Source organism: Lytechinus pictus, chromosome 3, assembly GCF_037042905.1.
Source record: "Lytechinus pictus isolate F3 Inbred chromosome 3, Lp3.0, whole genome shotgun sequence".
NCBI lineage: Eukaryota > Metazoa > Echinodermata > Echinoidea > Temnopleuroida > Toxopneustidae > Lytechinus > Lytechinus pictus.
The window spans coordinates 64,821,199-64,965,377 of record NC_087247.1 but is presented as its reverse complement, the minus strand read 5'-3'; the positions used below and the strand labels follow the sequence as shown (position 1 = coordinate 64,965,377).

Below are 144,179 nucleotides of genomic sequence, written 5' to 3'. Positions count from 1 at the left end.
ATACCCCCAACTTGGACAAAGTTCATTGACCTTAAATGACCTTGATCATGTGACCTGAAACTCGCACAGGATGTTCAGTGATACTCGATTACTCTTATGTTCACGTTTCATGAATCAGATCCATAAACAATCAAAGTTATGATGAAATTTCAAAAACTTAACCTTAGGTTAAGATTTTGATGTTGATTCCTCCAACATGGTCTAAGTTCATTGACCCTAAATGACCTTTGACCTTGGTCATGTGATCTGAAACTCAGGCAGGATGTTCAGTAATACTTGATTAACATTATGTTCAAGTTTCATAAACTAGGTCCATATACTTTCTAAGTTATGTCATTTCAAAAACTTAACCTTTGGTTAAGATTTGGTGTTGATGCCGCCTCCTTCGGAAAAGCGGCGCCTATAGTCTCACTCTGCTATGCAGGTAAGACAAAAACAATTATGACCGATTACGGCCATATATGCATTCACCCACACCATTAGCTTCAAATGTCCTCTAATTTCATGAAGAAAAAATAAATAAATTCATGTTTATAAAAAATTTGAAACTGATAAGAATTAATTCAAAGACGAGGCCAACTGATGCTTTCAATTTGGATTTTAAAATATTTTGTGAGGAATTCTTATTGTGCTTAATCACTAACAAATAAAAATGTTTATTATTATATGAGTCCCAATTCAAATCAATTTGTAATCAATGGCACTTTGAAAATGTGCATGGCATTTTATACCAAACCATCGAACCAAGCATTTGTGTTCAGTTCACTCCAGTTTGGAAATGCCAAGTTCGATGAACTTCTGTTCGGTTTGGCTACAGCACTAATTGAGATAAACCGTATTATATAAAAAGTGTATTTTATTCTCACATGTATGGCTTGATGAATGGGAGCATCAGGAGTATCAGGGCAAAAACCTCCAAATACAGGAAGGCTGCCACAAAGGTCCATTGAAGCGTCATGGTGTTTCTGTCTGATATACTTCCTTAAGGCCCTTCAAAAAGTACTAAGAGTACAGAGTCTGTCTAATGCTTCCTGAAAAGATGGTACCTGGGTCGTCTATTTAAGATGTTATCTGCAAAGGACACCAAAAGAAGAACATGTTACTTTTACAGTCAGTCCGCAAGCCCCTGTGTTAATGAGCAAATGAGCAGATTTATCCAAGTCCTCTCATGGCTGAATTCATGTCCCTGCAAAATCTCGTGAATTGTGAGACTTTCTTTCTCAAAGAATTTAACCACTTTCTCCTTGAGTAATATTGATTATTTTTGTACCATGGGCAAGAGTAAATGTTACTCTTTTATATTGGTCATTTCTTTTTAATGAAATATTTTGATAAATAAGTGAATTTTTTACCTGAAAAGATGCATCAAACAGAATTTTCTTCCTCTGTTTTCACTTGCAAATTGTGCAACATTTTGTGTTTTAGGCACCAACATTATTTATATCATCAGAAAGCTCAAACTCTATACTTTCTTACAATGTCACTCTTGATATGTGGCATCTTTTAGATGGGTCAGCAGCCAGCTTTTTCCATCAAGATGCAAGACGAGATTTCTGAAATTTCTGAGTAACATAAAATCCAGAGTTCTGATTGGCTGAATACTGTTTTCAAAACAAACAGGCGCGGGTAATTTGAAGAGATTACCACATGGTGAGTGTGACCTTGCAGAGGCCCAGTGTGGGGAACATTGGAATTTGCGTGGGTGTGTGGTCTCTATGACCAATCAGAGCGCAGTATTCTTGTTTTTGAGCTGCAAAATGTACTTGGCCTATGAAAAGCTGGCTGCTGACCCATCTAAAATACATCTTCTTATAAAAATTATATCATATTAAAGCTTAGATCTTCAGCTTTATCATGATCTAAAAATCATTTGTGCCCAAACAGAAATTAATTGTGAAAACAACAACTTTTGTTGCATGAAAAGAAATATTTTGTTCCATGTTTTAGATCAAAAGTTTTTCCTATATTACAACATTCTTTTAAAAATCCAAACACATGACCTGAAAGAATGATTCTTCTTCTATACAAAGATACCAAAAACATGAAATTTGGTCAATATTTAGAGCAGCAATGGCTGAATAAAAAGAGGTGTTTTGGTTCGCACCAAGCTCATTAACTATGCAAAAACCCTCTAGTCATGAATATCACTTGGATAAAAGAAGCTACTTTTTCAGGGCTTGCGGACTGACTGTTTAAGGCCTACAATTTGTACTTGTAGTGTCAATCTAGAAGAAATATGCACAATACAGGATACATAAAAGGTTTACAGCTTCTCTCTGAATTTGTAAGATAAGATTAGATAAGATTTTATTAAACTATATCGACCCCGATCGGGAGTATGAGAGTCTCAACAATTTTTTACAATAATGAGTTTGCGTATAAAAATGAACATATTTACAATAATGAATATGCATATAAAATGAACATATTTACAATAATGAATATGCATATAATGAAATGAACATATTTACAATGATGAATACAATTGTTTGCGTTGTAAAAATATATGTTGGAAAAGGTTAACACAACAACAATAAAACCCACTATAAACTACTATTTTGCTGTGTTTAACACAATTATATTGTATAACACACTGGTTGTTTAACCACCCTGCCACTTCTAGTAGTTACATTCACTCTGGTAACTGTATTATTATCAAAATAGAAATTGTTGAAAGTCCACTTTTCTGATTTTTCCATTCATATGAACATTGCTGGTTAGCCTGCAATTTGCTTGAATACTTTCAGCCTTGATGAATCATTAAGTTAATGTTTTAAATCTCACTCTTGTTTGTATATTTCAGAGTGAAAATCTACATCCAAACAAATGTTGAATTCCTACTTTTTTTTTTTTTTACAACAAACATACCATTGAGAATGCTGATCATACAGTCATCTCTTGTAAACACTGTTTGATTTTAAGATCAACACTTCTCAATCAAACACACACTCCAAGTATCAAGATTGTAATGCAGCTAAATAAGTAATTGCTGTCAAACATTAAACCACTCTGAGCCCAATTTCAAAATATAGGGTACTATTCATGAGATTTGAGCATTTGTACTAGGAAATATTTGAAATTGAGTTTCTTGTTATAACTGTCAATTTTTTTTTATTATTTATTTACATCTATCAATTTCTTTTTGTCTACTTATTTCATTTCATAAGCTGACGAGCATAAAGAGGGCGGCACGATGTTGTTGCCCTCTATTTGTATGTCACGAACTGCCTGATATTCATATTTTCCGAGGTCAATCCCAACACCAGCATCATTTCAGTACGGTGTTAGCGTTGTCTTGTCTCAACACTAGACTGATAAATCCACTGTTTCGGAGGGGTTTTTCAACATTTTCTGATTTTCTTTGTCCTCCTACACAGATGGATGACGGCCATTGGGCTCGTAATGGTGGAGCAAACAACCGCAGCTTAACTACAGCATCTATGGAGAAAGGGTGCGATTAGGCACCCTCCTCGATTACTCCTAAATTTTGATGGGGGAAAAAGGAAGTTTATATCAAATAAAATCATCTTGCCACCTTTTTGAAAAATATGCTGGAAATTGCGAATTTTGAATATTGTGAAAATATACATTGCTCATTCCCCCCCATCCCTCGCCCAAGGCTTCGCGATTAACGCAAACTTGAACTAATGTGTTCATTAAACTGGCTTTTTGGATGGAAAGGCCATCTAAGTGATATCAAATAAAAAATGAATAAAAACTCAAATGTCTCTACGTGAAGCTATTACCATTGTCTCGATTACGTCCATAGTGTTCACAGGGCTTAAATTAATCGACGGCCAGGCCATCAATGCCCGTATAACTGGCCGTGATGCCCTTTAAAAAAGATCAATTCACGGCCAAAAAGGCCTGCCCTTTTTATTCAAAGTGGCCAACGTGCCACTTTTCAAAACTAGTCGTGCCCTTCCTCACTGTGAAATTAAAGTCTACAAAGTTCTCCCATATTTCACAAGCAAAAATACAGAGAGAGAGAAAAAACAAAGTTAACAACTTCCCTCAATTCAAATTACAAGCCATTTTCCGCTATTTTCTTGGATCTACACACAAGCACACAAAGTAGGCATACATACATGTACTAGCTTTTGCACGATGCCTGGCCTCCTGCCTGTGTGTTATGGTGGCCCTGAAGGGACATCGCATATAGACCAAATCGCGAATATTCACGACGAAATTGGCGACGAAATTCACGACATCGTGAACTTCGTCGCCAATTTCGTCGCGAATTATTCACGACGTCGCCAATTTGAATATTGACAACGAAATTTGCGACATCGTGAATTTCGTCGCCAATTTCGTCGCGAATTATTCACGACGAAATTCACGACGTCATGAATTTCGTCGCCAATTTCGTCGTGAATTTGTTTTGCTTGCCTGGGCGGTATGCGGGTTGAAACCAATTCGTCTGCTGCTAATTCCTCCACTCACGACAGGGTCTACATTCATTTAGTCTAATGCAATTCTGTCCATTAACTTTTCCCCTAACAACCATGGTCCAATAACCATTTGGTCCAGTCGATCATCACTTCGTCTTATCACCAGTTCGTCTATGACCATTTCGTCTCATAACTAGTTGGTCTAATATCAATTTTAATTTCCTTAATTTCGCCCAATTAACACTTAGTTCAATTTGACCAAATGGCATATGGAATAAATGACAATTGGACCAACTTGGTTATTAGACCATGTGGATAGTGGAGGAACTGATGGTAGACCAAATGATAGCAGATGAATACGCGAGTTGGCATTAGACCAATTGAAAATAAACTATTGAAACGACAGAACGATGTCCACTGTTATCCATATGCATAGGCGGATCCAGGGGGAGGGGGGCCGAGGGGCCCGCCCCCCCCCCCATGGGCGGAGCAAACAACATGAAAAGGGGAGAAAGAAAGAAATTAAAAAAGAGGGTAAATAGAGGAGAAAAAAAGAAGAGGAGGAAGACGAGTGAAAAAAATAAGATGAGGGGAAGACATGGAAATAAAAAGAATCTTTCATGTCACTATATCAAATTTTCGCTCGCGCCGCATTGCCTGTTAGTTGTTCCAGGGGCGGATCCAGCCTATTGTGTTTGTATAGGCCTCCATGCATGCATTGGCATATAATCATTCATGTCATCATTTCCCAGTAGCAGACGTTTCCCTGGGTCAGCACATTCCATCCCCTACCCTATCTCATTTGTTCCCATGGTTACCCCTCACCACTGTGTAGAGAGTTATATAATACCCTGGACCCTGCGTGGTACCACATGTTTCATATGTATGAATAAAGCACTTGTTCTTTGACCAGCAGAGAGAGCAGTCATGTGTGTATAGCGTTGAACACAAAACAGCCTTCGCCAATAGGGGGGGGGGGGCGGAATCATTTTTCAGCCATATTTTCCCCGATCGGCCGCTCCAAGATGATTTTTGGTTTCTGTGAAGGGGTAGTCTTCTTAGCTTTATTCTTATAAATCAACATAAGTATATAATATCATAATCCTTATTTATATAATGTGAGCGCGAAGCGCGAGCTAATTCTTTTTGGAAATCTTATGTCTTTTTCCTAAAATTTCAACATTCTGGGCAATGTTTGTTTTCCTAAAAAAGATGTGTATGCAAATAAATAATTACTACGAACGCGAAGCGCGAGCAGAAATGAACTGGTGGAAAAGTTACCTGTTAAAGACTGCATGCAGTTAGTCATGAAGACGTTATATATTTTAAACATCAAATAATGCGAGCGCGATGCGCGAGCTGAATTTTTTTTTTTTTACCTAAAAAATGAAAATTCGAAGGACTTTTTGTAACTTAAACAGAATAGGTATATAATAAACAATTGATGCGAGCGCGAAGCGCGAGCTAAAAACTTTTGACATTTTTATTTCCATGTCTTCCCTCATCTTATTTTATTTACTCGTCTCCTCCTCTTCCTTTTTTCTACTCTTTTTTCCCTCCTTTTTTCTTTCTTTCCTTTTTTTTGCTCCGCCAATAGGGAGGCGGGGGAGGGGGCGGGCGGCCCCTCGGCCCCCCTCCCCCTGGATCCGCCTATATGCATATGGATAGCAGTGGACATCGTTCTGTCGTTTAAATGGTTTTATTTCAATTGGTCTAATGCCAACTCGCGTATTCGTCTGCTATCATTTGGTCTACCATCAGTTCGTCCACTATCCACATGGCCTAACTGCCATTTTGTCTAATAACCAAGTTGGTCCAATTGCCATTTATTCCATATGCCATTTGGTCTAATTGAACTAAGTGTTAATTGGGCGAAATTAAGGAAATTAAAATTGATATTAGACCAACTAGTTATGAGACGAAATGGTCATAGACGAACTGGTGATAAGTGATGATCGACTGGACCAAATGGTTATTGGACCATGGTTGTTTAAGGGGAAAAGTTAATGGACAGAATTGCATTAGACTAAATGAATGTAGACCCTGTTGTGGGTGGAGGAATTAGCAGCAGACGAATTGGTTTCAACCCACATACCGCCCAGGCAAGCAAAACAAATTCACAACGAAATTCACGACGTCGTGAATAATTCGCGACGAAATTGGCGATGAAATTCACGATGTCGCAAATTTCGTCGTCAATATTCAAATTGGCGACGAAATTGGCGACGTCGTGAATTTCGTCGTGAATAATTCGCGACGAAATTGGCGACGTCGTGAATTTCACGATGAAATTCACGATGTCGCAAATTTCGTCGTCAATATTCAAATTGGCGACGTCGTGAATTTCGTGGTGAATATTCGCGATTTGGTCTATATGCGATGTCCCTTCAGGGCCACCATAGTGTGTGGCAGGCATGCAGGATCGGAGCAGATTCTCAATGGTACTTTTCAAACTCTGAATCAGAGTGAACAATCTCACATGATTAACAGTTTTTGCACCAAAATAATCACAAAATTGGCGGGAAATTTTTATAATTACACATGTATATGAATTCTCAGATTACTGATTTGGTGATGTAATAGGAGCAATTTTTTAGGTTTTATTACTAGATCGGCCTAGTCATTTTGTTTTGAGTCTTCTTGTTATTGGTGCAAACTTGTAATGGGAAGAGAGATGCCTGTGTATGTGTGATGCTGCGATGTTTCACCTTATTTTGAAGTTTGACAATGTTTCACTTTGAAATTTTATTCATTTCTAAATCAGTTTAGTTTTGCAACAATTTTACACATATATCACACAAAAAAAAAAGATCAGAAAGATTTTTGTTTTATAGATGATTACATTTTTTGTTGTTTGCTTGAAGTTTAAACTTGTTTCCTCTTTCTTTCTTTCTTCCTTCCTTTCTTCACTTTCTTTCTTTTCTATCCTTCTTTCTTCTATCATTCCTGCTTGCCTTTTTTTTGTTCCATCTATCTTTATTTCCAATCTTTCCTACATGTAGCTTTCTTTCCCGATCCTTTCTCTCTCTCTGTTCATTTTTCTTTCTTACTTTCCTTCTTTTTCCTTTTTCTTTCTTTCCTTAAAATTTTCTTTGCTTCCTTTCTCTTTTTAATTTTCATTCTGTCATCCCTTCTTTCTTTCTTTCTTTCCTTCTTCCATTCCTTTCTTGCTTTCATTCTCTCTTCGCTGCATTCTTTCCTTCCTTTTCTTTTCCCTTATTCTTTCTTACCTTCCTTCCTGATTTTTCATTTTCTCTTTTTTTTCCATTCCTTCTTTCTTCATCCTATCCTTCCTGAATTCCTTTTTCCATTCCATCTATCTTTATTTCTTATCATTTCCTAGCTTTCCTTCCTTCCTTTGTGCTCTTTTCATTTCCTTCCTTCATTCCTTCCTTCTCTCTTTCTCTCCATTTTCTTTTCGTTCTCTCTCTCCTTCCATTATTTTCTTTTTTATTCTATCCTCCCTTCATTCTTTCCTTCCTCTCTTTCATCCTTTCTTTCATTCTTTATTTTCAAATTTCTTTTTTTGCTATTCCTTTCCTTCTTTCCTCCCTTCCTGCTATTCTTCTTTCTTTCAAAGAATGAAGGAAAGTTTTTCTTTCCTTCATTCATTCTTTCATCCTACTTTTTTTCTTATTCTCTTTTTTCCCCCTTTCTCTCCTTTATTTTTTCTTTCAAACATTCACTCACCTTCACTTCCTTCCTTTTTCTTTCCTTTTTTCTTTATTTTATTTCAAAGAATGAAGAAAACTTTTTTTCTTTCCTTTATTTTTTTCATCCTTCTTTTATTTCTTTCACCAATTGGTTCACAGTCCCTTCCTTTCCTTTTCTTTTTTTTCCTTTCTTGTATTTTTCCTTCTTTCTTCATCTCTTTTTTTTCTTTCTTTTTTCCTTTCTTTCTTTCTTTCTTCCTTTCTTTCTTCCTTTCTTTCTTTCTTTCTTTCTTTTTTTCTTTCTTTCTTTCTTTCTTTCTTTCTTCCTTTCTTTCTTCTTTCTTTTATGCCTAGATGATTATTTTCAGTGATTCCCTTTTTTTATTTTGTGCCATGGTCACAAAAGTACATGAATGAGAGGAAATCATTCAAATGGCATATCAACACACTAATTTTGTTCATGGCAGGCAAGATAGAATCACTTTGAAAAAAAATATATAATTTTACAAATGGACAATTCCATAATATATGTACGTCTGACCCCCTATATGTGGGACCTTCATGAAATTTTCTGTCTCTGATTTCTAGTTCTTTTGACAGTCTGGAGTATTCTCAAAGGACCATGACTTGGTCAGTTAATGAAGTGAAGTAAGAATCGAGAAAAATGGGGGTCAGACTTACAAATAGGTTGATCATTTTATGGAATTGCCCAAATACAAGGTACATCAGTTCATGTTAACAGGGGTGATATTCACTCTTGAAAAAAAAATAGACATACTTAAGCGAGGGAGCGAAGTGACTGAGGGGGGGGGGCGGTGTGGGAGGGGGGTATCCCCCCTTTCACAGGAGGGACTTTTTGCATTTTGGGACTTTAAATGGTGTAATTTTGTGCATACCTGGAGGCGAAATTTGGGCTTTATAGACTTACTCTTACTCAAGGCCATATTGTTCACATCTGCTTCTAGATCTAGAGTCTATAACAAAAAAAATCACAGGATCTAGATCTATAACAAAAAATCACAGGTCCAACTGAGATTCACTGTAGATCTATCCAATTTGGCGAAATAATAATCCAAAAAGAAATTTGTGCTGAAGAAATCTAGAACAAAAAGCCCATCAATGAGGTGAATTCCGTCACAAGGCGTGCAACAGTCATGACAATTTGCGTGATCCTCCTTTGTAAGTATTCATAAATACGAAGACAATGCTAAAATTAAAAGTAAAAAAAACTCGCGAAGGTCGAATCTCAGCTAGCTCAATCGTCGTAAACAAGAGAACAATTCATCGACGATATTCGTATCGCGACCCGCTAACCAACATTTGCACACACACGTTCCAAAATGCTAGCTGTGCTATACGCGCCCGCTAGAGCCCGGCCGCGGTGGCCCGGGTAGCAGGCATGCATGCAGCTAGCTCAGGGGTACGGTCGGAATCACTGCGGTGCTGAATATACCAATTATTAGAGCCACGCGGTGCAATATGTTTGGTAAAAATACCAAATCAGAAAAAAGCTTTGATTTTCAAAATTGGGCAAAATGAAGGAAAAAATTGTATGCCTTGCTGGAAAAAAAAATCGGAAATTCGATTTAAATCGGAGGAATATCACCCCTGTGTTAAAAAGAGAGGAAAAAGGCAATGGTACATAAGCACTACTTTCTTTTGAAGCGGTAAAATCTTGTTTTGAAAGATTTTTTTTTTGGGGGGGAGTGAAATATACATATTCGGGCAAGTATTTTCCAACTATTTAGAAATTCACTTGCCCAACTGGGCAAGTGAATTTCTAAATAGTTATGTAGTACCCTGCAAAAGATTAAGTACATTTGCCATCTAAAAAAAAGGATACCAAAAAAATTGGCCTTCGATGCCCTTCTTGGAAAAAGATTTTGGCCTTGGTGTCCTTTGTAGTGGCCTTGGTGCCCTAAAAATTTCAAGGCCAAACTGGCCTTGCCCTAAAACTTACGAAATTTAAGGCCTGCCATAGGCTACATGCAGTAGAGGCGCACGGCCAATATGGGAGACTCTCCAATGGGCGATTCCACACTTAAAAAATATCATAAATTTAAACATGCTTTCAATAAGTCATAAGTAGTGTAATATTTTACTATGATACCTAAATTTTATGAAAATTATGAGTTTTAACCAAAAGTGAAGTCAGATATAGTTTTTTGGGGGGGGAACAATGGAATTTTCAATTTTCAATAACTTTGCTAATTAAATAGTCAAATACAAACACTGCCTGAAACAATTATTGGCAAAGCACGAGAAGATTGAAAATATTGCAGGTCAATGGAATAATATATCATTGATGGTTCCAAATAATGTCTACAACATTTTCATGATCCATAATAGGGGCAGCCCTGATTTTTCCGAACCTATTTTTGGCAATGTCCCGTACGACACATGAAAATGCAAAAGTTTTTCCTACAATTTTATTTTTGATGATGCAATTTCATAATATCAGTTTCTCTTTCTTTGACCCATGGGTGATCGATTTATCCCATAAAGATCTAATTACTGGGTGAATTTTGATTTTCAAAATTGGGCAAAATGAAGGAAAAAATTGTATGCCTTGCTGGAAAAAAAAATCGGAAATTCGATTTAAATCAGAGGAATATCACCCCTGTGTTAAAAAGAGAGGAAAAAGGCAATGGTACATAAGCACTACTTTCTTTTGAAGCGGTAAAATCTTGTTTTGAAAGATTTTTTTTTTTGGGGGGGGAGTGAAATATACATATTCGGGCAAGTATTTTCCAACTATTTAGAAATTCACTTGCCCAACTGGGCAAGTGAATTTCTAAATAGTTATGTAGTACCCTGCATAAGATTAAGTACATTTGCCATCTAAAAAAAAGGATACCAAAAAAATTGGCCTTCGATGCCCTTCTTGGAAAAAGATTTTGGCCTTGGTGTCCTTTGTAGTGGCCTTGGTGCCCTAAAAATTTCAAGGCCAAACTGGCCTTGCCCTAAAACTTACGAAATTTAAGGCCTGCCATAGGCTACATGCAGTAGAGGCGCACGGCCAATATGGGAGACTCTCCAATGGGCGATTCCACACTTAAAAAATATCATAAATTTAAACATGCTTTCAATAAGTCATAAGTAGTGTAATATTTTACTATGATACCTAAATTTTATGAAAATTATGAGTTTTAACCAAAAGTGAAGTCAGATATAGTTTTTTTGGGGGGGAACAATGGAATTTTCAATTTTCAATAACTTTGCTAATTAAATAGTCAAATACAAACACTGCCTGAAACAATTATTGGCAAAGCACGAGAAGATTGAAAATATTGCAGGTCAATGGAATAATATATCATTGATGGTTCCAAATAATGTCTACAACATTTTCATGATCCATAATAGGGGCAGCCCTGATTTTTCCGAACCTATTTTTGGCAATGTCCCGTACGACACATGAAAATGCAAAAGTTTTTCCTACAATTTTATTTTTGATGATGCAATTTCATAATATCAGTTTCTCTTTCTTTGACCCATGGGTGATCGATTTATCCCATAAAGATCTAATTACTGCCCTTCATTTTTCAATAATTGTCCTATTAAAAGTTGTCCCGTACGACACACAATTTATAATGCATTTAATTGCAGGATTTGGATTCAGAAACAATAAGTAGTAGGCCTATTTTAATTCAAGTAATTGATTTGACATAAAGTGAACTGAAAAAATACCTTTTTTATCTCCATAGAACATGAAATAGGTGATTCTAACCATTTTAATTGATTTCATGTAGGTGTATTCTTTTGTGAATCCCTTCAACTAAACTGGTGATTTTCACTCGTCAGAGCAGGTTAATTTCTTTGTCACTGAGCATGAAAAGAATACCTTTATAATTGATTCACCCTAACCTGGAAGATGTCTTCCTCTTGCATGCTAATTAGGAATTATTATAAGATGTAAAACAAAATTACATATCAATCAACTATTTGGACTTCCCTGGATGATCACAATTTTTTATATACAGTATTGAAACTCCTTACTTTTTTCAAGTTGTAAAAAAAAAAATCTGGAAAATAAGACAAACCATGTTGTTCAAAACAAAATCTGGAAAATAAGACAAACCATATGGTTTCATGAAATGCAGAAAGGTTTGAAAAAGTAGAACTGCATTTCTTTAGAAAAAAAATATTTTGTGGAATTACAAGTGAAAGTTGTGACATATATCATGTATATATACATTTTACATGAAAAATTGTAACATTTTAGCCCCATAATTTACACAAACAGTTTCATTAATTCATTGTTTAAATAGTTTATTGGAAATCATCAATTAATTCACTAAAATATAACTTCACACAAAACCTCAGGTTTTTCAGCTCGTAAAAATGATGTGAACCCTTGTACATTTCCCATCATGAAAAAATAATGATAACATATTGCTCCCGATTGTATATATTGAGGTTACTTAATTATATTGTCCTGAATGACTACTTATTTAAAGACTTTTCATTAAAAAGGAAGAATTTGGGGGCAATGTTTCCCTTCTGATTGATAAAAAGTTCATTGTTTTATTCAGGCTGCCCAGTACAACACGCAAGTGCCTGTACAACACACAAGTGTCCCGTACGACACACAAGTGTCCCGTACGACACACAAGTGTCCCGTACGACACAGAAGTGTCCTGTACGACGCACAAGTGTCCCGTACGACACATTATTTTGTTTATGATATATTGACAGAAATATTCAGCCAATAGCGGTTTCTAACATAATGAATGTCTTTAGTTTGATAGGATTATCATTATCATCAGCCGAATAAAGTGATTGAAGAAGTCAAAGAGACATAAAGTAAGAAAGTTTGGCTTCAATTTAGAGATGTCCCGTACGACACATTTTGAGTGTCCTGTATCCCACAATGTTCTCGAAAATTTTCATTTGCTTTATTTAGTCATGAATGTTTATTTTGCTTTCTTTCATAGATGTGTTTATTCTTGGGTAATTGAATATCAATTTGAGTTCAGTTTCTATTAAAATTATCTGTCCAACTCACAGACTTTAGAGTACAAACTTGAGGTTTCGAAAAAAACACTTTTTCTGCGTCCGTACGACACATTGCTATTTTAAATCTGTATTATACAGGATGTGCATTCAAGTCATTTTAAGTCTTGGTTTTTCTAACACTCTGGTAGTACTTGATGATCACCTTTAGTTACTGGAATATTTTTTGTTTTTATTGTAAAAAAACTGTCAAATGTTCTCTAAATGTCCCGTACGACACGTATGGAATCACCCCAATATGGGAGACAATCTCCCATATTGGAGACTTGCTTTGCAAAATAACTAAGAAACAACACCACCTCACTGAGGTCAGAAGCCCATTTGTTTTGTGTGTGGATGACAACAAAATTCCATATCAAACCAAAAGTAGATTGTGAATTTTTAAAGTAGATGGTGAAAAGGGGTAATTTTTCATGAGGAATCTGCTTATCACCTTTTTATTTGCCGCCAAGCTAATCATTTTGCAGCAAATGTAAACAAAGAAATTGGTCTCCCAAACTGGAGACTGTCTCTGAAATTGTACCCAAATTCTTTCCAAAAGTCTATGATATTGGAGATAATCTCTCTCATCGGAGACAGTCTTCGATATATATACAGTGCGTCCCACAAAAAACAAAACCGAGATTTATCGATGATTTATCATAACTTAATCACAAATACAATAGACAAATGACCTACCATTTTAAAGCTTAGAATCTCCTCTTTCATCTGGTATTACTTAGATAATTCATCATTCACGCATAAGTGAGCAAAAACAATTTGAAGGAAGGATACCAAAAACTCATTTGGCGGGCCGTATCTGGGTTTTAAAAAGAAAACCACATTTTTGAAAAGTTCGTTATCTGCTCTTTAATTTGATACCTCAATTACAGAAAATGGTCAAGAAATGAGAAAGTTCTGGTTATTTGAAATAAGGCTTGAATTTCAATAATTTCATAAAATGAAGAGGTTTTACAGGCTAGCGTTCAAACTCCCCGACATTCCGTTTTGTTGACGATCAGCCATGCATTAAGTCTTTTGTTACCGTGCGATAGCTTCTGTGGGAAACCAGTGAAAACACGTTTATTTAATGAAATTGTGGAAATACAAGCATTGTTTCGAGGGATCATAACTTTTTTACTTCGTGACCATTTTCTGTGATTAAGGTATCAAATAAAAGAGCAGATATTGAACTTTTCAGTCATGTGATTTTTTTCTTTGAAATTCAGATACCCCCCGCCAAATGAGTTTTTGGTATCCTTTCTTCAAATTGTTTTTGCTCACTCATGCGTGAATGAGGAATTATCTAAGTAATATCAGATGAAAGAGGAGATTCTAAGCTTTACATTGGTAGGTCATTTGTCTATTTCATTTATGATTAAGTTATGATAAATCATCGCTAAATCTCGGTTTCGTTTTTTTCTGGGACGCACTGTATAGAGTCTACTGACATGTTACCTCAAGTGATGTCCGAGCTCAGACCCTCGCGCATGCGATGTTTGGAAATCGGCAGCGAAGTGTGAGGAACATTGATGTTGGCTCTATATCACAAATTTTTAGGCTAACCGGAGGATGGATATGGAGTGAAATTAGGGTGTAAGTAAGAAATTAAGCTAAGTGAAATGGAGTGGAGCCTGCACGAACATCATTTGAGGTACTGACATATGTAAGTTAGGTCTAGACCAAAAGCTTCGGTCTCTGTTATATTGGTTGTTCCACTGAACTTCGTTGGCTCCACTCACCAAATACAGAGACCGAAGTTCTAGCTCAATCTGTACAGGGACTCAATGGCCATATGTTTATGTATTAAGTTCGGATAAAACAGGGAAGTGAAGTTGCGCGACAGGCGAAGTAAGTCACTGTTTTTTCCCCTTTTAAGTTTATTTTCCCCCTTTTTGGTGCATTTCAGGCCAAAACGGAATGATAATCTTTATTTTGGTACAGTTCTTTTCATATATTTTTATGAAATAAAGACAAAAATCGATGAGCCCCATCGGGGGGATTTTGCATTGTTAACCCCCTAATGGTGGCTGCACGTTGGTGGCCTAACGTTACAGGGAAAGTAGAAATTTGGGGGGCGAAAGTTTTTAAAATTTATTATCAAAAATTGAAAAAGCAAATCCTAACGTAGACAGCTGGCAGCCGTCTGTTTCGAGGAGTTATTTAACATTTTTTTCTTCAAATTTCTCCTCGTACACAGACGGCTCGCTATCAAATTTTCATACCCATTGCTGACACATATTTTAACTACGACTTCGATGAAATCCTAGCATAATCTACCCATTCATATGTAAGATCAGCTGATTCCCATTGATCAAGATTTCAGGACCGAAGAATTTGATCTTAAAGGTCAAGTCCACCCAGTTAAATGTTGATTTGAATAAATAGAGAAAAATAAAACTAGCAAAATGCTGAAAATTTCATCTAAATCGGATGTAAAATAAGGAAGTTATGACATTTTAAAGTTTTGCTTATTTTTCACAAAACACCGATATATGCACAACTCAAATGAGACAGTCGATAATGTCCCTCACTCACTATTTCTTTTGTTTTTTATTGCTTGAATTATACAATATTTCATCTTTTTTATAGATTTGACAATAAGGACCAACTTGAATAAATCATATAGTATTAAACAATGCTCATTCCACATGTTCAGGGATGAATTATTCGTTGTTTCACTTGACAATGAGGAGAAAAATAGAATATTCCCTATTTCATATAATAAAATACAAAAGAAATAGTGAGTGCGTGACATCATCAGTCTCCTCATTTGCATACCCACCAGGATGTGCATGTAACAGTTTTGTGAAATTAATTAAAATGTCATAACTTTCTTATTTTACATCCGATTTTGATGAAATTTTCAGTGTTTTGCTTGTTGGATTTTTCTCCCTTTTTTCAAATCAACTTTTTGTTGGGGTGGACTTGTCCTTTAAGCGGGGGGGGGGGATAGGGATGTGAAGGGTATTTTGAAACTCTATTAGCGACATGATTGTATTCCCCAATTTGAATTTTTTTAAACCCCATGTCAAAGTGGAACATTCCAAGTTTATGTCCTTGACAACGAAAAAAATCCCAGGGCAGGCAATTGGAGTATGGAAGACCAGAACAACGTCTATTGTTGATTGGTTGATTAGTACTAAGATTTCTGAATGTCTAAAGGAACTTTCGTCAATTACGCTTGTGATTGCACAATCCTGATTTCTCACACTTCATACCCAGCAATTTTCATGATGATCTGATAACTTGATCACTCTGCTATTGGAGATAAAAACAAGGTATGCCGATTTCACTTTCTCAGTAACCGAGTCGTCACATTCTCTCCAATGAACCTGTGTGTTATAGTGAATGACTTCCGGGAAAAAATGGCGACCCGCATTGGCTCGCGGAAGTGTCAATTTTATGTGACGACATTGAAGGGGAATCCAGCCTTGGCTGTAAAATGTTATGTTAGGAAGAAGAAAAATAAATTAAACAGAATGGTGAAAGTTTGAAAGAAATCGGACAAGCAATAAGAAAGTTATAGCTGCTTTTAAATTGAGATCACTAATAGTATGTAGATTTCAAATTGGCAACTGGGTAAGTAAATTATGACAAGGGGCAAGGACAACTTTCCCATAGGCCATGTACTTTATTATCAGGGATTTGTGGTTTTCTCTTAAGTACCCATTCCCCTGGGGCAGTAATCTAAATATAACCAATGTAGTATATTGTTTAATGTCCTCATGAAAGAACAATATAATTTGAAATAAAACTTTTGAGAAAAATGACATTTTACCTAGCCATAATATGTATTGGAGTACATGGAAGAGTAGTCCTTGCCTTACATCACTATGACATCCCATATGCGGCCAATTTGAAGTCTCCATGATTATAGTGATTACCAATATGTACAACTTTTTAAAATGCATAACTTTCTTGTTGTTTGTCTAATATTGTTCAAACTTTCACCTATCAACTTGTATGATTTTTCTTTTTCTTATAAAAACAAGTTTTTATTTGGGTTGCATTCCCCTTTAAGCCTGAGTCATATCGATTATTTTGAAAACCGGTGTTCGACAGCTTTAATTCGATCGAACATCGATGCATCGAATTTTGAAGACGCGGCGGGGGAAATCGAGTCACTTTTTTTTTGGCTTCGGCCGTCGCGTCGATGCGCTATGCACGCACTGCATGCACTGACGGTATGCGCTGGCCGGGTGAGCGTTGAACAAGCAGATGACAGAGCAAAGTTCGTTTGTAGTTTCCATGATCACAAAACACAAAAGGCCGGGGACCAATGCAGAATTCTTCCCAAAAGATCTTCAACAATGATATTTGCAGATGACAACATATAAGTTTAAAATGAAAAAATATTAAAAACATGAATCACGCAGAGTCGATCCGAATGATTTTCGGTCAACTAGCATCAGTCTCCGAGAAAAGAAGCACAATGCGCATGCGCGTTCGGTGACGTATGACATATTTTCCATTCATGAAATCAGAGTCCAAAGTTGGGCACAAACTAGCTTCAAATTGATGGAAAAAAATATCAACGCAATTTTCTCTGTTTTGTCATGTAAAATGTTATTATATGGTAATATCACGATCTTGAAAAGAGTTTCTGCATGTTCGTTGACAATGGTCGAGAATCAATCCTGATGTGATATTCTTTTTAGACAAGTACACTCACTCTAGTCGATCGTCATGTGATGTCCGTCATTGAAAATTGAAACGAAATACAAACGTTTCACATCAAGCTCTAAATTCATATTAATGATTATCATATGCACATTATTGTTAAATATTACGATTAAATAATGTTCTATGGTCATGATATTAATATTGTTCATGAAAGCAAGGTTTATTTTACGTTGATTGCGTCAATTTTCCGGCTATTTTCTGGTTTGATTAAAGCACAGTACTGCACATGCACGATTGATGGCGATGACTTCCATTAATGAATTCATCGTGCATAAATTATCTCGGTACGAGCAGACGAGTAAGACTCGAACTATGATTCAAATTAATAGTGAATAGGCATCATAATTACACAATCGGTTTCATTTTGGGGGGAATATAAACATGATAAATCAAGTAAGTAGTAGTCAAGTTGGACATTACTGTTTGTTTATTTTGATGATTGATTGTGTGAACCAAACGAATCGGCCGGCCGACGTATTTTTTTTTTTCGATGCACTGATTTTGCAAAATTTGCACCGGCGCTCAATGACATCGATCGAACACCGATTTTAATTTAAAATCGATTCGACTCAGGCTTAGACGACATGTTTCCAAAATTCATTAACATCGCTAAATTGCCGAAAATCCACTTTTTTAGACCCCTTATTTCTTAATTATGATGTTAAGGAAATGCGATTGTGACATTTTTAGTGCGAGATACGGTCATTTAGATTAAGCCTGAGTCATATCGATTATTTTGAAAACCGGTGTTCGACAGCTTTAATTCGATCGAACATCGATGAATCGAATTTTGAAGGCGCGGCGGGGAAAATCGAGTCAATATTTTTTTGCTCCGGCCGTCGCGTCGATGCGCTATGCAGCATTGCATGCACTGACGGTATGCGCTGGCTGGGTGAGCGTTGCACAAGCAGATGACAGAGCAAAGTTCGTTTGTATTTTCCATGATCACAAAACACAAAAAAGCCAGGGACCAATGCAGAATTCTTCCCAAAATATCATCAACAATGATATTTGCAGATGACAACATATAAGTTTAAAATGAAACAATATCAAAGACATGAATCACGCAGATTCGATCCGAACGATTTTCGGTCAACTAGCATTCGCGGTCCAGACTCGCACACACCAGCCCCGCCTGCAGCCCCGTCCAGCGCCAGCAAAAAAGTGCAACCAGCGGGAGCACTGTAACTTGCCTGAGATTGTGTAGTTAGATCCAAAATGAGCTCCAAATTGACGGGAATAAATACATAATTTTCTCTGGATGGTCATTTGAATTGGTATTCAATGCTGATATAACGATTGTGAGGAAAGATTGTGGAATATGAGTAATGACGATGTTCGAGAATTAATCCTGATATGATAATCCATATTTTTTTTAAATTTTAGACACAAGACAAGAGCATGCGATCAAAATAAATATGTCTCAGATCGAGCACTAAATTCATATTAATTATTATTGGATGTTATTTTATGATTTAATAAGATTTTATGGCCATATTAAAGATATTGACAATGTCAGCAAAGCATGTCATGTTCATATGGAAGTATTTATAGTATTATACTGGCATTATTTTTTATTTTTATTCCATCTCTGGCCTGGACGTCTCCGGAGCTAGCTAGCTCCGAGAAAAAGAAGCACAATGCGCATGCGCGTTCGTTGACGTAGGACATATTTTCCATTAATGAAAATCAGAGCTCGAAGTTGGGCACAAATTAGCTTCAAATTGATGGAAAAAAAATATCACGCAATTTACTCTGTTTTGTCATGTAAAATGTTATTATATGGAGATATTACGATCTTGAAAAAGTTTCTGCATGTTGACAATGTTCGAGAATCAATCCTGACGTGATAATTTTTTTAAAGACAAGTGCACTTGCTCAAGTCGATCGTCATGTGATGTCCGTCATTGAAAATTGAAACGAAATACAAACGTTTCACATCAAGCTCTAAATTCATATTAATGATTATCATATGCAAATTATTGTTAAATATTACGATTAAATAATGTTCTATGGTCATATTAATATTGTTCATGATAGCAAGGTTTATTTTACGTTGATTGCGTCAATTTTCCGGCCTTTTTCTGTTTTGATTAAAGCACAGTACAGCGCATGCGCTGCACGATCGATGATTTCCATTCATGAATTCATCGTGCATAAATTATCTCGGCACGAGCAGACGAGTAAGACTCGAACTATGATCGAAATAAACTTCAAATTAATGGTGAATAGGCATCATAATTACACAATCGGTTTCATTTTGGGGGGAATACAAATCAAGTAAGTAGTACTAGTAGTCAAGTTGGACATTTCTGTTTATTTTGATAATTGATTGTGTGAACCAAAGGAATCGGCCGGCCGACGTATTTTTTTTTTCTTTTTTTTTCGATGCACCGATTTTGCAAAATCTGCACCGGCGCTCGATGACATCGATCGAACACTGATTTTAAAATCGATTCGACTCAGGCTTAATTTATATAAGAAAATTTCACTTTTGTTCGAGATTTTGCCCATGTCATCGGATGATTTTGTTGTGTGATAGGGAACTAGTGAATGCGTGGGGTGCATGTATTGTATTGAGTTTGTGGCTGTTTTCAGTGGTATTTTGCAAAGTATGCTGAACGTTTTATTTTTTGTATACGACAATAACGAGTGTTGAGCTGTGTTTTCTTAAGTTAATTTATCGATTTTATTTTATTTTTATTTGAGGAAAAGTAGTTAACATCCCAACTTCCAAGGCTAACTGCAAGGGCGAGGCCAGGGGTATGTGTGAAGTACATTGCACTGTATGTTATAAAATGATACCACGTACCCCAGCTCAATGATTTTTCTACTGCGCGTGCGCACTTACGTTAATCTGCCGACCCATTTATTGTATTTACCCCCTAGTAGTGTGAAATGTGAAAAGTGAAATGTGAAAAGTATTCAATAATGAGTGATAAAACAAGTTTTTAGAATGGATTGGAAGTTACATCAATAGGGTGATTCCATACGTGTCGTACGGGACATTTAGAGAACATTTGACAGTTTTTTTACAAGAAAAACAAAAAATATTCCAGTAACTAAAGGTGATCATCAAGTACTACCAGAGTGTTAACATGACTTTAATTCACATCCTGTATTATACAGATTCAAAATAGTAATATGTCGTACGGACGCAGAAAAAGTGGCTTTTTTAGAAACCTCAAGTTTGTACTCTAAAGTCTGTGAGTTGGACAGATAATTTTCATAGAAACTGAACTCAAATTGATATTCAATTACCCAAGAATAAACACATCTATGAAAGAAAGCAAAATAAACATTCATGACTAAATAAAGCAAATTAAAATTTTCGAGAACATTGTGGCGTACGGGACACTCAAAATGTGTCGTACGGGACATCTCTAAATTGAAGCCAAACTTTCTTACTTTATGTCTCTTTGACTTCTTCAATCACTTTATTTGGCTGATGATAATGATAATCCTATCAAACTAAGACATTCATTATGTTAGAAACCGCTATTGGCTGAATATTTCTGTCAATATATCATAAACAAAATAATGTGTCGTACGGGACACTTGTGTGTCGTACAGGACACTTCTGTGTCGTACGGGACACTTGTGTGTCGTATGGGACACTTGTGTGTTGTACAGGCACTTGCGTGTTGTACTGGGCAGCCTGAATAAAACAATGAACTTTTTATCAATCAGAAGGGGAGCATTGCCCCTAAATTCTTCCTTTTTAATGAAAAGTCTTTTAATAAGTAGTCATTCAGGACAATATAATTAAGTAACCTCAATATATACAATCGGGAACAATATGTTATCATTTTTTTTCATGATGGAAAATGTACAAGGGTTCACAGCATGTTTATGAGCTGAAAAACTTGAGGTTTTGTGTGAAGTTATATTTTAGTGAATTAATTGATGATTTCCAATACACTATCTAAACTATGAATGAATCAACCAAAAAATTACTTTTTTTCTTTCCAGGGCTCTTTTTCCGCTTTCCAGGGCTACAATTTCTGGAGCTATTTCGCGGCTTTTTTACGTTTGTGTGTGTGTGTGTCAGGGTGTGTGTGTGCCACATTGAAGGGATGCTGGTCAGCTTATTACATGACGTCATCCAGCCACTGCCGAGTGCCAATTTATGAATGAAAATATAGTAAGCATGCGCAGTGCAAGCCTTCCATAGCCCCACACAGTATTCCACCAAAACAAGTGTGCAATGCTCTATCACCTCGTACCAAAATCGACCTAGAATTTCACTTTCCTATAATTTATATGAATTATGAAAGGTATTCTCGGAGGATCTATTTTCTCACCGATACCGAACAGGTAAGCGAATTTCGATTACTTCTTGATTTTCGGTCAAAATCTTACGAATTAGCGTTGATATAGCATCGTGTTCGTTGGAGTTTGTAGAGTCTATCGCAACGTGTACAAAGTCAATTGATTTCCGGGTTTCGGAGCGTCGCGTGAATATGCATGAAATTGCAGAGTCTCGATAATTTTCGATCGATACTGGAGCGATCCGATCACGAACCAAGACCATTTCCCGCGTAGACAATGTGACCGGATATCGTTATCGCTATCGATACTTTCGCACGCAGTCCGAAGGAATTATTTTGGCGACCACGTAGTCATGACGTGATCTGCGCGATTGGCCAATCAGCGGTCTCCGATTTGCTGAGCCGAGACGGTCTATTCGTTGTACACAGTCTATGGACAATTTGCCACTGTGAAATATACAGTGTTAACGGGGGCGATTATGAGTTTTGCAGTCGCCCTCGTGTGAATGTTTTTAGCCCGTTTCTGGGGCTCTTTTTGGACTTTCCGGGGCGAATTCGCCCGCCGCCCCCGTGTAATTTTTTGGTTGGAATGAATGAAACTGTTTGTGTAAATTATGGGGCTAAAATTTTAGAATTTTTCACATAAAATCACAACTGTCACTTGTAATTCCACAAAATATTTTTTTCTAAAGAAATGCAGTTCTACTTTTTCAAACATTTCTGCATTTCATGAAACCATATGGTTTGTCTTATTTTCCAGATTTTTTTTTTAACAACATGGTTTTTCTTATTTTCCAGATTTTTTTTACAACTTGAAAAAAGTTAGGAGTTTTAATACTGTATATAAAAAAATTAGTGATCATCAAGGGCAGTCCAAATAGATGATTGATATGTAATTTTTTTTTTACATCTTATAATAATTCCACATTAGCATGCAAGAGGAAGTCATCTTCCAGGCTAGGGTGAATCAATTATAAAGGTTTTCTTTTCATGCTTAATGACAAAGAAATAAACCTGCTCTGACCAGTGAAAATCATCAGTTTAGCTGACGGGATTCACAAAAGAATACGCCTACATGAAATCAATTAAAATGGTTAGAATCACCTATTTCATGTTCTATGGAGATAAAAAAAAGTACTTTTTCAGTTCACTTTATGCCAAATCAATTACTTGAATTGAAATAGGCCTACTATTTATAGTTTCTGAATCCAAATCCTGCAATTAAATACATTATATATTGTGTGTCGTACGGGACAATTTTTAATAGGACAATTATTGAAAAACGAAGGGCAGTAATTAGATCCTTATGGGATAAATCGATCACCCATGGGTCAAAGAAAGAGAAACTGATATTGTGAAATTTCATCATCAAAAATAAAATTGTAGGAAAACTGTTTGCATTTTCATGTGTCGTACGGGACATTGCCAAAAATAGGTTCGGAAAAAATCAGGGCTGCCCCTATTATGGATCATGAAAATGTTGTAGATATGATTTGGAACCATCAATGATACATTATTCCATTGACCTGCAATATTTTCAATCTTCTTGTGCTTTGCCAATAATTGTTACAGGCAGTGTTTGTACTTGACTATTAAATACGCAAAATTATTGAAAATTCCATTGTTCCCCCCAAAAAAAACTATATCTGACTTCACTTTTGGTTAAAACTCATAATTTTCATAAAATTTAGGTATCATAGTAAAATATTACACTACTTGTTTGAAGCATGTTGAAATTTATGATATTTTAGAAGTTCTAGTGTGGAATCGCCCAATATGAGATTAATATTAAATTTCCTAGTCTTAAGGACCTCTTAATAAATCATATTTTGTATTAAACATTGGCTTTTGCCATTTAAATCAGTTATAACTTTAATTAGGCAATTTTTCTATCCGTTATGTACAAATGAATATTCATTTATTACCTAATTTGCATATTATCATATTTATATGGTCCTAAGAACAACAGATATGAAGTAAACTTAAGAACTCTGCACCTATGTGAAATTTGGTGATTATTTGCCTATCCCTGTTCAAGTTATATCATTTGTGCATATTAATTAGGCAATTTTCCCATTCGTTATGTACAAATGAATATTTAATTACTACCTCATTTGCATATCATTGTATATATGCTCACAAGAACATATGAATCAAAATTACAACTACAACTCTATGAAATTTTGTGATTAATTGCCCATCCACTTTCTAATTCAGCCATTTTCACATATTAATTAGCTTGACTTAGTCATTTTTTGCCAATTTCCTCTGGTGCCATAGGTGAAAATTTGTGTTTTCCCCATATTTTGAACTTCGTTAATATGAAAACGAAAAGTAGATCTGCCCCAATTTTTCAGGTATTTGTAGGGACAGTGATTTTCCGCGATCGCGGAAAACGGACGGAATTCACGGAAAGGGCCTTTTGAAACGGAAAGTGGCATTTCAAACGGAAAATCACGGAAAACGTATTTTCCCTCAAAATACACAGAATAGCAACAGAAATTACTCTAAAATCACAACAAAATGAGAATATTAAATGGCCAAAAAAAACCAGAAAACACGATCTCACTTCGCTATTATCATGACAATTCACACATCGTGACTGCACTCGACATCAGCACACTCGATTGTACCCCGCACGTACCCGTACCCGGCCGGCCGGGTTGGGCTTCACATGCACACATATCGTTCAACTACATGTACACGGTTGTGTGTTGCTGCCCTCTACGTTTGAAGATGTAACAGCACGATATCGTGGTCTTAAAATCCAAGATGGCGGATTGGCACAAGCCGTTGACTGATGATAACTATGTCCAAAAACCCCCCAAATTATCGATGAAATATCATTTCACCGTGAAATAATGCTAATAATATGAAAGGTGAGGATGTATACATGCAAAATGGGTGTGTAAAAATATTTTATGCACCCGCATAGATCCGATTAGAACGGATTTTATTGTGTTGTTGGTACAGTAGCAGATACTAATTTTGACCAGTGCGAGTGTTCAATGTGTAATCTGTAAACGGAATTGTCAGTTTTCCGTGTGTACAAAGTCTATGGGGAAACGGAATTTCCGTTTTCTGACATGCTGAAACGGAATTTGAGATTTTCTGAAACGAAAAAGGCAATTTTTTTAAACGGAAAATCACTGTCCCTATATTAGTTGGTGGTTAACATGTTAGGTGCCCCAAGAAAAAGCAACCTCAATACTTCATCAAGTTTTAAAATAGGTAGCTTTAAAAATGGCAAAAACACTTTTTGGCATTTTGGCCACTTTTTGGCAGGAAATCTGCCTTTTTTCAAAATTTGAATTGGCCGTATCTCTGCAACCCCTAGTCCAATTTTCATGATCTTGATGTCATTTTACTCGTGCTTCAGAGTAAGCCCGAGTCATATCAATTATTTTGAAAACCGGTGTTCGACAGCTTTAATTCGATCGAACATCGATGCATCGAATGTTGAAGGCGGGAAAATCGAGTCAATTTTATTTTGCTCCGGCCGTCGCGTCGATGCGCTATGCACGCACTGCACTAGCACTAACGACGGAGCTAAAGTTCGTTTGTAGTTTCCATGATCACAAAACACAAAAAAAGGCCGGGGACCAAAGCAAAATTCTTCCAAAAATATCTTCAACAATGATATTTGCAGATGACAACATATAAGTTTAAAATGAAACAATATTAAAGAATCACGCAGAGTCGATCCGAATGATTTTCGGTCAACTAGCATTTGCAGTCCCGACTCGCACACACCTAGCCACCCCGTCCGCAGCCCCGTACCGTACACTCACTCTCCCTAAACGACAGGCGTGCTTGCCAGCCAGCAAACAAGTGCACCCATTGGAGAGCACTGTAACTTGCCTGAGATCGTGTAGTTGGATCCAAAATGAGCTCCAAATTAATATAATACGCAATTTTCTCTGAATGGTCATTTGAATTGGTATTTAATGCTGATATAACGATTGTGAGGAAAGATTGTGGAATATGAGTTATGACGATGTTCGATAATTAATCCTGATATGATAATCCTTTTTTTTATTGTAGACACAAGAGCATGCGATCGAAATAAATACGAATGTCTCGGATCGAGCTCTGAATTCGTATAAATTATTATTGGATGTTAAATAATTACGATTTAATAAGATTTTATGGCCATACTAAAAATATTGACGATGTTAGCAAAGTATGTTTATGTTCATCTGGAAGTATTAAAACTCATTATTTTTATTCCATCAAGACGGCTCCGAGAAAAGAAGCACAATGCGCATGCGCGTTCAATGACGTATGACATATTTTGCATTCATGAAATCAGAGCCCAAAGTTGGGCACAAACTAGCTTCAAATTGATGGAAAAAAAATATCAAACGCAATTTTTTCTGTTTTGTCATGTAAAATGTTATTATATGGTGATATTACGATCTTGAATAGAGTTTCTGCATGTTGACAATGTTCGAGAATCAATCCTGACGTGATAATTTTTTTTTAGACAAGTGCATGCACTCACTCTTGAAAGTCGATCGTCATGTGATGTCCGTCATTGAAAATTGAAACGAAATACAAACGTTTCACATCAAGCTCTTAATGCATATTAATGATTATCAGATGCAAATTATTGTTAAAAATTACGATTAAATATTATTCTATGGTCATTATCATATTGTTCATGAATGCAAGGTATATTTTATGTTGATCGCGTCAATTTCCCCGTTTTTCCCGGCAATTTTCTGGTTTCATGAATTCATCGTGCATCTCGGCACGAGCAGACGAGTAAGACTCGAACTATGATCGCAATCATCGTAATAAACTTCAAATTAATGGTGAATAGGCATCATAATTGCACAATCGGTTTCATTTTGGGGAATATAAATCAAGTAGTAGTCAAGTTGGACATTACTGTTTATTTTGATGAATGTGTGAACCAAACCCAAACGAATCGGCCGGTTGACCATTTTTTTTTCGATGCACCGATTTTGCAAAATCTGCACCGGCGCTCGATGACATCGATCAAACACCGATTTTAAGATCGATTCGACTCAGGCTTACTTCAGAGCTTATTCCACTTAAACTATTTAAAACTAGATTTACACTTCAATTTTTGGGGTGGCATCCCTATATTAACAGAGACCGAAGCTTTTGGTCTAATCCTAACGTTACACGCACATGATGTAGGCACAATCCCTGGCTCTGACTGCGAGGAGAGTAAGCACAGGTTTCTGGTGAATGATTTTTACTCTCAAGGAGCCTGGGTCGCGGCATAGGCCCCACTCACACGTATTGCGAGGTATATGCTATACTAACCTCGCACAACCAACGTGTTTACGCCATGGATTTTAGAGTTGTCGTTAACATCGCTTCATAACGTGAATGATGTTAGCCGAAACCCATATCCGCACTCACCAGGGCTTTTTCTGGTGAAAAGCGTTCCATTTTCAATTTTTAACATATTTTTTAATTTAAAAAGGACCCAAAAAAGAGCAAAATCGCTTACCTCGGCCTGGAAAGTGGCTTCGCATGTCTCTTCCACGGAAATAAAAGGTCGTTGGTGGCGCAAATACAGTTCACAACCTTAATTCAGCTTGTCTGTATTTTTAAAACTAACGTCCATGCGCAGTGAGTCGCCATCGGCAGTCTTCAACCTTCAATTTTGCAACAACAAAAAAAATTCTTGCCCGAATCTTTGTATGAGATGAAAGTATCCACAAATCCTCTCAAATATAGGATAAACTTTTCTCCTGAAATTGCTACAGTTTTTAGTAAGAACATCATGAATTACTTACTTCCGGAACGGCGACACAATGATGGGTATAGTTTGAGTCGCCGATTCGAAAAATCCAATACATTTACTACACAGACATATCGCGCATGCGCACACACACGCACCGATCGTACACAAAAGTGCATTGACTCAGCTGCGTTGTTGAAACCTCTCCGTGGCAGTCAGACGGCAGGTCCCAAGAAAGTGGCTTCTTTCATCCAAGTGATATTCATGACTTGAGATGATTTGCATATTTAATGAGCTTGATGCGGACCAAAACACCTCTTTTCATTCGGCCATTGCTGCTCTAATTGTGCATCGAATTTCATGAATTTGGTATCATTGTAAAGAAGAAGAATCATTCTTTCAGGTCATGTGTTTGAATTTATTCAAAGATTTTGTAATATAGGTTAAAATTTTGATCTTAAATATTCTACAAAATAATTATTTTCACCTGACAAAAGCTGCTATTTTCACACTTTAATTTTGTTTGAGCCCAAATGATTTTTAAATCATGATAAAGCTGAATATGTATGCTTTAAAATGGTATAGGTTTCAAAATAAGAATTGGTTTAATCGGGTCAAGATCACACTTTTCATTGGCCAAGTATATAAAGCAGCTTGAAAACAAAAATACTGCTCTCTGATTGGTCAAAGGGACCACACACTGACAAATTCCAACGGTTCCAGTGCCTGGGTTCATGGGAAGGTCACACTTCCCATGTGGTAATCTCCTCAAATACCCCGCGCCTGTTGTTCTGTGAACCTTATCCAGCCAATCAACTCTGGATTTCATGCAAGTACAAAATTTCAGAAATCTCGTCTTGTACCTTGGTGGGAAAAGTGTGATCTTGACCCGATTAAACGGTGCCGCATATCAAGAGTGGCATTGTGAGAAAGTACAGAAGTTCAGCTTTATGGTGATATAGATATCATTGAGGCTCAAAATAAAAAGTTTTGCACAATTTGCAAAAGAAAACAGAGGAAGAAAATTCAGTTTTGAGGCACATTTTCAGGCCAGAAATGTACTTATTTAACAAAATATTGTATACAAAATAAATGACCAATATGAAAGAGTAACATTTACTCTATCTGATGGTGCAATAATATTTCATTTAACTTGAGGTTAAAACAGGTAAATTCTTAGAGAAAGAAAGTCTCACGAATCACGAGATTTTGCCAGAAGGATGATTCAGCCACGAGATGATTTGGATGAATCTGGCCTTTTTGCTCATTAGCATAGGGACCTGCGGTCTGACTGGTGGGTTGAGATATACGTTGAGTCGCCACCCCCTCTTAATTTTATTTTGATAACAATTGTCACCCCCACCTTCAAAATGAAATGATCGTGAGCATTTTTTTATAATCTATATTTTGATACCAAATATTGGTAACTTGAGCGGGCAGTTTTGGAAACATCGATTGCTTAGTGTGGGCGTCTCAAATCGTCGCCCGAGAAAAATGGCAGCTTAAATTCACACCGTACGGATCCAAATTACAAGTCTGACTTTGACTGCGCTAAACTCCTTTGTCTTTTGCTGGATCTTTTTACCAAACGTTGCAGCATTTCAGGGAATTACTGAGGATTAATATCAGATGCCACAAGACACTTCAACATTGCAAAAGATTTCTAGAACTAAGCTTGTAACCGATTTTGCAATCGGCAACCGATTCCATTCGATTTCACCACAATCGGCAATCACTTGCCGATCTTCGATCATGCCCCTTGAAAGAAAAAATCGAAAATAAAAAATCGGCGTAGATCTGGTTACAGTGCGTGATCGCTCAGAACATTTTTCAAGATTGTTTTTGAGGTGCTAGCTATTTAGAGGTCGCATTATTCAGGGAGAAAGTCGCGGTATTATCTATGGCAATGTTTAAGGGGATAGATATCTTCTCTTCCAACTCATGGTGATAGCGGATGCCGCCGTGAACTTTGAAAGGTCGTATTACCGATGGAGCTCACTGCGTTACTCTCTTACATCGTTTATGATTATATACATTTTATTTTCAACCTCGTGGTGATAGCGGAAGCCGCCGTGAACTTTGAAAGGTCGTATTACCGACGGAGCTCACTGCGCTACTCTCTTACATCGTTTATAATGATATAAATCTTCTCTTCAACCTCGTGGTGATAGCGGACCCCGCCAGAAAATTTTAAAAACTGTACTATTGACGGAGCTTATTGCGTTACTCTCTTACATCATTTATGATGATATTCATTTTATTTTCAACCTCGTGGTGATAGCGGAAGCCGCCGTGAACTTTGAAAGGTCGTATTACCGACGGAGCTCACTGCGCTACTCTCTTACATCGTTTATAATGATATAAATCTTCTCTTCAACCTCGTGGTGATAGCGGACCCCGCCAGAAACTTTTAAAGACTGTACTATTGACGGAGCTTATTGCGTTACTCTCTTACATCATTTATGATGATATTCATTTTATTTTCAACCTCGTGGTGATAGCGGATGCCGCCGTGAACTTTGAAAGGTCGTACTATTGACGGAGCTCATTGCGTTACTCTCTTACATCGTTTATGATGATTTTTCATTTTATTTTCAACCTCGTGGTGATAGCGGACCCCGCCGTGAACTTTTAAAGATCGTGCTACTGACGGAGCTTATTGCGTTACTCTCTTACATCGTTTATAATGATATACATTTTATTTTCAACCTCGTGGTGATAGCGGATGCCGCCGTGAACTTTGAAAGGTCGTACTATTGACGGAGCTCATTGCGTTACTCTCTTACATCGTTTATGATGATTTACATTTTATTTTCAACCTCGTGGTGATAGCGGACCCCGCCGTGAACTTTTAAAGATCGTGCTACTGACGGAGCTTATTGCGTTACTCTCTTACATCGTTTATGATGATATTCATTTTATTTTCAACCTCGTGGTGATAGCGGAAGCCGCCGTGAACTTTGAAAGGTCGTATTACCGACGGAGCTCACTGCGCTACTCTCTTACATCGTTTATAATGATATAAATCTTCTCTTCAACCTCGTGGTGATAGCGGACCCCGCCAGAAACTTTTAAAGACTGTACTATTGACGGAGCTCATTGCGTTACTCTCTTACATCGTTTATGATGATTTACATTTTATTTTCAACCTCGTGGTGATAGCGGACCCCGCCGTGAACTTTTAAAGATCGTGCTACTGACGGAGCTTATTGCGTTACTCTCTTACATCGTTTATGATGATATTCATTTTATTTTCAACCTCGTGGTGATAGCGGAAGCCGCCGTGAACTTTGAAAGGTCGTATTACCGACGGAGCTCACTGCGCTAATCTCTTACATCGTTTATAATGATATAAATCTTCTCTTCAACCTCGTGGTGATAGCGGACCCCGCCAGAAACTTTTAAAGACTGTACTATTGACGGAGCTCACTGCGCTACTCTCTTACATCGTTTATAATGATATAAATCTTCTCTTCAACCTCGTGGTGATAGCGGACCCCGCCAGAAACTTTTAAAGACTGTACTATTGACGGAGCTCATTGCGTTACTCTCTTACATCGTTTATGATGATTTACATTTTATTTTCAACCTCGTGGTGATAGCGGACCCCGCCGTGAACTTTTAAAGATCGTGCTACTGACGGAGCTTATTGCGTTACTCTCTTACATCGTTTATGATGATATACATGTTATTTTCAACCTCGTGGTGATAGCGGATGCCGCCGTGAACTTTGAAAGGTCGTACTATTGACGGAGCTCATTGCGTTACTCTCTTACATCGTTTATGATGATTTACATTTTATTTTCAACCTCGTGGTGATAGCGGACCCCGCCGTGAACTTTTAAAGATCGTGCTACTGACGGAGCTTATTGCGTTACTCTCTTACATCGTTTATGATGATATTCATTTTATTTTCAACCTCGTGGTGATAGCGGAAGCCGCCGTGAACTTTGAAAGGTCGTATTACCGACGGAGCTCACTGCGCTAATCTCTTACATCGTTTATAATGATATAAATCTTCTCTTCAACCTCGTGGTGATAGCGGACCCCGCCAGAAACTTTTAAAGACTGTACTATTGACGGAGCTTATTGCGTTACTCTCTTACATCGTTTATGATGATATACATTTTATTTTCAACCTCGTGGTGATAGCGGATGCCGCCGTGAACTTTGAAAGGTCGTACTATTGACGGAGCTCATTGCGTTACTCTCTTACATCGTTTATGATGATTTACATTTTATTTTCAACCTCGTGGTGATAGCGGACCCCGCCGTGAACTTTTAAAGATCGTGCTACTGACGGAGCTCACTGCGCTACTCTCTTACCCCCTTTATGATGATAGACATCTTCTCTTCAACCTCGTGGTGATAGCGGACCCCGCCGTGAACTTCAAATTGATTTGAAAACGCTAGCTACCCAAAACATTTTAATAACATATTTCAAATCATCGTGTGTGCTTGCGTCGTCTACTTCATTTTAATTGCACTTGCGACTTTAAGATGATGCGTCGTAAGAGATCATTCCAATAATTCTAAATCGCTAGCACCTAAAAATACTTCTAAAAGATGTCCCGCCGATCGTTCATTAACCTGTGATCTATGAGAAATATTTTCATTTTATTTTCCTTTGCGCCTTTGCTCGGAAGATGCGTCTTTCGTTTATCTTTCTAATAAAAATCACTCGGTTTATTTTAAAGCAATAACACCTCAAAACCCCTGGCTTTAAAACATGTTCCAAACGATCGCGCATGTTGGCGACTTCCATTCCAATGCATTCGTCTTTGTGACTTTGTCAGGAAGATGCGCGCGACCGCGAACAACATTTTGATGTATTCCTTTGTTTTTAAACATCGCCGATTCGATTTTCGATTCGATTTCGATTTTAGAAGCTTAACTGCCGATCCGATTTTCGATCTGATTTTTGATCCGATTTACAACATTATCTAGAACCATTGTAGTCAGGCAGTGACAGGTGAGTGGCGCAACAGTACAAAAATTGCACATGGTGACTCACTGCGCATGGACGTTAGATTCTTGATTCATTGACAAATAAATGTGCAATTCCAATGATTGTTTGATAAAATAGAGACACCAATAAATGCAATAACTTAAAAAACATACTTTTTTATTATTTTTGCTGACGATAATACTTTTTGGAAAATATTCGATTACAAATTAAACAAAAAATATAGAAAATCCTACGTACCTTGAACGAAGGCCCGCAAGTGCTACCGTTCGTTTGTCAATTAACGTTCCACCAGTCTTTACAGTAAAAAGATTGGACACATTGCAGACTTCGCGTAACGCTTTGCATCGATTTACGTGTAAGATAGTTTTTGTGTCTAGTCCCTTGTAGTTTTGTACTTTGTACTTTGTAGTGTCTTTGATATGAAGATAAATCGCACGCCCTCTTTCGCTCATTAGACGAAAAATTTTAGAACTGCTTTTGCTCCGTATTTTGTCAACGAGAAGAAAAATCAACCCCCGGGCCCTAACACTAACAGTTACAGCTTAAATGACGCTATTTGAGGGATATTCATCATATTTATTATTACTATTAATTATTAGGAGGAATTGACTTCACATCGTTTGGTACCGTAAGTTTCGTAGGACTTCATTCTAGTATAATAAGCATATAAAGACAGTTTAGTAAAGTATATAATAAATCCTCTTATTAAATTTGCGGGAATTTGTTGCATTGTTGAATGCGCCGTGCCTTCAATTTTCCTGTACACGGCGGCAGAGATGCACCCATGGCCCATGGGTGCATAGGCCCTAGACAGCTGGCAGCCGTCTGTTCCGAGGAGTTTTTTAACATTTTTTTTATTTTTTATTCTCCTCGAGTGAAGCCAACGGAGTTCAGCTGAACAACCAACATAACAGAGACCGAAGCTTTTGGTCTACATAGGCCCTAACTGTACAGTTACTGAGACTCTCGATTGAGATAACGAGTATGGCCTATGGGTCACTGGGTGTGTCGTCCCGCCGAGAATAGTTTCTTACTTCTCGGGAAACTGTCGGGCAGGTAAAGCTCAGATCTACCGCAGATTACGGGGTGGGGGCCCCGAGCAAAATACCAATTGAAGTTGAACATTCCAAGGCGTCGAACAACGAACTTTTCCCTAAATAAATTGAAATAAACAGATATTCCCAGATCTTAAATATTAATGAAGGCGATTGAAAAGTCAACAATTTTGTGAAATTCTCACCTTTCCGCAAGCAAAGCCAAACAAAGTCTCGACTGTCGATCGAAGATCAACGTCACCGCAACCATTAAACAGAGATTATGATGACGTAATTGCGCGCGTGGTATTATTGGGTATATCCCGGTCATCCCGGTACAGTACTGCATAACGCAACGTGTACTATAGGTGAGCGGCCAGAGGCCAAAAAGTGCCTTATTTCTTGACTTTAATCCCCCCGGCTGGATCAAAGCAAAATCATACATCAAATTAAAGGAAATTTTCTGAATTTTTGAGAATTGGTCATTAAAAATGCCGTAATGTGTAGCATCACCACGGAAACCAGCCTTGAATAAGCCACGCCCATTTTGAATACTTACTCAATATTTATCGTGGATTCTGATTTTTTACTCATTAATTCAAATTATCAGGTATTTCTTCTTACTTTCAAAGGATAGATCCACAATATATTGTAAGAAGAATTACTGAAAAACAACTTAGCATGAATTTTATGAACATTTTCTCAGAAATTGTTGCCTAGCAACATAACTTTCCTTAGCAACCATTTAGCAACCATTTAGCAACCACTTATTTTTCCATTTCAAACCTAACTTTTAACGTTTTAACCAGGGTAAATTAAACCAAACAAATTACACCAATTAAATCATATAAACTATTATTGAAAAATAATAAAAAGAACTGAAAACCACCATTTTAACTATTACGAACCTCAAATAAATTTGCTAAGCTCTACCTGACATAGCATTCACAGTGGCGTACCGTGGGTCACGGCATTGGGGGGGCACCAGCAAAAATTTTGAGTCACTTATATAGAGAGCGCGCGAAGCGCGCTCAGTTGCCAGGTATACAGACATATAATAGAGACATTTTAAGGACAGTGCTATTAAACGGATATGTATCTCACTGATCACATAATGCGAGCGCGAAGCGCGAGCTGAAATTTTTTGAAATTCAGACCTAAAAAGGGACATTGTAAACAATTTTTAACATAACTTTCCTTAGCAACCATTTAGCAACCACTTATTTTTCCATTTCAAACCTAACTTTTAACGTTTTAACTAGCTAGGTAAATTAAACCAAATAAATTACACCAATTAAATCATATAAACTATTATTGAAAAATAATAAAAAGAACTGAAAACCACCATTTTAACTATTACGAACCTCAAATAAATTTGCTAAGCTCTACCTGACATAGCATTCACAGTGGCGTACCGTGGGTCACGGCATTGGGGGGGCACCAGCAAAAATTTTGAGTCACTTAGAGAGCGCGCGAAGCGCGCTCAGTTGCCAGGTATACAGACATATAATAGAGACATTTTAAGGACAGTGCTATTAAACGGATATGTATCTCACTGATCACATAATGCGAGCGCGAAGCGCGAGCTGAAATTTTTTGAAATTCAGACCTAAAAAGGGACATTGTAAACAATTTTTAGTAATCATAATACGTACCTGTCTCTCTAAACATACAATGCGAGCGCAAAGCGCGAGCTGAAATTTTTGTATATATTGTCCCCAAACAAGGACATTTTAAGGACTATATTTTGGGAATCCAATAAGAGTATACATATCTCACCATAGTCATCTAATGCGAGTGCCAAGCGCTTGCTGATTTTGTTTGAATAATATACATGTACATCTAAACACATGAAGCACTTTTTGTAGTCATTTTAATCATGATTATCATACGCATCTCACTAGTCAAATATTGCGAGCTGAAAATTTAGGAAATTTAGACCTGAAGAGGGGCATTCTAAGGCCTGCTTGTAGGAGTTCACGAAGACCATGCTTATTTTACTAACCAAATGATGCGAGCGCGAGGCGCAAGCAGAATTTTTTTGATATTCAGATCAGAAAAAGTGACATTTTAAGGTCTGATTTTAGGAATTCATGAAGAACAGACATATCTCACCAATCCACGAATGCAAACGTAAGCACGGACAGGAAATAGTTTATATTAAGACCTTAAAATGGGGCAATCACTTTAAGTAGTCATGAAAAAGAAGCATATGTCACTACATAAAACAATAATAATTTGAAGTGCAAGGAAATATATTTTGTGTATATTGACTTGAAAACGGGAGGTTTTAGTACAACAGGATTATATATCTTGTTAAACAGACAATGCGAGCACCAGGAACAATGAAGACATAGCCTAGGCCCTGCGCAAATTAGGCCTATGTTTCATAAATTTATGATTTTTTAATGTAATGTAACATAACATAATTATAATATAATATAACATAATTAGCAATAATTTCTTCTTTTCCCAGTACGTTTCTCTCCCTTTCTCCCTCTTTTTCTCTTTTTCCCCGTTTTTTTTTTTTTTTTGGCCAGCCGATTGGGGGGGGGGCACGTGCCCCCCATGCCCCCCCCCCCCCGTAGTTACGCCACTGGCCCTTCACATCGTATACAAATCGCCATATTATTGTTAATTTTGACTACATTGCTACACGTACGTACAAGTCAAATACTTTATACTATTTTGTGGTGAAAAAGTTGATTGAGTTAATAATACCTGATCAATTAACATGCAGTATCTTGTCTTCAATAGAACAACAACAAAATTACCATTTCATATTACCCATGGATACCAATTTGTTGCCTAGCAACGACTATTTTCCATAGCAACGACTATGTTAACACTCTCTTCCCTGGAAAAATCTGTGGAAAATAGTCCATTATGAGCAATAATACTGACACAATTATCATATAGATGCATACAACCTCGTTTTCAAAAATCATTCAACAAAGTGACTATTTTATAGCTTCCATGGAGACAAATGTGTTGCCTAGAAACAACATTCCCTAGCAACGGCTATGTTAGCACTCTTCATCTCGGCCAAATGTGCTGAGGAAGTTGTGCCTTAGAGTAAAATTATTGAGAAAATTAACATATGATAGTTTGTTATCAATAGGCAAACAGCATTCCGGAGTTGTATCATTATCTACTGACACAATTCCATCGCCTAGCAACATTATTTACCTTAGCAACGATATATTTTCCCCCTTAACAAATCTTGAGGAAAATAATCCACTTTTAAGTGTACAGTGCCATTTGTTCAATAATATTCCTACATGCATACTGGCAATGGTAAATTAAAGGACAACACTTCATTTCTCTTATTTCTTAAAAAAAATAATTTTGTTTGTCTACCAATTTTAAACAGTACGATGAGCATGGTATTTAAACTTTATCATATGAAAAAGAGAAATTTAAATGTTGCAGATAAAAAGAGAATAATATGGTTTGGATTCATAGCTGGGTAGGTAACATTTTATTTTTAGTTTGCTACATTAGATGTAGTATTGATAATATAATAGAATGAACAACACTACTTTTCAGGCACAGTCCCTGATTAAAATTTTGATCATAAAGTGGGTCTTTACCTAAGGCTTGTACAGATAATTTTTTTTTTCAATTTCAGGGACCTCCTATACTCAATTAAGTCATTGGCAGAGGCTTTTGGCTGCATATTCAGATCACTTTCCTCGAGTGAATATGGAATGGTTAACAAATGGATCTGTCTTGTCAAATACCTAATCACCCATGCATGTCCAACTTCCAAGGTTGTGTCTGTGTGGAGGCTTTAGCCCAAATATGCCAAAGCTGTGAGTTCGATAAGTTTCTGTTGAGACGTTAATACTATTAATAAATGTCAGAATTAGTTTAGTCACAGCTAGGGAACTTATGATCTCACTTTCAATCTGATAACTGTCAAGAAATCAGAAGGATGAAAGCATGCAAACTTGGGATCTTAAGCCTTAATATGGTTGTTGTTTACCTGATTGCTAAGAAAGCACGAATGTTTGGAAGCAAACAACCAGAGGACCTGGTAATGAGGATGCGCCTTACAAATGAGCACTAATGCACCGAGTGGGAATCAAATCCAGGTCACCGGAATCCGAAACCCCCTCTCTACCGACTGAGCTATCAATCCTGATTAGGCCAAGAAAAGAACAAGAAAACCATTAAGGATAGTAAGCACTAGCGTACCTAAGGGGGGACAGACTGCCCCCCCCCCCCCTGACGAGTCACAACTCATGCAGGGGACGTATCCCTGCCCCCGGCCCCCTGACGAGTCACAACTGATACAGGGGACCCCCTCTTTTGAACCTGAAGACCTTTTTTTTTTGCTTGTCAATTATTTTTTTCTGGTAAGAAATCCTTTTTTTTTGGTTGAAGACCTTTTTTTTTTTTGCTTGTCAATTTTTTTCGCGGACGAAATATCCTCCAAAAAATTGCCCCCTTCTGGAAAATCCTAGGTATACGCCAGTGATAGTAAGGCTTATTAAATTGGGAAATGTTGTCTAAAATGTCTAAGTGTCATTATGTAATATGTCATGAGGTTTGCACACATCTGCTGAATAGATAACCAGGGAGGGGCATACAATAAACATGATAAAAGTCCCAGAATATAGATAGGAGGCATATCAGCTTAAGTTGTCTGATGTTGTCCTTCAGGTATTTTCTGCCACACCGATAGTGTCAGTGACTCCGGCTGTTAAAAACTGATGCCTTAAATACTCAGTTTAAGAAAATATGTCTGAAAGAAAAGACAATAAAGGATTCCTCTCAACATGCAAACATAATTATGTAAAGGACATTGACAAAGGTAAAGCTTCGGAAAACAGGTACACATGCCACTATTGTAGGGCGTACACTAACGCTATACTGTTCGTTCCATGGAGATTTAGATCAATGTAAGTCTTTAAAGACATCCATGGTATAAGAAATACTATGTCTGAGAAAATATCTAAAACTGATGTAATTGGGATGATACCCCTACAGTATTGGTAAAATATACTAATCTGTATTTGTAATGATGATTTGTTCAAATAATAAGGCTGGAACATCTAAAGGCATAATTTTGTATCACTGCTTGAATGGAGTGGATTGTGCAATAATCTCTTAAGTAATAATCACTCCTCAGTGTGCCAAAACGGACTCAGTGATGATCTGGCAAGTGTAACTCCTTACTGTGCTATAAATCATCTCTGAGCCAATGCAGAAAGACCCCAGGTTAGTGTATTCCACCTTAAAAACAGAGAGCAGATCAAAAACTGAGGGTCAGATGGTAACAAGCCAACCTACATTGGCGTCATTCTAGACCGTTCTCTTTCATAGAAAGAACATGCTGCCAAAACAAATGCAAAATTTGGAGCAAGGAACATCATTCTGAAGAAGCTGGGAAACAGATGGGAAATTGACAGATACCAAATCTATCTGTACCACAGCTCTTGCTCTATGCTTCTCCACTGCTGAGTACGCAGCCCTTGGCGCTATATTGACCCCCAAGTATTGAATGGAGCTTGCAGAGCTGTTTGCGACTAACAGAAGTGAATTATCTTTACCTACTCTGTAATATTGCCCCACCATCCGTCAGAAGAGAAGTCATCAGCACAGATGAAAGAAAAACAATCAAGAAGATATAATATTCCACTCGTCAACCATGAACCTGCCAAGAGACCCAAATCTACATACAGTTTTCTCCGCTCAACAGAATCCCTTGATGACTCTGCACGGATGAAAACGTCATCCTCTGGTCTAACAATCTCCAGTCTGTGATGCACAATCTCATCTATGGACTTAGTACATCACTCTCCAGGTCCAAGTGAAGAATGGCCTACCTGAATCGCCTATAGGTCTACAATAGGAATGGAGACTTTGAGAAAGTATATTTATCCGAGGTTGGTGTGGCAATTACTATTTTTCCCGAGCGGCGAAGCCCCGAGGGAATATAGTAGTTTTGCCAATCCAACCGAGGATTAATAATTTCCACTATGCTTTCGAATGAAACGCCTGATATATTTGTTTTATATCCTACTTTTAATAATTTATATCCAAAATCTATGCGCTGAGCTTGGAAAGTCTGGTTACTTGCGTTGAATTACCTACTTTTCATCGAGCCACCGCGCTCAGCGGAATGCAGATTAGTGCCTGCGCCGACGCATCACGGGACTTGCCTGGGGGAGAGAGCTCGCTGGCCGGTGCGCCCGAGACTTTAGCTAAATATCCAGCTAAATAATTACGTCAGAATATTGGTATAGCGAAAAATATATTGAGGTCTGACGTCACGCAACATCATAGTTGAAATATATTTGGTCACATGATGCTGTTTGAACCAATCACTTTACAAGATTCAATTTATGTAGGATATAAAAGCACTTGCCCAAGGCAGGTAAAAGTTAGAGTCGGGCAAGTGTTTAGAAGTAAAGACCAAAACTACTTGCCCGAATTGGGCAAGCAAAATCCACACAGTACAAAGCAAAATTCTCACAGAAGAATGACCAAAATTAGGGTTGATATGATATATTGACCCTAATTTTGGTCATATGGCAGGCAAGATAAAATCACCTTGGAAAAAGAAATGCAATAACAAGGTAGATCAGTTCATGTCAAAAGAGAGAAAAAGGTCAATGGTTTATAAAACCGAAAGACTTTCTTCTGAAGAGGTAAAACTTTTTTTTCAAGGATTTTTTGGGGCAAGTGAAATAGACTTTTGGGCAAGTATATTCCAACTATTTAAAAATTTACTTGCCTGACCGGGCAAGCGCTTCTAAAACGTTGTGTAGCACCCTGCACTCCCTGAAATCCTACTTTTCTCTGCTCCATCTCTCCTTCCTTCACATAATTTCTCTTCATCTCTCTCAGCTCTCTACTTAATTTTTCTTTTTGCAAGAATCCTGTTCAGTCACTAATCCTCCCATTTCAACAGAGGCAAACAATGGGGAAAACACAATTTAAAAAGTTGTTGAAAACGCTAGGCAGGATTCCTGCTAAAAGATGCTGCAAGGATTCAACACATTCCAACTAGACTTGAAGGAAAAATTTCCTGCAGTTCACAAGAGCATAGAATTTTTATATTTTAATGGTCCATCTCTGACCTTACTTTCTCAGTACTGCAGCTAAATCCACTTTGAATGTCATATTATTTACAAGAATGACAAGTTATAAATTACAATTTCATACATTCACATATTACAAAATTTATATCGACACCTCAAATCAACATTTTTTTTAATAAATTAATCGAAACAAAAAAAAAATCATGAAAGATTTTTTGCTGGCAGATATTCAAGTGACAATCACTGAATAGTTTGATGAGACAAGAGCGATACTTACAAGAACTTATCTAAGAAGAATTATTAGGTTTAACCCTAATAAGACTGGGAGGGGGCTGATTCAGCACTCCTCGACATTTATCGCAATAAATTTCTTGTCCCTGCTGCTTGCTGAGTTTTTATTTTCAAGTCTTGTGCAACTTTTGAGACCAAATTTGCAACCCTGGGTATTCGGTTCGAAAATGACGCAACATTTCATTAGTGCATGTGGACTCAAAATTGCTCAAAAATGTGATTTTGTGTACAAATTCAATGACAACTGAATTTTTTCACTTTATTAATACAGATATGATTGTTTTTTCTTTCATCAGCTGAAGTTACTTGATTTTGGCATTCTTATGCTAAAAAAAAGTTTCTGCAATAAATTTGGTAAAAAAAACAAAAAAATACATAAGGAATTCATAACCCAGTAAACAAAAAACAAACAAAAAATCATTTTCAAACATAATTCTAGAAATATTACAAAGAATGTTCACGCAAACAAGGCATAAGCGATTTTGTGTCTCTCCCACTTACGAAAATAACCAGATATATTGTGATTTGCGAGGGCATGCAACAGAATTGTATTGAAACTTCATTGTGAAATGACTGGGATGGATTAACACTTGTCATAAGAGCCTTGTACGTAAACTTTAATGTTGACCTGAAAATGAACTTTGACCATACCATGTGACCTCCGAACACAATAACATGCAGGTCTCCTAAATACACCTACAACCCCAGTTTGGTCGAAAAGTGACTTATGGTTGCAGAGTTATGTGTCATAACAGAGTCTTGCATGTAAACTTTAACGTTGACCTGAAAATGCCCTTTGACCTTAGCATGTGACCTCCGACTGCAGCATAACATACAGGTCCCCCAAGTTCATCTACCATCCAAGTTTGGTCGAAAAGTAACTTACGGTTGCGGAGTTATGTGTCATAACTTAAGGTTTGTGATGGACGGATGGACGACATTTGGATCCCCAAGTCTCGCCTTCGCCTCTGGTGGGCGAGACAAAAAAATTAGCATTCTAGGATTTAGCAAAATAGAGCAAAAAGTATGATTTAAGCATAAATCGGCATGATTTATTCGTATAGAAAAAAAATCAAATTTCTTCAGAAAAAATTAACCATACAGCCTTGTAGATTACATCGAACACTACAAGTATGCCAATCTTTCAAATTTTTGTAGTAGCGCTCACGCAATCGAGATCTTGAGGGGAGATTGATTAAACATCCCCCCCCCTCCCATCCCCCAAAGAACAGCAAAAAAAAAAAGAAAAGATTTTAAGGGATAAAGGGGCAACATGCCAATTTGAAATTTTGAATCATTTCAGAATGAAGGAAAAATATATTGGAATGACTTTACAAACTGTTTTAAACATGTTACTCCAAAGATATCACATGAAACATACTGACAAAGCAACATCTACTGGTCAAAATATATCTGTGTGACTCTGTACACCAGGAAACCATATCTGTGGCAGATCCAGGATTGAATTAATATTGTTCTATTTTAATTTGATTCATCACAAGCCATTCATTAATCTCACTTTGTATGGGGGGAAACAAACCTAATTTTGCTCTCAATTCATATCTTGGCCGATATATGACATTATGTCAATAAGGGCGTGGAGGTAAAATAGTATGGTGAGATAACTATGACAAGCAATAGTTTTATACGTAAAATGCATAAGAGCACACACACACAAAAATACAATCATTAACTAGATTTTTGTTTTTCTGTTGTATAAAAGGTTATTGAAAGCCCACACAAAACATCTCACATTTTTTAACAATGGTTAATTATAAGATGACCACAGACCACACCCATTTGCAGTTTTTCATTATAAAGAAAATACAGCTCTATGAGGGCTTTGCTGGCTCAAGCTCTGCCTCAAATTTAGTTTTAAAGTATCTGTACTGAACATCAAGAGGCCTGAAGTTGAAGATAATTATGGTTCACTTTCATATGGTTCATCCAGAAAAGTGTTAGGTTTGGTGAAATAAAAAATAAAAACGGAAGTGGTGGAGGGTAAGTCACAAAATTCATTACACCATGTAAATTAAAAGAAATACAAATTTGTTTACATAACTTATCAAGGAGAAAATCAATTTAGTATAATTTTCTAATAAATTTTTGATGAATTAGCATAGACAATTTTTTTTTTTACAAACTTTAAAATTCTATGTTGATGTAACTCATGGAATTCTATCTGATAAAACAAAAAAGAAAGAAAAAATTAATTGGAAAAATGTGATGTCAATAAATTTACATAAATGAGCATATTTAATGGTTTTTACAATGCTGCTACATTGTCTAAAATACCCACACCTAGACCTAGTGCTCCCTCGCATAACACATACAGGAATGAAATCAGACATGAAACAGCAAAGTAGGACAGCATTCAAATGGTGGATGGATAACAGAAAATGGACAACGGATGCTATGCCAAGGCATTAAGCCCATCTTCTCATTCAGGCCACGTGTTTAAGAAATGTGTGTGATATTAAGACTAATCTTACAGAAGTCGTATGTTTACAAACTTCGCTTTTCTTTAAAAAGTATAACAAATCATTCAGCTTCCAACTAAAGCTATGAAGCACCACACATTATAGCTTTATTTACAATGTTCCTCCTTCCAACTTCAAGGTCCACTTCCTAAATTCAGAGCAAATGTTATGAAGTCCAAGATGTAGTCAAGTTCAAAGTTGATCAACAGCTGCAGAGTTTTGATATCCATTATAAAACTGATCACTTCAAAACTTGTCCTCACTTCACAACAATTATCTGAGAGCCAAAAAACAGAATTCATTATAATTTTCTACTTCAACATTAAGGCCCGTATTCTGAAGTCTACTTTAATTCAAACTCTGGTCTAAAGTTGTGGTATAACTATGGATAGCCAGTTGCGACATCATAATACAAACTCATTTGACTTTCAAATCACTCTTAGCTGTCTGGGAAGGATAAATAAGGCCTCCACCATTAAAAACTTAGGGAAGAGCTAAGTAAACATAAGAAACATACCATGTAACCAAATTATGGCATGTTTGGATTCCCATAATTTTAGCACATATTTAGACCATGATATAAGTTAAACCCAAGTTCAGAATATGGGCTACAGGGTCTGTTTGACTTTCAGTAGCCATCATTATACCTGCTCTTGTTTGTCATATGATTAGCTTGTTTAATCTCAAAAGAATGCATATATTTTGAGTAACAATTTGTCTTCCTGCTTTGTTGTCTGTGCGGGTATGAACATAAGTGCCAAACTGTGCCTTAACCCTAAAAGGAGTGGGCTATTTGAGATGTAAAGACGACTGAGGGAGGGGGGGGGGGCCATTATGTCCCCCTTCAGATCTCGGCCTCTGTTCGATCGTGACGAAAATCGGTACGCATATTCTTTACCACTTAAACTTACACCCAATTTTACTTCAGATTTTCATTATTTCTTCTAGATATCATCTTTGTAATCTCATTTACAGGTTTCCACAAAGAAAAATTGTGAAAATTATATTTCTTTGTTTTTATAATTGATATGTTTTTCGTTGTTTTTTCATTTTTTATGGAAATTATTACAGATAATTGAACAACTAAATCAAACTTTAAATTAATTAAGCAGACCAATTAGAATGAAATAAAGTCACATTTTTATGAATTATCTCCCAAAGACTTTGTACACAAAGTATAAAAATGAGCCATTCTTGGCATGTCATTGTCACATAAAGTCATGTGGCATCGCGATGCTATACCTGTACGTCACAAATTTGGTCTCAAAAGTTGCGAGACTTCAAAGAAAAAAGTCATACAATTTTGGGGCTCTATCCCTGTGTGTTCTGGAAAAGCCAAGCAAAGCGTCGAGGGGGGATGACGGCCCCCAGTCCTTTTAGGGGTAAGAAATGATCAGATATGCCTTGGTAGTCGATAGTGTCATGAAACCTATATGTTCTCGTTAAGATGCCCAGAATCAAAAGGTGGTATCACTGCATCAAAGGAAGGCTAACAATATTGACCTCATAACATCATAGTTATCAATGACATTGGGAAACAAATGAAAATACAAGGCACTCATACAATAAACAAGTGGAACGCCTCTGGCAGTCTCGCCTGCATTACGCAATTTAATATAGCAGCAGTGCTAACTTTGAAAACTACTGTAAGATAATCATTTACAAAAACACCATTCATATAATGACATAATACCACGTTCATTGACCATAGATGACATTTGAACGGTGACTTAAGACTTGTCAACTACACCCATGTCCACATTTCATTCACTCTATCCATAAACTTTCAAAGTTATGATGGCAATTCAACAATTACCCCAACATGGCCTAAGTTTCTTGACCTTAACTGACCTTTGACCTTGGTTTTGTGACCTGAAACTCACAGGGGATGTTCAGTGATACTTGATTACTCTTATATCCCAAGTTTTATGAAATAGATCCATAAACTTCAGAGTTAGAATGGTAATTCAACAAATACCCCAAACTTTGCCAAAGTTCATTGACCCTAAATGACCATTGACCTTGGTCATGTGACCTGAAACTCAGGAAGGATGTTCACTAATACTTGATTAACCTTATGTCCAAGTTTCATGAACTAGATCCATGAATTTTTAAAGTTATGATAGTAATTCAACAAATACCCCCAACTTGACCAAAGTTCATTGACCCTAAATGACCTTTGACCTTGGTAATGTGACCTGAAACTTGAGCAGGATGTTCACTAATACTTGATTAACCTTATGCCCAAGTTTCATGAACTAGGTCCATATACTTTCTAAGTTATGATGTCATTTCAAAAACTTAACCTTCGGTTAAGATTTTGAAAATAATTCTCCCAACATGGTCTAAGTTCATTGACCCTAAATGACCTTTGACCTTAGTCATGTGACCTGAAACTCAGGCAGGATGTTCAGTAGTACTTGATTAACCTTATGTCCAAGTTTCATGAACTTGGTCCATATACTTTCTAAGTTATGTCATTTCAAAAACTTAACCTTAGGTTAAGATTTGATGTTGACGCCGCCGCCGCCGTCAGAAAAGCGGCGCCTATAGTCTCGCTCTGCTATGCAGGCGAACGAGACAAAAATGTTCAATTTTTTAAATCAATGTTTGGACCTCTGTAATATGGATAAAGAATGAAGTTGTTAAACTGATTGAATAACAAACTCTTCTATCACTTAATTTCTGACCAAGTCTTTAACATGCATTTTTATTGGTCTGCTAGTCTCATCAAGAATCCCTAGTGGGCAATAGTCAAAAACAATAAAAACAATATGACTCAAGCCTACTATACATTGAACACACTAAAACATGCTTGCATAACTTCATCATCATGAATGGCTTTTTCTCATTCAGCACAACAAAAACATTCTGCATTTGGTGAATTATGTTAAAAAGTCATCAAAAATACAATCTTTCAAGAAATCACTTCCGTTGCAGCAGCTCACCACTGAAGTCCATCAATAATTTTTTTTGTTTAGGACTATTTCACAGGTGATCATAACATCTATAGCCACTGCGATGATGTGCTCCTGTTGTTTTACAACTGTAGGTATTCAAGCCTTGATAGATATGACGATGTAACTAAGCCTGAGTCGAATCGATTATAAAATTGGTGTTCGATCGATGTCATCGAGCGCCGGTGCAGATTTTGCAAAACCGGTGCATCGAAGATTCGTTTGGTTCACACAATCATCAAATCAATCAGTAATGTGCAACTTGACTACTACATACTTGATTTATATTCCCCCAAAATAAAACCGACTGTGCAATTATGATGCCTATTCACCATTAATTTAAAGTTTATTTTGATGATTTTGATCATAGTTCGAGTCTTACTCGTCTGCTCGTGCCGAGATAATTTATGCACGATGAATTCATGAATGGAAGTCATCGCCATCGATCGTGCATGCGCAGTACTGTGCTTTAATCAAACCAGAAAATTGCCGGGAAATTGACGCGATCAACATAAAATATACCTTGCATTCATGAACAATATTAATACTTAATAATGACCATAGAATAATATTTAATCGTAATATTTAACAATAATTTGCATATGATAATCATTAATATGCATTTAGAGCTTGATGTGAAACGTTGTATTTCTTTTCAATTTTCAATGACGGACATCACATGACGATCGACTTGAGTGAGTCTGAGTGCACTTGTCTAAAAAAAAATTATCACGTCAGGATTCTCGAACATTGTCAACATGCAGAAACTCTTTTCAAGATCGTAATATCACCATATAATAATATTTTACATGACAAAACAGAGAAAATTGCGTTTGATTTTTTTTTCCATCAATTAGAAGCTACATGTAGTTTGTGACAACTTTCGGCTCTGATTTCATGAATGCAAAATATGTCATACGTCATCTAACGCGCAAGCGCAGTGTGCTTCTTTTCTCGGAGACGTCTTGATGGAATAAAAATAAAAATAATGACAGTTTTAATACTTCCATATGAACATAACATACTTTGCTGACATCGTCAATATTCTTAGTATGGCCATAAAATCTTATTAAATCGTAATTATTTAACATCCAATAATAATTTATATGAATTCAGAGCCCCATCCGAGACATTCGTATTTATTTCGATCGCATGCTCTTGTGTCTACAATTAAAAAAAATGGATTATCATATCAGGATTAATTCTTGAACATCGTCATAACTCATATTCCACAATCTTTCCTCACAATCGTTATATCAGCATTAAATACCAATTAAAATGACCATCCAGAGAAAATTACGTATTATAATTATTATCATCAATTTGGAGCTCATTTTGGATCCAACTACACGATCTCAGGCAAGTTACAGTGCTCTCCGCTGGGTGCACTTGTTTGCTGGCTGGCAAGCACGCCTGTCGTTTCGGGAGAGAGAGTGTACGGTACGGGGCTGTGGACGGGGCGGCTAGGTGTGTGCGAGTCTGGACTGCGAATCATTCAGATCGACTCTGCGTGAATCATTCAGATCGACTCTGCGTGATTCATGTCTTTAATATTGTTTCATTTTAAACTTCTATGTTGTCATCTGCAAATATAATTGTTGGAGATATTTTGGGAAGAATTCTGCTTTGGTCCCAGGCCTTTTTTTATGTTTTGTGATCATGGAAAATACAAATGAACTTTGCTCCGTCGTCAGTGCTAGTGCAGTGCGTGCATAGCGCATCGACGCGACTGCCGGAGCAAAATAAAATTGACTTGATTTTCCCGGCCTTCAACAGTCGATGCATCGATGTTCGATCGAATTAAAGCTGTCGAACACCGGTTTTCAAAATAATCGATATGACTCAGGCTTAGATGTAACACATGCATATGAATACTCTTACTAGACTCCTTTTAGTGAGCACTATCATAGTGATTACTAAATTGAATATATCATTAATGATCATCGCGATTTCTTTTTGTCCTTCTTCATCTTCTTTGATAGTCATTTCTGCTTGTGAGACGATGATGACGATGGTGGTGGATCCTTTTTTTCTCTACGTTTCATGGCTGAGGCACATTGTGGACAGAACCACTTGCCCTTAGGTGGGTTGGTGATCCCTACACAACCATAATGGAACCATTCAATCGGACACTGCAAGAAACAAACACAATAGTCATCATTATATCCATTAACATTATGGACTCTTAGAAAAGATCATGAACTAAAAAACTAATATATAACGGATTAATGAATTACATCATACAATAAGAACTTAAAAGAACCTTAATTGCTAAAACAATGCATAAGCGATGTTGTGTCTCACCCACTTGTGAAAATGACAAGAAATATCGCGATTTGCAAGGGCATGCAACAGAATTGTATCAAAAGTTCATTGTGAAATATCTGGGATGGAATGACATTTTTCATAAGAGTCTTGCGTACAAAAACTTTAGAGGAGAATGAAACCTTTGGAACAAGATAGCTTGTGTGAAAACAGAAAAATCAAAGAAACAGATCAACGAAAGTTTGAGCAAAATTTGACAAATAATGAGAAAGTTATGAGCATTTGAATATTGCGATCACTAATGCTATGGAGATCCTCACATTGGCAATGCGACAAAGATGTGTGATGTCACTTTTGAACAACTCTCCCCATTACTTTATTAAATATTTTATTAAAACTGCCTCTTTTGTCACATCTATCAGTAGATCATGTGTTCTTTCTATAGGAGGGCATGTAATACAAATTTTTAAAGAATATATCATGGATAAAGAGTATGTATCACCATAAGAAAAAGCAAAAAGAGACATTTTGGGGGTATATTATAGTCCATCAAAGGGAAAGTTGTTCACATGTGACATCACCATGGAAATAAAAGGAAGAAGAAAGCTTGTTCCCGTCCACACTGCACGCATCGAATTGTCGCCAATTCAATGGCCTGGCTCTTCGCTTCAGTGCACCGCGCCGCCATCTTGCTAGTCCCCAGAGTGTCGGATCGTACTGCGCATGCACGTAGCTTGGAATTCAGAATTTTCAGTGCATAATTAGATTTCGGTCTAAAAAGGACAAAATTGGCCCAAGCAAAGTATCTGAAATACTGACCATGAAAGTACATGTACTATTATTTCCGTCCATGATGTAATGCTACAGAAAAAAAGAGAGTCTGCACGCAGGGGTTGTTTTTAACAGATATATGGCGCAATATAAATGCTGTGGATCATCATCATCATCAATGGTTTTTTTTTACTTAAAAGGTCAAGTCCACCCCAACAAAAAGTTGATTTGAATAAAAAGAGAAAAATCCAACGAGCATAACACTGAAAATTTCATCAAAATCGGATGTAAAATAAGAAAGTTATGACATTTTAAAGTTTCGCTTAATTTCACAAAACAGTTATATGCACATCCTGGCTGATATGCAAATGAGGAGACTATGACGTCATCCACTCACTATTTCTTTTGTATTTTATTATATGAAATGTGAAATATTTTTATATTCTCCTCATTGTCAAGTGATACAACAATTAATTCCTCTCTGAACATGTGGAATCAGCATTGTTTAATACTATATGGTTCAGTCAAGTTGGTCCTTATTGTCAAATCTGTAAAAAATAAAATATTGTATAATTCAAACAATAAAAAACAAAAGAAATAGTGAGTGATGGACATCATCGACTGACTCACCTAATTGTGCATTATCACATGTTTTGTGAAAAATAAGCGAAACTTTAAAATGTCATAACTTTCTTATTTTACATCCGATTTTGATGAAATTTTCAGAACTATGCTAGTTTGAGTTTTCTCTATTTATTAAAGTCAGAATTTTCCTGGGGTGGACTTGACCTTTAATGACCTTTGACCATGGTCATGTGACCTGAAACTCGTACAGGATGTTCAGTGATACTTGATTACTCTTATGTCCAAGTTTTATGAACTAGATCCATAAACTTTCAGAGTTAGGATGGTAATTTAACAAATACCCCCAACACGGCCAAAGTTCATTGACCTTAAATGACCATTGACCATGGTCATGTGACCTGAAACTCGCACAGGATATTCAGTGGTACTTGATTAACCTAATGTCTAAGTTTCATAAACTAGATCCATAAATTTTCAAAGTTATGATGGTAATTCAACAAATACCCCCAACTTGGCCAAAGTTCATTGACCCTAAATGACCTTTGACCTTGGTCATGTGACCTGAAACTCAAGCAGGATGTTCACTAATACTTGATTAACCTTATGTCCAAGTTTCATGGACTAGATCCATATATTTTCAAAGTTATGATAGTAATTCAACAAATACCCCCAACTTGACCAAAGTTCATTGACCCTAAATGACCTTTGACCTTGGTCACGTGACCTGAAACTCGAGCAGGATGTTCACTAATACTTGATTAACCTTATGCCCAAGTTTCATGAACTAGGTCCATATACTTTCTAAGTTATGATGTCATTTTAAAAACTTAACCTTCGGTTAAGATTTTGAAAATAATTTTCCCAACATGGTCTAAGTTCATTGACCCTAAATGACCTTTGACCTTGGTCATGTGACCTGAAACTCAGGCAGGATGTTAAGTAATATTTGATTAACCTTATGTCCAAGTTTCATGAACTAGGTCCATATACTTTCTAAGTTATGATGTCATTTCAAAAACTTAACCTTAGGTTAAGATTTGATGTTGATGCCGCCGCCGCCGTCGGAAAAGCGGCGCCTATAGTCTCGCTCTGCTATGCAGACGAGACAAAAAGTTGAGTATAAACTCATGTGAAAAGTCTTTCCACATCATTTCCGTTGTATATTGGTGCAGTTAAATGCAGAAAACACAACACATTTCCATTTCGTGTAGTAATTTCATGGAGCAAATTACACAGAAATCGCACTCGTTTGCATTGCAAATGAACATTAAAGGGACTAGCAAGATGGCGGCAGTCACGTGACTACGTACGATCGCAGGCAACACTTCTTCACGCACGATCAGCTTTCCCCTCCCTTTTATTTCCGTGGACATCACACATCCTTGTCGCATTGCCAATGGGAGGATCTCCATAGCATTAGTGATTGCAATATTCAAATGCTCATAACTTTCTCATTATTTGTCTGATTTTTCTCAAACTTTCTTTGTTCTTATTCTTTGATTTTTCTGTTTCGACACCAGCCTACTTGTTCCAAAGGTTTCATTCCCCTTTAAGTAAAACTACATGTACATTTTAATGTGTCAGCAGCATAACATCTTGTTTATAACAAGACCATTAACCCTTACACAGGCCGCTAATTTATGCGTAATTAGTATGCAAAAACAAGCTTTTTCCTTTAACTCTCTATATAATAATGCTCTAATAAATGTGTTGTGGTGTTCTTAGCAAATGTACCTGAAAAAAATTACGATATCAGATAAATTTATTATATTTTAGTGTTTTTTTTCTTCAACTTCCCATGTATTTCTTTGGGGTTTTTTACCTCGTTTTCATTTTTCTTTTATGAACTTTGTCGAGGACTCTTTTGCAATCATAAACAGCAAAAAACAAAATTCATTCAGACCAGCAAAACAAAAATGATCATACATTTATAATTTTTTGTACATGAAATGACTTTGTACATGGTCTGACATGCACTTACGAGATGTTGCGTAATTTTAGAACCGCATACCCGGGCATCGCAAAATTGGTTTCAAAAGATGCGCGAGACTTGAAAGTAAAAAGTCAGCAAGCGGTGCGGTCAAAAAAATTCTCCGAGGCCCCCCGGGCAGCCTAGATAGGGTTAATACTTGGGTAATATAACGTTAGTTATCTCTTACAGGACAACAGATTTAATGAAACATAACTTTCATGTGTTCATCTTTTACATAACACTTTTTAAAAGTAATGTGAATGGCACTCCTGACTCCAATTACACTATAAAGAGCTGTTTTCCACCACCACATATCTACTAATAACCCCCCCCCTCCCCCTCCTCCAAGTAAATAAAGCTCACCTTGGGGTTGTCACATCCCACCATTTCACCATAAGAGACCTGGTTACACAAGCAGTATCTAGGTTCATTAGGATCAAAAGTCCAATCATATGTCTGTGTGGTATCTTCAGCTGGTTGTTCTGCTAAAGGTTCTGAAAGTGGAGTTAGTTCTACTCCTTGCTGCTGCTGTGTCTGTTGCTGATGTTGTTGACTGCTTGAGCTCGATGAACTCTTGTGTCTACAAAAGGAAATAAATATGAAATTACTAATGCAAACTGGTATCACTGTCATATCATGATAATATAAGACATTTGTAAAGATTATTTAAAGGGAAAAGCAGAATTGAACTCTATGTGATAAAACAAAAAACAGTCATAAGTAAAAATATATCAAGCAAAGTATGAAGAATGAAAAGCATTTAACCATGTTTTTAATTTACAACAGGTGATCCTGAACAGTATAATTTTAAGAAGTGAGATCCCATTACTCCAATAATTCTATCATGGATTAAACCTGAAACAAGTGGAACGCCTGACAGTCTCGCCTGCATTACACGATTCAATATAACGGCAGTGCTGACTTTAAAAACAACTATTGAATAATTATTTACAAAAATACCATTCATATGACAGTAAAATACTATGTTTATTGACCCGTAATGACTTTGATCATGCAACCTGAAACTCTTGCAAGATGTTTAATGATACTTGATTACTCTCATATCTTCCAGTTTTATGAACTAGATCCATAAACTTTCAAAGTTATGACGGCAATTCAAACAAGTGGAACGCCTCTGGAAGCCTCGCCTGCATTACGCAATGCAATATAGCAAGTGCTGACTTTGAAAACAGCTTTCATACCTGCCGACATTAAGAAATTAAAAATCCTACTCTGATGGTGCGATTCCCAACTTTTTTCCGGGATGGAGCAAAGCGAGCGAGCAAAAAATTTGTCCTTAACAAGACAAAAGTCTAATTTTGTAATAGATTTAGACATAATAAAACAAGTTCTTATTTACCCTTTACTTTAATTTTCTTCTAGTTATTACTAGAAAGCAGTATAAAAGCAAAGTTTGTACAATTATAATTTTTCATTTTCACAATTATCCATTGTATGTAAAAAATAATTTAGAAAATATAAATAAATGAATATTGACAAAAATAATCACAACTCTTCACATTGTAAAACTTACTGATTTTGCTTCAAAGTACATGTATCAGCACATTCAGTGTATTACTATTGATTGATATCATACTAGCTTTAACTGATTTACCTGGGGGCCGTTTCATAAAGCTGTTCGTAAGTTAAGAGCGACTTTAAGAACGACTGGTGATCCTTTCTTACGCGCTAAACCATCGTCTATGGTGTATACCATTTACCAAAAGAAAGGATCACCAGTCGTTCTTAAAGTCGCTCTTAACTTACCAACAGCTTTATGAAACGAACCCCTGCACACTAAAAAATAATTATTTTGGGGGATATTTCTTGTGAGGCCCTCTATTGGTGGTCTAGATTTGGATTCAATATTTTTATTTCTTAACGGTCAAGTCCACCCCGGAAAACTGTTGATTTGAATAAAAAGAGAATACAACTAGCATAACGCTGAAAATTTCATCAAAATCGGATGTGAAATAAGACATTTATGACATTCTAAAGTTTTGCTTATTTTTCACAAAACAGTGATATACATGTACTAGGCCCGTTTCGGGTACACGTGTACACGCACGGTCAAGTCAGTGCACGTGTACTAAATTCCATCACCGTGTACACGGTAGCATCTGCATAAAGCTTGCATGGGATTGTAAAGTCAGTGAACAAGCTCACAGCCTCACATTAAATCTTAGTTCTCAGACACTGCACATGTTTTAATCACTAATATGTCAGAAGGTGATGGTGCAGACAATTTTGTTGGAATTCTATTTACAATAAAATTGGTGAAGTGCAAGTAAAAATCATGCTCCTAGTGCTTACAGCATCCTGGAACCTACAGGAGGCTTTAACCCTCTGATGACAGGAAGGGCAGACCCCCGGAAGACAGCAACTGATGGGGCAGTAACTGCTTTAGCTGGTAGATGGTTCCAGATACGAATGGTACGGGGATAATATGAAAATTTGTATGCATCAATCGTTGCTTGTGGTACAGAGAGTTTTAGCATATGATCTCTTCTACTGATGTATGGAGCCTGGGTTATGAAGTTTGGAAGCTGGATATTCACAAGCTGGTGGTATATTTGATAGAGCATGGTGCTTTGTGCAAGGATACGACGTGTGTGCAGCTGGTCCCATCCCAAATTTGAGACAAGTCCTGAGGCTGATGTAGATTTTCTATAGTCGCGGGTGACAAAGCGAGCAGCTGTTTTCTGTACCCTTTCCAGGCTTGCAGCCGTAGTAGAGGTGTGGGGATTCCAGGCTTCAGCACCATACTCAAGCTGCGGTCGAACCAAGGCCATATACGCATTTGATTTGGCCTTTTCAGAACAAGGTGAGAGAGTTCTTCTCAGCAACCCAAGGGTTTTGCTGGCCTTGTTCGCAATAAGTTGACAGTGCGTATTCCATCGGAGGTCTGCTGTGTTGATATCTCGGTATATCACACTGTCGTCTGCAAGGAGGCGCATCTTGGACTGGATATTTGCAGTGATGTCGTTGATGTAAAGCAAGAAAAGGGCAGGGCCGATCACTGATCCTTGAGGCACCCCAGATGTCACTGGCATCCAAGATGACCGTGATCCCTGAACAACAACTGCTTGTTGTCGGTTGGTGAGTAGTGACATGATCCAGTTTTGAGTGTCTCCTTTGATGCCATAGTATGCTAGCTTTGTTTGCAGATGGCAGTGAGGTACTCGATCAAAGGCTTTCTTGAAATCAAGAAATATGATATCCGTCTGGCCTCTGCGTTGTAGGGTGTGTGCCCAGTCATGAGTGGCTGAGATGAGTTGGGTAGTTGTAGACAACTTCTGCCTAAACCCATGTTGTTCATCTACTAGGATGTTGTTTGCAGCTACATGCTTTGAGATGTGACTAAGTACTAAGTGTTCCATTAACTTACTGCAGATGCAAGTCAGGGAAATCGGCCTGTAATTTCCTGGGTCGCATTTATCACCCGACTTGTGAATGGGGGTCACCAAGGCAGACTTCCATTCTGTTGGAACAGTACCTGTATTGTAGCTCTGTTGGAACAGGAACCCAAGAGCCGGCGAGATTTCAACGGCTACAAGTTTAAGTAGCTTAGGAGGAATCTCATCCGGTCCACAGGCTTTGGACGGGTTGAGACCTGACAGTTGTTTAGCCACACCAGTGCGATGAACATGCAAATGTCCAATGTCAGGATAGTGCATAGAACCTTCCACAGATGTGTGACAAGCCTGTTGGTTTGTGAAGACAGAGTGAAAGTAAGCATTTAGGCACTCCGCTTTGTCTTTGCTAGTCATGTGGATACCCCTGTCAGATTTCAGAGATGGAATGCTGATGTTTTCAGACCTGCAGCATTTGACGTAGGACCAGAACATCTTAGGATTTTCTTGTAGGCTGTCTCCTATGATGTTGTTCACATAATTGTGGTGTGCCTGGTGAACAAGCTTAGCAACCATATTTCGGTGCTGTCTGTAGGCCTTCCATCTTAACGTACTAGGGCCCTTACGGGCTTTCTTGAAGAGCCTGTCCCGTTTCCTCATTTTCCTTTTCAGGTCAGTGGTTATCCATGGAAGGTGTCTTCGGGACTTGCTGAACTTGGATGGTATCAGATCTTCCATGCATTTCTTGAGGAAGACAGCTATCTTCTTCCAGTTCCCATCAACAGATTCAAGCTCTGGATTTGAAAGGAGGAAATCTGAAGAGAACTTTTCAACAGCATCTTTGATGGCTTCCTCATCTGCTCTGTGGAATTGGTAAATCTTCCTGGAAGGGGTGCGGCCTGTCTTAGGGTTACCCGAGAAGACAAAAGATACAACATTGTGGTCAGATATGCCTGGAAGTACTTGTACATCTGTAATAAGGCTTGGGTTAGATGTCAGGAGAAGATCCAGGGTGATACCCGATGCAGGGCGGGTTACATTCATAACAAGTTGTACCAGTGAAAATTCCAAAAGGGTGTCGAGCAGGAGCTGGTGGATGCTTGCACGGCTCATACTGCTAAATATGCAGGATTCCCAATCAATATCCGGAAGGTTGAAGCCTCCTCCAATGATGATATTAGGAGGACTTCTCCTGTGTTTGGAAACCACCTTAGATATAGAGAGTTGGAGTTCCTCAAGATCCCAATATACAATATTTATTAAATTTTCATTCAAAAGATGTCGATGAGCCTAATAGTTAATATGAGGGATGCATCCAGAATTTCATAAAAGAGCATAAAAATCTTTGATACTCTGTTTATTTTTTTCCACAAAGTTTGTCACTCAAAAATATTTGGTAAATTCCTTTCAAATTTGCTGACAAGAAGTAGTCTACTGATGTGAGAGCACTCATAAAAAGGGAGGGGGAGGGGGGCACAATGCCAGAATCTCCCTAAAGATTGCCTTTCCCAATCAATACATTAGTGATCGAATCATTAACAAAATTTGACGTTGTCTACTGTCACTGTGGTTAGAATTCAATTTATTTTCAAAACATAATCAATTTATTTATTTCTGCAGAGGTAACCCATTTCGTCATCAAGACATGTGAGCGTCTTTTTTCTCTTTCCAGCTGGCTCAGCAGTAAGATTTTCATCCTCCTCCTGTACCCCCTCCTCTTCCTCCTCTACCTCCTCCTCCTCTACCACCACCATAACCCCTTGATCTTCCTCTTCGACCGCCGGCCTAAGAGGGGTAGCTTGGGCAGCTTTCCCTTTTCTGGTCCTTTTTCTGGGAGGTATGTTTGAAAACGCCGTGGTATCGCCTCGTAATCTGTTGCAAATATGATAATCCGCCACCATCGGCACGGCGTTTTATAGCAGCGCGGACGGTTGTTGCGCAATCGCTGCCCAGTCATCACCGGCGCAGCAAAAGCGCAACGCGAACGCCTGCAGCGGGCTGAGAATGTGTACCACATGCCACCCAAAGAAGGAAGCGTCGTGGCGGAAGCTGTGTGAAGCGTGTCGAGCGCAAGGCAGTCGCCTTGTAAACGGAAGCAGCGTAGCAGAATTGTCTTGGGAACGGGCCTGAAAACCACGGGCGATCGGTGCCGCTTTTAATGCGCTTTTACTACGCTTTATGCGTTGGGGCTCCGTTACAGCTACGAATATGTCGTTTGTAATACGCTCATGACTCGATTGTGATGCGCTTTGGCACCTCCGCGATCTCGCTACGTAAGTTTTGAACATGTTCAAAATTTTGTGGCGACCATAAAGATGGTGGCGATCCTTGCCGCTTCAGAAAAGATCAAGGTACGACTGAGAAGATTGAAAAGATCAAGGCACGATCAAGCTACGTTATACCACGCTTTGTCGATTTTTGACGATCGCAGTGGAATCGCCATCTAGTGAGATAGGGGTATTAATAAGAAGATACTCACGAATCTAAATTGCTGCTACCCTTCTTCCTCCTGAAATGAAGAAAATAGTGGTTACTAATAACAAATATTTAGGAACTTAAAATATGTGACAGGATTCGAGAAACATTTGTGTCACTGTATTCTGACAAAACAAGTGATAGCAGCACAATACATGCTAATGAATTCTATCTATGAGTACTTAGTATTCTTTGAATAATAGCTTCTTCACAATATTGACATTTGAATTCAAAACCTTCGATCATTGCAATTAAACTGTGGAAACTAGTGCTGAGTCATTACGTTTATTAAAAAAAACGTTTCAACATTATGAATAGACGGGTGTTTCGTTTTACCTTTGCGCAAAAGGGAAAAAAAAACCGCCTTTAGAATGTATATTTCAGTAATAAATAATTCTTATTTGAATGGAAAATGAAGTGAAATTACGTAATATTTCTATCCAAAAAGACAGAAGATTCACATTTTTTAGTCTAGATCTAACACCCAGATGTATTTGAGCATGTGGGGGAAAAAAGAAAAGTCACATGGTTTGGTCTTTCGATCGTTCTACTTACATCCTGTCATTAAAATGCGGATAAATTTTACTACTTGTCAACATTAACCTGTTTTATTACAGTTGATGGACATATTAAGTTACCCAAATAGAGGGAAAAAAAAAAAAATCTTTACTTGGAATCAACTTTTTTATCATGCGAGCAGCCATCTTGGAATCTGACATCTAACCATTCAATGTCAATTTTTAACAAGTGGAGCACCTCTGGCAGTCTCACAGGTGAATTATCGGATGGTCTAATACCACTTGGTCTACTTATCAGTTCGTCCAACTTCACACAGTCTAAACTCATTTCGTCTACAACCAGTTTGTCTAATATCCAATTCGTCTAATTCCCACTTGGTCTAATATCCAATTCGTCTAATTTCCATTCGGGGTAGGGCTGGTGGGCGCAAAACGTCACCGTGAAGGACTATCGATGACGAGATAGTCCGAAGTCGCTCATCAAATGAATTATTCTAATCAAATATAATTCTTATAATTAGGCTTACATATCGATTATATAGATGATGATGAAAATTATATCATACCCATAATCATTATATCACCGCATGCACATTTACAGAACAATAAGTTTGGGACCTTGTAGCTTATAATGGTCGAATGGCGGGGTTTCATCAGAATAACATTATTATGAAGAAAGGAAAATATAATTTAATTGATTGTGTGGATACGTATCTGGTAAACATGCTTATGCCTCTTTTAAATCATTGTTATGCACCATTTCAGATGATACTTGAACTTGATGGAAAATAAGCAATAGTTATGCAGTTTGGGGGATTCCAAAAGTTACAAAGCCATTAGATCATGTAATTTTGTTATGAATATTTTGTTTAGTTATTCCAACCGTTAGTTTGGAGGCAAATAACAGACCATTTAGATAGAGTTTGATAACACTATACAGGTTTATTGGGTTAGCTGCGACAACATCACTGCGACCATATTGGTAGCAGCCATATAGAAGTGTTATTAACACAGTATAGTCAACGTTTGCAGACCTTTATCAGTTATCACCACAGTAGTCATTCATCTTATATATCTTCTCATTCTGTTTTTTGTTCTACTTCTTCCCCTCCTCCTTAAAATGGATTGGCAGGGTTCCCAGCCCATCAAGGAAATCAAGGAAATGTTTTTTTCAGTCATGGAAAAATCAGGGAATTGCCTCAAATCAGGGGAAAATGCCTCAAATGAGGTTAAAATCAGGGAATTTTGATCGGCCCAAAAGTCGAAAGCACAATAGTCAGTCAGACTCTGTTATATTTTGTTGTATATTAAAACAACATTCATTGAATGACATGTTATGATGGTTTTTAGTGTAGCCTATTGTACTACAGTACAAGTAGCCTACTGGTACATATAATTAAGAATCATAATAGGCCTACATGTATATAAAAAAATAATAATACATGTAATCCACTGCAAAAACTTAGAAAACATGAGAAAATGGGAATGGGTTTGAATAATCATCAGGGAATTTTTAAACTTCTTCAGAGAAAAATCGGGGATTTTTGTTTTCTTGAAAAGCTGGGAATCCTGATTGGGTTAAGCCAGACGTAACTATCTACAGTAGATCATATACATAGATATGATCGTATAATAGCGTTATTTTACAGAAAAGCAGCAAAATTTATTGTTTTTCCCTATAACCTTCAAAAATCCCCTGAAACAGACAAATAAATCCCCAAAGTTTGTTTAATCCCCAAATAATTTTGAAAATCCCCATATTTTTCAAAATTTAGGGATGGAAATATAGTCACTCTAACTGTACTCCAATATCGAGGGGCGCCCTTGTGAAGATTTGAAGCCGGAGCGCGGAAAGTAACTTTAAAAATTTCAACAGAAAATTGAAAACAAGTCACCATGCAAACTTCACAAATTAGACCAAATGGCATGTAGACGAAATGAATGTTAGACTATCTGGAAATTAGACCAAGTGGAAATTAGCCCAAGTGGAAATTAGACCAAGTGGAAATTAGCCAAAATGGAAATTAGCCAAAATGGAAATTAGACCAACTGCACATTAGACCAACTGGATAATGGACCAAGTGAGGATTAGACCAACTGCAAATTAGACCAACTAGTAATAGACCAACTAGTATTAGACCAACCGACTATTAGACGAACTGGTATTAGACCAAATGCAATTAGACCAAGTGACAAAATACATTAGACCAAATGGCAATTAGACCAAATGAAAATTAGACCAAGTGACGATTAGCCCAACTGGGCATTAGACCAAGTGGCTTTTAGACCAAGTGGTCATTAGACCGAAAGAGAATTGGACTAAGTGGGCTCAGCCCAAGCCTTGAAATAGGCAGGCGCTCATAAAGCCATCAGTTGCGCCCATAAAGCCCCAAAATCATCAAAATTTTGACAACCGGGCGCAAATATTTTCCAGATAATTGCCCCCGCTGTGAGTGAGCAGTGAAGCCATATCATACATGTAATTTAAATATCTGAAAAGCCAAAATCAAGTAACTTTCAATTTACGATAAACACAGTTTAAAATTGCCAAGTGCGTCTTTTTTTCTGTACCATAAAAAGTGAGCTACGTCCGTCTTTTTTTTCTGTTATACATGTGCGCGCTTGCTTCGGGTAGCGGTTTTTCCATACTTCACCATGTGCAATTTCTAATAAACACATTTCCAGTTGGTATATCACAATTCTGCGATATAGTAATTCGAATTGCACAGGAGATAAATCCCTGTTCACAGCACATACCATGTGCGAGTCTTTTATCCTCACAGTCGCCGACTTTGCTTGTCAAAACGGAGCCTTAATAATAAAAAATAACTTAGCTTATAGTTGTGAATTGTAGTTTTTTAATTTCTTTCTTGGAGAGGGGTAAATATCAGACAATAAATCATCAAACAAGGCTCCATCTAAAAAAAAATAGGAGGACGCAGTGCACTTGAGTGTGGTGTTAGCTAGCCAGTTTGAGCTCATGTTCTCTGCCAGAGCTCTGGGTAAGAATTCTATCAGTAATGTGTTAGCTAGCCAGTTTGAGCTCATGTTCTCTGCCAGAGCTCTGGGTAAGAATTCTATCAGTAATGGCCTAAGTGATGGTGATTTTCCGTTTCAGATGTTAATTTTTGAAAACTGTCAAAAAACTTTATGATTTCTTCATTGTGATGAATATTTAAGTTATTAATGAATACATTTTCACCGAATTTAGACTCTCCCAGAATGAAAGGCATTTTCTGTGGAGATCTACGTTTTCAAATAACTTGTGAAAAACTTAAGGTACATGAACCTACAATACATGTACATAGGCTGTGGCTATGTGCTGGAATTTGAATAGACTGAGTTAGATATTGATTTCATTTCTTTAACATAATTTATATGCAATCCAAGTGCACCTCACAGTCACAATCACACACAAACACTCACCCACACCCGTGATTCTAACCATGAAAAAAAACCTTCAAAATTATTTATTTTTTTAGAAATTTATTTTTTGATCTGAATTCTCTCTTTCTCCATCTCTCTCTCTTTTTTTATATTTATATTTTATTCATTTATTTACATATATATATATTTTTTTTTTTGGGGGGGGGTTCATTGATTGTGGTTCATTAAAGATGAAAAATAAATAAGCCTATGTGTGTGTGGTTGTAAAGGGGATGTGGAGTGAGGGTGTCAAAACACACTTAAACATTTAAATCTGATTTCTTAAATGTTTGAATAAGCCTAATACTAAGCATATGCTATTCATGTACTAATTAAAAAATTGCAGGAGCTGCGCTTACTATAAACAAACTTGCGGTGTGGTTCACCGTTATATTTATATTTTTTAAGTTGCCCCCGGTTCCTGTAAAAAGCCCGTGAGCCGGGGGCAATTAAAAAAAATTGCCCCCGGCTCACAGGTGCTTATTTCAAGGCTTGGCTCAGCCCGAATGTTGTTAGACCATCTGATGATTAGACCAAGTGATATTAGACCATCCGTCAGTAAATCGTCTCACCTGCATTACGCGATTCAATAGAGCAGCAGTGCAGACTTTGAAAAACAAAAACTACTATAAAAATAAATATTCACACAAAACACCATTCATATAATGATACAATACAACATTCATTGACCCTTAATGACATTTGACCTTGATCATGTGACATTAATTTGTCAGTGATACTTGATTACCCCTATGTCCACAATTCATAAACTTTATAACTTTGAAAGTTATGACAGCAATTTAATAATTACCCCCAACTTGGCCAAAGTTTATTGACCTTAAAGGACAAGTCCACCCCAACAAAAAATTGATTTGAAAAAAGGGAGAAAAATCCAACAAGCAAAACACTGAAAATTTCATCAAAATCGGATGTAAAATAAGAAAGTTATGACATTTTAAAGTTTCGCTTAATTTCACAAAACAGTTATATGGACATCCTGGTCGGTATGCAAAGTGGCAGACTGATGACGTCACCCACTCACTATTTCTTTTGTATTTTATTATATGAAATATTATAATTTTCTCCTCCGTGTCATGTGAAACAAAGTTTCATTTCTCCCTGAACATGTGGAATTACCATTATCTTAACAGTTTATGGTTAAGTTAAGTTGGTCCTTTTTGTCAAATCTGTAAAAATTGAAATATTGTATAATTCAAACAATAAAAAACAAAAGAAATAGTGAGTGATGGACATCAGCGACTCTCTCATTTGCATATCGCTGAGTTGAGCATTTAACCGTTTTGTGAAAAATAAGCGAAACTTAAAAATGTCATAACTTTCTTATTTTACATCCGATTTCGATGAAATTTGCAGCATTATGTTTGTTTGATTTTTCTCTATCAATTCAAATCAACAATTTTCTGGGGTGGACTTGACCTTTAAATGACCTTTGACCTTGTTCATGTGACCTGAAACTCGCACAGGATGTTCAGTGATACTTGATTGCTCTTAAGTCCAAGTTTTAATAACTAGACCAATAAACTTTCAAAGTTAAGATGGTAATTCAACAAATACCCCAACTTGGCCAAAGTTCTTTGACCTTAAATGACCTGATGTTCAGAATTCTTGATTACTCTTATGTCCAAGTTTCATGAATCAGATCCATATACTTTTTAAGTTATGATGACATTTCAAAAACTTAACCTTAGGTTAAGATTTCAATATTGACTCCCCAACATGGTCTAAGTTCATTGACCCTAAATGACCTCTGACCTTGGTCATGTGACCTAAAACTTGGGCAGGATGTTTAGTAATACTTGATTAACCTTCAAGTTTCATGAACTAGGTCTATATACTTTCTAAATTATGCTGTCATTTCAAAAACTTAACCTTTGGTTAAGATTTGATGTTGACGCTGCCGCCGCCGTCGAAAAAGTGACGCCTATAGTCTCACTCTGCTATGTAAGTGAGACAAAAATAAAATGATTCTTCTTTTTTTTGGCTTTAGTATCTAAAAAATATTTTCTTTCCAACAATTACGTTTTTTGTAATTTTGGATGGATAAATCAATAGAAATGAAATCTGATTTTTTTTTCTGAAAATTAAGTTTGCTGTGAAAGAGGCCTACATGTATAATGGCTTTTTCATTAAAAAAAATTATATTTACAGACGTAGGATTTAATTTTATTGTATTTCATCCTGTCAAAATTTATCCACAACAATTTAAGAGGCAAAATATTTTTTTTTATATTATAAAGAGAACTTACAAATAATTGTTTCATTTTTAAAGTAACGTTTGACATGGAATGAATAGATGTCAGATTCCAAGATGGCTGCTCACATGAAAATGGTTGATTTCAAGTGACGTTTTGGATAATTTTTTTTCTTTATTTGTATTCCAGTCATTTTAATTTTTCACTTGGAACAAATTGCAACAGAAGTTATTCCAATGCAGAACATTTCTTTGAGGTCCATAGAAGACTACTAATAGTCCCCCCAAAATCCGATGGGAAAGTGTTTTAATTTGCATATACCATGGACCTATTACAACTGGACATTCAACGAATCCCCTCCTTTAGGCCTAAGATCATCGCCGCTAATCCTTTTATAAACACAGTGCTGGCAGCTGACGCCCATCAAGCCGATCGTAAAACACGCTATCACTGATGGACATCAGAAATCAATTGTGCGCTGCTCCTACACAATGCGATGTTGTTCGTTCACTTCCAAAAGCAGCACACAAATCAGCGAACGTTAGCGCTATGAAAATGATTTCAGATACAAGAAAACAGGCATGCATAAACATATTTTACGTACATCGCTAACAACCGCTCACAAAATGCATTGAAATCAACGTAGAGATCAGAATATCTACAGCAAAAAAGCAGTAAAAAATTGACAGAGAAATGTGCAGAAAGACAGTAAAAACACATCTTTTTAAGACAATATTGATGTCGAGAGTCACGCTTACCTTCGGGCAGAAGTTGATTTTCATTTTGGCATAAAATTCCAAAGGATTGGCAAAATTTAATAAGATTTTTTGTGATGATCAGACAACAATTGCACAATATTGACTGCGTGAAATAATGTATTGAAAACCGGAAATAAATTGCGCAATGCATTCTAGGTAATGTAGGTAATGACCGTCTCTGGTCGAAAGAGGGCCAGTGATCGATCGGTGACCGTCATAGGCCGAAAGGAGATTGTGTAAACAATCGCCCTGTACGGACGTCGAAAAAACAGCGTAAAGAGAAAGTTAAATGTATGACAGCAATTTTGACAGCTGGAAACAGGTGGTGGTCATAAAATGCTCTCATTGAATGTCCAGTTGTAATAGGTCTATGCATTAACATAATGGTTAGTTTTGGTCATATTCACTCATTTAGTTTACATAGCAGACGACGCTAGTGTATACTATGTACTCAGACCTGATTGCAAATCAAATCAATGCCGAACTCAACACTACTATAAATATTGGTTTTCTTAAAACTATAGCTATATTATAAATATCAGTAAGCAAATATTTATACTACAAGAACATTGTTATACTATTAACATTAAAAGTATAAATTTGTTTCTGTTTGGACTGTAGTAATTGTTTAAAATGAAAGGGTCTGGGCACGGAAACTATCATATGCTAGTCACGTGACGTTGTACACCTAAATGTGACATTTTCTGCCTGCTCGATCTCAGAGTTCAAGAGAAAAATGAAATGTAGCCATTGGACCTGTCACATACTACTATACTATTATCATACTACCAAAGTCACCCACCACTTTTCCGAATTTTGCCAATTGATGGGAAAATTTGTCAAATTGGAGCCCTGAAGAGGGAAGGCGTCAATGTGCTAATAATTTTTTATATGTAGCTGATATAAAAAGGCCTTCTCTTTCATCTCCAAGTGGTTTTAAAAAATAGTAAAATAAAACTAGAAATTTGATGTGTCCAAAGAACACAGATGCCCCCGCTTCACGCGATCAGATATTCATTCAATATGATTGAACTTAATATCGTGCAGGAACCTACACACACCAATAATTTTGTTAATCTGTTGATTATTCCCTAAATTACTGTTCAGAAACCAATATGCATATATGAGCTGTGACCTTCGACCTGCGGACTTCGCAATCGAACTTAGCCTGTATTTTGCTGTCATCTACCTAAAAACACCAGAATTCTTTGAAATCTGTTGCATATCTATAATGAGCTGTTACCTTTGACCTTTGACCTGTGGATTCCAATTTCAAACTTAGTCTGCATTTTGGCGTCATCTTCCCAGACACCAAACATTTTAAAAATATGTTGAATATTTCATAAGTTATCATGTGGAAACCAACTCACATAGTTAATGAGCTGTGACCTTTGACCTGCAGACTCTGATTTCAAACTTAATCCGTATTTTGGTGTCATTTATCTACACACCAAAATTTTTTAAAATCTGTTGAATATTTCATAAGCTATCATGCAGAAAGCAACTTGCATATTCAATGAGCTGTGACCTTTGACCTGCAGACTCCGAATTCGAACTTAGCCTGTATTTAGGTGTCATCTACCTACACGCCAAAATTTTTTAAATCTGTTGAATATTTCATAAGTTATCATGCGGAAACGTACTTGCATATTTAATGAGCTGTGACCTTTGTTTGACCTGCGGACTCCGAATTCGAAGTTAGCCTGTATTTTGGTGTCATCTACCTACACACACTCAAATTTTTAAAAATCTGTTGAATATTTCATAAGTTATCTTGCGGAAACAAACTCGCATATTTAATGAGCTGTGACCTTTGACCTGCGGACTCCGAATTTGAACTTAGCCTGTATTTTGGTGTCATCTACCTACACACAATTTTTTTTTAATCCATTAAATATTTTTCAAGTTATTGCGCGGAAACCAAGGGGGGACGGACGGACAGGGGCAACGCTTAATGCCCCCTCCGGAATTCGTCTGCGGGGGGCATAAAAAGTGACTTTACTCTATAGCAGAAATGCCTTTTTCCCCAATGGTGGCTCAAAATTGACTTATTTTCTAATAATTAGGCAAAATAAGCAAAAACGTGGGTTGACTACAGCAGCCCCTGAATTAGTAGTGTCGATGTGCCAGCAGTTTTCTACATGTAGCTGATAGACGAAACCTATTATTTCATCTTTACGTGGTTTCCAAAAATAAAAGGGCTTTTTCTATACAGCAGAAAATGCCTTTTTGCCTCAATGGGGGGTCAAACACTGCGATTTTTTTTTTTCAATAAAGAGGGAAAATAGGCAAAAGGGTAGGGAGACTTCGGCAACCCCTGAGGGGGTAGGCTTTGCTGTGCCAGCACTTCTTTATATGTAGCAGATAGAGGAAATCTACATTTTTTAAATCTCGAAGTGGTTACAAAACAATGAGAGCGGGTTGCTATAAAACAGAAACATCATTTTGCCTCAATGTGGACTTCAAATTGGCAGATTTTCCCATAAATTGGCAAAATACGGAAAAGGGGTGGGTGACTTCAGCAAACCCCTGAGGGGGTAGGCTTTGCTGTGCCAGCACTTTTATATGTGCTGATAATACCTCTTAACATGCAAAGAAAGTTAATGAGAGGTTATCTCAGGCCAGACTAGCTGGACAACAACATATCCCGCCAGCGGTACGTAACAGGTGTTTTACAAGGAGGGGGGGCCTGGTCAGGCGAATTCCTTTGCCGTGGTGGAGATATGTTGCGATGCCAAATATGGTATTTGTTCGGATATCACAAGGAGGCGTGGCTAAAAAATGCTACGTCGCGTTAGCTGACATGGTAATTTCGGGAGGGGGCAAAATCCAAATTCTAATAAGTTAGCATTCTTCTTCGTGGAGTCGATTGGAGAGCATCTTTCATCTCAATTCACCTGTTTTGTGCAACATACTTCCTGTATTTTTTCCTGTTTTAAAAATTTCTTGTAACGGACTCTGTGTCAGTGACATATAGACGCTTTCGCTGTTTTGTGATCTTTTTGGTTATCGTTTTAAACCATTCATACAGCTCTTAAAGAATGCTTCGCAGTTGAAAATCTATTTTTTCATCCCCATGTGCTTACAAAACAATGAAAGTGGTTAACTGCAAAGGGGAAAAGCCTTTTGCCTCAATGGAGCTAAAAAATTGTAGGATTTGCTGTGCCATCACTTCTATATATGTAACTGATAGCGAAAAGCCCACTCCTTTGCCTCCAAGTGAGTTCAAGATAAGAAAAGTTGTTTTTTTCTGTAGCAAAAACACCATTTTGTCACAAAGGGGGTTCCCAAAAAGCAATATTTTAATAGTTAAGCTCTGGATAAAGGGGGTACCTTCAATAGGCTCTTGCGGAACTATGCTTTAAGGTGCCTGAATGTAATTGCATGCAGAGCAATGCTTCCTCTAACTTTTCCAAGAGATTTCATCAACAGAAAAGCCGACATACCCATCTAAGTAATATACACCTTTCTATCGCTACGCACATGTATTTCTGCGTGTTAGTCACACCAACAAAGGCGAGGCAAGAACGATTTAATCTATTGTACTCTCTTTAACGTCATGCCAGCGATCGCGTTGTAATCGATAACAATAGTGTACTTAGACACGGAGGTTAGTTTTTGGTGTCATTTTATCGCAATATCGAGTAATACATTCGGAGGTATTTGCCCTTTATATAAGCAAGTTAATACATTAATACTGCCATGAAGCGTATCAATATTCTCGTTGATATATTCCCTTTTGTGTCGAATGCTGATATTTTGCATTAGTTGTTGATGTTAATGATAAAACAGAGAGATATCAATGCACATGCCAATTTTTTTACCAATAACATGGAATTTTGGGTATAAATTCTCACATTTTTCAAAAAAATATTGACTGGACAGTCCAGAAAATGGTTGCAATCGATTTCTAATATCTAAATAATAGTGAAATACGTATTCATTTAACATTTTCCCTATTGTCTGTGCAAAAAATATGAAAAAATATTAAGGATAAGGCATATCAATAATTGATTTTGGCAGCCATTTGGCAGCCATCTTGGATGTGAGCCTTTCCCCTATTCGGATAGTTTGGGACTTTTTGTATTTTGTACTAGGGACCTCACAGAAATGCATTGTGGTGAAAAAAAAAATGCTGTTGCAATTTGTTCCAAGTTTGGCCAAATTTTGTGCTAAAATGACTGGGCTATTGTGGAACTTAATATGATAATCAACTGTCACAAAATAAGAAAATATTGACAGGTGATCAAATTCATTTGCATTTTCATGACAGGATGTAAGTAGAACGACCCAAAGACCAAACCATTATTTGTCCCCACATGCTCACATTGGTGTTAGATTTAGACTTGCAAATGCAAATCTTCCGTCTTTTTTGGATGGACATATCACATAGTTCAACTTCATTTTCCATTCAAATTAGAAATATTTATTAGTGACTTATACATTCTTAATTCATTTCAAAGCAGTAAAAGAATTAAGGGAATATTTGGTAGTCTTTAAGTAGTTATGTGTAAATGGTCATTTAAACGTCAGTTAAATGTTTTGACTCGGGCCTAATGGAAACAGCATGGGTACATCAATTTTCTTCTCTGAGCTTGTCTTCAATGAATGATAGTCGCCATTATTTGATGCATGCTTCTTTGCTGCAGTGGGCACAAACAATTTGCAGTTGATTGTGAAGTTACTTGCATTTTTGAGACAGTGCAAAGTGCATTTGGGGCACCAAATAATGCATGATATAGTAAACTTCTTTGCGAGAAGCAAAATAAATATCAGCAATTTTGGACAGGAAAGTGAGGAGGCACTACATGCTAATCCTGGTTTTGACTTCATTGATTATGGTTCGGAAACCAATTTTTGTTCAAATATATGTTTTTTTTTTACTGTGTTGAAATTTCTAAGACTGATGTCAGACTTTGCTTTAAACCAAAAATCCATTAGAATCCTGAATGTGTAATACCCTGTATCAATCCATTTAACTTGTAACTAATCTTCATTTATAAGATGGTTGGAAGTCTTACTTCTTGATTCTATGTCGACTAGATTTAGTGCTAGAAGATGAGGATGGTGCTCCCTCTGCTGTTGAAGTGTTTCCATAAGTGAAGTCTCTACCTAATGAGTAACCACCAGACTTGATAGCTTCGTAGCTTGCCTTCAAACTTGCTGTTCTCCTTCCTGGCTGCATCTGATAACAAAGTTATAAGAAGCATTACAAAAGAGGTAGTTAAACATGACTGACCAATTTTCATTTCAATATTTCAATTTAAGTCAAGCATTTCAAAATATAAATTCATGGATCTATATTAGACTTTACCACATCCTAAGTGAAAAGTGAAGAGGCAAGCATGCACTACTAGTTTTAAACTTCAAATCCTTTGATCTTGGCCATCGTTATCCCAAAAGAAATGTGATAGCTCTCAGTAGAGTGGGGGTTTCAGATTTCAGTGACCCAGATTTGATTATCAATCGGTGCACGAGGCAAGTTTGGTAAGGCATTTATCCTCATTACTAGGTCCCTTGGTGAGGACCTTAAGCCTTCTGTCCTCTGGTTGGTAGCTTACAATCATTCATGCTTTCTTAGCTATCAGTTTTAAAAAATCATCACTTTTAGTCATTATTCTATTATTTTATCTTACATTCCTGTTTGCATGTTGATGGTTTTTATTTCATCTATTGTAACAAACTTTATTTTTGTTTTAAGGTCATAGAGAGCTTATAGGGTCTGGTAATGTAGACTATGTGAAAATCATGTGTCTGGGGTATGAGAATTAACAAAAATGAGCAAATACACATTCTGTTCTATGAACATGTTGGAGTTGTCATAGATCCTTTTGATTAATTAATTGTTAGAAAAGTTGTTTAACAAGTTAAGCATATTCCAGTTGTTATATTTGGGAAAACAGGTCGATTAGCAAATTATTGCAGCTATTGTAGTTATTTTAGTAACTGTTTTATCAAAGTTTTATCAAATACTAAAAAAAAAAAAAAATCAATAGCAAGTAGGAGTGTTTTAAGGCTTGCTCACTGCACATAATCCACCCATTCCTTTCACAGGTTTCATTTTGCTCTGTACACTGATTAGTCTTTGAGAAATTAAAGGTAAAGGTCAGACTTTACTACACTCTGACCTATGTTATTTGGAGTGATATAACATGCAACTGCTTGGTGAATGGAACAAATGTTGGTGAATGAATGGTCCATGGATATTCGATTGACTGAAGTGAGACTTGATAGGTGAAAACAATCAACGGATGATTGGAGAAACCAGGCAAGATTTGACAGTTGGTGATGGTTGGTAACCAGCCTTTTCCATTTATAATCTACCATCAACAGTCATACATTTTGACCGAGCAGACGGTCAGGCACAGTAGCATCCTGACAAGAAAACTGTGGCAGCTTAAAGTTGGATCTAAGGCCGTCACACTATATAAATGATTTTAAACTTTTTATAATATGCATGCAATATCTATGAACAATGTAAAACATGCACAATTCTGCCTTTGGGTTGATATGTCATGTTCTTTTAATAAAACCATTACTGAATTGAATTTTAATTTAATTAATATCCAATCCATATATATATATATATATATATTTATGTTGTCAATTGTTCTTTTTTCTTGTATAATCTTTCTCAGAATCTAGTTATTATCTAATTTTAGTACGTGTCATATTTAAATATAATGTACATAATTCATGTATCTATGTTTCACTTAACTTCTGCCAACTTTGCCTTTACTCTTTCCTTCTCTGCTCATTGGCTAATTCTTTCCCGCCTTTTTAGGGGTAGCACTAATACCAATTCATGTACCCCCTTTAGGGATTTTTTAGTACTTTGATGTGCACCACTACACTTTTATTGTTAGCTAGAAAGTCCAGTGACTCGTGACACTGGCACTAGCAGGGACATTCCTACTGTTTGTTATTAGATGAGGATACTTGAACCTGCAGAAGAAAGTTTGCTTTTGAGATATAGAATACTTCTGCAGGGACTTCCCTTCATGTAATATACAGTAGGCTGAAGATGTTGAAGCAAATGCAAATGTAGAGTTCTGACCGAGACTGTTTTTTTCCCTCAGAACCAGTCTAAAGTCATTCCAATTTTACCTAATGCATGACGATGCCAGGATAAAATCAAGTAGATTCTTGAGATTTCTTTCGAGTCTGATATCAGTAGAGCCCTCAGTAGATTGCCTCTTGTTTGATGATCCCACTCCTGACACCATTGAAAGGGTTCGCGCCGACGACCACACAACACTGACACGAGGGCTGAGGTTTTGTGAATTGTTTAATTGACCAACCAAAAGCAGCCTCGGTCAGAACACTACATCTGCATTTGCTTTCAACATCTTCAGCCTACTGTATATTTAACATGAAGGGAAGACCTAGTGCCTGAGCTTATGCTATCCAGCTCCTGGGTAGGCTGCTCGCAGCTTCTACCCGACTCCGGTTAATGAGAGGTCCGCTGCGCTGCGCTCCTGCTGCTTTGTCACTTAAGTCAAATTGCAACGCGCTGGCCGGCTAACATTAATTACATCGCATCTTAATTGACTCACCTTGTTTATGCTTTTTCACAATTTATTCATCCTGTATGAAGTTGCAGAATAACGCGATCCAAAACTCTCGATCAAAAGATGGCAGTTTCTGCAAGTGCAACTGATTAGTGCATACACTGTACCGTCCCAGCGCAGCTCACAGAAACTTTCCCGTGGCATGCATGCAGCGCGTACCAGTCATGACTAGCTCAGCTAGCTAGCGCGTCGCACAGCTCGCGAATCGAGGGGGGGGTCAAAAAACGTTTAGTTCATTTTTTTCCCTAGGGAAAAAATGGTCTATGCGTGAAGTCAGCAAGGAAAATTAACTATTTCATGGCAAACGTTTTTCCTAGTAAAACTATTCTTTTTCGACTTGTGTACACTCTCAATTCGACAATCTTAAGTAAGGGATATAAATATATATATATATATATACATAAAGTACTATTTGAAATTGTTGTCAGTCTGTCTAGTTAACAGGGGGATGTAAAATTGCAACCTGCAAACATAATGTCCGAGATCGTTTGAACTAATGATGCATCAAACATGAACACGCGTTCTCTCCTCCTGAATTATTTCATGAACTAAGTCAATGAGAGCCAGCAAAACAAAAATATTAGCTTTGAAAGAGACAAATAGTAATATGTGTTACCAACACAAAGCTTGGACTGACAAATAAAATTTGTATCATGTTAGCATGAAATAATCATTGTTTTGTCAACAATTTTGGACAGATCTCTTCTATCTTTAGAATTACAGTACCTGACATACAAAGTGGTTTGGTTTTTATGCTATTTGAGTTTTGCATATAACTTTTCCCTAAGCTTGATTATGAGAAATTCAACTGACAAGAGATAACATCTTTGCAAACTTGGGTCTGAAAATTGTTTGATTTAGGCAATAATTTGACTAATGAAATATCGACTTGTGCAGAATTAAGGTTAACAAACTTAACATGCATAAACATATTCAGCCATCTTTATTCTGTAAAATCAGGATAATACATTTTGGCCTGTCATCACAGTTACAATAAGAACTTACATGTAATGTATTTGATACAGCTTGTGCTGCAGCCATTGCTATTGCGCTTGATGAACCCACATTATCCAAGCTGTATGGTAAGGATGGTTGAGAGTTGCCTTCTCTTGAATTCACCAATGTATTGCTATTACTACTAAGATTACTACTTCTTGCTGGTGTAATGTCCTGCACTGCATTGGTTGCCAAGGTGGATAGGATCTTGTCTGCATTTACCCGTTTGTCTACATGGTTATCATGGGATACCTTTCTCTCTGTTGAAAAAAAAATACCATAGTCAAAATAGTAATAAACAAAATATGACACATTCAGAATGAAATACTTCAAATCGTGTAAGATAGTTATAATAAAGTGTGGGCAATTATCCAGCAAATAACATAATTATATTGTAAAAAGTAGAACGCCTCTGGCAGTCTCGCCTGTATTACGCGATTTGATATAGCAGCAGTGCTGACTTTAAAATTATTCACAAAAGAAAACATTGATATAATAGAATACTATGTCCACTGACCCAAAATGGCCTTTGATTACGACCATGTGACCTAAGACATGTGCAAAACATACTTGATAACCCTTATGTCTATGTTTCATGAACTTAATGTGTAGTTCCATTAACTTTCGAAGTTATGATGCCAATTCAACAAATACCCCTAACACAGCCAAAGTTCATTGACCTTAAATGATCTTTGATCATGGTCATGTGACCTGAAAGGCACACAAGATATTCAGGGATACATGGTTACTGTTGTGTCCTAAATGACCTTTGACCTAGTTGTGTGACCTAAAAATCAAGCAAGTTCAGTAATACTTGATTACCCACATGTCCAAGTTTCATGAACTAAGTCCATATACTTTTTAAGTTATGAAGACATTTAAAAAACTTAACCTTGGTTGAGATTTCAATGTTGACAACACCATCGCCATAAAAAAAGCGGCGCCTAGAGCCTTGCTCTACAATGCAGGCAAGACAGAAACTGAAATTCAATATTTTGTTTGAAGTAAATCTGCAGTGTCAAAATTTGTATTTTAGTAGTGTCAACTTTTGTTCCAAGTCGAAACTGGTATCAGTATTCATATTTTAATATTTTCTCCATGTTCTTTTCAAGAAAAATGATATATAGACAATATTCTATTTTAGATATAAAGTGTTTCTTGGACTTTGAATAAAATGGGGGCTATTGACCACCAGACATCAATGGCAACTGTGCACTAGTAGATTCTTTTGTGCCCTATCAAATAAGAGCTAATATTTGAAATAATTCATTGACAGGTTGGAATCTATCTGTTGAAGAAGTTAATGATAAAATAACCAATGCATCATCCCCTTTACAAGTGAGTATTCATTATCTCCTACATTCTTACTAGGGAATATAAAATGACATTCAAAGTTCATCACTTTACTTACTATCAGATTTGGCTGAACCCGACTTCATCTGTTGTGAACTATCTAATTCTAAAGATCCTGTATAAAAGAGGGGAAATCTTTAGTCATATTATATAAATAGTGTACAAACTGTTGTACAACATACTGGATTATATGTTAACAAATGTAAAATTATCCTGAGTGAAGGTTTCTTTCACTGAGGCCGAGGTGAAATAGACCGACATGAGGGATAATTTTATATTTGGAGTTCATATAGTCCAGTAATAGTGTATGATAGAAAGTTCACAATTTATTATAGTAAATTGTACAACGCCTACTAAGCTTGTACACAAGCAAATGGGAGGCTGAATGTAAAACATTTGTACTGTTGCACACGTACCATCCATAATGTAAAGTTGCACAAGTCAGGAAAAGGTGACATCACTATAAAAATTGAGATTCAATGCATTGCATGTGCTTAGTAAATCGTACGTGCAGGACTGACTGGCTAAATGCGCATTGCCATTAATCGATATTCTCCCCATTCATTTAACTCGAGTTTTACCCTCCAAAAATCGAATTGAAGGGAGGTCACGTGGTACCATGTGGTACAAATCTAGCCAATCACAGCTTGTATTTTACTACCATTTACTATATGTATGTATGTATTTATTTTTATAAGAGGTAGATTAATTACAGAAATGTAATAGAAATTAAGATTAAGTATAGATATTACATGACAAGAGTGTCGCTAAGGCAAGCATATAATATGCCCACGTGTAATGCGGAAAATGGAGTTACATGTATTGGTCAAGCAGGTGGAAGGTGGCAACTTCACCTTTGACCTTCTGACCTCAAAATTAAAAAAATTCTTGGGATCAGTACTAGTATCATACACTCCAAATGATATGAGCCTAGGTTAAGTTAAACTGAAGTTATCATGTTTACAAGGACTTCAGAAGGGTGAGATGAAAGCATGCCACTGTGACCTTGACCTTTGACCTCTTGACTTCAAAATCAATAGGCTTTCTAGGATCCATGCTAGTATCATACACAACAAATTATATGAGCCTAGAATAAGTTAAACTGACGTTATCACATTTACAAGGACTGCAGAAGGTAAGATGAAAACATGTCACTGTGACCTTACCCTTTGACCATTTGATCTACATTGGTTGTAAATTCTGTATACATGTACGTTTGAAAAGCAGGCCATTTGGCTTGAACGGGACAACCCTGTCTTTTTAAAGATAATATGAATAAATAATGCCTCTGGCGGTCTCACCTGCATCACGCGTTTCAATATAGCAGCAGTGCTGACTTTGAAAACTACTATAAAATAATTATTCACAAAAAACACTATTCATATGATACAATACTACGTTCATTGATACTTGACCTTGATCATGTGACCTAAAACTCGTCAGTGATACTTGATTACCCCTATATCCACATACTTTGAAAGTTATGACAGCAATCTAAATTACCTCTAAAATGGCCAAAGTTCAATGACCTTAAATGACCTTGACTTTGGTCATGCGACCTGAAACTCGCATGAGATGTTCAGTGATACTTGAGGACTCTTATGTCCAAGTTTTATGAACTAGACCAATATACTTACAGAGTTATGATGGTAATTCAACAAATACCCCCCAACATTGCCAAAGTCGATTGACCTTTGACCTTGGTCATGTGACATGAAACTCACACAAGATGTTCAGTGATGCTTGGTTACTCATATGTCCACGTTTTATGGACTAGATCCATAAACTTTCAAAGTTATGATGGTAATTCAACAGATACCCCCATTATGGCCAAAGTTCATTGACCTTTGACGTTGGTCATGTGACCTGAAATTTGCACAGGATGTTCAGTGATACTTGATTACTATTATGTCCAAGTTTCATGAATCAGATCCATAGACTTTCAAAGTTATGATGGTAATTCAACAGATACCCCCAATTTGGCCAAAGTTCATTGACCCTTAATGACCTTTGACCTTGGTCATGTGACGTGAAACTCAAGCAGGATGTTCAGTAATACTTGATTAACCTTGTGTCCAAGTTTCATGAACTAGGTCCATATATTTTCTAAGTTATGATGACATTTCAAAAACTTAACCTTAGGTTAAGATTTGGTGTTGAAGCCGCCTCCGCTGTCGCCGTCGGGAAAAGCGGCGCCTATAGTCTCACTCTGCTTCGCAGGTGAGACAATAAAATCAATAATGTTCAATTACATTACATTTGCAGACAAGAGTGTCACTAGGGCGAGCACATGATATGCCCGCCGGTAACACGAAAAATTGAGTTATTGGTCAATCAAAAAAAGTGAAAGGTGGTATCCAGTAGGTAAGATGCACGCACAACTTGCCTAATTCTTTTCTGCTTGCAGATACCTTGATGCGTGCTAGAAAATCCCTGCATCCAGCAGACCCATATAGCTTAAATGGATAGGTGTGACAGGTTTTTTAATAATTTTTTTATTTCATTGCTTATGCCTACATTCAAATTGGAAACCGTCAAAATTCTGTCATTTAACTCATAAAGTAATACTTTCACTATTATTGGAAAGACAAAATGAATTAAGTATAATGAAATTAACAGAGTACTTACTTCTCTCAAGAATCTCTGTAATACCTGCATGATCTGCTTCAAGTTCCATCTTGAACCTACTTACTTCTTGATCAAGTTTTCGTAAATATCTTTCCACCTGTGATTAACAAAGTCATGAAGAAAAGGGAAGGTAGAAAATTAGCAGCAAATCAAAAGTAATTTCTTTTTACAAAAACACTTCCCTGTATAGCTAGATAAAATTTAATATGTTGTAACATTACTGCTAATAAACCATGTAATATTTGCCACTGTAATATTGTACAATAACAATAATATGTGACTTTTATAACACACCTAAAACTTAGATTATTGACGCAATGGTGCTACTTCTTCTGCTTCAGCTGATAATTTGATGTTCTCAAACATAGAATAAAAGCAACACAAATGCAAGATCTCATAAAGAGATTGCAACATGGCAGATACAAATATATTAACTTAAAGGGATGGTCCGGGCTGAAAATATTTATATCTTAATACATAGAGTAGAATTCACTGAGCAAAATGCCGAAAATTTCATCAAAATCGGATAACAAATAATAAAGTTATTGAAGTTTAAAGTTTAGCAATATTTTGTGAAAAAAGTCGTCATGAATATTCATGAGGTGGGCTGATGTCGATGTCACATCCCCACTTTCCGTTTTCTTATGTTATTGCATAAAATCATAATTTTTTCATTATTTCATACTTGTGTGAATAATATGTCTCCTTATAATGAAATAATTTGCAGCAATAAATATCTAATGCACTAAATCAGTTGTCAGTCCAATTTTTCTAGTTCTTGGAGGAAAATTTTTTAATAAACCTAATTTCATATAATAAAATACAAAACAAGTGGGGATGTGACATCATCAGCCCACCTAATGAATATTCATGACGACTGTTTTCACAAAATATTGCTGAACTTTAAAATTCAATAACTTTGTTATTTGTTATCCGATTTTGATGAAAATTTTGGCATTTTGCTCAATGAATTCTACTCTATTTATTAAGCTATAAATACTTTCAGCCCGGACCATCCCTTTAATTTAATTAAAGATGAACTCAAAATTCCAATCAAAGTGTCATTCACCAATGAAGGTTGCCAGTACTTACTGTATCATAAACTTGGTTTGCTATTTGCACTTTTTCATCTGCACTGTCTAAAAGTTTATAATAATCCTGTAATGGCAATACAAAATCCAATGAATGAATAAAGTCAAATGAGAATGAATACACGTAGAATAACCTTAAAAAGTCAGATGTTAATTTTCTAGGTATTTATGTTGATAAAAGCTTACATTTAGACTACATAAACAACAAAATATCAAAGTGCGTCAGTATTTTATTCAAACTCAGACATTATTTACCCCCATCTGCTCTGCTTACTTTGTATAATTCCTTAATATTACCTTACCGGTATTTAATATATTGTATACCACTTTGGGGCAATTGCAATCAATCATAAATAAACACACTATTTAAACTGCAAAAGAAAGCACAGGAAGTCATTATCTTGCACATTCTGCATCATTATTTAAACAAGTGGAGCGCCTCTGGCAGTCTCACCTGCATCACGTGATTCAATATAGTAGGGCAATTCCACATGGGAGAGGGTAAAAACAGTAAATTTCAAAATTAATAAGATGCATCTGAATGTGAATGTCCTGTATACACAAAACCTTATATTTTAAGGAACTGAAAACCTTTTTCAAATATCTTTTACGGTTTTTGCTGAACGATCTTTTGAATTTGATGACCATTTTCAATTAGAGAACATATATTTTACATTAATTTGGATAAATTTGATAACAAAATTTTTTTTTTACTCTTTTGGTTCAAAATCATCTGATGTTGTGTGTGAAGGTGTAATAATTACCACTAGCAAATGTCTTTATCAGGGGTATTTTCAAATTTCTCAGAGAAAATTTTGCAATCTACTACAAAACGGATGTAATTCCGTTACCATAAAACTGAAAAAGTTTTTCCTATGAACTAAATACTTACTTCAATTTTATATAATTCTGAATTCTCTGATTTCATGTGACTTACTAAAGAGTTAGCAACATTTTTTTGAAATATCATTTCTAATTCTGCTGTAACTGTGGTAACGGAATTACATGGTAACGGAATTACCATTATCATATCTTTGAAGGGGTGTGCGTTAGCCCATTTTGTTCCATTGGCATGTTGATATCTTAGCTGTAGATCATAGTTATAAACATTAAAAGCCTTCTGATTAGTAATTACACTCCAAATCAGGATGAGATTATACAATTACTTGACAGCAAGCTCCCATTCAGTATAATATTCAGAAAAAAGGCAAGATAATGTACATTGGCATTAAAAAAGTATTTTGGTGGAGCATACAATGTAGGTGAATGCCTTAATACAAAGGATTAATGGGCAATCACTTCTTGGGGAGAAGTAGAAGAATGATTATGCAGGATGATCTAAACAAAATTGTCATCCAGATTGATTTTGCAAAAAATGTCACTGCCAAGAACCAGTTCTAATGAGATCCAAAATACTGGACGCACAATCACGACGTGACCATGTTCACTGTGTGTGCCTTGGAAAAGAATGGCATTCATTTTTTTGTAATTGCCTCCGATCAACTCACTCTCAACAGTCTTTAATGAACTTTTCAGTAAAAAAACATCTGGGATGGCTGGGAGTAGTTCTATGCTTCAAAGAAGTGGTTATATTTTCAGATGGTACTGCCTAATAAGTTAAGCGATATCTTCTGTGTAACTCTCCTTGCATTGGAAGATTGGAAATTCTTTGCAACAAGCCATGGTGAGGGACCAGACTCTGGTATTGGTAAAAAGTGTAGTAAGGCTCAGTAAAAAGTAATGAGTGGAAAAGGTTGAAGAGAGATCCAAAATTTGCAGATGTTGCAAGAGTCACATGCCAAAAACATCATACTAAATCTTGATACAGATGACATTTCCGAAAGTATGGTGGATTTTGACAAAGATATTCATGATGTCTTAAATTAGCACCAAACCAATACTGTTCTCCACCCCTATGCAATGGATGTTCAGAAACATGCAAAGTCAGCATCATTCAATAATTACTGCTTCAGAGATGGAGTAAGTAACAACAATGACCCTTCAAGTGAGGATGATACACAGAATGAACACTCCTCTAAGGAGAGGATGGTGATAATGTTGAGACCAACAGTGTCATCAATAACAAGACATCTGAGAACAGCAACATATAAACAGAAGACAAACTCAATTGGAAATGGGTAGAAATGTACAGCATTCTCCTGTGAAAGAAATGCAAAGAGACAGTGGTAGTATTCTGAGATACATTTGTTCAAGATAAAATAACATATTTTATCTCTATTTAAAAAAGTGATATAAAATCACCTAAAATTCGTTCGGAAATGGTATTCTAATAACCATTTTTTCTTTGTTTTATCTCTGTGACACGTACCTATTTATGAAGCAATTTCCATTGAGAAATGCCGTTTTTTATAGTGCTCACTCATCTCATTCAACCAATGAAAAGCGTTTCTGCCATGAGCTTCGGCAAATGAGTGAGATTGCATCAAATCAAATTCTGTGCTAACAGTGATTTAATTGAAAAAAATGAACAATACTTTATTTTAGAAGTCAATATCACATCATTTCCTACCTCATTTCATTTCATAGACAATATTAGTCAATTAAATTATTTGAAATATTTCTTTTATCTACAAGAATAATGTTAGAGTAGTACTCGCATGATTAAATAATTTATTATTTTTCCTTTATTTTTATTTCAAAGTTTTGAGCGAATTGACCTAAAAATATTGCTGAAATTGAAAATGGATAGAGAGAATAGCCTCCACCCAATTTGAAGTTCATGTTTTTTCTTCAGAGGATTATTGGCGCAGGCACATCATCTGTGATGCAATGGTTGGATACGCGATGAACATATCTACATCCTAGGCACTGCTTTGTCACATATCTTTAGATACGGAAGATAAAAATTCATCTCGGATAAATTTTTGTATTTTATATGAAAGATACAAAAAATTAATAGAGATGAAATAAAAAATCATGGCCTAAGAAAACCAACTCAGGTCATGAATATGACATATGATCATAAAATCACTGCAGTTTCTTAGGGTCACATTTGGGAAATACATCTGTCAGGAAGATGTCTGATATTGACTTTGTACTCAGATCTGTTATAATTGCAGTCCTCATAGAAAATGAATCCTTACCTTTTAAGAGAATTAGATTAATTGGTGCACTAATTAAAAACAAATTTATTGCTTAGTTGTCCACAACATTCTTTCAAAATGTAAATGTCAACACTATTTTCATGTGGTTTCAGCATTGTTTCTCATTTTCAGTACATTTATTGAACAACCAAATAGAAAGTTTTCAGTTTAACTGTTTTAAGATGCCAATTGTATGTGAAACTATGTTTCTTTTGAGTATTCAAAGACTTTAGAATATCTTAAACTATCATCTACACAAATTTTTGACTAAACATGCAGATCTGATCACATGCTGTCCTCAGTTTTTGTAAAATTCCTGATGTGTATATGTATGGCTGTAGTCCATGTAATTCCGTTACCATGAGTTTTAGTGATGATTTTTGGCCTTTGCATAATTCTTTTCATCAGTACAGGAGGCAAAAAGTGGCTAGTAAGTCCTAATACCCCTGAAGTTGAAAATGAACTAAAATCAAATTACCACTGATCCCTAATATTTTGTAAAATTCTGTTTATTCATGGTAGAGCCACTGATTACATACTATATACTTGTATTTTATTTGATATTATAGATGTGAAGTTTGTGTTAAATATTAGAGAAGCATACATAAACAAGCTTTATTGAGGCATTTCTTTAGTCATAAATGCCTAAAAATATTGTTTTCGTTCACAAATGTCAGAGGCGTAATTCCGTTACCATTATGTGTAATTCCGTTACCATGTACTTCCCCAAAAGAAAGACCAATCATGAAAATTTGTTGATGATATTTGTGAATAAATTACTTTCAAAATAAAGTTGACATTATAATGAACTGAATCAGACATTAACTTGGAGCTAGTGTGTTGTAGATTTCAGAGAAACTTTTACTAAACTTTGTGTTGCAAAGTGACTCATTTCTCTGGTAATTCCGTTACCATAGCACATATCTGTCATTCACACCTGAACGTGTGAAGGGTTTTCTAAAAATCTTGGTTCAGAATATAGCACAAGTGGCCATGCATAGTATTAAGTTCAGAAAATAGGAAAATATTGAGATATCTGGATGCTGTGAACAAAAATAACAGCCAAATTTCTCTGATTTGTAATTCCGTTACCATGGAATTGCCCAGTAGCAGTGCTGACTTTAAAAACTACTATAAAATAATTATTCACAAAAAACACCATTCATATAATGATACAAACTACATTCATTGACAATAAATGACATTTGACCTTGATCATGCTAACTTAGACTTGTCAGTGATACTTGATTACCCCTATATCCACATTTTATAAACTATATCTACAAGCTTTGAAAGTAATAACAGCAATCTAATAATTACCTAAAAAATGGCCAAAGTTCAATGACCTTAAATGACCATTGAATATGGTCATGTGACCTGAAACTCGCATAAGATGTTCAGTGATACTTGATTACTCTTGTGTCCAAGTTTTATGAACTACTAGATCCATACACTTTCAGAGTTATGATGGTTATTCAACAAATACCCCCAACATGACCAAAGCCCATTGACCTTTGACCTTGGTCATGTGACCTAAAACTCGCACAGGATGTTCAGTGATACTTGATTACTCTTATGTCCAAGTTTCATGAATCAGATCCATAAACATTCAGTTATGATAGTAATTCAACATATACCCCCAACTTGGCCAAATTTCATTGACCCTAAATGACCTTTGACCTTGGTTATGTGACTTGAAACTCAGGCAGGATGTTCACTAATACTTGATTAACCTTATGTCCAAGTTTCATGAACTAGGTCCATATATTTTTAAGTTATGATGACATTTCAAAAACTTAACCTTAGGTTAAGATTTTGATGTGGATTCCCCAACATGGTCTAAGTTAATTGACCTAGGGACAGTGATTTTCCGTTTAAAAAAATTGCCTTTTCCGTTTCAGAAATTCTCAAATTCCGTTTCAGCATGTCAGAAAACGGAAATTCCGTTTCCCCATAGACTTTGTACACACGGAAAAGTGACAATTCCGTTTACACATTGAATATCAAAATCACACCATGTACATTCGCACTGGTCAAAATTTGTATCTGCTACTGTACCAACAACACAATAGAATCCGTTCTAATCGGATCTATGCGGGTGCATAAAATATTTTTACAAACCCATTTAGCATGCATACATCCTCACCTTTCACATTATTAGCATTATTTCATGGTGAAATTATATTTCATCAATAATTTTGGTTTTTTTTGGACATCGTTATCATCAGTCAACGGCTTTTGCCAATCCGCCATCTTGGATTTTAAGACCATGATATCGTGCTGTTACATCTTCAAACGTAGAGGGCAGCAACACACGACCGTGTAGTTGAATGATATGTGTACTGCATGTGAAGCCCAACCCGGCCGGCCGGGTACGGGTGCGGGTGCAGGGTACAATCGAGTGTGCTGATGTCGAGTGCAGTCACGATGTGTGAATTGTCATGATAGTAGCGAAGTGAGATCGTGTTTTCTGGGGTTTTGTGGCCATTTAATATTCTCATTTTGTTGTGATTTTGGAGTAATTTCTGTTGCTATTCTGTGTATTTTGAGGGAAAATACGTTTTCCGTGATTTTCCGTTTGAAATGCCACTTTCCGTTTCAAAAGGCCCTTTCCATGAATTCCGTCCGTTTTCCGCGATCGCGGAAAATCACTGTCCCTATTGACCTTAAATGACCTTTGACCTTGGTCATGCAACCTGAAACTAAGGCAGGATGTTCAGTAATAGTTGATTAACCTTATGGCCAAGTTTCATGAACTAGGTCCATATATTAGATAGCCAAGACAGATAGCCAAGCGCGATTGGTCCATAGCGCTTCACGTGACAGGATCGAAATCAATGTATTTTCCCAGCCGGTCCACCTTCGATGAATATATTGACCAGCCGGTCCATGAATATATTTTTCTACATGTATGGCGCCCTCTTGTGGATTAGACGTTACCAATTACACGGAAATAACACATGTGGGACTGAAGTAGCGATCGTTTGCAATCGATCAACACTCTTCGAACGTTCCGTGCCGTGGAATTTAAGTGAGCTGAGTCCGACGACGAGCATCTACGAGTTAGATCTAACGTTAGGCCTTCTTCAGTTATTTGTGTAGACAGGAATAACCGTCATTTATAAAATTCTGAGGATTTATTTAATAATTTCTGGATACCGTATTGGTGAGTGGAGCCAATGAATTAACAGTTAGTTTAGCAGATAGAGACTGAAGCCTAGCTTACTTTTAAAACTTTTGGATTTGGTCTAGGCCTTACCGTACGTCAAAGATTTGTGGTGATGTTTGAAGAGCAATGAGGAATAATTAGATCAACTTTTGGACGATAAAATTGGGTAAGTAGATCTAGATTTAGGCCAAGATCTAAGTTAGGTCTAACTTTTTAATGTGTTAGATATAGATCTAGGCTAGAGTCTAAAAGTTAGAGTAGATCTAGACTAAAATCTAATCTAACATTAATTCTTGCTAACGACAACGTAAGTTAGTATTAGCAAAACATTAGATCCTAGATCTAGTTAGATTTGGTCCTGGACCTGGTTCGACAACAGAAAGATCAGGACCACCACCAACAGTAGTCTAACATAGATCTAGATCTAACTTAGTCATGTTTATCTCATCCCCAATTAGATCTAGATCAGAATCTGCACCTGATCATGGCTCAACAATCATTCCCGATCTGCCTTGTGTCCTGGACCTGGACTGGACTCTAAATTAGATCTAACTAGTTAGGCCTAAACAAATTTGATTTTGATTAGAAAATGGGCATTCAATGCGTTAGACTAACATTACTTATACCATTTCCATCAGTCACTGTGAATATCATACACAACTGATCTACTGCACGCACTGTAGACCTAACTTTCAGTTTAGATTTAACGTTAGATCTATCTTCATCATTCAAGGCTATCTAATATAACAGATATTGACTGATGGGGTGTGTAAAAAAACATTATTTGGACCGCCTAAAGGATTTATATTTTCCCTCGTGATCATATTTTCCCTCAGCGCTGCGCGCTTCGGGAAAATATAAATCCGGCAGTCCATAGAATATTTATATTACATACCCCATCAGTCAATATCTGTATAATACTTTCTAATAATAATAATAATATGTCCATTTATATAGCGCAGTTACTATGTGCATATACTCAACTGCGCATTGATACTTGGTATCATATTAATTATTACCCCTGCTGTAGCTAAGCCGCCATATTAATTGGCGCTAAAGCGTTCAAGGAATAAATCCTACCGGGTACCCATTCACCTCACCTGGGTCGAGTGCAGCACAATGTGGATAAATTTCTGGCCGAAGGAAATGACGCCATGGCTGGGATTCGAACCCACGACCCTGTTTCAAAGTCCGGAGACTAATCCATTTATCCATATACTTTCTAAGTTATGCTGTCATTTCAAAAACTTAACCTTCGGTTAAGATTTGGTGTTGACGCCGCCGCCTCAATTACACTCAATTACACTCAATTACACTCAATGACATCATAATGGACTACAGTCCGATCTCTCTTATCCGGCCCCCCCCCCCCCTTATCTGGATCTCTCTATTATCCGGACGCACACTTGCCAAGATTTTTTCCCCTCAATTCAATCTAGTACATGGGGAAATGAGATTTCAATCTAAACTCAATCCTACGCAAACTCACTATTATGCTTTTCACACTGTACTTGGGGCCTTAGCCCCACCAATTTCCCGGGGTTAAGCTTAGCCCACTTCGTTTTCACACTACGTTTTAGCAAAGTGGGCTAGCACGGTAAATAGTACAGTACTATCTGGCCCTGAAAAAAAGCAGGGTTAGCCGGCTTATTGTGGTGCTAGCACCACAATTGCGGTGCTAAGAGATGCAGTGTGAAACGAAACCGGGCTTAGGAAAAGTGGGGCTAAGCAATAGCCAATCACAGAAGTCGAAATTGCACGTTAATCACGCTCTGTATGGTAAAATCATCAATATTCATGAGCTGTGGGATAGTCCGGGGTTAAGGCGTTAACCCCGGCTAAGCAGATAGTATGGGGTTAAGAAAGACAGTGTGAATCCAAAAAAAGATAGTATGGGGTTAAGGATAGTCCAGGGTTAAGGATAGTATGGGGTTAAGGAAATGCAATGTGAAAAGCATTTATGATTACATATATTTTCCAATATAGTCTACCTATACAACCACATTATTTTTCATGAAAATATCTCAGCCAAATCACCGAAAGAACTTGGACAGGATAATTTTCCAGTAAATCAGGGCGCAACGCAAACATTTTTTTCATCACGTTCTCTTTTTATTTCCCGGGGAGAAAAAACGTCTTGCTAGCTAGCGCTAGGCCTAAATACGGACAGCACCATCTATCATGTTTGAGCCTGCAGTCAGTATAACAATGGCTGACATTGCGAAGCTGCGATACCCGCCGCGATGATCCAAGAGTAAAACTTATTTTTGAGTCATTCTCTTTCTTTCAAGGTATGCTCGATGTATACCTCAATCATTTCAGCAGGTAAATTATCCAAGAGTTTTGGCCATCGATCGATTCATGTCCGTAAAAATACTGCCTATAATTTGCACTGACACTGCAGTGATTACTGGGGGGCACTCAAATGATTTTTTGATGGGGGTGTGCCTCACGAAACTCTGAAATGGGGGTCTAAGGAACTGACTACAAGGGTACAATAAGGGGTCTTAGGAACTAAATATATACCACGCGGTGTGAAAAACAGGGTCTACGGAACAGGATCGCAGCACTGTAGGTACATTGCACCATATGTAGAGCTGTGCATGCGCTAGCCATGCATGGAGCTGCTACTAGTTATGTGTAGGAAGCTGCGAAGGCGTTCATGTGCATTGCTCGCATGTAGTGCTCGCGCTTGACAATTTTGGCAGGGCTGGGGAACTGAGATGTCTCGTAACGGGGGTCTTGGGGCTGGGCGGCTTCTGAACTTAACTTTTGTCATTCGAACTAGCTAGAAAACTGAAAATTAGGTCTGAAAAGGGGGCTCTTCAAAGCGGCACGTACCACAAATATATTTGAGTCCCCCCCCTCCGCCGGGCATGTGCTATTGTGATATGAGCTTGGATTTCATGATTTCACAGAGTTGAGTTTATAAATGGATATGACTCAGATCTAGATCTCTAACAATGATATGTTGATGATTTTAACATTATTTTTTAAGTACATACTTTTGAACTCATGGTTTGATGCAATTACTGGTACCAATCATAAAGAGTGCGGTGGCCTTTACACATACATTTACAGAACCTAACAACATTTTCAATTCTAATCTCTCTGATGGAATTTTTTGTGTGTTCCAAATCAGTACAAGTTATAGTAATGTGAAAAATTATCATGCTTACCTTTCGCAATGACTCATACTGTTGCTGTTTTGATTCAGTTTTTAATTTTTTAGCAGCCTCAAAAAATTTCTTTACTTTTTCTTCTATTGTATCCACCGAGTCTGTTATTGGAAAAAAAAAAGCAAAAGAATGAAAAGCTCAAACACAGAAAGCAGGCAAATTCATGATCTACACAAAAAAATATTCAAAATATAAATCAATTCAAAATATAAATCAATGGATGCTATTTGTCATTAAATGTTACTAATCCAAGGAAATAATCTAAATATTTTCACTAAAACCTTAGTGAGAATTGGAAGGTCTAAGTTGAAGGGTACATCTAAGGGCAGCAAAATATGAACAAGTGGAGCACCTCTTGCAGTCTCGCCTGCATTACGTGATTCAATGTAGTGCTCAGCAGTGCTGACTTTTAAATGACTATGATATAATTATTCCCCAACAAGAGTGTCGCTAAGGCAAGCACATAATACGCCCGCCTGTAACGCGGAAAATGTAGTCATTGGTCAAGCAAGACAAGTGGAAGGTGGCAATTTCACCTTTGACTGTCTGACCTTAAAACCAATAGAATTCCTGGGATCCAAGCTAGTATCATACACAACAAGTTATATGAGCCTAGGTTAAGTTAAACTAAAGTTATTGCGTTAATAAGGACTGCAGAAGGGTAAGATGAAAACATGTTACTGTGACTTTGACCTCAAAATCAATAGCCTTCCTGGGGTCCATGCTAGTATCATACACACTAAATTATATGAGCTTAGGTTAAGTTAAACTGAAGTTATCGCGTTTACAAGGAAAAGTTAATGGACGTACAGACACCGAGAGTTATACCATAATACGTCCCGTAGGACGGGCGTGTAAAAAAATGTTATAATACATTTTCAAGAGATATTTAAAGTTTACTTACTTTCAATTTGAAGATCCATTTCTCTCATTTCTGTGAATCTCTCCTTTAATTCTATAGGTAACTGCTCAATCACTAAATTTAATAATGAAAGAATGTTCATATAATTGATGATTAATGACAAATATATTTCATTTCATATTTTTAACAAAATTACAAAGTAAAGAAAATCATAATACAACATAATGAAATGACATGGGTACCTTCTGGAAAGCATAGCTGATTAATGAATTTCCCTTTAATAAATAACTATAAGACATTTTTACACAAAATACACAATTCAAGGCTCGACATTAGTGGTGACCCGCTGGCCCGGCCCAGGGCCACAAGAAATTCACCTCGGGTAACCATTATTGAAAAATGCTAAGTTTTTGGGAAACCAAAATTTTCAAAGTAGCGCATTTTTTCTCCCGATTTTGCACACATTGATCAACTTTCTACAGTTCAAATGGCAAGCCAGTTCGTCATGCGACATTTTCTCTGATCTACACACAAAGTTTGCATAGTCACAAAGATACTACAAGGGGAAGATTGGACACTTCGGTGAATTTTGAAACGCTTCTAAACGCTTGATAAATACTCATGGGGAAGGACGCCCACTAACGTTGAGTAAGTAAACCATCGCACATTGGCAGTTGTGTATAAAACATATGGGGAAATGAGAGAGGAGACTTTTTTTGAATGAATTCTTGTTTAAAAATGAAATCAATATTGTAGAAATGTCGGAAATGAAGTTGTATCCCATGTACATGATTTAGGGCTAGATCTTTTAGAAGTAGAAATCTCGGGGGGGGGGCGAAAGTTTGAGGTTTTCTGGTGGTGCGTGTAGATGAATGGCTTCGTTGAGAGTAAGCAAACGTATAGTAAATTATTTTTACTCTCTAGAAGCCTCCTGGCTAATCATACGTCATAACGAAGTGGTTCAAGGGTCAGACCTCTTGTATTTGCTTTGACGGATATCGAGGGATCTACACGAGATCGGTCTGGTAAGAAACCTTCAATTTTTAACCTTTTTATAAACCAATTTTTGAAACCTTCATACACATTAGGCGTATGTAGGTGTAAAAATAAAGAAAATCACAAACATTTACGTGATTTTTATCTTAAAAGATGGATTTCCAAGGGAAATCCATCTTTGTTTTGATGAGTCTCTTATACATATATGGCAGGTGGTTCAAGGCTCCATGACTGTGAGTTGAACTTGGATATAAATGAATTCAATCAGGGTTGTAATAAAAAACGTTTTTTATAAAAAAAAACAAATAAAACGTTTTTTATTGTTTTAAAACGTTTTAAATCGTTTTAAAACGTTTTTTTTCCAACGAACGATGTAATTTTCCTGTAAATCAATTAAATTATACACTTAATACAATATGATTTAAGCTCTTGATGTTTTAATTACATTTTTGGAGTATTAAGAGATGACTACAATTTTTGTTACTGAATTTTCAACAGAAAAGTTCATATTTTTCCCAAAATTACTAAATCAAGGAAATTGAATGCCAAAAAATTAAGTTGACATTTTATAGGTTTATTCCTCATACATGTAGTCTCAGGTTTTTTAGTCTTATCAATCTATAGGGGTGAGAAGAAGTTGCACTATGTAAGAAAACAACATAATCTATACACTATAGGCTTTCAAAGCTTAATTTCATTTATTCAATATGCTTTATTTCATTTGTATCAATTATATAAATTTTAAGTAATAATAATGATAATAATAGTCCGCTTTTATGTAGTGCTTAATACATTGGAACGACGTGTCTAAGCGCTTTACAGATATATTATTAACCCAGTCATCGGATTCAATCAGTCATTCCCGCACACAATGTATGCACATCCTCCACTCCCTGGGTAGTATTCCAGTCAGTCGCTAGTGAGGCGCACACAGTACTGGACAAGCTACAATGACTTTCACATCCTACCGGGTACCCACAAGTGCATGAAATATAAGTTTGGGTTTAAATCTATAAATATTAGGCCCTTGAACTGCTTATTTCTTTAATTGAGGAATTTTAATCAAATTGTTTTTTTCAATGTTTGTTTTAACTGTTTTTTTTTTAATTTCTTATGTACAGTTTTGTGGTTACTTTTGGGTTTTTTTATCGTTTTTTAATGGAAATTATTGGCAATTATTTTCCAATCATTAACAAAAAGTACAAATATTGATACAGATAAAATGTTGGCGAAAAATTTGCATTGGCTTTACTTGTGTAATATCATGGAGCTATCAATGTGTTGATAGCTCCATGGTAATATCATAACCGCATATCCATGCATGTATCCAAAAAATAGTCTTGAACAATATGGCGTGGCCCTGCTGTTCTTATGGATTTATCATAGAAATTTTTAAGGGGGCCATTACAGTCCCCTGGGATTGTTAGGGTTAAAGGTCAAATCCACCCCAGAAAAATGCTGATTTGAATCAGTAGAGAAAATTCAAACAAGCATAATGCTGAAAATTTCATCGAAATCGGATGTAATAAGAAAGTTATGACATTTTAAAGTTTCGCTTATTTTTCACAAAACATTTATAACAACTCAGTGATGTGCAAATGAGGGAGTTGATGATGTCCCTCACTCACTATTTCTTTTGTTTTTTTAATTGTTTGAACAATAAAATATTTCAATTTATACAGATTTGATAATAATGACCAACTAATAACTGAACCAAAAAATGTTAAAACAATGGTAGTTCCACTCATGCTCAGGGAGGAAAAAAAATATATTTCACATTACGACAATGAGAAAATAACGACATACAAAATAAATAGTGAGTGATGTCATCAGTCCCCTCATTTGCATACCAACCAGGATGCGCATATAACTGTTTTGCGAAATTAAGCGAAACTTAAAAATGTCATCACTTTATTATTTTACATCCGATTTTGATGAAACTTTCAGCATAATACCTTTTTCTTGGGGTGGACTTGTCCTTTAAGGTTTGCTAGCTGATTATCTTATTCTGAATTAAACTACTTTTCTTCATCTTTACAAAGCGCAAAGTTTCACCTACTTTCGTGTGTACCTCAAGGTTACAATGTCAGTTATACTGTCTATTTGCAAAATATTATTGTGCTTGTGCAACACTTCCATTTCATTCAAGTACTACTATTACATATTTGAGCTTATTTTAAATAGTGTTTCTTTCCCTGTCTAAAAGTGAGCACAACACTCAAATGCTTGTTAAAATGAGAATATATAGATTGATCTACATAATTGAACAGGAGGAAAGGAACATGACAAAGCAATGGAAAAGGGGAGAATAAGGAAGGAAAGAGAGAGGAGAAAAAGAGTGGTTGTGAGAAAGAGATTTAGTTAGAAGAAAATAATATAACACTTAAGAAAAAAAGTATAAAAAATATATTCATGTAAAATCACGTCCATGCATATTTATAACACACAAGTCTATGAGGTGTTTTAAAACACGTTTTTTTTGTAAAAAAAACGGGTGTTTTAAAACGCGTTTTAAAACATGTTTTAAAACACACCGTTTTTTAAAACGTGCCAACCCTGAATTCAATATCTAATTTCTACTCCATCTATTCCAGTACAATAACCTGTACTCGGCCATGACTTGTAATAAAGGCCCACATACCCTAACTTTTCCTGAAGTTGCATTTCTCTATGGGGGAATCTAAATTTGGTGAGAATGAACTCATTAATAACTTAAATATACATGACAATGAAGAAATCATCAAGCTTCATTGGCAGTTTTGAATAATATACCCGAAATGTAAACTCTGTCTGAAACAGAAAATCACCATTATTGAGGCCTTTACTGAGCGAATTGTCCCACAGAGCTCTGGCAGAGAGATAGAGCTCAGACTGGCTAGCTAGTACAAGTGCCAACACGTACGTACATGAGCCTCCCGCCGGCTTTGTAAAATAGATGGAGCTTTGTTTGATGATTTATTGTCGGATATTTACCTCATCCCCTAGAAAAATAAAAACAAATGATTTTAAGTTATAATCAGCGAATAAGATAAGTTTTTTGGATGTAACTAGGCCGACTTGAAAAGCAAAGCCGAATGACAACTCACCAATGCGAGATTACTAGACTCTGGGATTTATTTCCTGTGTAATTCGACTTATTTAATCACAGAATTGTGATATCTGTAGAGGAAAATGTGCATTAGAAATTGCACATGGTGGTAGTCATGATGGACCCCTATACATGCAACCGTTTCCCGACCGATGCATTGATTTTTTTTCATACCATGTGTGTGGAAAAACGTGGTACCGGTACCGGTACTGAAAAAAAGACGCAACTTCGGAATTTGAAACTGTGCTCCTTGGCGTGCTATTTCCAAGGCTTGTTCATGGTTTTGAGTGCGGATTTTTTATTATTTTTAAATGGTAAGTGGAGCTCGAGCATATGGCGCTCGTGGGCCGCTGAGTTGTTATCGCTCGGCAATAATTTCGGGGGCGACATTAAGATTTTATGTCGCCCCCGAAAGCATGATTTTGGGTGATTTCGAGGGCGACTTTAGGCAATTCCGGGGCGAATTCGCCCGCCGCCCCCGTGTATTTTTTTTGCTGGAACCTTCATGCGCCTAATGCATATAGAGGGATAAAAATTATTTCATTATAACTGGTAAAAATTAGACGTTTCTTACCAGACCGATCTTGTGTAGATCCCTCGATCCGTTGTCAACAAAGCAAATACAACAGACCTGACCCTTGAACCGCTTTGTTATGACGTACATCCGATTAGCGATGCCGTTTTGAAGAACAATTTATAGATAAAAATTATTATTTCACAAATACTAACATTTAATATGTGATTATAAATAATTAGTATACTAATTATTTATAATCACGTATCAAATTTTAGTATTTGTGAAATAATAATTGTTCAAAACAGCATCAATAAGCCACTAAATGAAGAGAAAAACCACAACTGTTTGGAATTTTGGATTAATATTCGCTTTAATTTCATATTATCCCAAAACAATATGAACATATTTTTAAAACTGAGGCACAGCAAATGCTATTTTTTTGCATGATAAACAAGCCTTGAAATAAGCCGGCGCTGAGCGCAAATTCGCGCTCATAAAGCCATTAATTGCGCCCATAAAAAGCCCCAAAATCATCAAAATTTTTGACGACCAGGCGCAAATATTTTCCAGGTAAATGCGCCCGCCGTGAGTGAGCAGTGAAGCCATATCATACATGTAATTTAAATATCTGAAAAGCCAAAATCAAGTAACTTTCACTTTACTTATCGATAAGCACAGTTTCAAATTGCCAAATGAGTCTTTTTTTCTGTACCATAAAAAGTGAGCTACGTCCGTCTTTTTTTTTTCTGTAATACATGTGCGCACGTGCTTCCGGTAGCGGTAACAGTTTTTCAATACTTCACCATGTGCAATTACTCATGCACACATTTCCAGTTGGGATATCACAATTCTGTGATATAGTAATTCGAATTGCACAGGAGATAAATCCCTGTTCACAGCACATACCATGTGCGAGTCTTTAATCCTCAGTCGCCGACTTTGCTTGTCAAAACTGAGCCTTAGTAATCCAAAATCACTTAGCTTTATATAGTTGTGAATTATAGCTTTTTAATTTCTTTCTTGGAGAGGGGCAAATATCAGACAATAAATCATCAAACAAGGCTCCATCTAAAAAAAAAAAATAGGAGGACGCCGTGCACTTGAGTGCGGTGCTTGCATGCTGTTAGCTAGCCAGTTTGAGCTCATGTTCTCTGCCAGAGCTCTGGGTGAGGATTATATCAGTAATGGCCTAAGTGATGGTGATTTTCCGTTTCAGATGTTAATTTTTTTAAACTGTTAAAAAACTTTATGATTTCTTCATTGTGATGAATATTTAAGTTATTAATGAATACATTTTCACCGAATTTAGACTCTCCCAGAATGAAAGGCATTTTCTGTGGAGATCTGCGTTTTCAAATAACTTGTGAAAAACTTGAGGTACATGAACCTACAATACATGTACATAGCCTGTGGCTATGTGCTGGAATTTGAATAGACTGAGTTAGATATTGATTTCATTTCTTTAACATAATTTATATGCAATCCAAGTGCACCTCACAGTCACAATCACACACAAACACTCACCCACATCCGTGATTCTAACCATGAAAAAAACCTTAATTCTTTTTTTCTAAATTTATTATTATTTGATCTGAATTCTCTCTTTCTCCATCTCTCTCTCTTTTTTTATATTTTTAATTTATTCATTTATTTAGATTTTTTTTTTTTTTTGGGGGGGGAGTTCATTGTTCGTGGTTCATTAAAGATGTAAAATAAATAAGCCCATGTGTGTGTGGTTGTAAAGGGGATGTGGAGTGAGGGTGTCAAAACACACTTAAACATTTAAATCTGATTTCTTAAATGTTTGAATAAGCCTATTACTTAGCATGCTATTCATGTACTAATAAAAAAATTGCAGGAGCTGCGCTTACTATAAACAAATTTGCAGTGTGGTTCAACGTTATATTCTTTTTTCTTAATTGCCCCTGGTTTCAGAAAATTGCCCCCGGTTCCTGTAAAAAGCCCGTGAGCCGGGGGCAGTTTTTTTTGAAAAATTGCCCCTGGTCTGCAGCTGATTATTTCAAGGCTTGATGATAAATCGAGTGCGTAGCTTTAGGACCCCTTCTACATCGGGCCGCAAAATCAAGAGGTGTTCCGAAAACACGGCAGGATTTTCGTAACAGTGAGTTTTGTGATTATTTTCTTCTTGGTTAAGCCAGGATCTTTAGAATATTTACCACAAATTGGTGAAAGATAATTTGTTCACATATCAAAATTGGCATCGTTTTTATCGTTAGTAAACAAAGTGCGTAGCTTTAGGTCCCCCCCACCCAAGGGTTCATTACATGCCGCCGAGCACAGAAAAATCAAGCCATAGAAGTCGTGTGTTGTGGACACCAGAAGTGGGATCGCAGCACGCGCAACCCACTAGTTAGAAATCCATTGCCAAACGCGGTTCATGGTGCGAGGTTAGTATACTACTAACCTCGCAATATGTGTGAGTGGGTCCCCCCATCATACATTTGTAAAGCAACAGTCATGTCACTCATGACAGTACAAAATTCAAAAATGAGGTGAACGAACTGGAAGTCTCAACAATCTTTTGTTATTTTGGTGGGGGTGCATGTAGAACTCTTTCTTTACTTTACTTAACTTTTACTTTTATCCAACGATGCTTGTAGGACTATGCCTGTTCATCGGTCCAAGGGAATAAACAGTATGCTCCACACTATCAAGATCAATTAGTTGCATGTGGCAAGTAGTAGCATGCGGCAAGTAGTTGCACATGGCAAGTACTGTAGTTGCATGTGGCAAGATATAAAGTCCATTACTCAAAGTCGTAAACAAAAGCAATATCCTTCCAGTGACTATCAAGCCGATTCTTATCTTAAAGGAATTTACAGAAGGTGCTGAAACCACATTTTCTGGTAGACAGTTCCAAGAACTAATAACTCGATTTGAAAAGAAGAACTTCCTAACATCAAGCCTTGCATACTGCTTCTCCAGTTTCTGGGAATGGCCTCTAGTCCTCCCTTCCTCACTTCGTACAAGTAGATCTATGCTAGTGTCATAGATACCATGCATAAACTTATACATATCTATCATATCTCCTCTTCTACGTCTATGTAGAAGAGATGGTAGTTTCAGGTGTTGCAGTCGCTCTGAATAGGACAAGTTCCTCAGTCCAGGGATTAGCTTGGTAGCTCTTCGCTGCACACTCTCTAGCCGTTTCTGACCATTAACATAAACATGTTGCCTTCGCCCAAGAAGAAAGGCCTTAATCCATGCATGGACATGTCCCCGAATACCATAAGCCTCTAGCTTTGTCAGTAATCTTTGGTGTGGCACAGTATCAAAAGCCTTCATAAAATCCATGTAGATGGCATCAATTGTGCCGCCATCATCTAACACTCGAGTCCAATCATCAATGACTTCCAACAGATGTGTGGTACATGTACATGACTTACCCACAACAAATCCACGTTGATGAGAAAGAAGTGCATTTCTATAGAAATGTTCCATGAAAACTTTCCTTATCAAAGATTCAAGTACCTTACAGACAATACATGTCAAACTAACTGGCCTATAATTTTTACTATGACTTTTACTCCCCTTCTTAAAAATGGGGGTAACATTTGCAGATCTCCAATCTAATGGTAATTCACCTCTCTCTAAACTTGTCTGGAATATCGTAGCTAGTGGAACTGAAAGCACATCAGCCAACTTGTGAAGTTAACGAGGATGTAACTTATCAGGGCCAGGAGACTTGCTTTGGTTGAGCTTCCGTAGGAGCTCTGAAACATCACTCGATGTGATTTCAAGATTTTCTAAAGCAGACTCATAGACCACAGCTGGGGGAACAGGCAAGGATTCCACATCTTCCTGAGTGAACACAGAAACGAAAAAATTCTGTAAAACTTCTGCCTTCTCTTTATCTAAAGTTGTCATGTTACCATCTGGTTTGACTAGATTTGAAACAGTTTGCCTGGTGGATGTCTTAGACTTCATGTATGTCCAGAAAGGTTTAGAGTTGCGTTTTACTCCTGAGGCAATGCTCCTTTCAAATTCTTTAACTGCATTCCTACATGCAAATTTTGCTTGATTACTGAGCCTGCAATACTCTATACCAGGGGTTCTCAAACTTTTTCTTTGAAGGGCCAGATGAGACTCCAAGTAAACCTGAAAGGGCCAGGGTGAAGTGGATATTTAGAAAAAAAATGTGCACGAAGTGCAAAGACCTTTGCGGTCGGGGTCCTAGATGCTCTCTTGTGCATTCTGGCCCTTATTTTGGGAGCATTTAATCGAACAAATTTATAACAGTTTCATATGGAACGCAGACAAAATTAAAAAAGATTTCAAAATACAGTGAGAGTCAATATTAATGATAACAAAACTGTAGTACTTTGTTAAAAGGAATCTAGATTGTACCTACACATACCTGGTATGGTGGAGATAGATAATGTCTTGAAGTATCAATATTTTTTGTAGTCAAAGTAGAATGAATAATAGAGCATGTCTGTTGTAGACTCTAACAAGGATGTCAGTCTCCTAGTCACTTTCAATATGGGAAAAGTGACAGTCTGTCAGAAACAAGTTGCTTGAACCTTGGCACAAAAGGTTTAATTGCCAGACGAAGGCACTGGTGCAAATGTTCACTGGTCAAGCAGGGGCCGCGGGGGGGGGGGGGGGGGGGGGGGGGGCTTCAGCCCCCCCACTTTTTTCCAAGACCATGTACAAAAACGTAAAAATGACCATATGATTGTGATTTTTTGCATGGCCAGTCCCCCCCACTTTGAAAACCGTTCCGCGGCCCCTGTCAAGGTACTTCGTTATGAGTTAGTTCTTTACAATGTTCATTGTGGAAAATGCACTTTCGCACCTGTATGTAGATCCAAACATGGTGAGAACAGCGCTGGTCATCTAATAAGAAAGTAGATCGAACAGACAGAAAAGACTCCACTAAACTTTGTTTAAACGTCAAATTTATTTGACTGCCATTACTTTTAATTACGGTTAGGTCTACATGGATACACAATGTAATCATATTGAGCTATGTCTCATATTTTGACTTAAAAGTGATTTTAAAAAAACGTCTCGCGGGCCAGATTGAGAAGCTCGGCGGGCCGGATCCGGCCCGCGGGCCGTAGTTTGAGAACCCCTGCTCTATACCGTCTGATTCACATTTTGAGTGCTGCCACTTTCTGTAGGCCCTGTGTTTCTTTCTCACATATTCCAGTGTCTTAGCATTCATCCAAGGATTCTTTCCATTCTCCATTCTTCTATCCTTCTTTGGCGTACATCTTTCAAAAACATAAGTACATATCCTTTGAAAAAAAGGCCAAATCTCTTCCAAAGACATGCCAGAAAACTCTGACTGCCATGAAATTTTCATTAGATTTTCTGCCATAGAGTCATAATCTGCTCTGTTATATAAGTATTTTGTTCTCTGTGAACTGGAATCGCCTTTACATTAAACAAGAGAGTACAGTGGTCACTCTTTCCAAAACCTGCCAAGGTCTGGATATCAGAGATCATATCCTCATCATTAGTGAAAACCAAGTCAAGTGTGTTAGAACGCTGAACAACCCTGTGTCTTGTTGGCTTATGCTGGTGTTGAATAAAAAATGCGTCTCTTGTACTTTCAAGAAATTTAAACGAAGAATGATCCACACTGGAGTTACAAGATTCATTTTCCCAAGAAATTTCTGGATAATTGAAATCACCAACAAGAAGAATGTTATCAAAATCACTCATGCCAATTTCTCTAATCAACGATCACAACTTATCATTATTGGTGTCATCACTATTTGGACTCCGGTAAAACAAGCCTATATTAAGAAGTTTCTTTTTGTCTGAAATCCTCAACTGAGCAAAAACTGCTTCAGAAAAATCAATAGTATCAAATTGAGTATAAACATCCGGCCTTAAACTACTATGTATATACAAACATATTCCACGACCATTGTCCTCTAGACTATGGAAAACTTCATGACCATCTATATGAATTTCACTTAACAACAAACTACAATGACTGTTTTTTGGTTTAACTTCGGTAATACCTATAATATGTGGGTTATATAACGATAAAAAAGCATTAAACTCTTGTCTTTTGTTAAGAAAACTATCTACATTGGAATATATACATGTTAGGTCAACCGCATCAACCTTTACTCTGGACCTGCTAGGTCCGGAAACTCTCGACGGTTTCCCAGCTGAGGGGGCTCGGGATTCACGATCAAGTTGTCTGAATAACCTTCTGCTCCCCGATCCCTGCTCGGATTGATATAAGAACCTATGTTCACTACCCTGCCCCTTCTCCTCACCCATTTGGCATTCGTATCGCCCTCTCTCACTGACACTGCCTTTTTTCTTCCCATTCTCTTCGCAACTTTTTTTCCTCCTCCCTTTGGAGAGGGGTTAAATCTTTACGCACAACAATGCGGCTGGTTTCCTCAAAGTTTTTGAGCTTGCGAGCTGATTTCAGAACAACCTCTCTTTCTGCAGCAGTTGATGTGCTGAACCGGAGAGGTCTTGGTTTCCTACTCGCAGACTCTCGCTTATATGGGCCAAGACGCCTGCAATCCATAATGGTGCAGTCCACCTCAATTTGAGCAAGGATTGCCTTCATTTTGTCAGTGTCTTCCTGCTTCCTTGTACTGCCGTCTATCACTCTCTGCGACGTTAAAAGCAATTGCATTCAGTTTCCTCTCATCCCTTGCTTCCATCTCTTTCACACACGTGTCTAACTGTTTGTCTATGTCTTGGTGTTGTTTAGTTTTAACTACCTCTAGCTCAGACTGAACTTCCGCCAGTTAAGTGGTAAGTGTTTCAATTTCAGACCTCTCTGCTTTTTGATCAATTTTCTCTGCCATCACTTTGAAACTATTACTAAACATTTGCATTGCCTGGTCTAACTTTTTATCAATGCTATCGAGCCTAGCTGCTGGCCATGTCGGATTATCCTTTGTCTGGTAAGAAGTCTCAAAACCGGATGTTTCTTGAGACAATCTGGACACCTCCATTGAACTTCTGGTTAACTTATGATCTATTGTATGGCAAGCAGCCAAAGCACATTAAACCTTTACAGTCAATGCATTTAAGCATGTCTACCGGCTTATTATATTCACTCGCGTTCGTAATCACTCGCGTCGGGTTGGTAATCACACGCGTTTTTTATTTTTGGCGATTTTTTTTTTTTTCGGTGCGATTTTTTTTCTAACGGTGTCTTCAATGGGACAAACGTACTGGAAAAATAAAATGAAATTGAAATTCGAGTTTCGTTTTATTTTAAGCTGGTAAGTGCCTTAAATAAAACGTTCTCGACCACTGTTTTAAGATAACAAGCAAATTTTGACTACTGTTTTAACATAATCACATTCCACATCTTAAATCTTAGAGCCATAGGCGGCGGAAGCGGGGGGGGGGGCTCCCCCTAAAAAAAGAGAGAGGGGGGAGAAAGGAAGGGAAAGAGGGAGAAAAGAGAAAGAAAAAAAAAGACAGACAGAAAGAAAGAAGCAAGGAAAAAAGGAGAAAGAAAGGAGAAAAGGAATAAAGAAGAAAAAGGAGGAAAGGCTACTCTCGATTTAGCTTTGCCTTTGGAGGATTTTCCTGAAGTCTGTGGTATTCTTTATAAAGCATAGCGAGGTGCTACAATTTCATAATATCACTATTTATTTGCTTCTCCCTTTCTTTGTGAATTATTCTACACTAACGTAAAAATCAGGGAGGAAAAAAGTGCTGAAGAAGAAAAGCAAGAAGGAAGGAGGAGGAGAAGTAGAAGAAGAAAAAAGAAGATGGAGGACATAAGGGGGTAAAAATGAAACTAAAAAGAGAAAATTGAGGGGAGGATGTAGAAGAAGAGAAAGAGAAGATAAAATAAGGGGAAGACTGAGAAGAGAAAAGGAAGAAGTGAGAAGGGAGATGAACAATAAGGAGAAAGGGAAGAAATTGAGAAGTAGAAGAACAGGGAGAAGAATAAGATGACATAATAATGGGAATAAAAAGAAGACTGAGAAGAAAGAGAAGTAGGAGGGGGAGTAAAGTGCACTCTGGTTAGAAGTCCGAGGGACCAACAAAATTGTTCCTTTATACAAATAATCGTGTGTGTGTGTGTGATATAAGTTTTTTTTATATAATGATGGTGCACTGAACAAAATTAAAAAATGGTAAAATGGATTTTCATTAATCTTGCAGGACGTTGCAGGGTGAAAAATATAAAAAAAATTGGGGGTTATCAAGGACAAGAAATCTACACTGTATTGTAATTTGTATTGTAATGTATTTACAAGTGTATATTTGTTGTTGATCACAATGTTTTATTTATGTTTATGTATCCAGCCTACTGTGACTCCCTGAAGCCATGTCTTCTGTTTTCCAATCCATTATTTCTGACTCAATCTGAGTTACCTCGTGCTTGGAGTTGTTTAAGGGGCCTGGATAAATGACGTAGCCGACAACTTCTGTTTTCAGGAAGGCACCGGGACGGTACGGTACCTTGGCTTTGATCGTCGCGCAAATTTTTACCGTGAGAGCGCGCACAGCCACAGGGGCGGATCTTGACCAAAAGCTTCGGTCTTTGTGTCTATTAATTATTATGTTGGTTGTTCCGCTGAACTCCGTTGGCTCCACTCACCAAATACAGAGAAATAAAAAATAAAAAAAATGTTTGAAAAAAACTCCTCGAAACAGACTGCTGCCAGCTGTCTGGGGCGGATCAAGCTTGTTTTCTATTCTTTAATTGCCGGCATGTCTGTCCCATTGAAGACACCGTTAAAAAAAAATCGCACCGAAATAAAAAAAATCGCCAAAAATTCAAAACGCGAGTGATTACGAACCAGAACGCGACGCGAGTGATTATAAACTGCCTGTCTACCTTGCCATTAGACTTGCTATAGTCACCTTTACATGGGCCAATGCAGACAAGCGGCTTAGAATGACCAACACTAGCAACAGCACCTCCACTAGCTGCTAATGAAGGCATTTCTTGAAACTTTGAAATATCAGTCATATTTTCAACATCTAACTAAACCTTAAATAACGAATTCAGTGATTAAAATAATCAGAGAAAAGAAGAAAAAATCAAAAGACACACTCAAATACACAACCACAAAAGTATACAACACTCCTGAACCCACCCATGGGTGCATTATTGCCGCCGTCTACAGGAAAATTGAAGGCACGGCGCATGCAAAATTGAATCAAACTCCCGCGAATTTCCCCAAAAATTGTAAAACTAAGTACTTATAAGAAACTTGCCGAACGATGTGAAGTCAATTCCCCCTAATATGATGAATATCCCTCAAATAGCGTCATTTAAGCGTTGATTATTCTTCTCGTTGACAAAATACGGACCCTGTTACCATCTCCCAAATTTTACGTCTAATGAGCTAAAGAGGGCGCGCGATTTATCTTCATATCAAAGACACTACGAGGGAAAGACTAGGCACAAAAACTATTTTACACGTAAATCGATGCAAAGCGTTACGCGAAGTCGGCAAAGTGTCCAATCTTTTTACTGTAAAGACTTTGGTGGAACGTTAATTGACAAATGAACGGTAGCACTTACGGGGCTTCGTTCAAGGTACGTAGAATTTTCTATATTTTTTGTTTTATTTGTCATCGCTTTTAATATTACCAAAATGTATTATCGTCAGCAAAAATAATATAAAAAGTACCGTAAGTAACGGTGTATTAACCGCACCTTTTTCTCGGCGGGATATAAGCAAAAGTCAGGGGTGCGGTTTATCCACGGTGACGGGTCTGAGCCCGCCCGTATAAAGTCTGCCAGACTTCTTACATGTTCAGGAGGGGTTACTAACCCCTCCCGAACATGTAAGAAGTCTGCCAGTTCACAACACATAGAGTGGCCGGGCGTAGCCGCCCAGGGCAATGTCGTTTAGAGGGGTATGAGCCGCGGGTAATGGGAAGCGATTATTACGATCTTAATCAAATAGTGTCCATAACAAATGCACCCACCTTCATGACACTAATTTCGACTTTATTCTCGATTCAAAGCAGCGAAGTTCCCTGGCTAAGTTCAAAGAGACGCCAAGCATTCTCGGTAATAATTTGTCACAGCTGAGCAAGAGCCGAGAGCTAGCTTGCGTTGTATTGTGGTTTTAGTGCGACTTAAGCTGGCGCTATTCATTTTAACCCCTCAAAGTCCCGTTTCGCGCCAGCTTATTTTTTCTTTCCTGTTTGCTTTTCATAAGATACCATGTACACCGTGCACCACGTATGAGAGAGACGGCACAAAGCCGTAAAACTGGAAAAAAATGCCAATTTCTTTGTTTCTTGAACCTTCCTGTAATCCCGTATCCAAAATTCATGCTAAGCCATCGAATGCTAGACAAATTCTGAAAGTGATTGTGAGGTTGTGATGCAAGAAATGTGAAAGACACAGTTCACAATTTGATAAGATGTACTGGTAGTGGTACCGTATCGAAGTTTGCAATGTACATGTACAAGAACGGCAGTGCTGTGTGTGTGTACACTGTGACTGTGACTGTGAGGTGAGTGAGTGTGTAAGTGGCCAATATTGTCGGGACCTTTCTTTCTTGCTAACATTTGTAGATGAATTGATCAAGAACAGCAGATTTCCGCATACCGGTAATCTCTTTGAATACTTTGAAATCTTTAACTTAGTTTTTGTTTCTTCATACCTCAAATATGCATGTAAATGTGAGAAGGATTTTTTTTTTCTTTTTTTTTTTTAGTCCAAAGTTGGGGGTGCGGTTAATACACCGTTACTTACGGTATGTTTTTTAAGTTATCGCATTTATTGGTGTCTCTATTTTATCAAACAATCATTGGAATTGCGCATACAATCATTACAATGAATAAAACATCTAGTTTTAAAAATATCGACAAGCTGAATTAAGGTTGTGAATTGTATTAGCGCCACAAACGACCTTCCTTTTATTTCCGTCGAAGAGACATGCGAAGCAACTTTCCAGGCCGAAGTAAGCGATTTGCTCTTTTTTTACATGATTTTTACATTAATAAAATTTGTAAAATTGAAAATGGAACGCTTTTCACCAGGAAAAGCCCTGGTGAGTAGCGGAATGAGTTTCGGCTAACATTATTCGCGTTATGAAGCGATGTTCACCGACAACTCTAAAATCCATACTGTAAACACGTATGGTAGGGGGTCCTAAAGCTACGCGGGTCCTAAAGCTACGCACCACTCATCGCGCATGCAGTTTTCAATGGCAAATGTGCACTCTCTATGTGAAAGTGTGACTGCAGAGTGACGAACGATTCATATTCAATTTTTTTATACAGAGGCTGCAGTTAATCTCTAAATGTAGAAAAAACCCACAACTCTTTGGAATTTTGGAGTTGGTCAATTCCAGCGTAACGGACATGACGTTCAGACAAATTTTTGTGATTCAAAGGTTAATACAGTAGAATTAGCAGTCTTTTGATAATTGTTACTGAGCTTATCAGACACATTTAAAGGAGATTGAAACTCTTGGAGCAAGTTAGCTTTTGTGAAAGCAGAAAAATCAAAGAATAAGATCAACAAAAGTTTGAGTAAAATAGGACTAGCAATAGAAGAGTTATGAGCATTTGAATGTCGAGATCACTAATGCTATGGAGATCCTCCTATTGGCAATGCGACCAAGATGTATGATGTCACAGATGAACAACTCTCCCCTTTTGGACACTGAAAATATACCCCAAAACATCTCTTTTTGCTCATTCTAATCATATGACAAACGATTCATCAATGATATAATGTTTTGAAACCTCTGTACTTGTCCTCTCATAAAGAGAACACCTCACCTTGTGATAGACTCTATAAAAGTGAGAATATAAGTGAAATAAATACTAAAGTAATGAGGGAGTTGTACGTGTGTGACATCACAGATCTTGGTCGCATTGCCAATAGGAGGATCTACATGGCATTAGTGATCTCGACATTCAAATGCTCATAACTTTCTTATTATTCATTCAATCTTCCTCAAACTTTCAACAATATGTTTCTTTGATTTTTCTCTTTGATATGGATTCAGCTGGTTTCAAGGGTTTCATTCTCCTTTAAGTATCAGTTACATACACATGAAATTACAAATCTTCCGTTGAACAGTTGCAGAGAAATTGCACTCTTTGTGAGCGTAACGGACATGACACGAAATGGACGAAGCATTTTTACCTCCTATTGCTTATCAAAATTCCTGTGAATTCTTAGATTGCATGCACCCGATGTTGGTGTTAATTTAACCTTAAGATCATGCTCTATCCATAAAATGGTGTTTAACAACAGTTTTGCAGTGCATTCTGTATGTTGTAACCCGCAAGTGAAAACCCGAACCGTACCGTCCCGTATAATCCAATAATTTGCAAGCGGGACCCGCTGACCCGTCGGGTTTTAACCCGCAAGTCAATTTATCTTTGAAAAATGAAAAATATTATTTCTGCAATCCCCACACTATACAGGCTCAAATCAGGAAAATATATGCCAACTACTAACCTAGCCTAGAGTGAATTTACTTACAATTTGCAAATTCGCCTTTTATTCCGGAGAGAAAATGTTTTTTTGGGTGACTTTGTACCACGAAATGGGTCCGCTCTGATCTCGAAATTGAAAGCAGTACGCAATTAACTCCTCTGATTGGAGCCGCAGCTCAGCGCGCGCTAGCTAGCCCAGGCTGCCCAGCAAAGATCGGCAATGTTGTTTTTCAGTCCAGGTCGGTCGACACGGCGACTCACAACAATCATAATTACAATATTCAATTCTATGGGACCTCGTCTGTAAAGTAATCAAATTGAAATAAATACCAGGATAATGATGCAGTCAATTTTTTCTTCTTGTATATCTCCATATCATTTCCTTCTGTTTTTGTATTTCTTCCAATTCTTTGTAAACTAATACAAACGTGCACGAGGGCGCCCATGAACTTACGTAAACAGCTTGTGTTACTAGTGCTTAGCTAGCTTAGCTAGCTTAGCTAGGCTTTTATTTATTTTTTATCTCTCTCGATCGATCGGTCAAGAGAGAGGTATTTGCAAGAAACTTGCAATCCAATTTTACATCTTCAGAAATCTTAAAGACTTTCAATCAATTGTACATCGGAAAAATTAAGAGATCTGGGCATTCAGGGTGCGGGGGCTTCAGTTTTCATCAGAAAATGTATGAAATAACGAAAAGGAGGGTTAGTTAGCCACTAGACTAGACCAGCTTAGCATATCTTCAAAAAAATTACAAAAAAGGGCAGCTAACACTCTGACCTGACGGCACGCTCTATCAGGTCATGACCTAATTTGGTAATCCAATAAGCAAACAACTGTCTCACTGCCGTGCACCGCAAATCCCTCGAGCTCAAACAGCGAGCGTTGCCGTGGAAACAAGCTCGACTCGCCCCACTCCAAGTCATAAAGCAATCCTTTCTCTACCACGTGGCCTATCACTCGCTCCTTGCCAGACATGATTACGCAATGTATTCTGGCTTCTGTCTACATTCTCCGAACACATCCCCTCCCCTCTCTCTCTCTCTCTCTCTCTCCCCCTCTCCCAGTCGTAAAACATTCCTTTTTCTGACTGCGCTGCACTGGCGCTCCTTTGAAAGAGCAACTCGATGTATTCTACGTCGAACTGTCTCAGTCCTGTTCACTGTTCACAATACAAAAATACGCCGGCATTTTTTAAAAGGAAATATCTACGTCTCTAAAAGAATCCACCACGTAAGAAGCACATGATCCTTACTCAATTTTCATTGTTAATGTTTTTATTATGCGTCGTTACTTCTCCCTTTTTTTGGTATGACGGTCTGCGGGTTTGAGAATGAACTCGGCCCGGCCCGCAACCCGCGATCGGGGGCATACCGGCAGGTTAACCCGTACCGCACCGGGTGCGGGTTACAACACATGTAGCTCAAAATGTAGCGTAACGGACATGACAGTTTCGTCCACTTTTTGTAAGCAAATATAATTATTTTATTACAAGATATGCAGGGTGCGACATAAGCGCTTGCCTGATTGCCCGGGGCAAGTAAAAGTTAGAGTCGGGCAAGTGTTTTGAAGCAAAGACAAAAACTAATTGCCCGAATCGGGCAAGCAAAATTCTCATATAGAAATTATATTTTAGAAAGGTTCCCCATATTTCACCATCAAAAATATATATTAGAAAAGAAAAAAAAAAAAAGCCATATCATTAATTTCTTCTTTCAAAAAAGTTTATAAGTCATGATTCGAATTGCAAAATTTGCGCCATTTTCTGCAATAAACACACAGCTCAGACACGTACACACACACACACAGAATCAATGGCAGTCTAGCATACCTAGCTAGCTAGTGCCTAGTCCATGCAGCCCATGCATGTACCGGTAGTTAAGTTTCTACGGTGCTGCTCGAACGAAGTTTGCTCTGGAAGAAATCTCCCACAGAACTGTCTAAATTCACATTTCTTACCAATGAAAACTCTTGTAATTGTACATATTTCCTAAAAATTGGGGTAGCTCTGTCATTTGTAAGCAGTAAAAGGAGAAATTCTCACTTCTGTTATGCTTAAAAAAGATCAGGTTTTGAAAGATCGTCTGTATCACACTCACTGAAATACATTGTTTGACAGTCCCACATATATGCATTTGTGTGTACATGTATGTTGATAAACGTGGTTTCTTTCGTAATTTTTTTTTTTGCCAAGGAAATTGATAAATTTTCTTCTTTATTTATGACTGGATAGTTTGAGCTTTCTTCCTCTCTGTTTTCTTTCTTTCTGCCAATCTTTCCTTCTTTTGAATCTCTCTTTATTTCTTTAAATTTCCTTCCTTCCTTCTTTCGTTCAGTTTTTCTGTTATAGCTGTCTTTCTTTCTGTCTTTTTTTCTTTCTTCCTTCCATCCAACCTGTTTACCTCTTTCTTTAATCCTTCCTTCTTTTTCCCCTTCCTTTCATTCTTTCTGTCTTCCTTCCGTCCATCCATTCTTTACCTTTTCTTCCTTTCTTTTTTTTTCTTCCTTACTTTCTTCATCCCTTTCATTCTTTCTTTATTTCTTTCCTTCATTCCTTCCTTCCTTTCTTTTTGTCTTTCGTTCTTTCTTTCTCCTTCCTTTCTGTATGATTTTCTTTATTTTAGTCTTTCGTTCTTTTGATCTTTTTTTTTTCCATCCATCCTTTCTTTTCTTCCTTATTTTTTCTTTCTGCCTTCCTTCATTCCTTCCTTCATTTCTTTCTGTCTTTCATTCTATCTTTCTTTTCTTTCTTTCTTTTTTGTCCTTCCTTCCATCTATCCTTTTACCTTTTCTTTCTTCCTTCTTTCCTTTCTCTCATTTTCTTTCTTTCCCTTTCTTTTCCTTCCATCCACCCTTTACATTTTCTTTTTCTCTTTTCTTTTACCTTTTTCTTTCTTTATTTGTTCCTTTCTTTCCTTCTTTCTTTTCTTTCTCTTCCCCTCAGTTTTTTCTCTATTTTTTCTTTCTTCCTTTTTTCTTTCCTTCCTTCTTTCGTTTCTTTTTTCCATCTTTCTCTTCCCCGCAGCCATTCTCTCTGTCTCTCTTTCTTTCTTTTTTTTCTTTCTTTATTTCTTCCTCCTTTCTGTCTTTCTTATTTTTTTTCTTTCATTCTCTCCCCCTCTCTTAATTTCTTTTTTTTTTCTGGTTATTTTCAGTGATTTCCCCTTTTTTTAATATTGTGTGTCCTAGTCCCCTCCAAAATATTTGGAAAATATATAAGATTAGGAAATTGACCATATATTTTGTCATGATGTACAAGATAAAAATCATTTAAAAAAAGAAATACAGCTACGAGGTACATCAGTAGTCATGTTGAAAAAGCGTAACGGACATGACACCCTTAGGAAGTGAACTTCATCAGCACTTCTTAGTTTCAAAATGAAAGAAATATGAATAATGAATGTAATTATGTAACAGCAAAATACTTTTACTAACATTCTTAAGAAAAACATGTAGATATTATTGGCAGGTATTATCAATTTAATAGCTATAGCCTACATGTATGATAATTTAATAAAGCCGTCAATGGTATGGTATGTAAATCCGTAAGCCTATAACTTGTTTTGAAGCAATAAAACTTTGTTTTGAAGGATTTTTTCAGGCAAGTGAAATCTATATTCGGGCAAGTATTTTCCAACTATTTGAAAACTTACTTGCCCGACTGGGCAAGTGCTTCAAAAAAGTTATGTAGCACCCTGCTATGGTACAAGTCTAATTGTTTACATGTTAAGGAGCTAGAGGTTAGAGACACACATCATAACTGGTAATCTGTAATATCTCCTATTATTTTGCAATTTGAGAGAGGGGCTTTCATACAATATTTATAAAACAAAAAAATATTTAGAAAAATTTCTTTTACACCAGTTAACAACAGTTAATGAGTATTTTCCAGTTACTACCATCCGCCACACCTAATTAAAAGAGAAAAAGTTGATAGTAAAGATTATTTTTTATTCATGGCTTACTATTTGACAATATACACTAGCGTAACAGACATGACACCCTTAGGAAGTGAACTTCATCAGCACTTCTTAGTTTCAAAATGAAAGAAATATGAATAATGAATGTAATTATGTAACAGCAAAATACTTTGACTAACATTCTTAAGAAAAACATGTAGATATTATTGGCAGGTATTATTAATTTAATAGCTATAGCCTACATGATAATTTCATATAGAATACAATGCTTATAGTTAATCTACTTATAGTACCGTTACGACACACTGAAAAGACCAAATCTTATTTTTTGTGAGAACAAAATGTACCAGACCTGTATAAATCCAAGATGAACATATTATGAAATGTATTTTATGATGAAGAATATGTACTTGTATTAATGTCAGTTTTAAGATTAAAAAAAATGATATTAAAAAGTATTTCAAAATATAATAGCAGTACCTGGAAACCAGTCTTTCATTATCGAGTATGAGTTGAAAGGTAATCGGAATGTTTGTAAATCGCTTCTGAGATTTTTTTCGTTCAAAATAAATATCATCCTGAGTATAATCATCCTTTTATCAAATCTTGAATGTTCTAAATCTTACGATCTTGCTTGCTGACAAATGTAGCTGTATCTAATTTTGTTGCATTGTCCGCGCTGCTTGTGTACAAATGAAGATACATCATTAAAATCGTGATTATGGCTGACCAAAATACTATGACATAAATTTATTTTATTGATCTCGCCACATTCCTTCCACAGCCCCTTTGCTTTGTGATATTGCAAAGATGTGCCACTGTAGATACATGGATTCACAGAGCTACATCATGTAACACAGATATCTGAATACAAAGTTGTTTTTAAATGTGAGCCCGTGCCATCACTGAAGAAGTTGAGGTTGGTGAAAGTCAGATACTTTGAAGCAATATCATCAATGATCTCATGAATTCACAAGTTGGGATTTTATCATGCTCCAAATTGTCAGTGCAAATACCTAAGATAATCAATTGTATTGTTCAAACACAAATGATACAGATTGTGATCTGAGTATGTTGCCAGATCTAGCTTCATCTTATCCTAATATTATGTGGCATACCGTTAATTCTCAGAAAAATATACCAAAACAAGAGCTAAACTTTCATCATTAACTAACTTCTAAAAATAGCTTGAATGACATGCAGATTCTAGGAGTTATTACATCCAGCTATCCTCAAGCAATTGAGACTGACCTCAGTCTGTGACACTGAGCCTAATATTTTGTTTTCATGAATGCTGCCTTTTGTCATATATAAGGAAGGGAAAAAAAGAAAGAACTAAAGAAGGAAAGGAAGGAAGGAGTAAAGAAGGAACAAAAATAAGAAAGAAAGAAAAGAAAAAAGAAATGAAGGAAAGAAATGAAGCAAGCAATACAGAAAGAAAGAACAAATCCAGAAAGTAGTAAAGGAAAGAAAGAAGCAATAAAAAGGAAAGGGTAAAAGGAGAGATGGAAAGAAGGACAAAAGAAAGAAAGAGAGGAAGGAAGGATTGAAAGACGGAAGAAAGGAATTAAGGAAGAAATAAAGGAAAGGTAAAATGATAGACAGAAGGAAAGAAATAAAGGAAGGGAAGGAAAGAAGCAAGCAATATAAAAAAAGAAAAGATGAAAGGGAGAAAAAAGAAGGACTGAGAGACAAAGAAAGGAAGGAATGAAAGAATAAAGGAGAGAAAGGAAGCCAGCAGTAGAAAAAAAAAGGAAGGTAAAAGGATAGATTTAACAAAGGGAAAAAGGAAAGAACAAGACAGATAGACGAAAGGAAGGAATTAATTTAAGAGAGAGAGGGCTTAAAGAAGGAAGAAATAAAAAAAAAAAAAAAGAAAGGGTAAAAAAATGATGGATGGATGGAAGGAAGAAAGAAAGAAACAAAGAAAGTAACAAAGAATGAAGGAAAGAAAAGGGTAAAAAGAAGGAAGGAAAGAAAGGAAGAAGAGAAGAGATGAATATAGGATGGATGGACTCATGTGGCATCCGGTTCAGGACACTCACACGTATTGCGAGGTTAGTATGCTATACAATTATAACGATGTACTTTGAATTGTAATAATTACTGAGACAATAATATTAATGATATATCAATAATAATCATCATAATAATAATACTTATAATTAAAATAAATATAATTGTAGAAACAATTATAATTATAGTAATTATAATTATAGGCCTTATAATTAATGAGACAATAATAACTATTATTACAATAATACTAATTATTATAAAATAATTATAATGATAACAATTATAATGAAAGTAATTATAATTGTAATAATTACTGAGACAGTAATATTGAAAGGTCATCAATAATTATTATTATAAAAATTATTATGATTATAAAAATAATCATAATTATAATTAAAGGCCTTATAATTATTGAGACAAATAACTATTATTACAATAATAATAATTATAGAATAATTATAATGATAACAATTATAATGAAAATAATTGTACTTGTAATAATTACTGAGACAGTAATATTGATAAGTCATCAATAATTATTATTATAAAAATTATTATAATTATAATTATAATCATAAAAATAATCATAATTATAATTATAGGCCTTATAATTATTGAGACAATAATAATTATTATTTCAATAATAATTATTATTATGAAATAATTATAACAATAATTACTATGATAGTAATTATAATTGTAATAATTATTCAGAAAATAATATTAATGAAACAAAAATAATTATCATAATAATAATTATCATAATTATAATACTTATTGGGACAATAATGAAACGATGATGAGACAATAATAATATCAACAATTTTATTGAGACCATAATAACAAGACAATGAGATAATAGACAATTGAAATCAATCTCTTTTTATTTTTTTCTAGAAATCCTAAGATTATTATTTTAATTCTCTTTCTTTGATTACAAATTATATTCATTGAAAACTTAATTTCTAATGTTCAAGGCAAGCAAAGAAAATCAATATCAAGTCATGTTTACCCTGTGCACAAACCTACCACAGGGCAATTACCCCCGAAATAGGGTTAGGTTAGGTGTAGATTTTTGGATAGGGGTACAGTGTAGTTGTCCGGAGGGGGGGGGGTAATTGTCCAGGGTGGGTGGGGGTGGGGGGAGGGGAATTGTCCGAGGGTGGGGGGTGGGGGGTTATCGTCCAGGGGTAGTTGCCCTTGAACCAAAGAAATCATATGCCAATATGTCAAATCAATCTGAGTACTTTAAGATTTAAATAAAAAGCTTGTACAATTCCCCATAAGCTATGTATTATAAATGTGCCATGCCCAAAACAAAGAGAATAATAAGATTTCGCAATCTTCTTTTGTCCACAAAAAGGCCTGTTTTTTCATCACAAAGATGACAATAACTCGACTTCTAGATATCGGAATTTGAAAATTCAAACAGTTTTGTGAATCGTAGATATTGAGCCTCATTGTGAGCCCATCAAATATGCTGGAACAGCCTTTCCTAATTTTCACCTGAAGTGCCTAGAATTAGCGGTAACTGCGGTCTAAGGTACGATATTTCTTAATTTTATACATTTTTTCGTAAATATGGATGTGATTTCTTTTTCATAATGTGACATTTTATGTACAAAAAAGCGATCGGAAAATCGGGTTTCCGCCGAATGTTAGATCTAACGTTACTGCTAATATTAATAAGTTGTCTGTACGTACGGGCCTCCAACTAGTCCAAGCTTTTCAGTCTATGTAACTATTGGTGAGTGAGCCAACGCAGTTCTGTGGAACAACCAAAATACAGAGACTGAAGCTTTTGGTCTAGCCCCATACTAATTACTACTATACTAGGCCTACTAGACCAAAAGCTTCAGTCTCTGTATTTTGGTTGTTCCGCCAAATACAATTTACAAACCACAATCCACATAATATACATACTAAACTTTCACCACATACCACATTATAAGTTAACTGAAAATCCCTCTATTAATTGGTTCCAATCAACATTTGTCTAGGGTGGACTTGACCTTTACAGCATGCAAAATATTGTGACCGGAAATACTCTGCCATTAATTGTACATTCTCTCAATGGAAAGCTGTGGGCATACGTTCAAAGGATTGACCGAATACGAGCACCCCTTTCTATCCCATAACAGTAGATACGGTAGGATGGGGGGTCGGGTGTCCGGACACTTTATATTTTTGAAGCCTTCTTTTTGTCTTTGGATTACACTAAAAATATGAATTCAATAGTTGTAATCATCTTCTATTTTGTTCTCTATAATATTTCCTAACATTTTGTACTAAAAATTGATGAAACTTCGCTTGTAAATTTTTCCAAATGACTTTCTAAAATTGATCGTCCGGACACACAACAACTGGGTACCGGTACCGCACCGTACGCACACATTTAAAATTCCCGCAAAATGATCTTTCCCATTTATTACCGATATTATAAGCTGTACGTTACTTTTTGTACATCGAAACTTATAGTTAAAGTTAGAAGTGTGAATTATAACAATTTACTCACTCTCAAGGTAATCTTCCAAATACAACATCTTCGAATATTTTCCAGGGAATCACCGAGCGATTGGACTTCGGAGAATACTCAACTTATTACTGTAATATTGGAACGGCAGATGGCGTTTTTGACCATGTTGACGGCCGGTAGGTAGTTGTTATATTCAGTATAAACACTGGGATCAGTGAGGTAATTTAGTTGTTTTCTTAGGAGGGAGTGATAAATTTTGTGAAAATAACTTTGAATCTTTAATTTTAGTTTTCAAATCACAGGAGGGATGGGAGAGGCCTCAAAATAGGTCTATTCATAATTTGCATTTGTTTTTAGGACATGAAGAAAAGTCTTTCTTCTTTGGGTTTCATAGTAGGGACAGTCTATGGGAATGTGTTTGAGTATGTTTGCAGAAGTGTATGTGTTATGTTTGTTGGGGTGAAGGGGAATGATATGTTGGGTGTTATGTTTTCCAGTTCTGGTGTCTGTCTGTATTTATCTCATCTCCAGTTTAGTTTAATAGGTTATTTTGTCATTTTAAATAAATCAAGCTACCAATTTGCAGTAATATTATCATTCATATTTTTGTTCCAAATTTTTTGTCAGAGGTTTAGACTTTTTGTGTTAATTGATGTCGGGTAACTTAAAATTACTTTCGGTCAATGTCAGAGGGTTGAGAGATAGAATCAAAAGGAATAAAATATTTCAGTGGTGTCAGATGATGGGGGATATAATATTTTTGCAGGAAACTTTCAGCACAAAAGACACTGAAGGTGGATGGAAGGCTGATTGGAAGGGGGAAATGTTTTTCAGTCATGGAAGTAACCACAGTAGGGGAGTTATCATAATGTTTAAATCAAAGGTTGATTTTCTCAAAGAAAAAATTATCATTGATAAAGAAGGACGATATGTTATAATTAAAGGAAAGTGTCAAGGTGAAAAGATTATATTGGGCAGTGTATACTTTCCCACATAAAGAAAACTCACAATGTAATTTTCTGTCTGATTTAGACAAAGTTTTATCTTCTGTAGTTGGTCAAGAATATTCTCTTATTGTTGGAGGAGATTTTAATATTGCTATGAATCGAAACTTAGACTACATGGGTGGAAGTAATATTTCGAAGAATAGATATAAAGATTCATTGGTGGATTTTCTTGATAGGCTAAATCTAATTGATGTGTGGCGGAAGCGGCATCCTAACAAAGAAAGAATTTACCTTCAAACAAAATAATCCCTTCGTTCAGAGCAGATTGGATTATATTTTTATCTCCTCGAAATTAGAAAAAGACGTGAAAAGTTCAAACATTTTACCCTCAATCACTCCTGACCATGCTAGTTCAGGTCGAGTTTGATAATTTAGTCGAAAGTTTTGCATATGGGAGATCGTACTGGAAGTTTAACAGCAGTTTATGCTCTGATAAAGATTTTGTAGACGGAGTAAAGATGAAGATTTCTGAAATAGAAAGAATATGGCGGGACCAAATAACAAGCAAGATTAAATTTTGGGAATTTATGAAAATGAAGTTAAGAGAATATATAATGGCATTTTCCCGTGAAAGAGCAAAACTCAGAAAAATTCACATTGAAAAATTACAAAAAGAAATTAAAGATTTAGAATATCGCTTGACGATCACTTTTCATATTGATATCCAAAACGAAATTGAATTTAAAAAAGAGGAACTAGATAAACTTTTCGACTATTCTCGTCAAGGTCTAAAGGTCCGTTCAAGAGCCCAATGGTTTGAGGAAGGACTAAGAAATTCACAGTTCTTTGAACAATTACTTGAATCCAATAAAAGGAGAATTAGTGCGATTAAGAAGATTTATAATAAAAATGAGGAAACGGTGCGAGATTGCAAAGGTATTATACAAATCATTCGGGAGTTTTATAAAAATTTATATGCATGTAAAAATCTTGAAACTAATGATGATATTGAAAACATGTTTTTTAGTGATTTACCCAAATTGAGTAAAGAAAATAGAGAGTTTTGTGAATATCCGATAACACATGAAGAATGTTTTCAGGCTTTAAAGGAAATGAAATGGAATAAATCGCCTGGCAATGATGGTTTTACCGCAGAGTTTTACTTTACATTTTGGCCACTTTTAGGGAAAATCATAGTTGAAGCTTTCAATGAGAGTTTTGAAGTTAAAATGTTGTCAAATTCGCAGAGACAGGGGGTAATTACTCTAATTGAAAAAGAAGGCAAAAATCCTTTGCACATGAAAAACTATAATATAGGCCGATAACTCTTTTGAATGTAGATTATAAAATTTTGTCAAAAGTGTTAGCGACAAGGGTGAAAGAGGTCTTGGGAGATATTATTCATTGTGATCAAGTGGGTTATGTCAAAGATCGTAATATTGGGGAAGCAGTTCGGTTAATTGATGATATGTTTTTTCAGTCTTTGTATCAACCCTTAGGTTTTTTAATTGCAGTGGATTTTGAAAAGGCGTTCGATTGTATCTCTCATAAACTTTTATTCAAAACTTTAGAACATTTCGGGTTTGGGAAAAATCTGTGTTCTTGGGTCAAAACTCTTTATTATAATGTTAGTAGTTGCGTGTTGAACGGGGGGCATTCTACGGGATATTTTGAAGTTAATAGAGGAGTAAGGCAGGGGGATCCACTCTCTCCATATTTATTTATCATAGCGATTGAATTATTAGCTCATTACACTGGCGTAAATCCGTGTTGATGGGTGGGGGGGATGACTGAAATATTTTGGCATTTTTTTTGCAATCATGTTTTTAGATATGCAAGGAATTGCCATTGATATGTCCACAGTGGCGTACCGTGGGTCACGGCATGGGGGGGGGGGCACCAGCAAAAAAATTGAATCACTGAGTGAGTGCGCTAGTGAGCGCGCTCAGTTGCCAGTTATACTGACCTAATAGAGACATTTTTAAGGACAATGTCATTAAACTGATATGTATCTCACTGATCAAATAATGCGAGCGCGAAGCGCGAGCTGAAATTTTTTTATATTCACACCTAAAAAGGGACATTATAATCAAATTTGTGTAAACATGATAGGTACCTGTCTCGCTAAACAATGCGAGCGCGAAGCGCGAGCTGAAAATTTAGATAATTCAGACCTGAAGTGGGGCATTCTAAGGTTTTTTTGTAAGAATTAACTAGGACCATACGTATTCCATTAACCAAATGATGCGAGCGCAAAGCGCGAGCTGAAAATGTTTGATATTCAGATTAGAAGGGACATTTTAAGGACTGATTTTAGGAATTTATGAAAAGCAGACATATCTCACCAATCCACTAATGCGAACGTAATCACGGACAGGAAATGTTTCATATAAACGAAGACCTTAACATTGGGCAATCACTTTTTGAGTCGTGAAAAAGAAGCATATGTCACTACATAAAACAATGATAACTCAAGTGCTAGGAAATATATTTGGTTTATATTGACTTGAAAACGGGATGTTTTAGTACAACAGGATTATATATCACGTTAAACAGACAATGCGAGCACCAGGAACAATGAAGACGTAGGCCCTGGGCAAATTATGTTTCATAAAGTTATGATAAATATGTTTCTTATGTAATGTAACATAACATAATTATAATATAATATAACATTATAATGAATAATATTTTCTTCTTTCCCACTACGTTTCTCTTCCTTTCTCCCTCTTTTTCCTTTTCCCCTTTCCCCGTTTTTTTTTGGGGTCAGCCGATGGGGGGGGGGGGGATGTGCCCCCCATGCCCCCCGTAGTTACGCCACTGTATGTCCATATGGCAAATACCCCTCCAATATTATTATCTTTTTTACCCCATGATGGTTTAATGGTTTTATTAGAGGTTACATTTAAAAAAAATTGACATTCCATCTTAATCCCTTCCCAAAGACCCCAACATTGATGAATTGGAAGAAACGGGGGTTTCTCTTCAATGTTATAATAAGGACATAAGTATTTCGTTTGGAAATGGTGAACTGGCTCTTTATTTGCATTTTATGATTCAATAATATTGTTTTATTTGTTAAGCGGTATTTTAGGAAGAATTTTCACCAATAAAACAATTATCTCTTGTGATTTTTTTTTTATTTATTTCGCAAAAAGTGGGGGGGGGGATGTTTGTACAGGCCATCCCCCCCCCTCCTCGAAAAGTGGGGGGGATATATCCCCCCCATCCCCCCCGGGATTTACGCCAGTGGCTCATTATATTAGGAGAGATGTTAATATTAAAGGGATAGGATTTGGGAAACGGGAAATAAAACAAGTTCTGTATGCAGACGACATTACATTGTTTTTAAAAGATATGAACTCGATCCATAGAGTAAAGAAAATATTCTCAGATTTTGAAAATTTAAGTGGATTGAAGATTAATATGGATAAAACAAACTTTTTATGGTTGGGAGAAGAAAGAGATAGACCTGGTTTACCACTTCTTGGACATTGGTTACAACATATTAAAATCTTAGGGGTATATTTCGCACGGGATTGTAAAGTCAAAGATGACTTGAACTATAAGGAAATCTTGAGTAAAATTAAAAGACTTATTGGTTGGTGGAAGCAGAGAGATCTTACGATGTATGGTAAAATAAAACTTTTGAAAATGTATGCATTTTCAAAATTAAATTATGTTTCTTCCCTGATGACAGTCCCAAAAGACGTTTTTAAGGAAATAGAAAGAATTTCTTTTAATTTTATTTGGGGAGGAAGAGATAGAATAAAACGCAAGGTTTAGTTCTATATCAAGACTATTCTGTTGGAGGACTGAGAGCTCCAAATTTTTTTGAGGTCTTTGTTAAGACCCAACGAATAATGTGGATTAAACGTTTGCTAGATGGAGGGAAAAGTTCGGGTTGGAAAGCAACCTTCGAATATTTTTTTAGCTCTTTAGGTGGTCGAATCATATTTCTGTGTGATTATGATACGAGTAGAATGAATTTAAAAGGTATACCATTATTTTACATAGATATGCTGAAGGCATGGCACGAATTGGATAAGTGAAGACATTTTGGAGGGAAAAGTAATCCCATTATTTTTAATAACAAGCGTCTATGCCTTAATAATAAGACCTTTTTTGATATTGAATTATTTCAGAAAGGTATAGTTAAGGTCTCGGATATAATAGTTGGAGGTAAATTAAGACCAGTTTCATACTGGTATAATCTGAAATTTTCATCTGAAAACTTGCTCAAAATTCAAAAGATATTTTCAGTAATAACAGAAGAGTGAATACAAAATGATTTTATGGAAATGGATACAAACAACTTTGAAATTCAATTGATGATATGTGGGCATGTTCAGAAACTATGTGATATAAAATCTAGACGAATATATGACCACTTCATTGAAAATTTTCAAATTGATTATGTATTTCATGTTACAGATGGGCAATCCGAATATGATTTGGGAATGGGGGAACTGAAAGAAGTATTTTTGAGACTGAAATGTGCAATGCTATGCAATAAACACAGAGAATTTCAATACAAACAATTACAAGGGGCTGTGTACACAAAAAGGGAACTTTCTAAATTCGGTTTTGAGACAGATAATTTCTGTTCCTTTTGTAAAAAAGAAGTTGAGTCTTACCAACATTTATTTTTTTATTGTCCTGAAGTTAAGCGATTATGGGAAGAGATGAGTAAAATATTTCAACTGAATGAACTTGGCAGTGACGTTTGGAAAACAATTTTCATGGGGATATCTGGAAATACTACAAGAGTAGCTTTAATAAACTGTATTATATTCTTAATTAAGTATATCATTTTTAGTTCAAGAAAACAGGGAATATTGCCAACCGTACAGAAAGTGACACATTTGGTTAAAGAGTATAGAGACACGGAATATAAAATAGCGTTTAAAAAGGGGAAGCTGGGGGTGCACTTAAGGAAATGGGAACAAATCAATGCATACCTTTCTTAATACTATGGATGTATTGGTTGCTTCATTTTGTTTCTGTTTTGTTTATTTGTTCAAATACAGATAGTTGTACCAGAGCAGGATGCATTGTGTGTGGGTGTACGTGTGTAGATGGATGTGTGAGTTTTGTGATGGGGAAGAGGGGGGGGGGGGGGGAGAGCTGTGAGTAGTGGTGAGTTGAAGTGAGCTTGTGTGAGTGTCTGGGGAGAGAGATGAGGGGGGAGGGGGTATGGGGGTAAGGTGAGTGTGTAGGGACGTTTTAGGATAACCTTCCTCTAATTAACCTTTAAAATAATATTTTATCCTTTTTTTATTTCTTGTACAATTAATATGTGCAAGAGATTATTTCTATTCTATTCAGGGAAAAGGTCATTTTTTACAAAGTACGTTTTTTTGTTTTTTTTTTGTCGATTGATATGGGTTTTTCCCCTCTGCTTTCACATTGTTAAAGAAGAGAAATTTGGCAGTTTAATTTCATTTGTAATCATTTTAAAAATATTCGTAATCTCATTGATATTGATATATTTATTTGTTTGATTGTTTATTGATTGTATACATACAAAGAATCTTTATTTATATGAATTGTGATTGTAAACTTATTGATTTGAAAGAGGAAGAAAATAAAATATTATTCAAAACAAAAAAAAAGTAGTTGACTTGATCGGCCCAGGCCTGTCATGTCAAGCAGCTAGAGGCGTCGATCCGGGGGGGGGGGGGGGCAAGGGGGCGATCGTCCCATCAAAGAAAATATTGGGGTGGCAAGCATATCACCCCCCCCCCCCACACACACACACACACAATTTCGTAACTGCAACGCAGCTTTTGTTAAGGTAGCCCTACGTTTACGCAGGAATCTCATCATTTTACCGTAGTCCTATAGGCATATATATATAGGATTCTTTTCTGCCAATGGATAAACAAGAAATGAGTTTGTATAATAATCTCTAAATTAATTCTAAAAAACTACTTTAAAACTACTTAAAAAAAACTTTCCCACAAGATTTATATCGAGCTATCGAAAGATATTCATTTTTTAAAATCAAAATGACCTCGCACCTAACGCTCGATCGCACCATTGATCAATGCGATCCATATCAACTTTACAATTTTCCTATATACACAGTGCTTGAAAATTGAAATAATGCACTATTTTACCCTTCCACAGATCAGAATATAATTTTTTTCAGCTCGCGCTTCGCGCTCGCATTATTGATTTTCAAATTAAAATAAAAGTTTCTGGAATGCCGAGAATCCAGGTCGCAATATTATATTACCCATCCATGATTTCCAAAACATTAATAGAGTGTTCCATTTTTAGCTTTAAAGGAATGGTCCAGGTTGGATATATTTAATGCTGAAAATTTGATCAAAATCGGATAACAAATAACGAAGTTATTGAATTTCAAAGATTCGCATTATTATCGGCCAGGCATGTTTTCATGAATTAGGTGACGGGCTGATGATGTCATATCCCCACTTGTTCTTTGTATTTTATTATATGAAATTACTTTATTTAATTTTTTATACCAAGAACTCAACCAATTGGATTGACAACTGATTAAGTGCATTTAGTTATTTACTGCCGCAACTTATTTAATCATAATGGAGACACATCATTTGCACATGTATGAAAAAATGAAATATTCATGATTTCATTTAATAACATAAGAAAAAGGAAAGTGAGGATTTGACATCATCAGCCCACATAATGAATATTCATGACAATGTACATATATAACTGTTTTCACAAAATATTGATAAACTACCTTAATGGTTATCCGATTTTGATAAAAATTTTCAGCATTTTGCTCTGTGAATTTTACTCTATTTATTTAGAAATAAATATTTTCAGCCCAGACCATACCTTTAACTGTTATTTTTTTCCCCGCTCGCGCTTCATGCTCGCATCAATTATTTAGTTATAGACCCTATGTTGTTCATGATTACAAAAAGTGCCAAGAATTTCCAGTTTTTGGTCGGATTGACGAAAATTTTCTGCTCGCGTTTTGCGCTCGCATTATTTGTTTTTGTTTTGATGTGCGATCGAGCGCCTTTTTAATGTTGATTTATGATTCATAATCTCCCCATCTGAAAAAATAGATCGACGCCCCTGATATCAAGCCACTTTCCGCGACCAATTCAGGTGCCGTTCTATTCTATGGGGGCCAGGGGCAACGAAACCGGGGGCAGGGGGCACGAGCAGCCCCCACTAATTTTTTGGCGCGCGCTACGCGCCCCCATCAAATATTATTTAGTGAGGTACTCATCCTGCTCATGGTTACAAAAATGCTTACAATGTCATCGGGTTGGAATATAGGCCTATATCATATATTTTGGCTCGACTGTTTCGCGCTGGCACTCATCCTTTTTCTACAAAAATGCTTATAATTAGAATATAAAGTTTTTAGCCGATGTTGGAATAGGCCTATCACATGCTTTGGCTCGATCATGTTTCGCGCGCTCTTATCAATTGTTTATTTTGTTTCTGCACCACTTGTTTAGTTTTGTTTAGTTTTCAGGTTAGAAAATCACAAATCTTTTGGCTCGAGCTTCACGCTCGCATCAAATATTGTTTAGTAAAGTAGGCCATCCTGTAAGTGTTCATGGTTACAAAAATGCTTAGAATGTTAAATTTTCATGTTGGAATATCACACATTTTGGCTGACTCGTGTTTCGCGCTGACATCAATTATTGTTTCCTGGTTACACAAAAAATGCTTATCGAATATTTAGTTTCTGGTAAGAATAATTTTCATCTCGCGCTTCGCGCTGGCACTCATTGATGAGATATGTATCCTATAGGCCTATGAATCACTAAATGCATTTTTTTAACAGGTTCGTTTTCTGGTCAGTGAGGAATTCTTTATAGTTAGTATATTTTTCATGATTTATACAAAACTTGCTCATGTTTATTTTTCATGTCTTATGCCTACATACTTATCCAAAATTCAATCTCCTCATCCCAACTCCCTGGTTTGAGCTTGCGAATCGCGCTCGCAACATATCGTAGTCTCGTAAAGATGCCTTTTAAACAGTAATTAGCGCCATAATTGACCAAAAAACGAGTTTTTACAACTTCACATATGAAAATGTTTCAAAACCGCTCGCTCGCTACACTCTATCGCGGAAAAAATAACAAAAAGGCATAGGCTGGGGTTATACACTGGATGCACGTGCACCCTCCCGCTGAGGGCAGAAGAGTTCCGACACGGGCAAGGAAATCGAAATTTGTACCCCTTCTTCTGTTTTCAACAGCTGATTTTCCAAACATTTATTTAGTCCCATCTTTCCAAGATGTTCAACCCCCCCCCCCCACATCACTTTTAGTTGATCCACATCCCCATGCTCAAACCAGCTAGCCTATACGCCCTTGAAATATAGATTTTATCAATCAGAAGTCACTTCAAAGAGACTGCTGAACTTTACTATACAAAACACAAAGCCAGTGGCGTAACTACGGGAGGGCACAGGGGGCACGTGCCCCCCTCCCCCATCGGCTGGCAAAAAAGGGGGGGGGGGAGGAGAAAAAAAGGGGGGGGGTAAAGGAAAAGAAATGCAGTGAGAAATAAGAAATCATTGTACATTATAGCATGGTATATTATATACATTTTGTTGTATGACCTAAGAATTTTTCTTCTTCATAACTTTTGGAAACATAATTTGCTCAGGGCCGATGTGTTCATCGTTCCTGGTGCTCGCATTGTCTGTTTATTATTGTTGTATGCAGTGACATGTGCTTCTTTTTCATGACTACTTAAAGTGATTGCCCCCTTTTAAGGTCTAAATGTAAAACATTTCCAGTCCGTGCTTACGTTCGCATTCGTGGATTGGTGAGATATGTCTGCTCTTCATGAATTTCTAAAATCAGTCCCGTAAATTGTCCCTTTTTCTGATCTGAATAACAACAAAAAATTAGCTCGCGCTTCGCGCTCGCATCATTTTGTTAGTAAAATACGTATGGTCTTCGTTAATTCCTACAAACAAGCCTTAAAATGCCCCTCTTCATGTCTCAATTAATTTAATTTTCAACTCGCGCTTCGCGCTCGAAATATTTGATTGTTGAGATGCGTATGATAGTCATGATTACAATGACTACAAAAAGTGCTTCATGTGTTTAGATGTAATTCTAACAAAATCAGCAAGCGCTTGGCACTCGCATTAGATGTCTATAGTGAGATAAGAATACTCCGTAGGGATCCCTAAAAATAGTCTTAACATGTCCCTGTTTGGGGTCAATATATAAAAAAAAAATCAGCTCACGCTTCGCCTTTGCATCATTTCGTTAGTAAAATACGTATGGTCTTCGTGAATTTCTACAAACAAGCCTTAAAATTCCCCTCTTTAAGTCTGAATTTTATAAATTGGTCACAATATTTGATTAGTGAGATGCGTATGTTAATCATGATTAAAATGAATACAAAAAGTGCTTCAGTGTTTAGATGTAATACTAACAAAATCAGCAAGCGCTTGATGGCACTCGCATATGTATACTCTTATGGATTCCTAAAAATTAGTCCTTAAAATGTCCCTGTTTGGGGTCAATATATATACAAATATTTAAGCTCACGATTCGCGCTCGCATTGTTTGTTTAGCGAGACAAGTAGGTATCACGATTACAAAAATTTGCTTACAATGTCCCTTTTTAAGTCTGAATATCAAAAATCTTCAGCTCGCGCTTCGCGCTCGCATTATTTGATCAGTGAGATACATATCCGTTTAATGACACAGTCCTTAAATCGTGTCTATTTAGGTCAGTATTTGCGCCCCTACTAAGTGACTCAATTGTTTGTCTTGTGCCCTCCCCATGCCGTGATCCACGGTACGCCACTGCACACAACTTCTATGCAGGTGATAATCTCATTGTGAAAATATCCGTTTGCACCAAAATTCCCTTTTTACATAGGCCTATACGTGCCCCTTTTTGTCTTTGCCCCCCCCCCCCAAAAAAAAAAAAAAAAAAAAAAACGAAAATAGGTTCCGCCGCCACTCATGTGGGCTTTGGGGACTGATCGAAGGCTAAAGTTCCCCCACAATCACAACCCCCGCCCCCCAAAAAGATATATAAATATATAAAAGATATATATATATATATATACATAAAGTGCGTCCCACAAGAAACGAAACCGAGACTTAGCGATCCATAACTTATAATCATGAATACAAAAAATGAATGATCGGTGGCGAAGTCAGGAAAATCGGAAGGGTATTATATGCGTGGTGGAGGGGGAGGGGGGGACACCGTTGCTGTTCAGTTGATGATGATGGGGAGGAAAAAAGAAGGGCGGCGGAGAAAAGCAGAGTAAAGCCTTTTTGAAGTGATTTCTGATATGATAAGATATATATTCATGCTTTGTTTTTCGCGAGAGAGTATAACGAGCGAGCGGTTCGGAAAATCTTTAAAAGCTGATGTTGTAAAACTCGTTTTTTGGTCAATTACTGTTAAAAGGGCAACCTTGGGAGGTGTTGCGAGCGTAAATCGCATTTCAATAAGATGAAAACATTTTGAGCAGTTTTTGCAATCATTAAAAGATGTGCATCTAATTGAAGAATTAACAGGAGCGCGAAGTGCGAGCTGAAATATACTGACCAAAAAAGGAACATGTTAAGGACTGCGTTTAGTGACTCATGAATAGGATACATCGAATGATGCGAGTGCGAAGGGAGAGCTAAAAAGATATTCCAGCCTGAAAAATTGACATTCTAATCCTATTTAACAATAACTGATAACAATAACCAAAAAAAAAAAGAAATTGGATTTTCTGATTTAAAATGTATACTTTAAAAAGGGTATTTCATATTTTTTTAAACGGCACATTGCATTTAGGAAAAAACAGGGGAATTTCCCATTTTGGAAAAATAGTATTTCGTTCCTACGAGGATTTTTTAGGGGTGCAAATGCCCGCTGCCACCCCCCCCTCTTTCACCGCCCCTGTGGGAAGGGGCTGATCTATATATTGTTACCAGGGGCGTTTAAGTACGCAGAATTTTCTCAAAGGGATGATTATATTTATAGGCTTATGAGGCTAGTTCATGTATTTCTCTCATTGTTAGACCTGCAAATATTATTCATTTTATTTTTCAGGTTTAAACATAAATAAATGTACATGATTTAAAGGTACAAGGACCAAACTGAACATGTTTACAATGAGTAAAACTTAATAAAAAGACTACTGAACATCAAACAAATAAAATATAAATGCATTCAACGAGAAAACTACTATTAACCTATTAATGAAAACCAGTATAAGAGCAGAATTGTTATCATAGAAGTTATCAAAGCAAATATCGATAAGGGCGTTTTGATGCATTTGAAATTGTTTTGTCAAAGCTCAAAATATCTACTAAAAGATACATTCATGATTAAATGTTTACCACTTATAAACCTTAAAAAATCTCTGCGCGGGGGGGGGGGGGGGGAGGGTGATTGTTTGGACCAGAATAGGGGTAATAAATACCCATTTTTGGCTGGGGTGGGGCAAAGAAACCATCCGCAGCCAGGGGCGTCGCTATATAGGCCTTTTCTAGTTGGGAGGTGCATGTGGAGGCCCTGATTACCGACAAATTTTTTTCGAATGCACTCAGAATGCAGTCAGGATACTGAGAATGTCCAAGAACGTAGCACGAATTATCAATCTGACTCCATGCATTGCGGTTCATTTTGACTAGTGTATATGATGATACACGTGGTCAATTTACTGAATTTCAACTCCAGTTTGGTGAATTCATAAGTTCCTCCCAAAAATTTCTAGATTTTTTGAATATTTTTTTCTTTCCAGCTTCTGCTTGATTCCTGCTGATTCCGAATAAGTGTGATGGGGGCTTAATACCTCGATGTTCCTTAATCCGAACATTTGTGGCGTTATTCCGAAGGTTCGTTATTCCGAAGGTTCGATAATCCAAAAACGAAATAAGGTTCATTGTTCCGAAGGTTCGTTAATCCGAAAACGAAATAAGGTTAGATAAGATAAGATTGATTTTATTTATACACGGTTAAAAAGCCCCAACAGTTCACAGACTGATTTCCATTGGGGCCGTGTGAAACATAATAAAAATACAATTGACATAGTAAACATTTTAAAACCAGTGCTTAACGAACAATATATATGAAAAAATATGTTAACCTAAACAGAAGCATCAATGAAATATTACAAAGGAATCATAGAAAGGTGAAGAGGAGGGGAGGAGAAGAAAAAAGGAAGAAGATGAAGAAGGGAAAAGGGAGAAGGAGAAGAAAATGACAACGGAGAAGAAAACAAGAAGAAAAAGAATAATAATGATATTAAGAAGAAGACGAAGAAATGATATACCGTTCTCAAAAACATCAAACAATATACAAAATGAAATATCTATCGGTAATTCGAACAAAGCGGTGCATATATACAAGGTAATAGTAAATGTGAACATGAAAGAGTAAAATGTTAAAGTAAATTCATGTTTCTATAATGGACAATCGAGCACAAGAAAAATAATACATGGTTTATCAATGATAAAAACTAAACACATAAAAATGACTGGAAAATTAATGATAACTAAACATGCACTGAACATAATTATAAAGCATTAAAAACTTGGTTAATACTGAAGCTTGCAATATATAAAGCAAAACCTATATGAAATGATTGCAAACTAATACATGTACTGGGAACAGTAAATAGAAATTGTCTGTTGATGTTTGATAAAAACAATTAAACAGAATAATAGTCATTGTGATTCGTTGTTCGTTGTTCCGAAGGTTCGTTAATCCGAAAACGAAATAAGGTTCGTTGTTCCGAAGGTTCGTTAATCCGAAAACGAAATAAGGTTCGTTGTTCCGAAGGTTCGATAATCCGAAAACGAAATAAGGTTCGTTGTTCCGAAGGTTCGTTAATCCGAAAACGAAATAAGGTTCTTTATTCCGAAGGTAATTCGTTAATCCGAAAAATGAAAACCGGGAAAGCAGAGGAAGGGCAAGTGTGGTGGCGGGGGGGGGGGGGGGGAGAAACACGTACTGTTGCTGTTCAATTGTTATGAGGATGGGAAGGCAAGGGCGGACGAACGAATTTTCGTCAAAATGGGCACTTTGGTGATTTCACCATGGGATTATCATCTGCGTGAAGTCATTGTGTGTTTTATAGTAATTAAGTTGAGAAAAGCCTTTTTGAAGTGACATCTGATTATGGAAAGATGTATATGTCCTATTTAGGCTTTATTTTTTGCGAGAGTGTATATGAGCGAGCGGTTTGGAAAAATTCAAAGCTGAAGTTGTAAAACTCGTTTTTGGGGTCAACTTAATGGCATTATTGCGAAGTGTTGCGAGCGTGAATCACAATCTCAAACTTCAGGGCATTTCAATTAGAAATAAAATAAAAAATTCCGAGCAGGTTTCTATACTATCATTAAAAAGATGTGCATCTAACCATGGACGCTATAGGGTCCATGATCTAACTAAAGAATTAACACGAGCGCAAAGTGCGAGCTTAAATATACTGACCAGAAAAGGACTGCATTTCGTGACCTCTTTATAGGATACATATTTCACCAATCGAATAATGCGAGTGCGAAACGCGAGCTGAAAATTGTAATATTCCAGCCTGAAAATTAATCTAAAATGTATACTTTGGCAAAAGTATTTATTTTGTAAAAATAGAATTTCCCATTTTGGAAAAAAAGCATTTCCTGTTATTTCTTTTGGGGGTGCAAGTGCCCCCTGCCCCCGGCGGATCCAACTTTCGCCAATAATAGGGGGGGGGGGGCCAAAAATTTTCACCCATAATTTCCCCGCCAATCGGCAGCTCATAGTTGATTTTTGTTTGTTTGTTTCTTTGAAAGGGTAGTCCTAACAGTCAATAATTAGCTTTATTCTTACAAAATAAAGTAAATATGTAATAATATCATAAGCCCTTTTTAATAATGCGAGCAAGAAGCGCGAGCAGAAATTGTATATATAAGCTCTGACCTGATCTAAAAGGGACATGTTAAGGAATTTTTGCAGTTAGCCATGAAGACGATACATTTTTCATCCAGGGGCGGCGGAACATATTTTCCTTGGGGGGGGGGGCAAATCCCAAAAAGTTGCACTTATATGCCAAAACGGACATTTTGGTGAAAACGGATATTTTCACCATGAGATTATCATCTGTGTAAAGAAGTTGTGTTTTGTATATAAACTCCTCAAAAAAAGTTTGGAAATCTGACTTTGATCGATAATCAATCCTCGGTTTTAGTAAATATCAATGTGTAATTAATATCAATGAATAGATCATTTAATTCTTTTTAAAATGATACCCCTACATGATATGATTATGGTCCACATGGAGGTGGACCATAAAAAAATGTGGGGCAAGGTCAAACTTCAAAAGTTGCAACATGACACAATATTGAAAGTCACTGTTCTTTTTTCCGTGGTTTTCTCAGCGGTTTCTTTAAATCGTTTTCATGCACCTTAAAATCAACATTAAAGGTCAAGTCCACCCCAGTAAAATGTTGATTTGAATAAATAGGGAAAAATCAAACAAACACAATGCTAAAAATTTCATCAAAATTGGATGTAAAATAAAAAAGTTTCGCTTATTTTTCACAAAACAGTGATATGCACAACTCAGCGACATGCAAATGGGTCGGTCGATGATGTCCGTCACTCACTATTTCTTTTGTTTTTTATTGTTTGAATTTTATACAATATTTCATTTTTTACGTATTTGACAATAAGGACCACCTTGACTGAACCATATAGTATTAAACAATGCTAATTCCACATTTTCAGGGAGAAATTAATAGTTGTTTCCCTTGACAATATATAGAAAATTAGAATATTTCATATTTCACATAATAAAATACAAAAGATATAGTGAGTGAATGACGTCATCAGTCTCCTCATTTGCATACCGACCAGGATGTGCATATAACTGTTTTGTGAAATTAAGCGAAACTTCAAAATATCATAACTTTCTTATTTTACATCCGATTTTGATGAAATTTTCAGTGTTATGTTTGTTGGATTTTTCTCTTTTTATTCAAGTCAACTTTTTGTTGGGGTGGACTTGTCCTTTAACATGGAATCAAACACAACTCTGCTCAAGCAAACACATAACAAACAAACAAACATGCATGGGTATTTTAAACCACGACTCAAACCATGTTATCTCACAGAACCATCACTACATAAACCACAACAAAACATAAAAAATGAAGAAGCAGGGGCTTGATTTGAATGGATTTTCATCTCTATTGACACATACAAAAGAATCATGTTCTGTATTGTCCCTTAATTTTTGCTCGTTTTGCAGCTTTTCAATTCAGACCTTATCCGACACTTTTAAATCCGACTTTTTTCGTGATGGCATGATACAAGCATGATATCATTAAACATGTTAAAGAGAATCAAATGATCTTTTGAATGATGTCAAATATGCATTGGGAGTTGGGAGAAATTAATGGTCAAACTCAGATTTCCAAACTTTTTTTGAGGGGTTTAGTAATTAAGTTGAGAAAAGTTTTTTTTAATTGATTTCTGATTGATAAGATATATATTTAGGTTTTATTATTTTTCGCGAGCAAGCGGTTTGAAAAAAAAATCAAATCTGAAGTTGTAAAAACTCGCTTTTTGGTCAATTATGGACCTAATTACGAGCTCAAACTTTTGGTCAATTATGGACCTAATCACGAGCTCAAACTTTTGGAAATTTCATGTAGGCCTAATAAGACATAATAATAATAATGGTTTTATTTACCAAGGGAAGCCACTTTAGTTCTGAAAACTGTTCTTCCAGCGCGGGCCCTGCTATTATTATCACCCCGGCTTTAGCTGGGCTGCCTACACTGTTAGAAAAGTTATCCTTAAAATAAAAGCAGTTCCTGCAGCAGAGTCTCGAGAATTAACACCTGTAATCTTACCAGATTTCGGTAATCTTACAGGAAATTGGTATTTGGTGAATAGAATCTTACAAATTTCCTTTTCCCATTGGCGGCGGAAGCAAAAAAATTAAGGGGGGTCCACCTGAAATTTTTGGATGGACACAGGGAAAAAATTTGACAAGCCCGAAAAAAAGGTCATCAACCTAAATTTTAGGGGGGGACCACAAACATTTCAGGGGAGCCCTATAGTCAATTTAGGGGCCCGGACGCAGGAAACAAAATTGACAAGCAAAAAAAAAAAAAAATAGGTTATCAACAAAAAATTTAGGGGGGACCGTCCCCCCCCCACCCACCTCAAATTTAGGGGGGACAGGTCCCCCCGCTTCCGCCGCCTATGCCCCCTATTAAACAGACCTTTTCTGTTAAATTGCAGAAAATTCTTGTTTTATGAATATACAGAATGATTCTGTTATTGCTTTCTGCAAAATCTTTTTTTTTCTGTAAAATCACGGTTTTTTTTTTACAGTGCATGTATGCGCCCAAAGGAAGGCACTTAATGAATTTCTTCCTACCGGGTACCCATTCACCTCACCTGGGTTGAGTGCAGCACAGTGTGGATAAATTTTTTGCTAAAGGAAATTACGCAATGGCTGGGATTCGAACCTACGACCCTCTGTTTCATAGTCAGAAGAATCCACTGGCCAACGCCCTATAAAAAGTAAACATTATACGAGCAGTTTTTGTAATCATGAAAAAAGGATTATCATAGGCGTAACGATCAATAAAATTTTAGTAACATTTATATTCTTTATTACCATTTTTATCACATGATGATCGTTTGGATTATAAAGTTTTTAGCACTTGACGACATGAATGGAATACTGCGGTATTCAATACTATATACGCCTATATACACTTTCTTTCTTTGTGGCTTGAGTCCCCAAAGCGCCCCTCCCACTCCGTAGACATGGAGCCACGCTTCAAATCGCGGGCAACGTGTGCGTCGTATATATGTTGAGGTCATAATAGTCCATAGTGTCTACTCCCGGGGTCTATTGTATACATGCACAATAATTTGCTCACTATAGTTCCATGGACTATAGTAGGTCCATGCTAGTTCATAAATCTGCGTTCTGTCGTCTGGCTCGGAGTTCGAGAGAGAAAGAAAGAAAGAGAGAGAGAGAGAGAGAAGACAGTCAAGAATCAGGTGAGTTACTTTATGCGGATTATAATTAGCTCTTACACTCTTCTATCTTTCAAATTTGCCTGTCCTTATCAAACCGAGATTCACAGATGTGAATGTTACATAGAACATCCGACTCTAGAGAAATATAGAAACCGCTGTGCAAGACTTCGGCGGGCCACAAGGTTCTTTATAATAATATCCTTGCTCCACTAGCACTGAGTCCTTTGAACGCATTGAGCAGAATAGCTCCATGAATAGGAATACTATTTTCTAAAGGTTGAATGAGCGTGAAATAAATCGGCAGAAAATCTGCAGCAAAATCATTTTGCCCGGGGTCTACGTGTTTTAAAACCCAGTATAGCAGTCAAAGAAGATAATAGCATCATGGAATAAGAATTCACATTTCTCATCATAGGGCGGCGATTTCCTGCGCGGCAAATTTTCTTTTCATGTAGCTGGTCCTATGAGACCGAATATTGGGTCTGAGTCCTAAATGACGTCACACTTGTAAGATAATTATCAGATTTTTCTATGCATGTCTTTAATCTTTTAGCTCATCGCATGATTCGATATCAGGTTTGCAGATTTTGCGAAACATAATAGCTATATTATTACTGGCATAAAATGCCTGTATAACTTAGATAAGATAAGATAAGATATTTATTCGTCTTTCTTTCTGCACATACATTTTATCTTACAAGTGTGATTTCACATTCTCCAAATGAAAATCAATTAACCATAAATCATTGTTACAGTAGAAAAAAAGAAACACAGCAAATAACTAATTACGTATTGAGAGAAAGACAAGGAGAACCCCTGAAAAAGCAAGGCTTGTAAGGCTAGCTATATAGGGTCTCCTTTGTTTCAAGTACATGACTGAATAGTATTCAGTGTGTACATGTAATATCTTTAGAAATAAAAAACAAACAAAACAACTTGAAAAATGCAATAACAAAAAAACAAAAGAGACAAACTAAATCTAATCAATGACAAAAAACACACACTAAAAAGAATAGAATACATTGCTTGAATGTACAATTATGAAGTCTGATAAACTAACAACAATATGATATAATTAAAGGGGAATCCAACCCAAATAAAAACTTGTTTTTATAAGGAAAAGAAAAATCAGACAAGTTGATAGGTGAAAGTTTGAACAATATTGGACAAACAACAAGAAAGTTATGAATTTTTAAAAGTTGTAAATATTGGTAATCACTATACCCATGGAGACTTCAAATTTGCCGCATATGGGATGTCATAGTGATGTAAGGCAAGGACTACTCTTCCATGTACTCCAATACATATTATGGCTAAAATAACATTTTTCCTAAAAGTTTTATTTCAAATTATATTTTTCTTTCATGAGGACATAAAACAATATACTACCTGGGTTATATTTAGATTACTGCCCCAGGGGAATGGGTACTTAGGACTAGGAGAAAACCACAAATCCCTGATAATAAAGTACATGGCCTATGGGAAAGTTGTCCTTGCCCCTTGTCATAATTTACTTACCCAGTTGCCAATTTGAAATCTACATAGTATTAGTGATCTCAATTTTAAAGCAGCTATAACTTTCTTACATTTTTTTGTCCGATTTCTTTCAAACTTTCACCATTCTGTTTAATCTATTTTTCTCCTTCCCAACACAACATTTTATGGCCGAGGCTGGATTCCCCTTTAAGTGATATATGATGGAAGAAGAAATAAGTATGGATAACATGACATGAAAAAAGAGGAAGATCGTATGTATAATAATAATAGTAAAGTAAAAAACAAAACATGACAAAGGTAAAAGAAACACAAGAAAAGAATACAAAAGGAAAAAAAACATGGGCTGACCCTCTGCAGAAGAAACCAGTTAGACAAGATACAAGATAAATATATATTGATATATCATAACATTCTCCACCACTGCACATCTTCAACTGCTGCCCGGACCAAGAACTAAAACCAACTACGGTGACAGATCCTTCTCAGTTATTGCCCCGAAGCTCTGAAACAATCTCCCCATTAATGTACGTGAGGCATCATCGTTAGAACTGTTTAAGTCCCTCCTTAAAACCAACCTCTTTTAATAAGTTTCACTTGCCTATTTTCGCTTCTTTTGTTCTGTATGAAATTATCCCCCTTAATTAATTGGCATTATCATATTGTGTTAAGATTTTTTAAGTCGGATTGTAAGCTTAGTTATTAGGATTATTTAAATTTACATACATGATTATCGACCCGTTATATTTAAGTTGTGTATTCACCGATTATCTCTTTATTTGTACGTATAATTAATTTTTCGTAATTTTGTTTTCACTTTCAGTTCCTTTGTTGTTCTTTTTCTGAGATATCTTGTATTTTCCCCCTTCTTTCTTAGCGCTTTGAAACTTATGTATAAAGCGCTCTATAAATTTTGTATATTATTATTATTATTATTATATACAGTTTTTATAGGCTCCAAAATTAAAAAATAACATAGTATATAAAAGCATATCTTAACCTAGAGCAACTCACAAATAACAATTAAGAAGACAACCTTTAAGTACACGCTGAAAAGTATAAATGCTTACCGATTTTTTTATATTTGAAATGAGAGAGTTCCAGAACCTGGGTCCTGTATTTACAATTGTCCTAAAAGCAAAACTTGTATGTAACTTGGGTAAGTGGAAAGCAGAAGCATTTCGTGTATAATAGTTATGTATGTCACTATTTTTCATGAACATTGTGACCAGAGCTGGTGGCATGATGCCTGCATTGTATGCATACATTAGAGTACCAAGTTGAAAATCATAGATATCTTGTAATTTTAGAATTCTATGCTCATAAAAAAGTGGGGTAGTATGCGAGCGATAGTTAACATTACAAACAATTCTGAATCAAGTACACCCTTTCTATAGATTGGTTTTAAGAGAATTACCCCATGCAAGAACACCGTAATTGAGATACGGGAGAATTAGTGTCGAATACATCATACAAAGAATATCAGTAGAGAAAAAGGATTTCAATTTGTATATTACACCACTATTTTTTGATAATGTCTTACATAGATGATTTATATGGGTTTTCCAAATCAGTTTTTCATCTATATGCAACCCCAGAAATTTGGTCGTCTTTACTCTATCTATTAACACATCATTATATATAACATCACCTGGAACTTCTCTAATCGTGTTGCTAGATTAGCAACACCCAAGATTGACAAAAACAAACACCATGCAGCTAGTTGCCGGTGTCATAGGCGATCTGGACCGGCCAGTCGATCAGGGCCGGAGGTACTAATCGACGGCTCTTTTACCAGTCGATTAGTACCGGATTTTGTTGTGTGATGCGATCGTCATAGTCGATTTGTTCCGATACGCTGTTTATGCACCATTATCATCCATACAGCAAGAATGTGATATTCCAGTCGTCCTTTTCAACCAATTGGCTCCTCCAAGTCAAACACACCCACAGAACAGATACAGTTGCCGATTTGAGAATCTAAAGTTATTTATTTTAGGGAGTCGTATGCATTTTTTAGCACTCTTCCAATAACATGTAATTAAACATCGGGGACGGCTACTTTGTGGAGCCATAAAGCCCTATTCACATTGCGTGCTCCCTTTGTGCGCCTGTGCTATTCGGGGTGTGAACTTATATCCACCAATATGGCTGGTTTGTCTTGGTCTTTATAACCAAGCAAGAAATAGGATGAGATTGGCGCGCTATGGTGAGGGGGGGGTAAACACTGCTGCATGCTCTTCGAACCCCCAAAGTAATCAAGTAGAAATCAAAATGAAAACAAGAAAACTAAGTCCAACAATAAGGCTGTCAAAAACACAGGGAACTCTCAGTGACACCTCATTGAGACACACACTATGCGCATATATATATTTTTTTTTGGGGGGGGGGGGGGGGGTGGGGCACGGGACCCGGGTAGTCAAAAAAGGAGGAAATATATGAAAATAAAAGGGAGAGAAAAAAACGTAGAAAGAAGAGATCGCAAAAAATGGGGAAAAGTATATGAGAAAAGGAAAGAAGGAAGAGGGAAGGGGGGTGGAAGAGGGGGAGATGAAATAATAATAATAATAAAAGAGCATGCATGGGTGCGCCACCAAACTGACCTTCAGCTCGAGGGAGGGGGTGCTTTGGCGCGGATCCGGGGGGGGGGGGGGGAGGGCACACCCGGCTCATGCCTCCCCAAGTTTGAGAGCCCCCCAAAAAAGTCGAAAGTACCGTATATGTGCAAGTGCTAACCCTTTTTTCTATTTTTGCCTGTCAAATTTTCTGGACAAAAGTGCCCCCCAGGAAATTCCTGGATCCGCACCTGGCTGGCATTATGTAGGCCCTATATATATATATATATTTTAGTGAATGAATGACTCAAAATTGGTCGTATAGCTTCTCATTGGCGGCGGAAGCCAAAAAATTAAGGGGGGTCTACCTGGAATTTATGGTTGGACACAGAAAAAAAAAATTGACAAGCAAAAAAAAGGTGAAAAAACAAAATTTTAGGGGGGACCATAACGATTTTAAACAATTTTAGGGCGGTCCACCTGAATATTTAGGAGGACATGGACCCTCGCCCCCTCCCCGCTTCCGTCGCCTGTGTAGCTTCTTAATATCCTTTTAATTGCACCAAGCTTTCGGTCAATGCTTGGCACAAGAAAGAAGCTACAAGATTTGTATTGTCATTTCACTGATCGTTGAAGTATGAAACACCAGCGACGTTCTGTCCGCAAGTCATTTCTCACGCTATATATTTTACCAAAAATATAGAAATATGAAGACAGAGGAAAATAATCAGGAGCGGCGGGGCAAATTTTAAAGTGGGAGAGGGACACAGGGGAAAAAGGCAAAAAGCACACTTAAAAATGAAGAACAATTAAAAAAATAGTATACTATCTACCCCAGTGGCGCAATGAGGCAAAAGTTTGGGCCAGACATAGCGTACAACGCAAAGCTGCGAGCAAAATTTTGACTGTTTAATTTAAAAAATATATAATTTGTGATGTATAGATTTTGACGTAATATGCAGACCAGGGATGTGTTAGGAAGGATAGGAATCTCTTCGCTTTAGTACCAACCTGCTTTAACCAATGCGAGATATCCTCGCATTGGGAAAGAAAATCACGAATTATGTTTTACAATAAAAAAAGGTTAAAAACAAATACCGGTATAACGTCGTTAGGGTAGCCCTACTCCAAAAGGAGACGCGGTGCAGTGCGGTACCGGGCCGCATCGTATCGTGTCAACTGTCCAAGCAGTGCAGCGCTGCACGTGCGCAAAAAAGGTACCGGTACCTAACGTACGAGGCTGAAATACCTCTTATCTAGATGTACCAACATTTTTTGTTTTAGACCGAATTATATAAATAATTGGGATGAAATTCCATTAAAAATCACACCAATATATATATTGAAACATTTCACCAAAGCAGATATTTATGGAATATATTTACTACATTTACTACATTCTGACGAATACGGAACCAAACGGCGGCTCTCCTGTCGTTTCGGCAAAAATTTAAACCAGTCATTTGGATCCGGGGGGCCCGATCGACTAGTCGTTTTGTACTGGCGGTACTAATCAACTAGCCGTTTTGGACCGCCGGTACACGGGCCAAAAATTCTATGACACCGGCACCTCTGTTCTGTCGCCTTGAATGGATACTCCAGGATGAAGATGTTATGATTTGAACAGATAAAGAAAAATCGAAAATCAGACAAACAAAACACTGAAATTTGATCAAATTCAAAATCAGACAAGGTTATATCAATGTGGCATTTAAAAAAATGCATTATTCCTGTCAAACAGTTCTAGGCATATCCCGGGGGGGGGGGCACTTCCATTGACGAGTGGATACCATGCGCAACCATGGGGTCTCAAAAAGCACCCTAAACACGTATTTTCCATATTCTGAAAATGCACCCCTTAACATGTATTGGCGTGTGAAACCCTACCCTTAACAAGTATTGGAAACAAAACGATACTCTTGGCAAGTATTCCCGGAAATGAACCCCTAAACAAGTACAGGAATATTTTGTCACGGGTCCTTCGGTCGTTGGTTTTACCTTTTAATACACATCATTTGGTTAAGTACGACCCCACCTTTCACACCTCGTGCAAATCGGACTCTTAAACACGTAGTGTTGGGGCAAAAAGGACATCCTTTATAAAACGTTTTAATTTTGTTTTATCATCCCCGCAAATTTGACCCTAAACACGTAACTTTCCTAGCGAAATAGATACCCTTTTTTCATTATTTTTGTGTTTTTGACACCCTTTTCACGTTACGTACGTAACGTGCCCTTGAAAAAGACATCCTTTTTACGTGTTTTTTTGGTCGCGCATGGTATCCACTCGTCAATGTAAGTGCCCCCCCCCCCGGGAGGCATATCTTCACGAGACACAGCACTATGCACATATCCCTTACTCTCAACTACAATTACTTTATTACAGCTTTCGATCCTTTACTAATCTTTAGCCGATAACTAGATCCAAATATAAGTAGTTTGAAATATTAATAATTCTTGAATCAGACTTTAACTTTGACTTGTCATTTAAATCCTTTAGTATTGTAAATTTTGCATGAATCATGATAATACCTGAGTTAAAATAATTTCCTTATGTTGACACCCCGGGGGGTGGGGCACCGTTTGACGAGTAGATACCATGCGCGACCCAAAAAACACGTAAAAAGGGATGTCCTTTACAAGATAGGGCACGTGTGCGTAACGTAATATTACGTACGTAACGTAATTAAGGGTGTCAAAAACACTAAAATAATGAAAAAAAAGGGTACTAGTATCTATTTCGCTAGGAAAGCTACGTGTTTAGGGTCACATTTGCGAGGGTATAAAAAAACTAAAATGTTTTATAAAGGATGTACTTTTTAGATTTGCGCGAGGTGTGGGGGTTGTTGCCGTGCTATAGGTAACGATCGACGACCGACGTCCGTGACAATTGAAATATCGCTGTATTTGTTTAGGGGTTAAATTCAGGAAATACTTGCCAAGAGTTTCGGGTTTTCCCCCCAATACTTGTTAGAGTAGGGTTTCACACGCCAATACTTGCAGGGGTGCATTTTCAGAATATGGAATATTTTCGAGACCTCATGGTCGCGCATGGTATCCACTCGTCAATGGAAGTGGCCCCCGGGCCACTCGTCAATGCATGTAGCCCCCGGGTGTTGACATTGTTGTCACCAACTTTTGTTTTGTTCTGTGTATATACATTAGGCGGTGCTGCACCATCCCGAGTTTGCTCAATCTCGAGATTTTAGCCCGATCAGCCCTCTTCGCGATTAATCTCGAGATTCAAGAAACCCCGTCTGCACCATCCCACGAAGAGCGATTCCTGCTCGAGCGAGGCAACAAGCCCGATATTACGAGCATGCGCACTTTCGGATCTTGGAGTTTCAACGGCCCGCGCTTTTGAATAACTTCCCGCGATATGCAAGCAATGTACTCCTTTCACTAGCACTTTCGCCGAATTCAACCGGTGTTACGCAACAATCCTCTCAGCTCAGCGAGTGAAGAAGTGATGTATTCTTCGTTAAATATGATGGCGGAGTAGGAGGCAACGACAGAGAGAGAGAGAGGGAGAGAAGGAGGAAAGAAATGCTATTTGCTCACATTTTTCGAAGGAATAAGACAACACTGCTGTCAGTGTTGTTATTGAATATGACCATCGTCGATGAGCGCCTCCCCCTACGGTCTGGTCTCTCCCAAAATCCATTCACTGGTGGGACACCATCGTTGCTTATGAACGCTATTCGCATAAATGTATAAAGTTGACTTTCGCACGTGTTTATGTTTTGACCAAGGCGGAAGTGGAACGCGAATTGCATTATGGACTGACGTCATGAATAAATTACCCCGAGTCCAATCTCGAGTGCGTCTGCACCATAGAGATATATATACATCTCTATGGTCTGCACCGACGAATTAGCGGGATAATTCGTAAAATAGCGCGCTATTTTGCAAATAAACCCGAGTTGACTTGGGATTGCAATCTCGAGATTAATCCTACGAACTAGCGCGATAATTGCGTCTGCACCGCCAACTATCTCGAGATTTTTCAGATCGGGATAATTTGCCGGATCAGAAATAGCGCGCTAATTTGAAAACTCGGGATGGTGCAGACGGCCCTATTCAGCCATTCCATGTAACTAGACACCTGGGGCCCGTTTCTCAACACCTCGACAAGTTAGTCATATCTTTATCCACCTACCACGGAGTGAGTTCCAATCTTACTAAACCTGTTTCTCGAAAGGCTTCCTAACTAGAATACCTTGATATCGATACTATCGGTAAAAACAGCAGACGAGACGTAGCCTTAGTCACAAGATAGCATATTTTTCAAAAAGAAAAATTATGACAAAATTGCAAATATTGTGATGAATTGGGAAATACATCTTTTCAATATAATAGCACATATAAATAATGCATCATACATACTTAGACCATGAAGATTGGATCATTCAATTGCTGAGAAAATTGAATTATGAATAAATCATTTCATGACTAGAAAATAACATATGGACGTTAAGATGGGGGACATCGAATTTTAATAGTTTACGAAAGTAAACCGTAATGGTTTTCTTTGTAAAATGATGATAATTATACGCCCTTCTACGATTCCAAACATCATAAAAATATAGTTTAACAAAAACAAAAATAAATCTTTGAAACTGAAACATACGATTTGACAAATTCTATGCATAAATTAGAGATAGAATTTATCCAAATGTTAATAGGAGTCTGAAAACGACAAATACGAGTCCAGTTATGGATGGCCTGACGTGGTAGAGTCTTTATCGATTAAATCATTTTACTATTTGAAACTGAATGGTTTTGTGGCGTTTTACCAACAGTTTTTATAGTTTCTTTTTATTGGAATTATCATTGAATGTATTATCCCACTTGTTTTGTGATGTAATTTCAACCTCTATGATTGATTACGTAAGATTATTATTTTCAAATATCTAGGCACTTTTGCTTGTCATAGTCTACCCACGTGATGCCACTACGTCATTAAGAAAGAAGTTATGACAGGTTCGGAGGTGTCATAAATATTTAGTGAAGTTGTTGTACCCGATCTTGGTAAAGAGGGCTTTGTGAAACGGTTAGCGGACAAGTAGCTCACTATCTCCGATTTAGTTAAGAAGTTAGACTTATGATGGTGTTGAGAAACGGGCCCCAGGGGCTTAAAATTTCAAGTTGAACCAATTTAAAATATGTTCATGTTTGGCTAGGTGTATGTCAAAACAATCTGATTTGTCACTGCTTTTCACCTTCCAACAACCACATCTCTCTGAACAGAGATCAAATTTGTTACTGGAGTTATGTCTTTGTGTACTTTTTGAAATCATACTTATCTATTAAAAGCACGTTCTATTATGTGTTGATACCTCATACTATCTTGTATTAAGTCTTATTTTACACTCATTCTACAATATCAAGTTTGCAGGGGCGTCGATCCATTTTTCAGATGGGGGAGCAAAATGAGTCATAAATCAACATTACAAAGGCGCTCGATCGCACAAAACAAACAAACTTACACACATACACGCCACACCCTCACCCTCTTCCTACATTAATAATGCGACCTAGATTCTTGTCATTCTAGATACATTTCTTTTATTATGAAAGTCAATAATGTGAGCGCGAAGCGCGAGATAAAAAAGAATGATATTCTGATCTGAAGAAGGGTAAAAATTTCAAGCAATGTGTAGGAAAATTGTGAAGTGGATATGGATCGCAATGAATAAATGGTGCGAGGTGCGAGCTGATATTAGTGTTATTTTGATATAGGACCGGGATATTTCGAAGACATAATGTCATCATATGAAAATGTTGACTATCTTCCTATTTCTCTTCCTAGATGAAACTTATTGATATTCCAATCTGAGAAAAAAAAAACTTGATTATCAGGAATTCGTGGATATATTATTATTTTAGTATTTATTAATCTAATAAGCCTATAATGAGAGCGCGAAATTTATTTATATTAAGGCCCGAAAAACTGGACCTTTATGCACTTTTATAACTATGAATATGATGCATGGGTTAATATATTTTTAACAATCGATGCGAGCACAAATCTACAGCCAAAATTTTTGATCAACTGTCATGGAAAGGTTTTTTTTAAGTAGTTAAGTTTGTTAGAATTAATTTAGAGATAAATATACATAACTCACCTGGATCCGCCTATGGAAAAAGGGGTTTGCCATTTTCTTGTTTATTCATGGCAAAAAAGAATTATATGCCTATATGATAAGATTCCTGCGTAAATATAGGGCCTACTTTAACAAAAGTTGCAATGATATATGGAATCATTTCCCGCGCGGAGCGCAGGGGAGAAATCGTGATTTTGTACTGTACTAGTATAGAGGTATATCTGAATTATTGTGTTTGGTTAATTTGCTGATTTCTGTGTAACATTACAATTACATTTTGTCTGTGCACTTACAAAATTATTGGAGGGCAAAACGATATGCTTGCCACCCCAATATTTCCATTGATGGGGCGATCGCCCCCTTCCCCTCCCCCCCAGGATCGACGCCTCTGCAAATTTGTTTTTACATTTATATGTGATGAGCTTGACAAAATTTCTAATTGAAATCACCCTCAAAATGTGTCACGCGAGTCACAAAAAAAGTCCATATTTTAGATTGCTTGAAAAGTGGTACATTGTATGATTTATAGTTGATTATTTCTGAGGATCTTGGGGGGTCCTCAATAATTCCAGCAAAAAAGATTTCCATGTGTAAACCCCTTCACTATAGAAAAAAACCACCAGAACAGAAATGTCACGCGAGTCACACTAAGGTTTCTTAGGATTGTTAAGCGAGTCACGTTTTTTAGAAGGCGTTGAAAGTAAAAAGAATGATTTTGTTGAAAGAATAACTTTGCCTTTAAAATATTCATGTGGAATGTTCTAAGGATCACCCCATTAAAGGGAATAATGTTAATATTTAGTTAATCAAGTTATATGTGACACAGTCTACGACAAGCGTATCACTGAAGTCTACAAAAGTAAAGGGCAAGATATTTGTCAATGAAAATTTGCTTTCAAGCACCAAACAGCTGCTCTCCAAAGCAAACTTGACACGTAAAGCCAAGAACTACCGCTACCTATGGACCAGCAATGGGAGACTCTTAGTCAGGAAATCTGCAGATTCCCCTGCTATTTTGATCTCTTGTGAAGCTGACATTTCTAAAATACAGTGACTCTTTAACATCTGACACTATTGTCCCATGCACAGATTAAATTTCTGTGATTTTCAATGGTTGTATTTGACATGTTTGACCTAGATAATGTGACTTCTTGCCAGCCTTTTTCTTTGACCCCTGATGATTTTGATTCATTTGTTCGTGATATCACTCAAAATTCATTCAGTGTGTCTCATATTAATATTCGGTCATTTAATAAAAATATTGAACTATAATAGATCATGATTTTAGCATCATGGCAGTGTCTGAAATATGGCAGATACCTGGAAAGGAATGTTCCAGCTTGATGGTTATAATTTTGAGTACACAAGTCGTGATAGTGGAAGAGGAGGAGGCGTTAAGTCAAATTTTAGGTATGATATTATTAACAGGGTTGTATGCCATGTTGAGACGTTGTGGCTAAATATTCTTGTGAACGGTGAACTCTTTGTTATTGGAATCATATATGTATATAGAATATATGGAATCATGTATATAGGAAACCCAACACTGATATTAAAGAGTTTACGGAAAGTCTGATAGATACACTAAATACATTTAAGATTGACAGGCACCACTGTATACTAATGGGTGACTTTAACATTGATTTAAGAAGCACATCTTGTATATCTGAAGATTTTTTGGTTAGTGTTCAGTGTCTAGGACTGGAGCAAATAATCACTTCTCCAACTCGCAAAACGCACAATAAGCCAGTTCATGCACGGTTAGCTCATGATCAACTTTTCTCAAATGACCTTTGTGATTTTTCATTAGGATAAGCACTATCATTTTCAAATGTAGATGTTGCGTAAGCTTTACCGGTAGATTATTCAAATTCTAAGAACAAAAGTCATTGTATAG

The 144,179-nt window shown here is 36.7% G+C and overlaps 3 protein-coding genes across 3 annotated transcripts in view; all 3 read right to left on the bottom strand.

The window, feature by feature from the left end:
- The window catches only part of LOC129256814 (B-cell receptor-associated protein 31-like), a 21,444-nt gene extending 20,194 nt beyond the window's left edge, over window positions 1-1,250 (bottom strand). Inside the window, exon 1 of the mRNA XM_054895005.2 lies at window positions 867-1,250. Within this exon, the coding sequence (XP_054750980.1) occupies window positions 867-958 (92 nt within the window). The 5' untranslated portion in view covers window positions 959-1,250. The remainder of the gene's footprint in view (window positions 1-866) is intronic.
- A 43,235-nt stretch (window positions 1,251-44,485) lies between these two features.
- On the bottom strand, window positions 44,486-59,274 carry LOC135153455 (inhibitor of growth protein 3-like). The gene is made up of 4 exons (XM_064096053.1): window positions 59,267-59,274; window positions 57,924-57,953; window positions 52,455-52,671; window positions 44,486-48,630 (listed from the first exon to the last, which is right to left on the bottom strand). Exons 1-4 carry the CDS (start codon window positions 59,272-59,274, stop codon window positions 48,481-48,483), a joined length of 405 nt encoding a protein of 134 aa, XP_063952123.1. The 3' UTR covers window positions 44,486-48,480.
- A 4,589-nt stretch (window positions 59,275-63,863) lies between these two features.
- On the bottom strand, window positions 63,864-114,328 carry LOC129255408 (inhibitor of growth protein 3-like). The gene is made up of 8 exons (XM_064097567.1): window positions 114,233-114,328; window positions 88,830-88,901; window positions 87,926-88,026; window positions 78,475-78,540; window positions 77,383-77,479; window positions 74,813-74,869; window positions 73,411-73,661; window positions 63,864-70,019 (listed from the first exon to the last, which is right to left on the bottom strand). The coding sequence occupies exons 1-8, from the start codon at window positions 114,258-114,260 to the stop codon at window positions 69,852-69,854; spliced, it is 840 nt and encodes a 279-aa protein (XP_063953637.1). The 5' UTR covers window positions 114,261-114,328; the 3' UTR covers window positions 63,864-69,851.
- Between the last annotated feature and the right edge of the window lie 29,851 nt (window positions 114,329-144,179).

Coding starts and splice junctions, on each gene's coding strand:
- LOC129255408 (XM_064097567.1), bottom strand. CDS start 114,260: ATGTTGTATTTGGAAGATTACCTTGAGA. Junction 78,541..87,925: donor AGTATGAGTCATTGCGAAAG/GTAAGCATGATA, acceptor TTGCCATTACAG/GATTATTATAAACTTTTAGA. Junction 70,020..73,410: donor CTGTATCAAATACATTACAT/GTAAGTTCTTAT, acceptor CTTTGTTATCAG/ATGCAGCCAGGAAGGAGAAC.
- LOC135153455 (XM_064096053.1), bottom strand. Junction 52,672..57,923: donor GGTAGCAGCAATTTAGATTC/GTGAGTATCTTC, acceptor TTCCTTTTGTAG/ACACAAGAGTTCATCGAGCT. Junction 48,631..52,454: donor TGGGATGTGACAACCCCAAG/GTGAGCTTTATT, acceptor TGTTTCTTGCAG/TGTCCGATTGAATGGTTCCA.